We start from the raw sequence: 144,179 nt of genomic DNA on the forward strand, positions 1-144,179 counted from the left end.
ATAACCTAAAACACGAGGCCAAATCTACACTGGAGTTGCTTACCAAGGAGACAGGGGAGGTTCCTAAATGGCCGAGTTACAGTTTTGTCTTAAACTATGGCAAGACTTGAAAATGCTTGACTATTTGCACATTTTGTTACGTTACAGCCTTATTCTTAAATTGCTTTTATTTCTATCTACACATAATACCCCATAATGACAAAGCAGAAATAGGTTTTCCGAATTTTTAGCAAAAGTAAATGTAAAAAACGGAATTATGACATTTACATAAGTATTCAGACCTATGAGACTCGAAACTGAACTCAGCAATATCCTGTTTCCATTGATTCCACAACATGATTGGAGAGTCCACCTGTGGTAAATTAAATTGATTGGACATTATTTGGAAAGGCACACACCTGTCTATATATGGTCCAACAGTTGACAGTTCATGTCAGAGCAAAAACCAAGCCATGAGGTCGAAGGAATTTTCCTTAGAGCTCCGAGACAGGATTGTGCCAAGACTCTTCCTAGAGCTGGCCATCCGGCCAAACTAAGCAATCAGGGGAGAGGGGCCTTGTCAGGGAGGTGACCAAGAACCCAATGGTCACCTTGACAGGGCTCCAGAGTTGTGGAGATGTGGAGATGGGAGAACCTTCCAGAAGCACAACCATCTCTGCAGTACTCCACCAATCAGGCCTTTTATGGTAGAGTGGCCAGACGGAAGCCACTCCTCAGTAAAAGGCACATAACAGCTGCTTGGAGTTTGCCAAAAGGACTCTCAGACCATGAGAAACAATATTCTCTGATGAAACCAAGATTGAACTTTTTGACCTGAATGCCAAGAGTCACGTCTGGAGAAAACCTGGCACCCTACGGTGAAGCATGGTGGTGGCAGCATCATGCTGTGGGGATATTTTTCAGCAGCAGTGACTGGGAGACTAGTCAGGATCGAGGCAAAGATGAACGGAGCAAAGTACAGTGAGAACCTGCTCTAGAGCGCTCAGGACCTCATATTTGGGATGTCATGGTAAATATATTTCAGTTTATTTTTATTAGCAAAAAAAAAAAAAACTGTTTTAGCTTTGTCATTATGTGGTATTGTGTGTACAATAAGGCTCTAACGTAACAAAATGTTAAGAGGTCTGAATACTTTCCGAATGGACTGTACCACAAAAGTGGTGCCTTATTGCTATTATAAACTGGTTACCAATGTTATTAGAGAAGTAAAAAAAACAATGCCAGATACCGGTGGTCTACTATGATATTTTTTTATTTATTTTACCTTCATTTAATTAGGCAAGTCAGTTAAGAACAAATTCTTATTTTCAATGATGGCCTAGGAACAGTGGGTTAAATGCCTGTTCAGGGGCAGAACGACAGGTTTGAACCTTGTCAGCTCGGGGATTTGAACTTGCACCTTGCGGTTACTAGTCCAACACTCTAACCACTAAGTTACCCTGCCACCCCAATATATCATGGCTGTCGGCCAATCAGCATTCAAGGCTTGAACCTGAATGCTGATATAATTCAGCAATAATTATAATTAAGCAATAATAATTAAGCAATAAGGCCTGAGGGGGTGTGGTATATGGCAAATATTCAATGGGCTGTTCTTATGCACAACGCAACGCAGAGTGCTATGACACAGCCCTTAGCTGTGGTATACTCGCCAAATTTCACAAACCCCAGAGGTGCCTTATTGCTATTATAAACTGGTTACCAAAATAATTAGAGCAGTAAAAATAAATGTTTTGTCATACCCATGGTATATGGTCTTATATACCACGGCTTTCAGCCAATCAGCATTCAGGGCTCGAACCACCCAATTTATAATAAACCACTCAGTTTATATAATAAAACACATTACATGTTTGGTTGGAAGTTGTGTGGAATGGTAGAGGTGTGGCAATTGAATGGGCCAATCACAAGCAGCTATAAGGTGTACGCGAGAACAGGGCAGGGCCAGTTTGGCACGTATCCACCAACCAGCATGTGCTGAGAACAAACACAGCTGCCTTCTCATGACGTAACAGGGTTTAAGGGGATATATAAAAAAAAACTGTTGTTCTTTTACGGCTGTATCGACTAGGAATTCACGTGTAATCACGAGGCATCAGCAAAAAAGCATTTCGCCGGTTTTCCTAATCCAATTTTTACTATTTTATTTAAGGTAAACAAACCTATGTTCATAGGCCTGTCAAACGTTTACTGATGGAGAATGTAAAGTTAAATTGATGTCACTGGTTATGCTTTGATAGTGTTATTTTTCTTGTATACTGGTTGGTGTTAGCATCAGATGTTGACTAACCTGTTGCCGTCTTGTTTTTCAGAATTTGTAGTATGTTTTTAAGATACATCGTTTTTGAACGTTTTTCTATGGAAGAAAAAGGCAATCAAATCATAGTTGAAAGTAATTTCGACCAGAGAGACGCCTTTAGAGAATCCTGATCTCTGCCTTCACAGTCCTGGTTCCCTTAAGTGACGGTAAAGTATTCATAATATACAGGAACTGGATAACGTTTAACTTCAAGTTATTTTGCCCGATCTCCAGATGTAATGGACACTTTTTTTTTTTGGTTTTGATAAACAGTAAGTTGAAAGGTCTTCAACTTTAATTGTATTATAATTCAACAATTTTAATATTGGCTTGCCTGTTATTAGAAGTTCATTGTTTAGTTTTCCGGTCGCTACATTTTGTCCCTGCACGCACGGTGTTGATTAAATGGGTTGCTCATTGTCTGCTTCAGCATCGCATGAACAGGGTACAGCTCTCCCTTTGACTAGTTATTTCCTGTCAAGCACTACTGAGTAGACCACAAAGTGAGGTCTGTTCTGAAAATTGAGTAGACTATAAAGTGAGGTCTGTTGCAACAAGTTTGCTGCCACTCCGTGTGCTTTGGCCCCTTAAGGCCAGTAGGTCAACTGTAGGCTCCCATAGTCTAGTCACTTGAGTCCAACATACAATTGTGATTTGGCAACATGTCAGTGACAATTATGAATATTGCCATTGTAAAATTGTCCCCCCCTTTTCAGAATTGGGTAGAGTTCCCTGTCTCGTCTTCACCTCATCAGTCTTCTTAAATCTTCACATTCCATTCATCTTGATAAAATGGTTGGCTTCAGACCTGCGGATGTGCCCCCAACCGCTGCTGTGAAGTTTATTGGTGCTGGAACAGCGGCCTGCATTGCTGACCTATTCACCTTTCCATTGGACACAGCCAAAGTCCGGCTACAGGTAAGCCTAAGGAGCATGTGTTCTTTGTTGAAATGAACTGGTGGGGTCCTCTATTGTAGTATGATTTAATGGAGAATCCAAGCATTGCCCCCTTTAGCTGTTGGGGACCCAGGATGGTTACGACTGGTCACCGTTTCTCTGAAATCACCTGAAAGAACTCATTTGACAGGTCAAATGTGGCGAGCCATCATACTAAAAGGGATTAAGGGATGCTTGAGATTACTGCTGCGTCAATCATATTGTCTCTAACTCATTATTACTGCCTTGGGTCCACATTTGGGAACTTGGTTGGTCCACAAAATGATACCCAAATCCATTACCGACCCAAGATGACCCCTTTCATTTTTGGTTAATTGTATTCACCTTATTTTATTTTGCCAACATTAAAACTGACTTGCACCTTCTATTTTGTCCCTCCTGACTTCCTGACTTCCTTCCCCCAACTAAGTGGCCCAGGATGATTAAGCCCTAGGAATTGGCAGGCCCTGGACCTAGCATTGTGGACACTTGTGGCTGGATTCTCCTCCCACATCTGCCAGTGCTCCCTCCCCAGTGTCTATGTTAAGTCTCTCCATGCCCCTTTCGTTCCGCACAGATCCAGGGAGAGGGAAAAGGTGCGGCAGCTAGTCATGGCACAGCAGTGCGGTATCGGGGTGTGTTTGGTACCATCACCACCATGGTGCGTACAGAGGGTGCCAGGAGCCTCTACAGCGGGCTGGTGGCAGGGCTCCAGAGGCAGATGAGCTTTGCCTCTGTCCGCATTGGCCTCTACGACTCTGTCAAGTCATTCTACACCAAAGGCTCTGACCGTGAGTACATGTCACATACTGTATACCAACCTCAACCTTTTTAAATTGATACTTATTCTCTATTGAATGTTACTCAAACTGTTCTGATTGCCCATTTCTCTCTTCAGATGTAGGGATTGGCAGTCGTCTGCTGGCGGGCTGTACCACTGGAGCCATGGCAGTCGCATTAGCCCAACCCACAGATGTGGTGAAGGTGCGCTTTCAGGCACAGACTAGTTCCTCTGGGCTAAACCGGCGTTACCATGGCACCATGGAGGCCTACAAGACCATTGCCAAGGAAGAGGGCATCCGTGGCCTGTGGAGAGGTGGTTGTTTGCTTTATCACAAGGAAAATTTGTGCCTTTGTCAAATGTTTTTGTCAGCAGTATTGCTAACATTTCCATCCCCACCATGCAGGTACTGGCCCAAACATTGTCCGCAATGCTATCGTGAACTGCACTGAACTGGTTACATATGACCTAATCAAAGACCTACTTATTAGAAACACACCCCTGACTGGTGAGCCATTGCCTTGCCACATATTGTGCAGAATGGCTGACTTAACTGTCATGCTTCCCTCTGGTATTGTGATGCCTCTCCTTAACCCATTCCATTCACCCAACAGATGACCTCCCCTGCCACTTCACATCTGCATTCGGTGCAGGATTCTGCACCACTGTGATTGCCTCTCCTGTGGATGTGGTGAAGACGCGATATATGAACTCTGCCCTCGGCCAGTACAGCGGCGCCCTCAACTGTGCTATTGCCATGGTGACCAAGGAGGGACCCCTTGCCTTCTACAAAGGGTAAGCCATGTGTTTTAGTTGCTAGGGAGTAGTCTCCTGGCTTGGGTTGCAACACCTTCTCAATCAGTGGTTTATTCGCTGTTGCTGCTTGCGTTGTAACATTCATGAATGTCTAACCTGGTCGTTTTATTTCTTTCTCTGGTTTATTTGAATTTTTGCCTGGATCTAAGTTGTCTCTATTCTCTCCCTACAGGTTCATGCCCTCTTTCCTCCGACTGGGCTCGTGGAACGTGGTGATGTTTGTTACATATGAGCAGCTGAAACGTGCCATTATGGCTGCCCGCCAAAACTACACCACTCCTCTGTAGACCTGGCCATTGGCTGCAGTAGAGGGTGACCCTGTGCTGATGTGGTTGCTTTTTTAAAATTCAACAACAAATGTGGCCCATGTTTCCTTTTTTAACTACTTTTCACTCGAGTGTCTTTTTAAGTACTAACTTCTGACAATAAATGATATTTTGAAGTGGCTTCTCTTATGCAAATAACTTCACAATCTCACCTGTACCTACTGGTAAAGAACACCATTCTCAAATAGGGGTCCAAGGAAGGAGATTTGCAATCAGGCTGTATTTAATGGCTGTTTATTCAGAAAGCTAGGGCTTGGTTGATCAGGTGTTTCTTCTCCGCCGAGAGCTTTTGAGGGAAGTGAATGTCGAACTGGATGATGAGATCTCCTCTCTGGGAGGGATCCTGGGACACAGGCATGCCTTCTCCAGACACCACTTTGCTGTATTTTGGACTGGGTAGGGAAGTGAAAGTGAGAATTTTAGCATAGGTCATTTGAAGCTTTGACATACAAGAGATGTACACTTGCACCTTTGTCAAATCATGTATGAATTACTTTATAAAACAGCATGATCATAGTTTAGTATTCTTACAACAAGCAGGGTAGTTGCGAGTATAGTAGCATTTCCTGATCACAAATGGAACGGGCTTGGAACACTGCCAATTTGACTGGTACACTCAATGGCTGCCTGGTATTTTAATTTGGAATGTTAACTAATACATGGTAATGTAGACTTCATTCAAATTTATGGTTTTTTTTTTTTTGTAACGTCAGTTGGGTCAACATCTCATTGCTCATTGCATTAGCGGAAACGAGACTTCTCAGGGCAGGCCTGGTTGTAGTGGGATGTTTGTCAAATTAAATGTTTTGTTTACCCTGAACTTCTAACCTGCTACATGGGTCCCCAGTCAAAACCGGCAGGCCTGCCCTGAGCAGCCTTGGTTCCCACTAAGGCGATACAGCACAGAGTGAAGGGTACGATTCCTGATTTTACTTCCTGGCATGGGTCTAGGTTCAAAATATACAGATTAAAACGTCCCATAACATTTTGCGACTATTCAACAAGGAACCAGCTTCCGCGTTCGGAATGACTGAATGGTAGCAGCACAAAGTGAAACTAAATCGTAGTGAATGTCAGCGAACAAATGGCATAACTGCTTTATTTAGTTATCTACGGCCACTTTATTGCTGGTCACGTTTTCAATGCGAATCCAGCAATGGTGCTGGTCTCTTGGATTTCTTTAACGAACGCTTCTGTGTGGAATTGTTTGTCTTCAACCTAGGCACGGGTACACTCTGCCAGTCCATACATTATGCCATCATTGACCTGAATGTGGATGCCTGTTCTATTCATTCTATTTGACACAATGTGGTGAAATCGTCTTACAATCATAAACAAAGTCAAGCCTCCCCCAGCCTAGGCATGGGTACACTCTGCCAGTCCATACATTATGCCATCATTGACCCCCCCCCCCAATACAGTAGTAAAAGCACTACCCACTGCACAATGTCATTGATGGGGATATTGAGTATCCTGTCATCTAGTGTCTTCACTTCAACAGCGAATCCAGTCAAAGCCTGTGGGAAGGGGAATATACTAATTGTACGTTGAAAGACCTCAATGCAGATTTAATGGCTGAAGTATTTGGGAAGAACAATAGATATTCTACTCAACATGGGAGACATATTTTGCCTACAAAATTATTGCTGAGATAACATGCTTGAGACTTAGTAACCAAGTCGGAACACAATAGTTCCACAGTAGATCTGCAAGAAATGATTCTTTAGTGACCCATTTTGACCTGGACAAAGCATCAGGTGACTCTTTGTAGGTTAAACAAAGCAGACTATTGAGTGAAACATGTTCTCTGTACTTTCCCTCCAGGGTCAGACTTGGATTTTCTCACCTTCTCCAGAGAGATCTGGGCTGTAAAGACCAGGTCATTGTGTTGCCTTGCAAACCGGGGATGACTCTTCTGCCGCACAATGAACACAATATCTGCAGGAATACTGTTGGGTCCCTGGGAGAAACAACCAGCTAAATGTGTTGGGGAAGGTACTCTGAAAATGTACACTGAACAAAAATATAAACAACATGCAACAACTTCAAGGATTTTACTGAGTTACAGTTCATTTAAGGAAAAACGTTGATTGAAATAAATGAATTAGGTCCTAATCTATGAATTTCATATGACCGGGAACACATATGCATCTGTTGGTCAGACACCTTAAAAAAAAGGGTGTGGATCAGAAAACCAGTCACTATCTGGTGTGACCACCACTTGCCTCAACTCCTTCGCATAGAGTTGGTCAGGCTGTTGATTGTGGCCTGTGGAATGTTGTCCCACTCCTCTTCAATGGCTGTGCGAAGTTGCTGGATATTGGCAGGAACTGGAACACGCTGTCATACACGTCCACCCAGAGCATCCCAAATATGCTCAGTGGGTGACAAGTCTGGAAGAACTGGGACATTTTCAGCTTCCAGGAATTGTGTACAGATCCTTGCGACATGGGGTCCTGCAATATCATGCTGAAACATGAGGTGATGGCGGCGAATGAATGGCATGACAGTGGGCCTCAGGATCCATCACAGTACCTCTGTGCATTCAAATTGCCATCGATAAAATGCAATTATGTTCGTTGTCTGTAGCCTATGCCAGTCCTTACCATAACAGGGTTCCCACAAGTTGCTTGGGGTGCTTAAAATACTTGAATTTGGCACTCTGAAATTCCTCTACTGAAATCCCTTGAAAATCTGACAGTTTCTCAAGTTTACTTCAAAAGTACTTGAATTAAAATGAGAGAACAGCAAATGATAAAAATGTTAATATGAAAAATATTTGAGAAATGTATTGGTCTTGAAATTAACTTCCAGGCAGACTACCGAGTTTTACTTCCTCACGGGTTTCGCGCTCTGGTTGCCAGGCGAGCTCGCTCATTCCACCCATACTGCCACTCAGCCAGGCAGGTATAGAACTCACTGATTAGGCGCCACCAAACTTCACATTGATAGCTAAAATGCCTGGTCAAATGTAGATCAAATTCTGACTGGCAGGATATTGATGTTTATGAATGAGGATATTGATGTTTATGAATGGGTTTTGTCAGACCCAACCAGGGGTGTGGTGGAGGGTACACACCTTTTTATTTAGCTAATTATCGTTACCCACTTATTGCGTACCCAACGTTGATCAATGCTCAGAAGGTTTCTTGATCTGAGTTCTAATCACGCCTACCTCTGTGAACGAGTGGAATAGTGAATGATTCATGTATGCTCGTTATGTTCGCCTACTCTCACTGATTTTTTTATTTCACCTTTATTTAACCAGGCAGGCTAGTTGAGAACAAGTTCTCATTTACTGCGACCTGGCCAAGATAAAGCAAAGCAGTGAGACACAAACAACAACACAGAGTTACACATGGAAAAAACAAACATACAGTCAATAACACAATAGAGAAAAGTATATATACAGTGTGTGTACATGAGGTGAGGCAATAAATAGGTCATAGTGGCGAAATAATTACAATTTTGCAATTAAACACTGGAGTGATAGATGTGCAGAAGATTAATGTGCAAGTAGAGATCATGGGGTGCAAAGGTGCAAAAAGAGATAAATAACAGTATGGGGATGAGGTAGTTGGATGGGCTATTTACAGATGGGCTATGTACAGGTGCAGTGATCTGTGAGCTGCTCTGACAGCTGGTGCTTAAAGTTAGTGAGGGAGATATGGGTCTCCAGCTTCAGTGATTTTTGCAATTCTTTCCAGTCACAGGCCGCAGAGAACTGGAAGGAAATGCGGCCAAAGGAGGAATTGGCTTTGGGGGTGACCAGTGAAATATAACTGCTGCAGCGCGAGCTATGGGTGGGTGCTGCTGTGGTGACCAGTGAGCTGAGATATGGCGGGGCTTTACCTAGTAAAGACTTATAGATGACCTGGAGCCAGTTCCTTTGGCGACAAATATGAAGCGAGGGTCAGCCAACGAAAGCATACAGGTCGCAGGGGTGGGCAGTATATGGGGCTTTGGTGACAAAACGGATGGCACTGTGATAGACTGCATCCAATTTGCTGAGTAGAGTGTTGGATGCTATTTTGTAAATGACATCGCCGAAGTCAAGGATCGGCAGGATGGTCAGTTTTACGAGGGTAAGTTTGGCAGCATGAGTGAAGGATGCTTTGTTGTGAAATAGGAAGCCGATTCTAGATTTAATTTTGGATTGGAGATTCTTAATGTGAGTCTGGAAGGAGAGTTTACAGTCTAACCAGACCCCTAGGTATTTGTAGTTGTCCACATATTCTAAGTCAACCGTCCAGAGTAGTGATGCTGGACGGGCGGCAGGTGCAGGCAGCAATCGGTTGAAGAGCATGCATTTAGTTTTACTTGCATTTAAGAGCAGTTGGAGGCCACGGAATGAGAGTTGTATGGCATTGAAGCTCGTCTGGAGGTTAGTTAACACAGTGTCCAAAGAAGGGCCAGAAGTATGCAGAATGGTGTCATCTGCGTAGAGGTGGATCAGAGAATCACCAGCAGCAAAAGCGACATCACTGAAAAGAGTCGGCCCGAGAATTGAACCCAGTGGCACCCCCATAGAGACTGCCAGAGGTCCGGACAACGGGCCCTCCGATTTGATACACTGAACTCTGTCTGAGAAGTAGTTGGTGAACCAGGCGAGTCAGTCATTTGAGAAGCCAAGGCTGTCGAGTCTGCCGATAAGAATGTGGTGATTGACAGAGTCTAAAGCCTCGGCCAGGTCAATGAATACAGCTGGACAGTATTGTCTCTTATTGATGCCGGTTGTGATATCGTTTAGGACTTTGAGTGTGGCTGAGGTGCACCCTTGACCAGCTCGGAAACCAGATTTCATAGCGGAGAAGGTATGATGGGATTCGAAATGGTCAGTGATCTGTTTGTTAACTTGGCTTTCGAAGACCTTAGAAAGGCAGTGTAGGATATATATAGGTCTGTAGCAGTTTGGGTCTAGAGTGTCTCCCCCTTTGAAAAGGGGGATGACCGCAGCAGCTTTCCAATCTTTGGCGATCTCAGACGATACGAAAGAGAGGTTGAACAGGCTAGTAATAGGGGTTGCAACAATTTCGGCTGATAATTTTAGAAAGAGAGGGTCCAGATTGTCTAGCCCTGCTGATTTGTAGGGGTCCAAATTTTGCAGTTCGTTCAGAACATCAGCTATCTGGATTTGGGTGAAGGAGAAATGGGGGACGTTTGGGCAAGTTGCTTTGGGGTGTGCAGGGCTGTTGACCAGGGTAGGGGTGGCCAGGTGGAAAGCATGGCCAGCCATAGAAAAAATGCTTGTTGAAATTCTCAATTATTGTGGAGTTATCGGTGGTGACAGTGTTTCCCAGCCTCAGTGCAGTGGGCAGATGGGAGGAGATGCTCTTATTCTCCATGGACTTTACAGTGTCCCAGAACTTTTTGGAGTTTGTGCTGCAGGAAGCAAATTTCTCTTTGAAAAAGCTTTGCTAACTGCCTGTGTATATTGGTTCCTAACTTCCATGAAAAGTTGCATATCACAGGGGCTATTTGATGCTAATGCCGTACGCCACAGGATGTTTTTGTGATGTTCAATGGCAGTCAGGTCTGGAGTGAACCACGGGCTATATCTGTTCCTGTTTTTTTTTTAATTGAATGGGGCATGCTTATTTAAAGAGTAACCGGGCATCTTCTACTGACGGAATGAGGTCAATATCCTTCCAGGATACCCGGGCCAGGCCGATTAGAAAGGCCTGCTCGCTGAAGTGTTTTAGGGAGCGTTTGACAGTGATGAGGGGTGGTTGTTTGACCGCAGACCCATTAACGGACGACAAAAACTCTGCATACGACATAGGCAGAGAGGTGAAACGAACTACCTCAGCCCAGACCTACCGTGGCAAGTAGTAGAGAGACGCCGCTGACAGTGGGAATTATTTTAACGTCCCTCGACTCCTGCCGTGTGTTGGTGAAGTAGTGGTATAGCTTTAAAACATAAAGTGCATTATGGGTAACATAGTAGATTAACTTTCGCTTTTGATGCAATTGTTGTGGTGGCGGTAATGTAGCAGAACTGTGAGCCATGCCCTTTTTGAGCCATTATCCCACTTTTATTTTGTCATTCAGACTACCTCACATGGTGTACAAGTTTAAGAAATGTCAACTACTTAAGTGGAATTCCAGACTAACTCGTCATTAGCAGCGGATAAGATCCCCAAATGTGGAAATTACCCCAGAGCATCCATAAATTGCTCTGGCCCTGGAGCTAGCAAGTGAAGGCTCCCCTGAGCCTTCCCGACTACGGTCTGGAGGCGAGGAAGGAAAGGTAACACTGGGGGCTCTTCCCGGGATTTATCCTGCCTGCATCAGTGAGTTATTCACATTCTACCGGAATATCAAAGAAAAATCAATGGGGGGAAAAAAATGACTTTCACGAAGTGATGGCTAATGAAGTTATTCATCATTGTCTGAGTAGTGGCTGACATTCTAAATTAAGTTGTGAAATGGCGGCTACACACAGGAAATCTGTCATTACGGGAAAGAATCCGCCTGAGGATTCGACGTGCTACTCAAACCCATTCATGTCGCTAACTACAGTGAATGAAGACATGCTATCACAAATCTCATTTGCCAACTGGATACATTTATTTGATGTTGCAAATGCTAACCGTAACTGCAATTAACTTATTCCAAGTTCAGATGTAGCTAATATGCAGCCAGCTGCAGCTAATATGGCTGGCTCGTGCTGTGAGTCATAGACGGCTCCTCAACAGCCAAGGAGAGAATCGAATCCATTCAAGCCTCGTGAAAAATGGAAATGTGGGTGACAGTGGAATTGAATCATAGCTAAGTCACAACCAAAACTATGCCAGCTGGCATGCTAGATGCTCACCTGAAAATGCTATCTCTGGAAATGTGTTTCAACCAACTACTGAAATGCTGTATACTCCATGCACTAACCCTTTCAACTCTGCCAACCACAGACTCTATGCAGTGAGTACACCTGTAGATGCTGCTGACTCCCATTACCCACGCAGGATGCCAGCAGCTCTGCCCTCCACTCCAGCCATGCCTCCTGTGGAAAACCACCACTCACAATCACAGGACAGCTATGGATGTATCTGTGTGATGCTCTGCACACTGAAGGAAATTACATATACTGTTATGAAAATGAACAGTCTCGCCCCAGGCGAGCAAGATCCAGTTCACATGGCAGGCAGCCCCAGCGTATACATTATGATATCTCATCTGACAGTAAGGACGAATACGCTACTCGGAAGGAGAGGTTCCCCACACTACGACCAGGTAAGTTTGATGGTCTGAGCTCATGGAAAGAGTTCTTACATCGCTTTGAGAGCTGTGCTAGAGCTAATCACTGGTCAGAAAGGACAATATCAGTCCAGCTGAGATTCTGTTTAGTGGCCGTTGCAGGGGTTGTGGCCCACAAGAACCCTAGGTCTTCTCGTTGAGACTTCTCATGCATAGTGGGGAGGTGGACTCGGCATACGGGCCAGCATGGGTGCACGCGCCTGCCATTGGCATTGAGTTGACACAGAGAGTGCGCAAACCAGGTGAATCACTGCATGTGTTGAGAGATTACATTTATGAGAAAGTGTCCATTGTATATGCAGATCGCTCTGAGGGAGGACTCCATCAGTGTGGATGTCTTCACTAATGTTATTGGGTGACAGTGGAGACTCCAGCATTGTGCAGAAGCTACTGAAGAAGCATCCATGCACATTGGCACAAACCTACGAGGTTGCCCACAGGTACGAAACCACCAAGCGAGCAGCTAACAGTGTTACTCAACTAATGCAGTCTGGTGTGCGAACTACAGAGTGGAGAGCCAGAGCAGCTACCTTACGGGAATGCATCGACCACAGCGAAGATGAAGATGAGAGTTGGACCACACCACCTGTAGAGCGGAGTCTTAAACCTCCAAAGTCCAGCTTCAAGCCACACAAACCAAAGACTGGTGAGTGCAAAAATACAAATTGGAACGAAATCAGATGCCACAACTGCCAAGGCATTGGACACATGAAACAGAGTCCCTGAATCGCCCAATTCCACCAAAATCCAAAACACACCTGCTGTTCTCAGTGTCAAGGGCACAGGTCCCGAAATGTGTATCCACCTACTATTCTACAACATGGACGTACAGTGGGGCAAAAAAGTATTTAGTCAGCCACCAATTGTGCAAGTTCTCCAACTTAAAAAAATGAGAGAGGCCTGTAATTTTCATCATCGGTACACTTCAACTATGACAGACAAAATGAGAAAAAATCAAAATGAGAAAAAATCACATTGTAGGATTTTTAATGAATTTATTTGCAAATTATGGTGGAAAATAAGTATTTGGTCAATAACAAAAGTTTATCTCAATACTTTGTTATATACCCTTTGTTGGCAATGACAGAGGTCAAACGTTTTCCGTAACTCTTCACAAGGTTTTCACACACTGTTGCTGGTATTTTGGCCCATTCCTCCATGCAGATCTCATCTAGAGCAGTGATGTTTTGGGGCTGTTGCTGGGCTTTCAACTCCCTCCAAAGATTTTCTATGGGGTTGAGATCTGGAGACTGGCTAGGCCACTCCAGGACCTTGAAATGCTTCTTATGAAGCCACTCCTTCGTTGCCCGGGCGGTGTGTTTGGGATCATTGCTGAAAGACCCAGTCACGTTTCATCTTCAATGCCCTTGCTGATGGTAGGCTTTGTTACTTTGGTCCCAGCACTCTGCAGGTCATTCACTAGGTCCCCCCGTGTGGTTCTGGGATTTTTGCTCACCGTTATTGTGATAATTTTGACCCCACGGGGGGAGATCTTGCGTGGAGCCCCCGATCGAGGGAGATTATCAGTGGTCTTGTATGTCTTCCATTTCCTAATAATTGCTCCCACAGTTGATTTCTTCAAACCAAGCTGCCTACCATTTGCAGATTCAGTCTTCCCAGACTGGTGCAGGTCTACAATTTTGTTTCTGGTGTCCTTTGACAGCTCTTTGGTCTTTGGAGTTTGGAGTGTGACTGTTTGAGGTTGTGGACAGGTGTCTTTTATACTGATAACAAGTTCAAACAGGTGCCATTAATACAGGTAATGAGTGGAGGACAGAGGAGCCTCTTAAAGAAGGTCTGTCACAGGTCTGTGAGAGCCAGAAATCTTGCTTGCTTGTAGGTGACCAAATACTTATTTTCCACCATAATTTGCAAATAAATTCATTACAAATCCTACAATGTGATTTTCTGGATTTTTTTTCTCATTTTGTCTGTCATAGTTGAAGTGTACCTATGATGAGAATTACAGGCCTCTCTCATATATTTAAGTGGGAGAACTTGCACAATTGGTGGCTGACTAAATAGTTTTTTGCCCCACTGAATGTGCTCTTTAGGACCGTTACGACACCATTCACCTAGACGGTAAACGTCCACTCCAGCTATCGACTGTGGAGTCTCTGCTGGGCATTGGTCCTGTAAATGTCAAAGTCTTTGGAGAAGTTCACCTGTCCATTCAGGTTGGTACCAGCACAGTGAGTGTTAACACGGAGAACACCGAAGCCATCCTTGGTCAGCCAGAGGATTGTACTGTTTGATGAGCAGGTGCCCTACTTCAACTCGAAGAACAAACCGAAGGTGCCTGTCATAAGAATAGCATGCACAGCCGTCTTGAATCATGATGTGAGAATATCGTGCCGGGGAATGCACACTTCCGGGAACCTGTCAGAGGATGACGTGGTGCTGAGCCCAACTAAAGGATTAATTGAGAAGTATCGTCTTCTGGTGGCACAGGTTGTGGTTGACGCACAGGCCAATAATCAAATCCCCATCAGGCTCTACAACCCAGGAACAGAGTCTGTGAAAGTAAAGAAGGGTGCTATCGCCGGATTCCTCCAGGCAGCAGATGTTGATTAGGCCACTGATATTTCTTCCATGTCACCAAAAACTAGTCTCGTCTCCCCAGCGGTTCCTGCTCACTTACAGTTGGTATATATGGAGAGCTCTACTGTGCTAAGTGCAGACAAATGTTGTCATGGCATGCAAAAAGGACCAGACATATCATCTATGTGTGGACTACAGGGCTCTAAATGAGCGTACTATTAAGGATGCATATCCACTTCCTCGTATCCAAGGCACTCTAGATACCCTGTCAACAGCCAAATGGTTTAGCACTTTGGACTTAGCGTCAGGCTACTGGCAGGTAGAGCTTACTCCCAGGGCCCGTAGGCGGACGCTTTCTGCAGCAGGAAGTGCCTCAATGGAATGTGATGCCTTTTGGGGTCTGCGACGCACCACTGACGTTTCAACATCTAATAGACCGCGTCCTGGCCGGAATGCAATGGGAGACCTGCTTAGTAAATCTAGAGGACATCATCATCATCATCATCATCATCCTGGGAAGGGATGTCACAGAGATACTCCAACGCCTGGTACAAGTGTTCGATCGGCTACGCCAAGCCAAACTGAAATTGAAACTCTCCAAGTGCTGTTTCTTCCGCCGACAGGTGTTTTCCAAACACAGCATCGCCACAGATCCCAGAAAATTCTGAAAGTCCAAGAATGGTCCCAGCCTACCTGTTTCAGAAGTCCGTCAGCCTGGCCTCGTACTACTGACGATTTGTCAAACATTTTGCTGCTGTAGCCAAGCCCCTTTGAGCTTACAAAGAAGCATGCTAATTTCCGGTGGACGCCAGAGTGCCAGGAGGCGTTCAAAGAATTAAAGAAGATACTCACCACCACGCTCGTCTTGGGCTATCCACTCAATGGTGCTTTGCTGGTGACACTGTCGGCAATTTATTTAGAATTCAAGGCACACTTAACCAGCATGGCTACCACAGCATTATGCAGTGATACGCCATCCCATCTGGTTTGCGCTTAGTGGGACTATCATTTGTTTATCAACAGGACAATGACCCAAGCCCCCCCCCCAGACTGTGTAAGCACTATTTGACCAAGAAGGAGAGTGATGGGGTGCTGCATCAGATGACCTGGCCAGGAATTTGGAATGAGTTGGACCTCAAAGTGAAGGAAAAGCAGCCAACAAGTGCACAGCATGTGGGAACTCCTTCAAGAATGTTGGAAAAGCATTCCAGGTGACTTCCTCATGAAGCTGGTTGAGAGAATGCAAAGAGTGTGCAAAGCTGTCATCAAGGCAAAGTGTGGCTACTTTGAAGAATCTAAAATATATTTTGATTTGTTTAACATTTGTTTGGTTACTACATGATTCCATATGTGCTTTTCATAGTTTTGATGTCTTCACCATCATTTTTACAATGTAGAAACTTTTTTTTTTTTACTTTCAAAAACTTGAATGAGTAGGTGTGTCCAAACTTTTGACTGGTACTGTATATATTTTCTTATTAACTCTTATTTTCTGAAAATGGCATTGTTAGTTAAGGGCTTGTAATTAAGCATTGCACGGTAAGGTCATGTTGTATTCAAATAACATTTGATTTGAACTAAGGGCATTTTACACTGTCAGAATTCACTTTCATGTCATTATGTGTTGGAATATCATGGGGGGCCTACAATGTAGTGAAATATAAAGACAATTTGAATATAAAGACAATTGAATATTATGTACACTGAAAAAATATATAAACACAACATGCAACAATTTTAAATATTTTACTGAGCTACAGTTCATTTAAGGAAGTCAGTCAATTTAAGTAAATTCATTAGGCCCTAATCGATGGATTTCACATGTCTGGGCAGGGGTGCAGCCATGGGTGGACATAGGCCCACCCACTTGGGAGCCAGGGCTGTATTACAGACCGAAATACTCCTCAGTTTCATCAGCTGTCTGGGTGGCTGGTCTCAGACGATCCCGCAGGTGAAGAAGCCAGATGCGGAATTCCTGGGCTGGCGTGATTACACATGGTAAGCGGTTGTGAGGCTGGTTGGACGTACTGCCAAATCCTCTAAAACGACGTTGGAGGCGTCTTATGGTAGAGAAATTAACATTAAATTCTCTGGCAATAGATCCACTGTACATTCCTGCAGTCAGCATGCCAATTGCACGCTCCCTCAAAACTTGAGACATCTGTGGCATTGTGTTGTGTGACAAAACAGCACATTTTAGAATGGCCTTTTATTGAACCCAACAGAAGGTGCACTTGTGTAATACTCATGCTGTTTAATCAGTCTCTTAATATGCCACACCTGTCAGGTGGATGTATTTTCTTGGCAAAGGAGAAATGCTCACTAACAGGGATGTAAACAAATTTGTGCACAACATTTTAGAGAAATAAGCTATTTGTGCATATGGACAATTTCTGGGATCTTTATTTCAGCTCATGAAAGATGTGACCAACACTACATGTTGCGTTTATATTTTTTGTTCAGTGTCGTTTACCAAGCTAGCAATTACTTCACACTGGAAAGCTACCCTTTAGTGTAAAAAAACATAGTTTACTTAACTAAAATTAGTTTGAAAAAGTAGTTCACTGCATCCAAACTACTTCATGAAATTATATGTATATCGGACATTTCAAAGACAACTTTGATGCAAGAACAGATCAGTTTGGGGTCATGTGTTAACAGAATGCCTATTAAAGACAAATAATGTTTCAATTGAGAATTAGGAATTAGGCAGGTCTGAAGCCAAAAAAGAAAGGAAATGATTGCCTACTAAACACTACCTAGATATGAATTGTGATTAACTACCACCAAACTATCACTACTCCCCAACACTGGGGAGTAGGGGAGTAAGTTATATCTATAGAAGATAAACACAGACACTGGATATTTACGTGTACAAACATTAATGTGGCAGGTTGGAGCCCCTGAGGGAACTAACGTCTGTAAAACGCATAGCTAAAAAGCACAATAAGATGTAATTTAAGCACTGAGTGGGTGATGATTATCTTACCTGATCACCCTCCTTTGGGAATGTTATCCTAGTGTCTTCATTCCATCCTGGTTTGACAATGATAGTCAATATTTTGTCCTTGATACTGGATGTGTGTCCATCTTCATTCATGACCTGGTTCAGAGGTTGAGCAAATTTACACTGAATCTGATACTGGTTACCTGAAGTAAGCCGTACAGCTGAACAGAATAACAATGTTTAAAGTTAGAGCTTTTCTTTTTTAAATACTCAATATAGGCCTATAGGTACGTTGATTGAAGGACATCTCAACACTCATCAGGCATTATGATCCCATCTTACCCTACGAGATATTTTGATCTTTTTGGTACATCCATAGAAGAGGTCTTCCAAGGCCAAGTGAAGGTCCCTTTCAATGGGGGAGTCTTGTGTTTTCACTCCTCTTCCTCGCAGGCCTCCAAACCCAATGGCCACTTCATTCCCATCTTTCATGTGGAAGTCTGAAGAGGGAAGCATTATCATGCAAGAACAGGAAGAGTTGTCATTACTATGGAGATCATTTAAATAAATCAAACAAGTAAAACTTATATAAAGAAAATACTGAATGTTCTTTTTCCTACCTGCGAATGGGTTGTCACCTCCAAAAAATTGCCTGAATATCTTGTCTGGGTTTCCATGGTAGATGTATCCTGATGTCCAAGCTCCAGTCTCCCCAGACTGAAGTGGGATACCTCCCTTCAGACCCTCTTCTCCAAACTTGTCATAGGTTGCCTTTTTTCGAGCTGAAAAATAAATATTGTGGGCCTATCATTTTATGTGACCTGACGTCTCTGAAGATTTCCCCAAGCAGCACTGAACTGATCGTGGCAGCGTCTACACTGATGATTGTTGTAACGTTTACTTACGGTCACTCAAAACATCATAGGCCTCGGCAAGTTGATTGAATTTTTCATAGGCACCCGGTTTGCTGTTTGTGTGAGGATGGTACTTCAAGGCAAGTCGTCGGTATCTACAGGGGCAAAAAAATACAGCTAAGCATAGTTGTTTTTATGAAAACGTATCTAGTAGGCTAGCTAATGTAATGTATGTAAAAATGTTTTAGCTTTTGTCATTTTGAGACAAAGATAAAAAAGTAACTAATCTTACGATTTTTTTATGTCTGCATCTGTTGCATTTCTATTTATCTCCAATGCTGCATAATAATCCCTCCCCATTGTCGATTAAAATAAAATGAACATGTAATATGAAAAGCTAAACAAATATAGAAAGCTAACTAGCTAACGTTACTGTTAGCTAGGTCTTACAGTAAGAAAAAAAAAAAAACATGGGATGGACAATTGTTTGCGGTTTCTGTATTTGGTTGCCATAGAAGCGCGACGCTTTAAATGTATTTATTGGGAGTTGCCGATGGATGGCGCCAAATCAAAGGTTACAACCCCTGTAGTCACCGTGCACCTTCGCCTCTAACTCTTTCACAACACATACCGAAGCACTGTTAGCCAGACCATTAACACGTCAGCCGCTGGTTGTGCTTTATCTACGCAATCAGGCAATAAACCACCGTTAGTTAATCCATTGATAAATCAATGTACTGAAAACATGTATTTACCTTATTCTTGCTTTTAGCATCCGATGAAGCAATTTCTACACCAAGAATAAACCAACCAATTGGATTTTAGATTAAATATTTGATTTGAAGCTACAACAGCAAAGTATATGTCCTACATTCATCCAAAATTAATTTATATAAAAAAAAACGTGATGAAAAAATATATGAAACGGTAGATGTCAGAAGAAGTATGATGACAGTTGAGGTAAAATGGTGGGGTGAACAGTCTTTGCTCTCACTAGGTCATCTGTGCCATCAGTCCCTCTAGCTCTGGACGTGCCTTGAAACTGGCTTGGTAATCTGCCTCTGTGTGCTAGGGGAAACAGAAAAGCAAGTGTTATGATATTGAACAGTTAGTAACAAAATAAATGTACATAGATATAGGATATGATCCATGTGCAAAAGAAAAGTCATGCAGAGGTCAACACAGACAGAATATGCTCACTGGCTTTACAGAGAGTTGAAACCCCTCTGGCTGATTCTTCAACATAACCTCCATGAAGATGGGGCATAATGTGGCGTTTAGTTGGCTGAGCTGTAAACAAAATCCTTATCAATGCTCTAGAGTGAAAAGTTATGTCATGCAACTGCCAAAAGTTCAGAGAACACATTACTAACACTCAAAACACTCCATTACCTGAACAATTCGCTCATGGGTCTTGAGGATGGCGTCTACATACATCTTGGTCGGTCCCTTGCTCCGGCATGACCATGACTTCTGTGCTCTTAGTGGGCAATGCATAGCTGAGATGAGGAGAATAGTTAGTTCATCCCTTTAAGGTTTGTTAATTAATCAATAAATAAAAGACCTTGGATGATGTAATCCCATGCTATGCAAGAGGGCCAAATATGTGCCTCCTATTGAAGCATTATGAACTTTGCAACAGACATGGATATTTGGGCCATAAAATCACTGAGCAAAAAAAGGCAAGCATGGTGTAAAATGTGAACCTGGTATTACACCTGATTATAGGCTACTAAAGCCAACGACGTATCGCTGCACCACAGTTTTATTGAAAACAGCGTTAAAAAAAACTGCTCTGATATTCACACGCTGATATTTATTGCTAACCAACAGATGTCACTAATGTGCATTGTGAACAGATAAAGAACCTCAGAGTAATGAACTATTTTTCGGGCACAATTTGGTGAAGGCGCTGAAAGCCTTCAGAAATCCTCAGTTCCCCATCACTAATATAATCCCTTCCTAAGGCTTTCCTATAAAGTCTAAATGTATACACATAGTAGTAACTTATTATTGTTATTGGGGGAGGATGTTTATCTGATACCGATGCCCTTAAAATAAAATAAACAGACATCATGGTAGCTAGCTACCACCCATAGACTTAGACATTGCATCATTGGATCTGTCCTATTATGGAATCTGAGTGCATGGGCAGCACCATTGAGGCCCGGTCCAATGTACGTGAATGAATGGCCAATGAGGCCTGTAACTGGATAGAAGGCAAACAAATCATCCATCTATCAAGTGTTTTGATATGATATACTGTTTGACCTTCCTTCTTGCTTGCTTGCCAGCTAACTACAACCTGTGTCAAAGATGCCATTTCTTGGTAGAAGACACATTACCTTGAGAATGACAGGATTCATTGCTCTAATTTTAAACTGAAGTCATCACGTCATAAATCTCGAAATTATTTTAGATTTTGCTGTAGCTAGTTGTTGCATATGTACACAAGAGGTTCTGAGAAAAACGCTTCCTTTTGGTCTGCCTGACTCAAATGTAGTGTCAGAATAAGGATAATATCTTAGTTCTGCTTTCAAATGTGTTTTATCCTTGTTTGCTTCTTCTGTTTTATTTTCATTTTCTTGAGTAAAAGTAAAGATACGGTAATAGAAAATAACTCAAGTAAAAGTGAAAGTTACCCATTAAAATACCACTTGATTAAAAGTCTAAAAGTATTTGGTTTAAAATAATAATACATTATTTCAAATTGAAATAGGAATGTAATGAAGTAAAGAAAGTTGTCAAAAATATAAATTATAAATTACAGATCTCCCCCTTATGGTGCTTTTAAGACAAACGGGTACTTGGAAAAAACGAGGTCAGTCATGACATCAGTGATCTATAGGTCGGAAAGTCGGAGCTCTAGAAAGATGGCCGAGTTTCCGGCTTGGAATTTCGAGTTGGTTAACCATTCAATACTATTTTTTTTCCTGTCGGTGCGCATTTTTCCCCGAGTTCACGGTTGTCTTGAACGCACTGAAGTCGGAGATTTACGAGTTTCCGTTGTTTTGAACACTGCAAGAGCCACTGCATCAACTCCCCTTTAATCTGTGACAGAGACATTCTCGGATGTGTAATTTACATTCCCATGCAAAAACTTCGCCTCTTCCTCTCTGGCCCAAATAATACATGGAATTTAATGAAATATCCAAAATTAGGACGCGAGAACGAAACACAAAAGCAGCAAGCCACGTTTTAATGTACAGGTTCCCATTAAGAAATATATTTAAGCAATAAGGCCCGAGGAGGTGTGGTACATGGCCAATAAATATACCACGGCTAAGGGCTGTTCTTAAGCACCACGCATCATGGAGTGCCTGGATACAGCCCTTAGCCGTGGTATATTTGCCATACACTACAAACCTTATTGCTATTATAAACTGGTTACCAACGTAATTAGAGCAATAAAATTAAATGTTTAGTCATACACGTGGTATACGGTCTGATACACCACAGCTGTCAGCCAATCAGCACTCAGGGCTCGAACCGCCCTGTTTATAATACCGGATATATCATATATTGGAAGGTTTGTGGGCCATAATGACATAATTTAGACCACTGCATCGGATGCCACAATTGCATTGTATTGGTGGAGCCGTGTCTGTCGTCGTAAAAAATTAGGTTGTGACAAACTTCCTCTGAAACAGCTAGCGAGTGGGAGTGCTACCAGTGTGTCGTGAACAACTTTAGCGTGAGCAACAATAATTGAATCGGCAGTTCACCTTCAAAATAAAAGTAATCCATGGAAACTGATTTAAACGGATTAAACTAGTGGAATGATGCCACAACTGGACTAGATAATGCTAAAGGTTGGGATGTAAATGACAATTACTCGTTAATTTGACAAAAAACATGTACAAATATTGCAATAAAAGTGGATGTATTTGAATTCAGAATTCCATTGGGGCATACATATATGCGCTGTTCAGCCTAACCTATGGATTGTGCATCCATGAAATGGTTAAATGGTTTATCAGCCTATTCAGTGACAGCCACATAACATACATGTGAAGAGTTTCCACAGATATTAGGGTCTTAGCTCTTATTGCGGAACTCTAAAACCACTGAAATGAGCAACATTAAGCTCATTCTTTAAAAGTAACTTCCTCACCATTTTAGATTTTTTATTTTTTTATTTTACCTTTATTTAACCAGGCAAGTCAGTTAAGAACAAATTCTTATTTTCAATGACGGCCTGGGAACAGTGGGTTAACTGCCTGTTCAGGGGCAGAACGACAGATTTGTACCTTGTCAGCTCGGGGGTTTGAACTCACAACCTTCCGGTTACTAGTCCAACGCTCTAACCACTAGGCTACCCTGCCGCCCCATGCTCCGTTCAAAAAATGCAGAACTAAGAACAGATATAGCCTTTGGTTCACTCCAGACCTGACTGCCCTCGAACCAGCACAAAAACATCCTGTGGCGGACTGCAATAGCATTGAATAGTCATCGCGATATGCAACTGTTCAGGGAAGTCAGGAACCAATACACGCAGTCAGTCAGGAAAGCAAAGGCCAGCTTCTTCAGGCAGAAATTTGCATCCTGTAGCGCTAACTCCAAAAAGTTCTGGGACACTGTAAAGTCCATGGAGAACAAGAGCACCTCCTCCCAGCTGCCCACTGCACTGAGGCTAGGTAACACGGTCACCACCGATAAATCCATGATTATCGAAAACTTCAACAAGCATTTCTCAACGGCTGGCCATGCCTTCCTCCTGGCTACTCCAACCTCGGCCAACAGCTCCGCCCCCCCCCACCAAATGCATACTTTTCAACCATTCACTGCCTGCACCCGCACGCCCGACCAGCATCACCACCCTGGATGGTTCCGACCTAGAATATGTGGACATCTATAAGTACCTAGGTGTCTGGCTAGACTGTAAACTCTCCTTCCAGACTCATATCAAACATCTCCAATCTAAAATCAAATCTAGAGTCGGCTTTCTATTCCGCAACAAAGCCTCCTTCACTCACGCCGCCAAACTTACCCTAGTAAAACTGACTATCCTACCGATCCTCGACTTCGGTGATGTCATCTACAAAATAGCTTCCAATACTCTACTCAGCAAACTGGATGCAGTTTATCACAGTGCCATCCGTTTTGTTACTAAAGCACCTTATACCACCCACCACAGCTGGCCCTCGCTACATATTCGTCGCCAGACCCACTGGCTCCAGGTCATCTACAAGTCCATGCTAGGTAAAGCTCCACCTTATCTCAGTTCACTGGTCACGATGGCACGCGCTCCAGCAGGTGTATCGCACTGATCATCCCTAAAGCCAACACCTCATTTGGCCGCCTTTCATTCCAGTTCTCTGCTGCCTGTGACTGGAACGAATTGCAAAAATCGCTGAAGTTGGAGACTTTTATCTCCCTCACCAACTTCAAACATCTGCTATCTAGGCAGCTAACTGATCGCTGCAGCTGTACATAGTCTATTGGTAAATAGCCCACCCAATTTTACCTACCTCATCCCCATACTGTTTATATTTATTTACTTTTCTGCTCTTTTGCACTCCAATATCTCTACCTGTACATGACCATTTGATCATTTATCACTCCAGTGTTAATCTGCAAAATTGTAATTATTCACCTACCTCCTCATGCCTTTTACACACAATGTATATATACTTTTTTTTTCTACTGTTATTGACTTGTTAATTGTTTACTCCATGTGTAACTCTGTGTTGTCTGTTCACACTGCTATGCTTTATCTTGGCCAGGTCGCAGTTGCAAATGAGAACTTGTTCTCAACTTGCCTACCTGGTTAAATAAAGGTGAAATAAAAATAAATAAAAAACAGTCAACCTATGTGCATTGAACATTCATATTGTTTACTTGTTTACTCCATGTGTAACTCTGTGTTTTTGTTTGTGTCACACTGCTTTGCTTTATCTTGGCCAGGTCGCAGTTGCAAATGAGAACTTGTTCTCAACTAGCCTACCTGGTTAAATAAAGGTCAAATAAAAAAAATATTGCACTGTACAGCCTAATCTATGGTTTGTGCACCCATGAAAATGGGGTATCAGCCTCCTGAGTGACACTCACAAAACACAACTATGTAGAGTTTACACTAATATTAGTCACTTAAACAGATTTTTTTTGTCAAATTAACTAATAATTGTCTTTTTCAACCTTGTTTAGCATTATCTAGGCCAATTCTGGCATGATTCTACTCTTTTTTTTAAAATCCGTTTGCATGATCAATTGGTGACTTTTATTTTGAAGTAACCGCCGATTCCACTATTGTTGCTCACGCTAATGTTGCTCACAACACACTGGGGGGAGTGCTGAGGTTTAGCTAGCCAATTACCTATTAAACTCGCCGACTGCCAGTCTGGCCAATATACTGCACTAGAGGAGCATTGCTTAATGCTAGGTAGCTAACGAACTGGCTAGCTAGCGATTTAGCTAGCTCACTGAAGAAGGGCCCTAGTGTGTTTCTCCCACAGTCTACAACTTGCCTTTGCCTGCCTAACTATACTGCAGTCATGACCGCGGCAGGAGATTTTGGAAACCCTCTAAGGAAATTTAAATTAGTCTTTCTTGGCGAGCAGAGCGGTAAGTGTACAACTGAAAACTATATGATGTAACGTTCGGCCAAGGTTGAAAATGAGACATATTTTTAACACGGAGTTCGCTAAATAGCTAGCTATGTGATCAAAAGCTTGCTAACTTAGCTGGCTGGCTAGCTAGCTAATGCCAGCCCTGTTCATCTTGGGCGAGTCTCTTTTTTTTTAAAAATCGATATCCACCGACTGTCATACAACTGAGACCATGGCGATTCAGTTATATAGCTAGCTACGATTACCGAATATTGATATTTAACTTAACCTTTCGGTGATATCAAATGTTTACATTGCTAACTAATTTATGGTTAGTTGGCTAACTATTTGGCAGTGTAAGCCAGTTATTCTTACTAATGTTTTCGACACAGGTCAGGAAGCTAGCTATTTAGGCTAGCAAGTTAACTAAACTAACAAGTTGTTGTTGGGAGACTAATTGTTTCTAGTTACAGTCAGTCGGTTTGTAACGTTAGCTAAAATAAATCAATACATGAACCACTAACCTAGCTAGATGCTACATACTACGACTACAATAACTAGCCGCTATTGTATAGCTAGGGTTTGCTCTGGTGTGTTTATTCAGTCAGATTTGTCTTTGGTTTTCAGAGCGGCTGTAGAGTTTCTGGTGCTAACCATCTCAGTCGTCACTCTTGCTAAAGACAGCCTCTGTGCCAAGAAAGACGTCTCATTGCATGTCAAACCAAGTATCAACGTTATATGGTTGATTTATTGGCGCCAGCCTGCCAGCCAGCCAGCACTGTCTTTTTCTCTGATGTGGGTTCTTCATATTGTACATTTCAACAGCTCTCTATTCTCATGATGTGGTGGCAATTGTGATTTTAAAAAGCATCACCATTCTTATGAAACAATCTGCCTATCTCTGATTCTGAGAATTTGAGCTATTGTATATGCTGGATGGATCCGGTATACCTGAAACCCAACTTTCCTACAACATACATTGCAGACAGAACCACCCTGATTTTTAAGGCCTGTGGTTTTCAGTATGAAAGTGCATTGAGGGAGAACCAAGGACTGGAATGATGCATTGTGAAGCCTGGGTGACCAGCCTGATCACATCACTGCTGAGGGGGTGGGCTGGTATGGAGGTGGGCTGTACGTCAATCTGTTCCTCTCATCGTAGGCTATCCTATATACCACTGTCAGCAACAAACATCCCCCTCCTTTTTTATTTATTTTTTATTTTTTAATTTCACCTTTATTTAACCAGGGAGGCTAGTTGAGAACAAGTTCTCATTTGCAACTGCGACCTGGCCAAGATAAAGCATAGCAGTATGAGCAGACAACACAGAGTTACACATGGAGTAAACAATTAACAAGTCAATAACACAGTAGAAAACAAAGGGGGAGTCTATATACAATGTGTGCAAAAGGCATGAGGAGGTAGGCGAATAATTACAATTTTGCAGATTAACACTGGAGTGATAAATGATCAGATGGTCATGTACAGGTAGCGATATTGGAACCAGAACCCATGCTACACTTCAAATATACAGTGGGGCAAAAAAGTATTTAGTCAGCCTCCAATTGTGCAAGTTCTCCCACTTAAAAATATGAGAGAGGCCTGTAATTTTCATCATAGGTACACTTCAACTATGACAGACAAAATGAGAAAAAAAAATCCAGAAAATCACATTGTAGGAATTTTAATGAATGTATTTGCAAATTATGGTGAAAAATAAGTATTTGGTCAATAACAAAAGTTTATCTCAATACTTTGTTTTATACCCTTTGTTGGCAATGACAGAGGTCAAATGTTTTCTGTAAGTCTTCACAAGGTTTTCACACACTGTTGCTGGTATTTTGGCCCATTCCTCCATGCAGATCTCCTCTAGAGCAGTAATGTTTTGGGGCTGTTGCTGGGTAACACGGACAGACGGACGGACGGACGGGGGGGGGGGGGGGTTGTGTGGAAGCCCATATGGGACTGGCCATCTATCCTCAACAGTTTAGCCCATAGGGATACAATGTGCTGTAGCCGCACAAGAAAGCAACCTCAGTCTGTATGGCACTTCAATACAGTGCATTCCGAAAGTATTCAAACCCCTTAACTTGTTCCATATTTTCCATATTTTGTAATGTTACAGTCCTATTATAAAATGTATTAAAAAAAAATTCCCCCTCATCTATACACAATACCCCATAATGACAATTTTTGCGAATGTATTACAATATAAAAACTGAAATATCACATTTACATAAATATTCAGACCCTTTACTCAGTACTTTGTTGAAGCACCTTTGGCAGCGATTACAGCCTCAAGTCTTTTGGGTATGACACTACAAGCTTGGCACGCCTGTCTTTGGGGAGTTTCTCCCAGTCTTCTCTGCAGATCCTCTCAAGCTCTGTCAGGTTGGATGGGGAGCATCACTGCACAGCTGTTTTGAAGGTGAGCCTTTGCCCCCAGTCTGAGGTTCTGAGTGCCACGGAATAGGTTTTCATCAAGGATCTCTCTACTTTGCTCTGTTCATCTTTCCCTCGATCCTGATCCCTGCCGCTGAAAAACATCCCCACAGCTTGATGCTGCTACCACCATGCTTCACCGTAGGAATGGTGCCAGGTTTCTTCCAGACGTGACGCTTGGCATTCAGGCCAAAGAGTTCAATTTTGGTTTCATCAGACCAGAGAATCTTGTTTTTCATGGTCTGAGAGTCTTTAGGTGCCTTTTGGCAAACTCCAAGAGGGCTGTCATGCCTTTTACTGAGGTGTGGCTTCTGTCTGGCCACTACCATAAAGGCCTGATTGGTGGAGTGCTGCAGAGGAACTGTGGAGCTCTGTGAGTGACCATCGGGTTCTAGGTCACCTCCCAGACCAAGGCCCCAATTGCTCAGTTTGCCCGTCAACCATCTCTAGGAAGAGTCTTGATGGTTTCAACTTCTTCCATTTTTAAGAATGATGGAGGCCACTGTGTTCTTGGGGACCTTCTATGCTGCTGAATTTAAAATAAAATAAAAATTGTTGGTACAATTCTCCAGATCTGTGCCTCTGACACAATCCTGTCTCGGAGCTCTATGGACAATTCCTTCGACCCAATTGCTTGGTTTTTGCTCTGACATGCACTGTCAACTGTGGAACATTATATATGTGTGTGTGTGTGCCTTTCCAAATCATGTCCAATGAATTGAGTTTACCACATGTGGCTCCAATCAAGTTGTAGGATGATCAATGTAAACAGAATGCACCTGATCTCAATTTTGAGTCTCATAGCAAAGGGTCTGAATACTTACGTAAATAAGATATTTCAGTTTTTTTTGCAAAAATTTCTAAACCTGTTTTCGGTTTGTCATCATGGGTTATTGTGTGTAGATTGAGCAATTTAAAAAAAATGTATTTAATCCATTTTATAATATTTTCCTAATGCACTTTATTTTGTCCGTACCTCTTTAGTTCGCGTGGAGTCATTGTCTAAATGTCTTTGAACATAGGCAATATAATAATGAAATCCAATGCTCAGCAATAATAATGTGTTCCTTTTACCCAATTGAGGGGGTGTTCTCATCATTGTCTTGTGCTGAGGGCAGTATCACAGCGAGATTGTGCGTGGATCAGATTATGTGAGTGGAGCTGGTTTGACTGGAGGGTGGAGCGAGTTTCTCAGGCGGGAGCATCAGCCTTCAAATCAAATAAAAATCGAATCAATTGCATTTATTCTTTAAAATAAAATCTGCACCATTGAAGGTCCCCAAGAACATAGAGGCCACTATCATTCTTAAATGGAAGACGTTTGGAACCACCAAGACACTTCCTCAAGTTGTCCGCCAGGCCAGGAAGGTGACCAAGAATCCGATGGTCACTCTGACAGAGCTCCAGAGTTCCTCTATAGAGATGGGGGAACCTTCCGGAAGGACAACCATATCTGCAGCGCTCCATCAATCAGGTCTTTATGGTAGTGGCCAGATGGAAGCCACTCCTCAGTAAAATTAATATCACAGCCCGCTTAGTTTGCCAATAGCCACCTAAAGACTCTCAGACCATGAGAAACAAGATTCTGAGGTCTGATGAAACCAAGATTGAACTCATTGACCTGAATGCCAAGCATCACATCTGGAGGAAACCAGATGTAAATGTGTTTTAAATAAAAAAAAATATTTTTGCAAGAAATGAATCCAATTTTAGAATCATTCTGTAATGTAACAATGTGGGAAAAGTCGAGTGGTCTGAATGCACTGTATCCACTTTAGAAGTGAGCAGTGCAAGGGGTTAAGTAGTTTTTAATTGCAATTTGAGGGCTGAGGTAATTTCCTCCCAAACAGTCTCTCGGATAGTATTGGCCAACTCTTTCTGTTGTCGGGTTCTGAGAGCCAGTATGTTCCCACATGTATTTTAACTAGGCAAGTCAGTTAAGAACAAATTCTTATTTTCAATGACGGCCTAGTGGGTTAACTGCCTGTTCAGGGGCAGAACGACAGATTTGTACCTTGTCAGCTCGGGGGTTTGAACTTGCAACCTTCCAGTTACTAGTCCAACGCTCTAACCACCCGCTAACCTGCCGCCCCAAGTGAATTATGAACGGACAGAATATGCCAGCTACTGGAGCGAAATACACCTGCTATTGTTCCTTGTATTACAGTGAATGTCCCACACCTTAATTTGATGTTTTATGTTGACAATTATTTCAAAATAAGTTAGTTAATTCATAGTTATTTTGCAAAAGAAAAGCTACTCATTTTGAATGCATGCAACTAGAACCGGTGCTAAAGAAGTTAATGATGATACTAACGAGTATGGAGATACTGATATTGTCCTGCCCCTACTGACCTCACCCACAGACATTTATGTAAATGTGGATTTCCGCACTGGCGTGAGAGATTGACACTGGATCAGGGTGACAAACTATCTACTGCCTTTTCATGTGCACACATAGGCCTGGTCAGTATAAATCCCTCACCGCTGGGAAACTCACACACAATACATTTCACACTCCAGATTTTTGTTTGATATGTATTATCCACAGACTCCCATTAAGCTGAGTATAGATTTTGAAGTGACTTTGCATCGGAGGAGGCAGGTGGGAAGACTCAGTGGAACAGGGTCAGGCACTTTGTTTCAATTTCTTGTTTGGTACCATTCCATTTATGCCGTTACAGTGAGCCCATCCTCCGATAGCTCCTCCCACCAGCCTCCTCTGCTTTACTTTCCATTTTTTTTTCTCACAATTAAGTCTTATTAATGTAATGACATGTTTGAGAGGATGGCCTGACCCTAAACCCAGACCCTACCAAGTTAGGCCTACCCTTCCCAATAATTATGAGATGTTAAATCGAGGTCCTGATAAGAGTAGGGAGGGAGTGTTTACCCTGGTGTCTTGGCTGATTCCCAAGATGGCCATCATATTACCCTGGCCACCTAATCATCCCCAGCTTCAACTATCATCGCCCCGGCAACTCTTTCCCAGGTTGTTGCTGTAAAGTGTTCCCACTTTTTAGACAACTTACCTGGTAAGTAAAAATGTGTTAACAAACAACTCTTGTGTTTATTAATTCAATGAAAGACCAAATACAATTTTGTGTTTAGGAAGTGGTGGGCCTCTGCATTTTGGCTCATTAAACATTCTTTTGAACTTTCCCAAATGCAGACCGCCTTTGTCTGCCCCCTGGCACTGACTACAGAACAATAGGAGTGGGAACGGGTATAGGGGGAATAGAGCTGACAGGAGACTTGTGTCCGGGGGGGGGGGGAGATGTCTTACCATGAGGGAAATGGGAGGAGGGGTGAACCTGCTGGTTTGGGAGGGGTCTGGGAAGGATGAGGGGTTTGGGAGAAGAGGATATGTGAGTTTTAGGATTGGTCTTCTAAGGAAGATATTTGACCTGTTTTAAAAAGAGGGAGGGCACAGACACTCACCCACACACTGAGGTACATAGATTGCCAGCAGAGCATATTAATAATGAAAACAGGTGTGAGAGAAAGGGGAGCTTTAAAGCTGAGAATTGAGGCCAACTCACACTTTTTTTTTCTTTACACATTCCTTTCTGTGTCATTTGTCTTCCACCCTCCCTTTGCTCTCGTATCCTCTCTTTGGGCTGAGGTTAACAACATTCAGTGGGCCAGATGAAGGGCTCGCTATAGAGATGGGGAATGGGTGGAACTAGCTCTCTTGATAAGTGTCGTTCTCACGCTGAAGTGTCAGTTGCACCTTCCTAGTGGGTCAGCTTTTTTTCTGTACCCATTTTTACACGACAGTAAAGACGTCCACATTCTTCCCAGCCAAAACCGTCATCTTCTCTGAATGATTCAAGGGGCTATCATTGTTGAAGTTGCTATAGATAGATATCTATCTTTTTGGGAAACTTGACCAAATTCACATAGCAATGTGAGTTCTAGATCTATCATTCTCATTTGAAAGCAAGTAAGAAGCGGTAGATCTGTTTTATTTCTATGCTTCCCGTTTTTGTTTTTGCCTCTTACTTTTGATTTTGTACACCAGCTGAAATGTAAATATTTTTGGTAATGGAAAATATATTTCACAGCAGTTTAGATGACCATTTGCTACACTACACTGCATTCAAAGTATTCAGACCCCTCGTCATTTTCCACATTTTGTTACGTTACAGCCTTATTCTAAAATGTATAAAATCTTTTTTTTTGCCCCTCAATCTACACACACTACCCCATAATGACAAAGCAAACACTTTTTTGGGGGGTGGTGAAGAGGAAAGAAGGAAATGTCACATTTACATAAGTATTCAGACCCTTTACTCAGTACTTTGTTGAAGCACTATTAGCAGCGATTACAGCGTTGAGTCTTGGGTATGACGCTACAAGCTTGGCACATCTGTATTTGGGAAGTTTCTCCCAGTCTTCTCTGCACATCCTCTCAATCTCTGTCAGGTTGGATGGGGAAGCGTCGCTGCAAAGCTATTTTCAGGTGTCTCCAGAGATGTTAGATCGGTTCAAGTCCAGGCTCTGGCTGGGCCACTCAAGGTCATTCAGAGGCTTGTTCCAAAGCCACTCCTGTGTCGTTTTGGCTGTGTGCTTAGTGTTGTTATCCTGTTGGAAGGTGAACCATTGCCCCAGTCAGGTCCTGAGTGCTCTGGAGCAGATTTTCATCAAGGATCTCTCTCTACTTCGCTCTTTTCATCTTTCCCTTGATCCTGACTAGTGTCCCTGCTGCTGAAAAACATCCCCACAGCATGATTCTGCCACCACCATGCCTCACGGATGGTGCCAGGTTTCCTCCAGGTGTGACGCTTGGCATTCAGGCCAATGAGTTCAATCTTGGTTTCATTAGACCAGAGAATCTTGTTTCAGAGATGGTTGTCTTTCTGGAAGTTTGTCCGATCTTCACATAGGAACTCTGACAGACCTCCAGAGTGACCACTTTGGGTTCTTGATCACCTCCCTGACCAAGGCCCTTCTCCGATTGCGAAGTTTGGCCAGGTTGCTAGCTCTAGGAAATCTTGGTGGTACCAAACTTTTTCCATTTAAGAATGATGGAGGCCACTGTTCTTGGACCTTCAATGCTGCAGATCTGTGCCTTGACACAAGCCTATCTCTGAGCTCTACGGAGAATTCCTTCGACCTCATGGCTTTTGCTCTGACATACACTGTCAACTGTGGGACCTTTTTATATAAGTGTGTGTGTGTGTGTGTGCCTTTCCAAATCATGTCCAATCAATAGAATTTTACCACAGACTCCAAGTTGCAGGAACATCTCAAGGATGGAAACAGGAAGACCCTGAATCAATTTCGAGGCTCATAGCAAAAGGTCTAAATAATGATGTAAATAAGGTAATTTTGTTTCTTATTTTTAATACATTTGCAAGAATTTCAAAACCTTTGCTTTTGTTATTGTGTGTAGATTTGATGAGGAAAAAACCACTGCTCAAAAAGCTCCATTAAAAAAGACAGACTACGGTTTGCAGAAACTTTTTGGAGAAAAGTCCTCTGGTCGGATGAAACAAACATATAACTGTTTGGCCATAATGACCATCGTTACGTTTTGGGGAAAAGGGGGGAGGCTTGCAAGCCGAAGAACACCATCCCAACTGTGAAGTACAAAGGTGGCAGCATCATGTTGTGGCGGTACTTTGCTGGAGGAGGCACTGGTGCACTTCACAAAATAGATGGCTTCATGAGGAAGGAACATTATGTGGATATATTGAAGCAACATCTCAAGACATCAGTCAGGAAGTTAAATCTTGGTCACAAATGGGTCTTCCAAATGGACAATGACCCCAAGCATACTTCCAAAGTTGTGGCAAAATGGCTTAAGGACAACAGTCAAGGTATTGGAGTGCCCATCACAAAGCCCTGACCTCATATAGAACATTTGTGGGCAGATCTGAAAAAGTGTGTGCGAGCAAGGAGGCCTACAGACCTGACTCATTTACACCAGCTCTGTCAGGAGGAATGGGCCAAAATTCACCCAACATATTGTGGGAGCTTGTGGAAGGCTACCCAACACATTTGACCCAAGTTAAACAATTTAAAGGCAATGCTACCAAATACTAATTGAGTGCATGTAAACTTTTGACCCACTGGGAATGTGATGAAAGAAATAAAAGCTGAAATAAATCTCTACTATTATTCTGACATTTCACATTCTTAAAAGAAAGTGGTGATCCTAACTGACCTACAACAGGGCATTTTACTAGGATTAAATGTCATGAATTGTGAAACAGAGTTTAAATGTATTTGGCTAAAGTGTATGTAAACTTCCAACTTCAACTATATGTAAACTCAGCAAAAAAATAAACTTCCCTTTTTCAGGACCCTGTCTTTCAAAGATAAATCGTAAAAATCCATATCTTCACAGATCTTCATTGTAAAGGGTTTAAACACTGTTTCCCATGCTTTTTCAATGAACCATAAACAATTAATGAACATGCACCTGGGGAACGATCGTTAAGACACTAACTGCTTACAGACGGTAGGCAATTTTAAAGTCACAGTTATGAAATATTAGAACACTAAAGAGGCCTTTCTACTGACTCTGAAAAACACCAAAAGAAAGATACTCAATGTCTCTGCTCATCTACGTGAATGTGCCTTAGGCATGCTGCAAGGATGCATGAGGACTGCAGATGTGGCCAGGGCAATAAATTGCAATGTCCATACTGTGAGATGCCTAAGACAGCGCTACAGCGAGACGGGACAGACAGCTGATCGTCCTTGCAGTGGCAGACCGCGTAACAACACCTGCACAGGATCGGTATATCCGAACATCACACCTGCAGGACAGGTACAGGATTGCAGCAACAACTGCCCGAGTTACACCTGGAACACCAAATCCCTCCATCAGTGCTCAGACTGTCCGCAATTGGCTGAGAGAGGCTGGACTGAGTGTTTGAAGGCCTGTTGTAAGGCATGTCCTCGCCAGACATCACCGGCAACAACGTCGCCTATGGGCACAGGAATGTCTGTGTTCTGCCATGGCCAGGTCTGGGACCTATTTGATCTAGAGCTAGGCCCCCCCCCTAGAAATGTCCTGGAACTTGCAGGTGCCTTGGTGGAAGAGTGGGATAACATCTCACAGCAAGAACTGGCTAATCTGATGCAGTCCATGAGGAGATGCACTGCAGTACTAAATGCAGCTGGTGGTCACCAGATATTGACTTTTGATTTTGACCCCCCCTTGGTTTAGGTACACACTATTCCATTTGTTAGTCACATGTCTGTGGGACTTATTCAGTTTGTCTGTTGTTGAATCTTGTTATGTTCATACAAATATTTACACACAAGTTTGCTGAAAATTAACGCAGTTGACAGTGGGAGGATGTTTTTTGTTTTTTTTGTGTGTGTGTGTAAACGTATCTACCTGCCACAGTTGCTGGTGGACCAAAACGTTAATTTCCCACCCTGGCCATAGGGCCACACATATTGACCTAGGTGTATTTTAGAGGTCACACAATGGGCAGGCTGACCTCTTCTTCAGCTTTGTCTGTATTTGTTATTTGATTGCCTGATTATCTTCCTGATAACCAATAGACATAGAGATTAGGCATACTCTAAATTGACTGAGGAATGCATTGCAGAGAAGAATTTTGTATTTGAATGAATGACAGGACCAAAAGGTCAGGCTGAGCCACCTCCCCTAGCTAGTAGGCCTATTAAATGTAGCAAAATATAGACTACTGCCTGTCCCTCGTGCTCAAATCCTGCACACATTCGTTCCAATATTGTTTAGTGTAGAGGTCGACCGACTATGTTTTTTCAACGCCAATACCGATTTATTGGGGGGCCAATAAAGCCGATACCGATTAATCGGCCTTTTTATTTTATTTATTTATTTGTAATAATGACAATTACAACAATACTGAATGAACACTTATTTTAACTTAATATAATACATCAATAAAATCAATTTAACCTCAAGTAAATAATGAAACGTGTTCAATTTGGTTTAAATAATGCAAAAACAAAGTGTTGGAGAAGAAAGTAAAAGTGCAATATGTGCTATGTAAGAAAGCTAACGTTTCAGTTCCTTGCTCAGAACATGAGAACATATGAAAGCTGGTGGTTCCTTTTAACATGAGTCTTCAATATTCCCAGGTAAGAAGTTTTAGGTTGTAGTTATTATAGGACTATTTCCTTCTATACCATTTGTATTTCATTAACCTTTGACTATTGATAGGCACTTTAGTATTGCCAGTGTAACAGTATAGCTTCCGTCCCTCTCCTCGCTCCTCCCTGGGCTCGAACCAGCAACACAACGACAACAGCCACCATCGAAGCAGCGTTACCCATGCAGAGCAAGGGGAAACAACCACCCCAAGGCTGAGCGAGTGATGTTTGAAACGCTATTAGCGCATACTAACTAGCTAGCCATTTTACTTCGGTTACACCAGCCTCATCTCGGGAGTTGATAGGATTGAAGTCATAAACAGCGCAATGCTTGACACACAACGAAGAGCTGCTAGCAAAACACACGAAACTGCTGTTTGAATTAATGTTTATGCGCCTGCTTCTGCCTACCACCGCTCAGTCAGATACTTAGATGCTTGTATGCTCAGTTAGATTATAGGACACGCTAGATAATATCTTGTAATAACTACACATGGTTGATGATAACAAGTGATTATGATTGTTTTTTATAAGGTAAGTTTAATGCTAGCTAGCACCTTACCTTGGCTTACTGCTCTCGCGCTAACCGGCAGTCTCCTTGTGGAGTGCAACGAGAGAGGAGGTTGTTATTGCGTTGGACTAGTTAACTGTAAGGTTGCAAGATTGGATCCCCCGAGCTGACGAGGTGAAAATCTGTCGTTCTGCCCCTGAACGAGGCAGTTAACCCACCGTTCCTAGACCGTCATTGAAAATAATAAGTTCTTAACTGACTTGCATAGTTAAAGGTATTTAAAAAAATAAAAATCGGATTAATCGGTCGACCTCTAGTTTAGTGTAGTGGTATATTGATGGTACAGATTGCTGTGTGCACTGTGATTCTGGACACTGCTCCCGAGGCTGTGTTTTTGAGAGCTCTGCTCAGGATACATGACTTGAGGCTACCCAGCCAGGTTCAACAGTGACACAGCAGTAATATGATAGTGGCCGGGTGAGACATACATGGAAGCGGTAGAAAGGAGTAGGGAGAGGGAGGTTGTACTGGAAATGAATACTTGTGCATTCCACAATGTGGTAGACTGGCGCAATGAAACAAAATGCTGTCCATTCTTCTTGCTTTTCCTCTGCCTCTTCCCTGTTTTTTTAATCCCCCTTTAATTTCCCTTAGTGTTGTCACATGCCAGTGCAGAGCGAAGGAGTGTTGGTGTCAGAGGGCCAGGTCTGGGCCGGCACCGCCAGCCCAGCATTCTCCCAGCATTCCTTAGAGGGTTTTTTCCAAGTCTATACAAAAAACGTTTTATGATTTTCTTATGTCATTTTTGCTGTTTTTTCACTCAGAAATCCCTTGTTGATTTGCAGTCTATATTGTGGTGTTGGGTTTCTTATGGTGAGCATACAGACTGACAGCTCCTCCTGGACTCTTACTCCAGGCCTCTTGATGGTTGATTGGTGGAATCAAGTCATACAGTTGTGCTGAGCTGTGGCCTGCAAATTGACTAAGGAGTTGCTGGAGATTTGATGCATCAAATCAGGCTGGAACATGTTAGTTCATAGAAATGGAATGATTCATTCTATTTCTTTGTTGGCTATGTGAAATGAGACTTGTCAGTGTCTGTTTTGTCAGTATTATCTGCCAGCCTTACTGGTGTGTTACTTGCCCTTCAAGACTATAGTACATGTTTTATTAAACAGATTAATGGGGTTATAAATATCAAATCCAAATCAAATTTTATTTGTCACATACACATGGTTAGCAGATGTTAGTGCGAGTGTAGCGAAATGCTTGTTGTAGCGAAATGCTTGTTATGTTGGTCATAACATGAGCCTGTCTTGTTTTTCAGTGGGGAAGACATCATTGATTACCAGGTTCATGTACGACAGCTTCGACAACACCTACCAGGTGAGGCTAGACCACACATACAGAGTTGAATCTGGATATGATAGTTAGGGCTAGGTTTATTACATCATTGGTCTCAATGCCTAACCCTAGTCCTGGTCCTACTACAGAGTGTGCAGGCTTTTGCTCCAGACAAACACAATTGATTCAGCTAGTCAGTCTTTATGATTAGCCATTTGAATCCGGTGTGGTAGTGCTGCGCTTGACTACGCTGTAAAAAAATAAATACAATTTAAACTAATATATTATTAACTAACTGGTTCCACAGCCTTTAAAAATAAGTAACATTTTGGCTAGTGTTACAATGAACATGTTTAGTTGACCCAAACTTGGCTCCAACTTAAGAAAACAGGCAAAAATTCTTAAAATGTGTTTGCTCAACTTGTCTCATATCTTAATTCTACTAGAAATTATCCAATTTTATTGGTCGCATACACATATTTAGCTGATGATATTGCGGGTGAATCGAAATGCTTGTGTTCCTAGCTCCAAAAGTGCAGTAGTGTCTAACAATTCACAACAATACACACAAATTTAAAAGTAAAAGAATGGAATTAAGAAATATATGCATATTAAAGACGAGCAATGTCAGTGGTATTGACTAGAATGCAGTGGCAAGAAATACCTGGATTTCTGCATATATTGGTCATAAAATTTGATCTGATCTTCATCTAGGTCACAACAGTAGACGGTCTGCTTAAACTAATAACACAAAAACATTTATACGTTTTCATGTCTTTATTGAACACACCGTGTAAGCATTCACAGTGTAGGGTGGAGAAAGTATGTGAACCCTTGGATTTAATAACTAGCTGACCCTCCTTTGGCAGCAATAAACTCAACCAAATGTTTTCTGTAGTTGCGGATCAGACCTGTACCACGGTCAGGAGGAATTTTAGACCATTCCTCTTTACAGAACTGTTTCAGTTCAGCAATATTCTTGGGATATCTGGTGTGAACTGCTCTGTTGAGGTCATGCCACAGCATCTCAATCGGGTTGAGGTCAGGACTCTGACTGGGCCACTCCAGAAGGTGTATTTTCTTCTGTTGAAGCCATTCTGTTGATTTACTTCTGTGTTTTGGGTCATTGTCCTGTTGCATCACCCAACTTCTGAAAAATACAATTTGTTATTAGTTTAAGCACACGGTTTGTCTATTGTTGTGACTTAGATGAAGATCAGATCAAATTTGATGACCAATTTATGCAGAAATCCAGGTAATTCCTAAGGGTTCACATACTTTTTATTGCCGCTGTACATGTGAAATGAGTAAAACAGTATATAAACATTTATTAGTGACCAGTAATTCCATGTCTATGTACATCGGGCAGCAGCCTCTAAGGTGCAGGGTTGAGTAACCGGGTGGTAGCCGGCTAATAAATAAAATGGTTTTACTTGAGTGTACTTTTAACAGCCGAGATTTACTTTGAATTGCAAAGTGTAGCAATACATGTGAAATCAGTCATTGACACACACATGCTGGCGTAACAGGAAGATTGGTACGCCGTGAGCCAGAGATTAGAGGTCGACTGATTTTTCAACGCCGATACCGATTTTAATCGGCAGATTTTTTTATATATACATTTGTAATAGTGACAATTACAACAATACTGAATTAACACTTTTTTATTTAATATAATACATCAAAAGCAATTTAGCCTCAAATAATGAAACCTGTTCAATTTGGTTTAAATGATGCAAAAACAAAGTGTTGGCAAATATTGCACTTTTACTTTCTTCTCCATGTAAAAAAAAGCTAACATTTTAAGTTCCTTGCTCAGAACATATGAAAGCTGCTGTTTTGTTTTTAACATGAGTCTTCCATATTCCCAGGTACTAGGTTGTAGTTATTATAGGAATTTATTGGACTATTTCTCTCTACCATTTGTATTTCATACACCTTTGACTATTGGATGTTCGTGTAGGCACTTTAGTATTGCCAGCCTAATCTCTGGAGTTGATAGGCTTGAAGTCATAAACAGCGCAATTCTTGAAGCACAGCAAAGAGCTGCTGGCAAATGCAAGAAAGTGCTGTTTGAATGAATGCTTACGAGCCTGCTGCCTACCACCGCTCAGTCAGACTGCTCTATCAAATCAGACTATATTCTAATATAATAAACACACAGAAATGCACAGAAATACGACCATATTATTAACCTATCATTTAGAAAACAAAACGTTTATTCTTTCAGTGAAATATGAAACCGTTCTGTATTTTATCTAATAGGTGGCATCCCTAAGTCTAAATATTGCTGTTACGTTGCACAACCTTCAATGTTATGTCATAATTATGTACAGTTCTGGCAAATTAATTACGGTTTTTGTTAGGATGAAATGGTCTTCACACAGTTCGCATCGAGCCAGGCAGCCCAAACTGCTGCATATACCCATGACACTGCTTTCACAGAATGCAAGAGAAGTGACACAATTTCCCTAGTTAAAAGAAATTCATGTTAGCAGGCAATATTAACTAAATATGCAGGTTTAAAAATCTATACTTGAGTATTGATTTTAAGAAAGGCATTGATGTTTATGGTTAGGTACACATTGGTGCAACGACAGTGCTTTTTTTGTGAATGCGCTTGATAAATCATCACCCGTTTGGCGAAGTAGGCTGTGATTCGATGATAAATTAACAGGCACCGCATCGATTATATGCCACGCAGGACAAGCTAGATAAACTAGTAATATCATCAACCATGTGTAGTTAACTAGTAATTATGTTAAGATTGATTGATTGTTTTTTATAAGTTTAAGGCTAGCTAGCAACTGACCTTGGCTCCTTTCTGCACTCGCGTAACAGGTGATCAGCCTGCCGCGGTCTTCCCGTGGAGTGCAATGTAATCGGCCATAATCGGTGTCCAAAAATTCTGATTACCGATTGTTATGAAAACTTGAAATCGGCCCTAATTAATCAGCCAACCTCTACAAGAGATTGTGAGTTCAAATCAGGACATGTTGAATAATAATTACTGTATAGTTGAATATGCACAATGTAATCATGTCTGTCAAATGTAAGGCTACAATTTTTTTCTACTATGTCAAAAGCACATTGTGTAACTAGTTCCGCAACCTTGTTTAGTGAAGATGCCCAAATAATAATAATTTGTAGTTGAATGAACATGAGACAAGTTGAGCAAACCCACAATTTAAATCAGACTAAATTTTTGCATACTTAATTATTATTTTTTTTTTTAATTTATTTTTTAAGTTGGAGCTAATTTTGGGCCACCTATATATGTTCGATTCAGCTAACACTTTTTTTTATTTTGATTGAAAATTTGAGTAAACTTAAAAAGCTGTGGAACCAGTTACTTAACTTTTTTTTAGGTGCATGGGCAATAGGTTTGTTCCTTCAGTTTAGTTTAAGTACAGTACTCAAGCCTTTCCTTATCAATCTACCATCATAATTGTTAGAATGTTCTGTCTCATTCTCTTTGTTCTTTCACATTTCCAGGCCACAATAGGAATAGATTTTTTGTCTAAAACCATGTACCTCGAAGACCGAACAGTAAGTTTTATTTTCTCCTTTTTAAATTCCATTGAGTGGTAGCATGCTGATTTTGTCATAATATATTGATTATGAGAGGAATTAGTCTGTTAGTCATGACTGTGGCATTGTGATTTGACTGAATAATGTTACATTTCATTACGGTGATTTTGAAAAATGTCTCCCTTCAATCCAGTTTCATTGAAATTAAAAAATGTACCCATTCAACTGGCACGCACGCACACCCCCCCACCCAATCACACAGGTCCCTGAGTCCTTGCCACTGGTGGTTTCTGGGACTTTGATGATACTGGGTATCCTGTGACCTGATTCTGTCTGCTCTAACAGTGTCTTATCCTGGCCCAGGTTCACGCGCGCACACACACACACACACCAGACAGTGCACACACACACACCAGACAGTGTGTGTGCGCGCGCACACACACACACACACACACACACACACACCAGACAGTGCACACACTAGCACCTTAAAGAAGCCAGAGGGCCGGCCTGGCCTGGGATTGGCGCTTACCTTGCGTCTTCCTTCCTGCTAGCTTTCTTCTCCAGACACTCATTATTTTCTTCCCTTTTTCCCATCTGCTCATATTCTCTTCATTCTCATGTTAAAATTAAACATCAAGTTTGAACGAGGGAAGAACATTTCAGAAATGAGGCCTAGTACCCATGATTCCCTTGGCCCTCACCACTCCTCCTATGGTCACACACTCCCTGCATGCAGCCCTCTCCCTCTTTTTTTCTCTCATGAGTTGATTAGGTTTTGTTTTATTTCCTTACTCTTTATGGTTTCTTACCTCATGTTTTCCTTTGTTTCTGCACTCGTTTTCTCTCTTTCTTTTCATCCTTTCTTTTTCCTTTTCCTTTTCTTTTATTTCCCCTCCCATCCGCAACAGATCAGGTTGCAGTTGTGGGATACGGCTGGGCAGGAGCGTTTCCGTAGCCTCATCCCCAGTTACATCAGAGACTCTGCCGCAGCTGTCGTAGTATACGACATCACAAGTAGGTACTCGCCTCCGCGCCCCGCCCACTCGACGTGCGTGCGTGCCCCTCCCCACCCCTCCTCAACCCTCGTCCAGTTCTCCCCTCTCTTACCACCACCTCTTCCTCTCCGCCATCTCTCCCCTTCTCCTTCTCTCCCTGTGTGCTGGTGCTAACGTGCTGCTCAGGTGAGACTGCAGCTTTGGGACACAGCTGGCCAGGAGCGCTTCCGGAGTCTGATCCCTAGCTACATACGAGATTCCACCGTGGCTGTGGTAGTCTATGACATCACAAGTGAGTGCGGCCCCTATTGATGGAAAAGTGATGGAACGATGCTGACCAAAACAAAAGATGTCCTCATTTTTCACCGCTGGCTCAAGTCCCTCTTCTTTTTTTCTGTTTTCCCACCCTCTTTATCCTTCCAGATATCTTTCCTCCTTTTTGTCCCCTTTTCTTGTTTGTAGATGTTTTCCCTCCCACTCTTTTTGTATGTGAGTCCACTTGAACAAGTCCGTATTTTTTTTATGTTAGCTTTTTGCATTTTTTGTTGTCTGAAAGCTTCTGTTTCTGTAATAAATATAAAAAGATTATTCTAATCTGTTTATTGATACTAGGAGCGCAAAGCATTCGGTAGCATACTACATGCAAACCCAATTAGGCTACAATATCAGTTGGTGAAATCTGTAATACTAAAGAACCATTGACTTAATCCATAGTCTAGTGGTTTCTTAGATTTGTGGTCATGACTACATGGATGGCAGATTTATCTTGTTTTCCCCAACAGAGCAACCTATCACTTCTTTTCTATCCTTTTTATCTTGATTTCTCTATGCTATCTTTCTTAATGTCTGTTTTTTCCCCCATTATTGCCTCCAATTACTTGCTAGTTCTGTTGTCACACTCGTACAAAAGAATGAAGTGTCTTATTGGTTTAATTCAAATAATTGGTATTGGCAACTTTGATGTTGCTTCAGAGGCCTATTTTGCCCATTATGAAATTAACATATTGCAGCCTTTCAATGTAATGTTCAGAGATGTCTCCTTTTTCACGTCTCTCCTACCATGTGTGTTTGAGGACCGTTAGGGGCAGATACTGTATAAGGAGACATGGCGCTGCAGCAGGGCTATTTAACTGGAAGAGGAAGTCTGTCTCTTCAGAAAAACAAACACCACATCTAGCTGGACAGATGAGAAGATAGACAGACAGGAAGGTAGAATACAAGGATATGGCTAAATAATAAGAGAATCCTAGATGGATAGGAAATGGGAGATGGATTTACGTAGTTTAATGATATGTTCTTATTTGTTGTCACTGTCTCTATATTTACACTGTCTTTCTGTCCTTCTGCTCCTTGCCATAATTCAGTACTTGTCACAACTTGGAGATTAACATTGAACTCCCTCTCCCTCCCTCTTGTATCAGACGTCAACTCTTTCCAGCAAACCACAAAATGGATTGATGATGTCAGAACGGAGAGAGGAAGTGATGTCATCATCATGTTGGTGGGAAACAAGACTGACCTTGCAGACAAAAGGTGTGACATGATAACTAAAGGGTGATGTCAGTAAGCCTGTAGAGTTCTTCAGTTCTCATCAGACAAGGTCCTGGAGGGCTCTCCATTAGAGCATACTAATGAATCGACTGATTGTTACTGTAGAATGATTAAGACTGGCGCCACAGTGAGTTCCTGTCAGACCTTTAGGGCCTCCTGTGTTAAGCGAGAGAAACACTGCCCTCTAGAGACAGCTAAGCAGGGACTTATTAGCCTCGTCACTTGGTACAGGCTCTCTAGAGACAGATCTGTCTGGGGTTGAACAGTCCACACACAGACGGCTTTTGGAGCTCAGCATGGCCTAGAATTAGTTTCATTATTCAGAGATTCAACAGATTGAGATTCACCCTTGAGTCTTATCCATTTGTGTGTTCAAACAATTGTGATAATGAAACGGACCTTTTTTATTTTAACACATGGTTTGTCACTATAACCCTCAATGCTTTTATGCCTTTAAACAACTTCTTTGTACTATTCCCATTTTTTTTTGTGATTGATGCTGTCCGGCTGTGTTTTCGAATGATCTGTTCTGCATGTTTAACCCTCTTATCTACCACAGGCAAGTTGCTATTGAAGAGGGTGAGAGGAAGGCCAAAGAGTTAAATGTAATGTTTATTGAGACTAGTGCTAAAGCAGGATACAACGTCAAGCAGGTGAGTGTATGTGTGTGGCTGAATCGTTCTCTCCGTCCATGCTGCCACTGCTGCTGCCTCGGCTCACCCTTGAAAAGGTCACTCATCACAGTCAGAGGTTTGGGGTCAATTGCTACAATAATGAAGAGCCTTTAATTAGAATCATATGTGGTGTATTGAACCTGGAGCTAAGCTGGTGTTTTAGAGAGTCTGGCTGTGTGGGCACTTTTAGACGGAGCAGAGGCTGCCGCAGCGGTAGCGGGAGGAAACACTGCATGTCCATCCTTCACGATCTTCACATTGTCTTTTCCTTTTGTTTTCTCGTTCATGTGTGTGTCTGTTGTCGTGGGACATATTCAGACAGATAACCACAGAGGAAGGGGAACAGAGAGCCAAAGAGCTGAATGTTCTGTTTATTGAAACAAGTGCAAAGACGGGCTACAATGTCAAACAGGTAGAGCACAGCATGCGTGTGTGCAGTGCTCACACTCTTAAATCTGGCTTGCTTTACACTAAATGGGGTCCTTGGATTATTTTCAGAACTCTTGCCCATCCATCCCATGTTGGCCATAATATCTAAAGACCAGAATGTTCCCCCGGGCACAGACCATCCACTTTGGCCTCCGGTCTGGGATATACAGTACTGTGCAAAAGTTTTAGGCAGGTGTGAAAAAATGCTGTAAGTTAAGAATGTTTAAAAATAGACATGTTAATAGATTAGATTTAACTAAATGCAAAATGAAGGAACAAAATAAATTAAATCAAATTCATATTTGGTGTGTAGCAGAAGGCAGTTTTTTTGTGAAAGGGCTAGAGAGCGGTACACGAATGAGTGTCTGCAGGCAACAGTGAAGCATGGTGGCGGTTCCTTGCAAGTTTCTGCAAATGGAGTTGGGGATTTGGTCAGAATTAATGGTCTCCTCAATGCTGAGAAGTACAGGCAGATACTTATCCATCATGCAATACCCTCAGGGAGGCATCTGATCATTTACATAACAGAATGCAGCGCAGCACGTGACTGAAGGAAGAAGAGACAATGTGCTAGTTACAGCATCAGCGCGCTCTGGAATGTCTGTTACAGCATCAGCGCGCTCTGGAATGTCAGCTTGTCAGTTACAGCATCAGCGCCCTCTGGAATGTCAGCTTGTCAGTTACAGCATCAGCGCCCTCTGGAATGTCAGCTTGTCAGTTACAGCATCAGCGGGCCTCTGGAATATCAGCTTGTCAGTTACAGCAGCGCCTCCCCTGAACGGTAACGAAGAGGTAACATTAGGTAAGAAGTCTGACCACGGAGACGGGGGTGAGAAGGTGATGATGCGTACTTCATAAGCTGTAACCAAAAACTACTGGCATTTGGAAAGTTTGAGGTGAGGGGGGAACAAGTATTAGCATTGTTAAATATCTTGCTAGCTGGATCGAATTCTCTGTTAGCTAGCCAGAAATGTTGACCAACATTAGCCAATTTATCTGATCAAATAATTGAGTTAATGTTGTGAAAAATGATCTTGCTTATAAAGTCAAACAGCTAACGTTGTAACGTTAGCTAACAAACATCAGATGAGCTAACATTAGTAACCTAACCAATTCGCTATTGTATTAACTGGTATTCGACTCCTTGCCGTTCCTCAAGTTATAACGCGTTAGTCGCTTACTGGACCCTGACAATCTGTGTGAAATGTTAACAGATAGTGGTTAGTTCGTTAGCTAGTTAAGTAATGTTTTCCATCTACAGTATGTGTCATTTTCAGAATGAGAGAATTAGGTGAAAACGAGGCGTTGTTTGTTAACCTGTAATGGCTGCAATCCCGATACCGGGATCGATATGACGACTACCAGTGAAAATAGAGGGCGCCAAATTCAAACCACCGAAATCTCATAATTACAATTCCTTAAACATATCTTCTTATCGTCTTATCGTCTTATATAATTTTAAAGCTGTTCTCGTTGTTAATCCCACAAGTATCCGATTTCAAATAGGCTTTTCAGCGAAATACTACAAACGATTATGTTAGGTCTCCACCAAACCACAATAAGCACAGACATTTTCCAGTAAAATATAGCATTCACAAAATCCAGAAATAAAGATCTAATTAATCGCTAACCTTGAATTATCTTCATCAGATGACACTCATAGGACTTCATGTTACACAATACATGCATGTTTTGTTTGATAAAGTTCATATTTATATAAAAAAATCTGAGTTTACATTGGCGCGTTAGATTCACTAGTTCCAAAAACAAAAGTAAAAACACCACAGCCGCAAAGATGGCGTCAACATAAACAAGAAATTACATGATAAATATTCCCTTTGATCTACATCAGAAAGCACTCCAGGAATCACAGGTCCACAAATGTTTGTTTTGTTCGAAAATGTCCGTTATTTATGTGCAAATACCTTCTTTTGTTAGCGCGTTTGGTATACATATCCAAACGCTAATTCTGGTCAGCGTTATATCGGACAAAAACTTCAAAAGGTGATATTACCGGTCGAAGAAACATTTCAAACTATGTACAGAATCAATCATTAGGATGTTTTTAACAAATAGCTTCAATAAAGTTCCAACCGGAGTATTCCTTCTTGTCTTCGTGAGCAATGGAACGCAAGTGACTACCATGAGGAAAAAGCACTATCACAAAATGGCTGCTTGATGGACATCTGATATATTCTGCTCTCATTCACTCCCACAACAACATAGAAGCCTCATTATGATTTCTATTGATGGTTGACATCTTGTGGAACCCCTAGACAGTGTAACATCAGTCATATCTCAATGGGATTTCATTGGGGACTCTGAATACATACAAGCTCAGATTTCTGACTTCCTTTTTTGATTTCAACTCAGGGTTTTGCCTGCCTTAATGAGTTCTGTTATACTCACAGACATCATTCAAACAGTTTTAAAAACTTTAGAGTGTTGTCTATCCAATGCTAATAATAAAATGCATATATTAGAAACTGAGACTGAGGAGCAGGCCGTTTACTTTAGGCACCTTGTTCATCCAAGCTACTCAATACTGCCCCCCAGCCATAAAAAGTTAAACAAGTGGATTCAGGGATCAAGTGTAGCTGGAGCTGGGCCTGGCTTAAGCTGGATGCCACTAGAGGCGAAAGGACACCACACACTTTCCCTCTTTCTCACTTTAGTTGGCACATGGTAGAACAGTGTACACTTTCTGCCTGTGGACACATGTTATAGTGTGCAGTGTAGCCCAAAGATATTGGCTTTGTTGAACTTGAAAGTAACGTGTGTGTGTTTGTGGGGGGTGACTATACTTAACTCCGTGAAAGTTATTTTTGCACACGTAGCCTTGTGCACTTAATCGATGCCTATAGTGGCCACTATAATAGAGCATAAATAGAATGACTGTTTGTTGTTGTTCTATCTTCTACTTTTAAGATGTTTTTTTCCCAAGTGCAATATTTGTGTGTGGTCACGAGCGTTCTATTATAAAGGCTGTCATGGCTAACTGCAATATTAGTGTTTTTTTTTCTCAAGACTTGAGTGTCAAGTCTAAGCAACAAATTACATTGGATTGCTTTCTTTACATTTTTTTGCTGTGAATTAGGTTCACATTAACCACTTTTTATTTTACACACAGAGACTGATCATATAGATCATATTCTTTGTTTAATTAGTTAAAACCTGCATTTCCCACTAGCAGGGATTTTTGCATGTTTCAGTGCAACAAAAAAAAGTGTCACCTTTTTGGGCCCTCGGCAGTTTTCATCCCTGGGGATTACATGACGAGAGAGAAGCACCTGAGGCTGCCTAAATCCACAGAAGAACTGTGGTTAGTTCTCCCAAGATGTTTGGGCCAACCTACCTGCTGAGTTCCTTCAAAGACTGCGCAAATGTATTTAGAGTTGATGCTGTTTAAGGCAAAGAGTGGTCACACCAAATATTGATTTGATGTAGATTTTTCTTCTGTTCACTCACTGCATTTTGTTAATTGATAAATCTAATCTATTAACATGTCTATTTTTGAAAGCATTCTTACTTTACAGCATTTATTTCACACCTGCGTAAAACCTTTGCACTGGACTGTACATCTTTTTTAAACTTATAATTCTCACTCCAAGTTTGATTTGAAGTGATTTTCTCCGAGTATCAAAGGATTCTATTTAATACATCAGATCTGCATGATCTTAAACTCCTTTCCAGCAGGTATGGGATGGAGGAAATGTATATGATTACTGCTGTCCAACTTAAACCAATTTACATTTATTTAATTCAATGCCTCTAGTTGTGATGGTCATGGTATTTTGGATGACTAATTGTTCAGACAAATGACAGCGGTCATCGTAATAACTGCTTGAATAGCAAAAAAACAAAACATTTTCTCCTCCTCCACTCCTGACTGCATGTGCTGCTGCTAGGTTGAAGATAACTTGTCCTAACCTTTGTTGTCATTCCATGTGGAAGCTTTTTAGAAAATCAACTAGCATAGCTGGTCCCATTGTGGGGTATTAGAATCCTCTTGTCTTTTCATCTTCAACCTAGGCTGCAGGGAGGGGGGTGTTGCCTAGGCAACCTTAGACTTTACAACATCTTGTTTGTTTCAGCAAGGAGCCACGTTGTAGAGTCCATGTTACAGCAGAAACGGACTCAACCATGCACCCCGTTTTCAGTCAGCTGTTCATTCCACAAATAATAAGTACATTTTTTACAGTTAATGTATTTTCATGACAGTCTTCATTCATGACCGCCGGTTCCATGGTTATATGGTAATTGTCAGCCCTACCAATGACGACGTACTAAGAAGAACGAGAGCACACAGCGCTGCAGGCCTGGTGTCAAGGCAGGAAGGTTGGAGTGTTCTGACTCTGACAAACAAGGTCTGTTCTCTCCCCTGCAGCTGTTCCGACGCGTGGCCGCTGCCCTCCCTGGCATGGAGAGCACACAGGACAAGAGCAGAGAAGACAGTATCCTTACTCTACACAGAAACGTGTGTGTGTGTGACTGACTATGCATGTTTTTCAGTGGCAATAGTAGAAACCGGTTGTAAACATTTACAGCCACCTATTGGGTAGCTTGTAAACCTATTAAAACATATTGAGAAGATGGGAAGTGTTTGAAAAGACTTCATGTGTTCCTGTCTGAGCTCTTTGACTTGGTCCTTAACCCCTCCTCCCCCAGTGATTGACATAAAGCTGGAGAAGCCCCCAGAACAGCCCATCAGCGAAGGAGGCTGCTCCTGCTAACTCAACTCTTTATCACTCATTCGCTCTCTCTCCTGTGCTTTGTTCTTGATCCTTCTCACCCTGGTTTATTCATTCCCCCTATGTCTCTCTATACTGTACCTTTTCTTTCTGCTTGACTGCTCTCCCTCTGTCTGAACCCCTTGAATCCTGACTCCTTCTCCCCAGCCTGAAAGAGAAGAACACTACCTGTCCATCATTCTTGTCGTCGTGGTAACCCGCTCTCTCACTGAGATGACCTTAAGCTTAACAAGCACAGTATGGATGTGAAGGCTATTTTATTTCAGTTGATCTTTCACTCTACTTTGGCAAAATCCCCCCAAAAATCAAGCACTGTATCCTATTTTTCTGTAGTACCGAAATGTTTGGTTGCACAGTTGTCAAATGATGGCAGCCTGTGAGGGACCTAGACCCATAGATACTGAGTGGAATGTTTCTGCCATAAGTGGGTCCTGAACGGATTATGACAGTTTAGCAGCCCCCAATCAATATCACTCACTGGGTGAAAGTTGAGCATAACAACCTCCCTTTCTAATGCCTGTCCCACCACAGAGCAGCCATACAGTGTCACTTCACAGAAACATGGCATGACGACACTATAGGGAAACCACAAGAACTCACACACACACACAGTCCCACCACAATGACGTGACATTATACAACACAAGGGCAGTCTCACTACCACTACACGACCGTCCTTAATTTGTCCCTTACTTTTCCTCACAAATGAATGAAGGCTATCTTCACCTTGGCTGCCATTTTTCTATTATCTCTTGGTTAGGTCTTTACTTTTTTCTAAAGAGTACAATTATTATCATAGATGAAAATATATTGCTTTGGAGAACAGTAGTGTTTACGAAAAGATTTTTGTATATTGAAACAAGTATCAAATTCAACACAAACCCAACTTCATAATATATGCAGACATGCCTTTTAAAAGTGTTAATTGTAGAGGGCTTCCATGGTTTAGGGTTTTCCTAGCTTTGTTAGGTTTGTTATAATATTGACACTTTAGAGTAATTTCTTTTCTTTGCTTGTTTTTGTTTTGATCTTTTAATTATTTTACATGTTCATTTTTAATAATGACTTGTAATATTTATTTCTAATAGATCATGTTTCTTCATTTGTATTATTGTTAATACTATTATTGTTGGGATGATCCCTAAACGGCTAATAAGAGTATTTTTGTCAACCACCTGATTTTCAAACATGTCTCCCAGCTCTTCTGGTGACATCACTACCCCTCTACTCCACCCCAAAATGCAAATTTAACTGAAGAAAAAACAGTGCAATGTTTGTATGTTTTTGGAGGAAAGTCCACTTTTTTCTGGTAGTCTTAGTACGTAACCTTTTTTCTTTGAACTGGTTTTAACTGGATGTTAGAGGTAAACTGTAACTGCTTTGCGCCGCCACGTCTCTGTGCAATGAAGCGCATAATTTGCACTGCTAGAATTCATCAGTGTCTTATCAACATCCCTAAGAAAGGTCTGCATTTAGTAACTGAAATGTTGTTTTTGATGGTTGAATAATAAATTGATAAATGCTAGACAAGGCAATCTGGAAAGAGGGAGTTGTCTGGTTATTTCCTGTGAACTTAGTGGTGTTAGTGTGGAAAATATTTTAAGTCTAAATCATTTCCCCACAACATATATGGGTCAATAGGGGCAATGTTTAAGAAGTCTGACACATGGACAGACCGAGGTAGTGTGTTGTATGGTACTGTACATTTCAGACCAGGTGAAGGACAGAGTATTGACCTTCTGTCAGGTATGGTTAGATGTCAAGGGGAAGTTACTGGGTAAAGTCAGAATGTATACTCTAATCTTGCCTGTCTGCACTCCCTATCAACACTGCATCCACTTTTTGACAACATCAATGTCCTACCAGCAAGCTACAAGCCCACCATTTGCCAGCTCTCATATCAGTTTGTGATTACAGCCTCCCAGCTATCACAGTGAATTTAACTTGCCATTTTCTTATTGGGGTTCCTCTAACGTTGAAAGGGTAATGGTGTTGAGACATGCATAAATCAACTAGGTCTCTAACAGGAGCCCATCCCTTTACTGTCCTGCTGAGAGCCTGTACAGCCACTAGATGGCAGCCTCTCCAAAGACTGGCCAGGGGCCCATGAGCAGAAAAATCCACAGGAGAGTGATAGTGTTAAACTTGGATCTAAATCTGCTCCCTGATGAACATTTCCGACACACACCTGAAAGCTGCTTCACACCAAACCTTGCATCCCCCTCTCCCTTCAGAGACCCGTTGACCTACGTAGTTCATATACTATCATTCTTCTTTTGGTTAAGTGACCCCTGTTCTTTAGAGTAGCTGGATAATTCTCTGACTTCACACTTTGGGTTATTAAATGTCCGATTTCTTTTCATCTTATTTGATTCATACTCAACATTCAAGCTTGAAGCCCTAAATATGGAGTATCAATACAGGATTTTGACAAGGGAATAGCAACGTCTATCATTAATGATCAGCATCTTTGTGGCAAGAAAATCAGAAGAATTCCAGCTTTAAAATAGTCTTTTTGGAATATCCATTAATCTAAAATGTCCTTTTCCTGTTAATTAATTAAAGCAATTTGGTGTTTCCTATTTGGCCATCCAAGGTCATTTGTGTATGAATAATCTTTGTGTGTGTGTGTGTGTGTATTTCATTGTTTGCTTGTGTGTCTGTGTTTTAAGATGGCTGTTCCAGGTCACCGATGACACACCTGCGTCTCTCTCTCATGTGACTTAGAGCTTTGAACTCATTCAGCCCTATCCCTGGCCAGCTGACAACAGCTCACTAAACCAGGTCCAAACATATTCCACTGATGCACCTCAGTCAGAGCTGTTGGGTTCAGTCTGCCTGCCACAGGACTGATACACCATGTGTCCTGGATGAGGGTGAGACCGTAAGCCCCCTCGCCCAAGATGCTGAACACACACAATGCTCCCTCCTTCCCTGCTCTCTCACTCACACGTACACAGAGCTAGTTAAGCCAATCCTTGATTCACTGCAGATGTTGCTGTGTAAGGTTTGTGGTTGTGAACTTGCTCCCTCTAGCCTGATTGACTGCGGAAGCTGTGGCTGGTTTTATATAAGTGAATGCTCTAACAATGCATGCACTGTTACCATGACATCACAGGCACATGTTCTACTCACCTCTCACAAACCTGCATGCAATCTGAACACCAACCTCCCTCTATTTCTCCTTATGGTCCAAGACTCCATATATCTGTCTGCCCATCTTCCGCTTGATGCTGTTACTGTTGGCTATGCACAGGTGTGGTAGAGCGTGTGTATCTGTGGGTGGGGGTAGCCTACAGTATATACAGTCTCACACCGTCATATTAATCTAATGAATGCAGTAATCAATGTCATGGCAGAATACTATACTGTGCTCATCTCTCCAGAGAGAGAGACAGAAGGGGATGGAATGGAGAAGGGGAAATGGACAGAATGTGATTAAGTGAATGAGGAGGAGGGGGGGGGGGGAGATGATAGGGCTCTCGCAGAGATAAATAGGTGTGTAGGAAGGGGGGGTGCAGAACCATGATTCTCCTGTAATCCTCTCAACAGAAGCACTAGCAGGGTGATGTGTAACAGAAAGAACAAAAGTGAGAGAAAAAAAGAGAGACCATGTGTACAAGAGGATGATGAGAGACAGAGCTACAGTGAGAGAGAAAGATAGCTCTACCAAGACTCTACACTGAGACGAGGATTACCGAAAAAAGCAGGGAAGGAGAGGTGGCGGTAGAATCGCTTATTCCAATAGCATAGGGGGAGAGAACAGAGACGGCACAAGGGAGGGAGGAATTATTGCAAGCACAAGTGAAGCAGCGATCAGGGTAGCAATCCAAGCACATTTACTCGAGAAGGAAAGGGGGGAGAGAGTGAGAAGGTGGTGGGGGGTGTGTGGCATGCTTACGGAGTGTGACATTGATAGAGCGAAACAGAGAGAGAGAGCGTGCAGAAAGGATAGGGAGGAACAGGAGGGTGACATTGATAGAGCAAAGCAGAGAGAGAGAGCCCGCACAGAAAGGATAGGGAGGAACAGGAGTGAGACCTAGAGAAAAATAAGTAATCATAGAGTGAGCTCAACACACAAACACAAGGAGAGGGAGAAGCGAGGAGAGAGAAAGAGCAAAGTGAGTAAGAGAGTGAAAGAAGAGGAACGAGATGATGGAACCCAAAAATAGTTTTACTATATAGCCACTCATCCCTGCTCTCTGCGATAGACCTGACTCCAGGCTGAGGACTCTAGAATTAGCTAGAGGGATGATACAGGACAACAGGTCTGCAGCACCACTGCCTCGGTGTATGCAGCAAGGCAGTTGATTTGTTACTGAGGGAGTGTGTGTGTGCCGGCGGGCTTTTTACAGTTTCTTGTCGTGATTGGGGGAGGAGCCACCGTTTCTCATGACAAGAAAATTCAGTAAGCAATACTGTGCATGCCAGGAGCTTTATTTGCAAATGTGTCTTTACATTCTAGCGTAGTAAATGCAGTAAGGATCCCGGGCAGTGACAGTTGGTCATAGTTTGTGTGTGAGTGTATCTACGGCTCTGCATGGAGGTGAGCAGAGGAAGGGTCAGCTGGGTGCAGTGTGCTGGGTTTGAGAAGGAAGGTTATAGGGAAGGTACTGAACACAATGCAAGGACAAGAGCTTCGCACTGATGGGAGGGAGTGCATATGAGGTACCAGGAGAGCCCTGGGTGTAGGGTGGAGGAAGGAGAAAGAGGGGGTAGGGAAGAGAGAGAGTGAGGGGGAGAAAAAGGGGGAGGAAGGAGATATAAAGGAGGAGGGAGAGAAGGAGAGAGAGAGTGAGCGAGATCATGGCTGTCAGATACAGTGAGCTATAGTATAGATCTGAGTGGTGCGGCAGGGGGAGGACGAGCTTCACTGCACAGGAAGGGGGAGAAAGGGAGGGAGGGAGGGGGAGAGAGGAGGAGAGGCAGACGGCACCGCTCCTTTGCAAGGAAGGGAAAAGCAGAACGGGACCGGACCGAGGGAGGACACACACGTTCACCCCCACACAGTCACTCCTACAGAGAACCATCAGCCAGGTCAACGAGTAGAGGGCAGGAGAAGCTGGTGTGGGACGGGGGCGGATGCGCCCCCTCTGGCTGGAGCGCTGAGCCCAGGAGGAGGGGAAGGAATCGGGAGAGAGCCCCAGAGCCCCAGTTCCTCTGTAGGTTGAACCTGTCTTTCGATGACCATGGGGGAGTGGACCATTCTGGAGCGGCTGCTAGAGGCTGCTGTCCAGCAACATTCTACCATGATTGGGAGGTAAGACTTTCCTGCCACTCATCACCTCTGTATGTGTGTGTGTGTGTGTGTGTGCATGCGTGTAAAAGTTTTTTATTCTTAATTTTTTCATGTTTGTGTGATGATTGTGTTTTTCTGATTGAAAGTGTGTGTGTGTCTCAGCAGTAGCCTCTACTCTCTGCCTCCCCTTCCCTCCCCTGAAGTGGGTCTAGGGTTTCCAGTATGATGGTGTTGATGTGAGCCATGACCAGCCTTTTAAAGCATTTCATGGCTTCCGACGTGAGTGCTACGGGGGTAGTCATTTAGGCAGGTTACCTTCACATTCTTGGGCTAAGGGACTATGGTGGTCTGCTTGAAACATGTAGGTATTACCGACTCTGTCAGGGAGATGTTGAAAATGTCAGTGAAGACACTTGCCAGTTGCACGTCCTGGTAATCCGTTTGGCCCCGCGGCCTTGTGAATGTTTAATAGGTCTTGCTCACATCAGCTACGGAAGCGGGATCACACAGTCATCCAGAACAGCTGGTGCTCTCATGCATGCTTCAGTGTTGCTTGCCTCGAAGTGAGCACAAAAGGTATTTAGCTTGTCTGTTAGGCCATCATTAGTTAAGGGACAAGCTAATTGAACATAATAAATAACTGGTATTACAAGGCATTAGGGTTAATTAATGTTGATTTCAACTATTGGCACTGGTATTGATGGAGGGGCATTGGGGGATCTCTAGTAGAAGAGGAGAGAGAGATATACCGAGACAGAGGACAGAAATGGAAGTGTGGAAGAGAGCGGAGCAGCATGAGTTGGAGGAGGAGTTGAAGGTGGAAAAAATGAATCTGAACTTGGAGGAGACGAGATTGCTTTTTGTGTAATTTCTCTGGTTTTGTGTGTTCTCTAGTTACAGCAGTGTAGTGGCAGAAGGTCATGCATGAACAGATTGGAGTCTAATTAGCAGTGGAGACATGCATTGAGAAACGAACATTCTGTAATAGATTATTTTTTAATCTGGGGTGTAAAAAATCTGCTTCATTGTCTCTCGCCTGTGTGATTAGTCAAATTCAAAGTGTGATTTCCCACCCATTAACCACAATGTGAGTTACTGGTAAAACTGCACTCACCATCTGTACAGAATAATCACACACACACAACATTGCCATTTCCACATGCTTGCTTACCCAGCGAAATATATAGCTGTATGATTTGAAGTACAGTCCAGTAGAGAAGAAATCTAGTGTACTCTCTTTTTCTGTCCTTCCGTGTTGAGCTGGGGAGCTTGGCTACAGAGCTTGGCTACTTGTGTTAGCATGGAGGCCAACTGAACTGCTGTGCTCATTAACCTCAACCCCAGGTAGTCCCCTGCCACTAGGGCAACGCCTGACCTTCTCTCCCATCCGTCTCTGTGTGTTGTGTGTGTGTGTGTGTGCATAACGTCTATCAGAGTGTGTGGCTAGAAGGCTATATACAGTAGAGGAGAGTGGGGTAAGTCGTGCCAAAGGGTTAGTTGAGCCACCCCTTGTTTCTAGGAAACCATACACAAAATCAGTGACCAAATATTTAGGAAGAGGTTGTCATTTCATGGAGTCTGTGAAGGAAGAAGCCATATGTGGAAAGTGGTAAGCAAGTTAGATCCAAAAAACAGATTTTCACAAAGTCAAATGAATGTATTGTGTTATAAGTTTCATGATGCTTGTATGTAAACCAAAGTAGATAGTATAAATAATGTTTTATACAGCAGTTGAGATCTCTATAAGCTACAATATGAGGTCCTAAACCTAGCATGAAAGTGCATCCTTGTAGATTTGTGGGCTAATATAGTAAAAATAGTTGCTTTAAGGTCAATTGTGCCATCTGTCCAGGGGAAAGTTGAGCCAATGGCTAATCAATATACCCCATACAAATGATGATTACATTTTGTCTGTTTTATGCATAGTATTTTGAAGACACCTCACATTCATGTGATTACTCAAGTTCGAATGATGACAAATTCATTCTTCAGTTGGGTTCGCCCCCCTTCTAGGACACAATTGAAGTGTTTTCTTCCCAGGTGAAATGCAAGGCATTGTCACTGGGTTATGAGGTTACACCAGGGCCTGAGCTTATGTTGAAAGTGTTTTTAAAAAGTACAAAGTGTTAGAAATGTGTCCCCATGTTAACCCCTTCACTATGCTCAATGTACCCATACTCGGGGTAAGTTGTGCCAAGAGACCACTTTTTTGCCAAGCTGTTTTCAAAACTGTTATGTTTACATGCATTCAGAATATTTCCAAGGATACACAACACCCTAAAAAATATGCAGATATCTTTGTTAGAAAGAATACTACATTTCCCTTGATGTAATAATGCTGAATGTATTACTATATAATTTAACTTTAAACTTTTCTTCAACAATGTGCGTTATGAAGATGCAACTATTTATGTATTGCTGAGTTTACTAAACTTCAGTTACATAATCACCTAAATAATCAAATCGGAGGTGATTATTTAACTTGAGTTTACTAAACTGAGCAATACATAAATAGCCTCTTCATAATGCAAATTGTTTAAGAAAAGTTTCAAATGAAATCACGTTGACAGATAACCATGAGGTTTTCACTTTGGACAGTGCTTTTGCACTATGAAGATGTCGCCCTCAACAATGTTCAAGGTGTTAAATGTAGGGTTGTGGTGTGGTATCACTATAGTATTTTCTGTCACGTTATTCAGCATCATATGGTGCATATGGTTTGGGGTCATGCTAGAGTAGATCAAAGTTCAGAAAGATACAAATGAAGTAGACCACACAAATAACAAAACCAAATAGGTGGGAGTGTATACCACAGGAGGTTGGTGGCACCTTAATTGGAGAGGACGGGCTCGTGTTAATGGCTGGAGCGGAATCAGTGGAATGGTATCAAATACATCAAACACATGGTTTCTGTGTGTTTGATGCCATTCCATTTGCTCTGTTCCAGCCATTATTATGAGCCGTCCTCCCCTCAGCAGCCTCCCCTGGTGTATATATATCTCTCCATGTGTCTGAGTGCCATTCGATTGATACACGGGATAAGGGATCTGAATTTTCTTCACATCTCCTTTGAGTTGAGATCAAACCTCTGTTTGACAACTGGAATCATTGATAGCCTGTCTGGTGCAAAAGACGAATGAACTAATCAGAGAATTAATCAATGAATGAAACAATTCAGAAGCAGAGACAACTCTCTCAATTTGTCTGCAGCGTCTGACAGAGAGCATTATTAATGCCGACATGGACTTCTGTCTTTTATACTTAATCTGAGCGCTGCTGTTGATCATGCATTTTACAGGCCCGACAAGAAAGGCTTTACCCCATATCAAACATACTTCAAGACTAATACTCCTCAAGCTAAATTTTGGTCAATCATTTTTTTAATTGTCACATCTTCCTCTGTAGCATCTATATGTGTGGTGTAAAAGGCATTGTGGTGTTTCCACATTCTATACCAGACGTGAGAAATAGCGAGAGACCAACTCTCTCGCTATCTCTCTCAGAACGATCTTCTTTACCCTAACCAATCAGGCTTCAAGACGGGTCATTCAACTGTGACTACTTTTCTCTGTGTCAAGGAGGCTCTCCGCTCTGCCAAAGCTCACTCTCTCTCCTGTGTTCTCATCCTCCTAGATCTATACGCTGCCTTCGAAACCATGAACCGTCAGATCCTCTCCACCATATCAGGGCTGGGTGTCTTAGGCTCTGCACACTTTTGGATTGCATCCTACCTGGCAGGCCGCTCCCACCAGGTGACATGGAGAGGATCTGTGTCGGCACTACATACTCTCACGACTGGTGACCCACAGGGCTCGGTTCTAGGTCCTCTCCTGTTCTCTCTATACACCAAGTCACTCGGCTCCGTCATGTCCTCACATGGTCTCTCCTATCCTTGCTATGCGGATGACACTCAACTACTTTTCTCCTTCCCCCCTTCTGACACCCAGGTGGCGACACGCATCTCTGCGTGCCTAGCAGATATCGAAGCTTGAATGAGAGCCCACCACCTCAAGCTCAACCTCGACAAGACGGAGCTGCTCTTCCTCCCGGGGAAGGCCTACCCGTTCAAAGACCTCTCGATCACAGTTGAAAACTGCACGGTGTCCCCCTTCCAGAGGAAAATAACCTTGGTGTAAACCTGGACAACACCCTGTCATTCTCTGCAAACATCAAAGCAGTGACTCGCTCCTGCAGGTTCATGCTCTACAACATCTGTAAAGTACAACCCTACCTCACACAGGAAGTGGCGGAGACCCTAATCCAGGCACTTGCCATCTCCCGTCTGGACTACTGAAACTCGCTGTTGGCTCCCCACTTGTGCCATCAAACTCCTGCAACTTATCCAGAACACTGCAGCCCGCCTGGTGTTCAACCTTCCCAAGTTCACCCATGTCACCCCGTTCCTCTGCACACTCCAATGGCTTCCAGTCGAAGCTTGCATCCACTACAAGACCATGGTACTGGAGCAGCAAGGGGAACTACCTCTCCCTACCTTCAGGCTATGCTCAAACCCTACACCCCAACCCTCCGTTCTGCCACCTCTGGTCTCTTGGGCATCCCACCCCTACCGGAGGGCAGTTCCAGCTCAGCCCAGTCCAAGCTTTTCGGTGTCCTGGAACCCCAATGGTGGAACCAGCTTCCCCCTGAACCTAGGACAGCAGAGTCCTCGCCCATCTTCCGAAAACATCTGATACCCTACCTCTTCAAAGAGTATCTTAAATAATCCAACACCCCCCCCCCCCCCCCCCCCACACATCACCTTCTCACACTGACCCCCCCCCCCCCCCCCCCCCCCCAAATAAAATGCATTTTGTGAACTAACACTCACTTACACTTTCTTTTAAGAGTGTCTGCTAAATTACTCAAACGTCAAATGTAAATAAGTGGTCATGTGAATTGTGAAATGGGTGGCCCTATAGTGCACCACAGATATTTGTCTCTTATTTGATGGCTGGGAGTTTGTACCTTTTGTCTCTCGGTAGCCTAGATAGATTCCTCTGGTTGCTCCTGTAGCTTGCTCAATACTGCTGATGTGGTCATGAGGGTGTGTTGTAAATGATCCCTTAGTGTTTGGGCCATGTTCAATCTGTTTGGCCAACAGAACTGTCTGGTTAGCCTCTAGGCATTAGCGGTAACTGATATCTCTGTGCTGGTCCATTCTGCCTGAACTTAGATGCTTATAGCTATTACAGCTATGGGACTTAGTGTTTAGATATATGCAGTGCATTCGGAAAGTATTCAGACCCCTTTACTTTTCCACATTTTGTTACGTTACACCATTATAAAAAAATTGATTAAATAATAATAATAATAATAATAACAATAAAATCTTCATTAACCGACACACAATTCCACATAATTGTTTTTTTTGTGTGCAAAAAATAAAAACAGAAATACCTTATTCAGACCCTTTGCTTTGAGACTCGAAATTGAGCTCAGGTGCATCCTGTTTCCATTGATCATCCTTGACACTTGGAGTCCACCTGTGGTAAATTAAATTGAATGGACATGATTTAGAAAGGCATGATTTATAAGGACCCACAGTTGACAGTGCATGTCAGAGCAAAAGCAAGCCATGAGGTCGAAGGAATTGTCCATTGAGCTCCGAGACAAGATTGTGTCGAGGCACAGATCTGGGGAAGGGTACCAAAAAATGTCTACAGCATTGAAGGTCCCCAAGAACACAGTGTCCTCTATCATTCTTAAATGGAGGAAGTTTGGCACCACCAAGAGCTGGCCGCTCAGCCAAACTGAGCAAATGGAGGAGAAGGGGCTTGGTCATGGAGGTGAACCCAATGGTCACTCTGACAGACCTCCAAAGTTCCTCTGTGGAGATGGGAGAACCTTCCAGAAGGACAACCATCTCTGCAGCACTCCACCAATCAGGCCTTTTTGGTAGAGTGGCCAGACAGAAGCCAATCGTCAGTAAAAGACACATGACAGCCACCTTGGAGTTTGCCAAAAGGCACCTAAAGGACTCTCAGAACATGAAAAACAAGGTTATCTGGTCTGATGAAACCAAGATTGAACTCTTTGGCCTGAATTCCAAGCATCACGTCTGGAGATAACCTGGCACCATCCCTACGGTGAAGCATGGTGGTGGCAGCATCATGCTGTGGGAATGTTTTTAAGCCGCAGAGACTGGGACACTAGTCAGGATCAAGGGAAAGATGAACGGCGCAAAGTACAGAGAGATCCTTGATGAAAACCTGTTCCAGAGCGCACAGGAACTCAGACTGGGGTGAAGGTTCACCTTCAAACAAGACAATGACCCTAAGCACACAGCCAAGACAACGCAGGAGAGGCTTCGGGACAAATCTCTGAATGTCCTTGAGTGGCCCAGCCAGAGCACGGACTTGCACCCAATCGAACATCTCTGGAGAGACCTGAAAATAGCTGTGCAGCGATGCTCCCCATCTAACCTGACAGAGCTTGAGAGGATCTGCAGAGAAGACTGGGAGAAACTTCCCAAATACAGGTTTTCCAGGCTTGTAGCGCCATACTCAATAAGACTTGAGTCTGTAATTGCTGCCAAAAGTGCACCAACAAAGTACTGAGTAAAGTGTCTGAATACTTACGTAAATATGACATTTCTGCTTTTTTATTTCTAATATATTTTAATATAAAAACCTGTTTTGCAGTCATTATGGTGTATTGTGTGTAGATTGATGAAAAAAGAAACAATTTTATCAATTTTACAATAAGGCTGTAACATAACAAAATGTGGAAAAAGTCAAGGGGTCTGAATTATTTCCGAATGCACTGTATATAGTGTATACAGGTTGCCTGGCTATCCAGACTCCTTGTTCCAGCCAAATGATATGCCCACAGATGTTAGTTTCTTCTCCGCAGTGAGTGTGAATCTAAGTACCCCCCCTTCACTGAATGCGAACACATTCAGGGCCATCTGATTAGTGCAGAAACCGATGGGCTGGGCCAGAGCCAGAACACAAATACAGCAGTAATTGGCTTTGATACTCTGATTGGTTAGAGATGATCCTATGACTTTGTTTTGTACAGTGCCCCACCACAAATTACTTCAATGATGGCAGTCTCAGACGAAAGTACTGTATGTAGCCAACGACGAAGCAGCGGAAGAATTAAGTGTGTCGCCGGGCTAGCAGGAGTCTTATTTAAACTACTGTAATGTGTTGGTGTAAGGCTGTGAAGTTGTGTTTCATGTGGTCAGACTGCTATTTCAGAGAAGTGTTTCTGGTAAACTCAGGGTCCTGTCACCTGTGCAATGTGGGATTAGAAGGTATGTATATGTGACCGTTCTGGTATAATCCTGTTGACTAGATTATCTCCTGACTTCAAATCAAGTCTCTGCCTTCCTCCTGCCGTCACTGTGGTGTATACTCTGTGTGTTTGTCCTAACTGTCCTCTATAACCTTTCGCTCACCTCCCCCCTCTTTCTCTGCTCCATTTGACACACACACACACACACACACACACACACACACACACACACACACACAACCACCTGTGATCTCTTTTACAAAGCTGTAATGCGCTTTTCCAGGAGAGAAATAAGCCTGGGGGTTCTTGTATTAAATCAGATTTAAACACCTTGCAGGTAAAAGTGAAAGGAAGTGTGTTGATGCATCATTTTCACTGCAATGCTGTTGTGGGGACAGTGCCAGAGAGGAGTGGTGCGAAAAGAGGGGATAATGGAGGACTAGTGGATCAGGGAGAGATGAAACAATGTAAACGAGGAGATGGATGGATGAGGAGGAAGGGATAAAGCTGCAGAGGCTGAGGAAAGAGAGGGGTTTGGAGCATGAAAACACAGAGGAAGGAGGAGGAAAGAGAGGGGTTTGGAGCATGAATACACAGAGGAAGGAGGAGGAAAGAGGGGGATTTGGAGCATGAATACACAGAGGAAGGAGGAGGAAAGAGAGGGGTTTGGAGCATGAATTCACAGAGGAAGGAGGAGGAAAAAGAGGGGTTTGGAGCATGAATACACAGAGGAAGGAGGAGGAAAGAGAGGGGTTTGGAGCATGAATACACAGAGGAAGGAGGAGGAAAGAGAGGGGTTTGGAGCATGAATACACAGAGGAAGGAGGAGGAAAGAGAGGGGTTTGGAGCATGAATACACAGAAGAAGGAGGAGGAAAGAGAGGGGTTTGGAGCATGAATACACAGAGGAAGGAGGAGGAAAGAGAGGGAGAGGTTCCATGTGCAGATGATCTGAGTAGGCAGCACAGGTTGTTATCATGATCAGTGGCATGCAGTGGTGGAAAAAGTACCCAATTGTCATACTTGAGTAAAAGTAAAGATACTGTAATAGGAAATGATTCAAGTAAATACAAAGTCACCCAGTAAAATACTACTTGAGTAAAATTCTAAAAGTATTTGGTTTTAAATATACTTAACTAAAAGTGTAAAAGTATAAATAATTTCACATGACTTTTATTAAGCAAACCAGATGGCACAATTTTCTTGTTTTTTATTTATTTACAGATAGCCAGGAGCACACTCCAATACTCAGACATAATTTACAAACACAGCATTTGTGTTTAGTGAGTCCGCCAGATCAGAGACAGTAGGGATGACCAGGGATGTTCGTTTGATAAGTGCATGAATTGGACCATTATCAGGTCCTGCTAAGCATTTGAAATGTAACGAGTACTTTTCGGTGTCAGAGAAAGTGTATGGAGTAAAAAGTACATTATTTTCTTTAGGAATGTAGTGGAGTATAAGTAAATGTTGCTTAAATAGCAAAGTAAAGTACAGATACTGAAAACTATACTTAGGGTTAGGGAGGAGAATATGGGATTTTAACTAGCTCAAACACAAATTGAGAGTGGGAGCAAGAGAGATGGGGGGAGATGGGGGAGAGAAAGAAGAGGAGCGAGGGAGAGACAGAAAGAGCGAGGGAGAGAGAGCAAGAGCGAGAGGGAGGGAGGGAGAGAGAGAGAGAGAGATGCATCTGCAGTGTGATAGCCATAGTGTTGTAATGTAATTCAGCTCTCTAATCTCTGTGCTTGGTCAGGTCTTCATTCATTATGTTCTGCCACCAGAAATGAGCTATGTCTTATTATGGAGACATGCTCCATATGAGATTAAATGACATTTTCACTCTGGGTGTCCAGTATGTGTGGCTGAACATTATGTGACAGCTCTCTGTTGTTGTGCCCTTGGTGTTAGTGCGCTGTCCATAACGTATATGTTACTGATAATTCTGTCTGTATGCATGCCTATTTGTGAGTGCTAGTATGTGTTTTTTAGGTGTGTGCGTGATGTGTGATGTGTGTGTTTTCCCAGTGCATCTGGTGTCAGTTGCCCCTTGAGGCTGATGGCAACAGCTGCTGTGTGGATGAATGTGTGTGAGAGCCTCTGGGAGAGCCAGGGCCTGCGTGTCCAGCCAACACACCAGCTACTGCATGAGCTACCATAGGATCTAACACTGGAATTATGAACACACAGGTTAGGCAGCCTACACAGAAAACTGAAATATACTGTAGAAGCAATACAGGACAGCTACAGAGCATTTAGAGGCTATACATCAAATGCATTGGATATAATGTCTTCAAAGCTATGCAATATTACCAACACACCATTTCAAGTATAAACCATTTTCACACTGCAGATATTTCAACAGACACCGGCTCTACACTCAGTTTACTGGCTGTTTCTTCCTTTCAGCATAACTTTAAGAGCTCTAGTAGCCTGCTCCGATTTGTGATTATAATGTCATCCTGAATCCAAAGATAGCTTTTGAGACTAAATTATCCACTTGGGCTGCAATCAGACATGCTCTTTAGCTGGATGAGCTAATTGGGTCTCCAGTTAGAGACCTGGCTGTGGTGGATCGCTAGAGGCTGCAGGGTGGTTCACATCACATACCAGCCAAGAACGCCTTCATCACTGGTACATTAATCTGGACTCACAACTGTGTATAAGCACACTGCTTGCTGTGTATGCTCATTATGAGCACTGATCAAGTGCAATACATATGCAATGCAGATCTGGAGAAGTTAGACCTTGAAAGTATAGTTTCGTCATATACTTCGAATCCTGTGGCTTTCAAGAGCTTTGTTTATACCTGGCACTAACCAGTGGTGCAAGGTATTTAAGTAAAAATACTTTAAGGTACTACTTAAGTAGTTTTTGGGTATCAGTACTTTACTTTTTAAATTTTTGACAACTTTTGCTTTTACTTCACTACATTCCTAAAGAAAATGATGTACTACATACATTTTCCCTGACACTCAAAAGTACTTGTTACATTTTGAATGCTTAGCAGGACAGAAAATGGTCCAATTTGCACACTCATCAAGAGAACATCCCTGGTAATCCCTACTGCCTCTTATCTGGCGGACTCACTATACACAAATGCTTTGTTTTAAAATTATGTCTGAGTGTTGGAGTGTGAAGATTGTGCCGTCTTGTTTGCTTAATATAAGGAATTTTGAATTATTCATACTTTTTAATCTACTTTTGATACTTAACTATATTTAAAAATAAATACTTTTAGACTTTTACTCATAATGAATATACACAGCAAGCAGCGTTACTATAGAAACAGCCTGTCCAGATTAATGTACCAGTGATGATGGCGTTCTTGGCCAGTCTCTTCCTATATGCAAATTATTTGACAGATATTCAGGATGTGGACACAATCAGGACAAAGGACGCATATAGGGCACTCAGTGGGTGCATTTACACAAGCAGCCAAATTCTGATATTTTTTCCATTGATTGGTATTGTGACCAATCACATTAGATTTTTTTCATATCAGATCTTTTTAAGAGCTTATCTGATTGGTCAAAATACCTATTAGTAAAAAGCATATCAGAATTGGGCTGCCTGTGTAAACATAGCCAGTGTGAGATTGACTGATGTAAGACATAATCATTTTTCAGCATGTCTTGCTGTGAGGGAACTGAGGCTGGAGCTTTGATGCCGTAATACAGCGCTGTGTAGATGTGGGGCCTGGATCCCCATCCTTGATCTTCTGGACCAGTTAAAACAGTTCAATCAATGGCCTTGTGTAAATTATGCCCTTGGCTTGATTGAAGAGGTTTCAAAAAAGCAGGCGAACTTCTAATTAAATCTTTTTGATCATCTGCAGTGGGCATCGGATATTCTGCTGGTTAGGGCCCAAGGGCCTTCTTCCCTTAATTTGCTCTAATGTATGGGCATTTCTCTCTCTGCAGGGTTTAGCAACACTGATGTTTCTAGATGACCTTCTTCCACTGCTTTCTGCTAATGCAGCAATCTACTCCATGCTGATTATCCTGTTCCACAGCAGAATACCACACACACACACACACACACACACACACACACACACACACACACACACACACACACACAGAATCCCAAACCATCTCACACCTACACCCAGACAGTCCAACACTTGCATAAACCAACAGTTCAGTACTGCAGTAAAACTCACACTGTGCACCACCATCACATAACCTCAGTCAAGCATTGCAGGAAAAGCAACCCTGTGAATTCTACAGAGTCTAATAGATGGAAGGGAAACTTAATAACCTGTGTCTTTCTAAGGAAATACAAAACATGGAAATATCCAACCATATTCAATACAATAATATATTAAACAATATAGATGTAAGCAGCAATGAACGGGGTCCACAGGATGACAGAAAGGACACAAGATCAGTTGGATAACAAAGCAAGCACTCTATCATGTAGGAACTATCTTCCTTTATGTGCAATCAGTGAAAGTATTACTATGGTTTTCTCTCAATACCACAAGGATGACACAAGTGAAGTATAATGCTGTATGGTGGTTTTGAATGTAGCAGGTAATAATTTTTAAAGTCCGTACTTAATTTATTGAGTTTATATCTCAAATCTGGGGTCAATTTGACTAATGGTTTATGCTTCAGATTTGTGAAATATTTTCAGTGTTATTTCCGTGATATGTCCCATTGTTAATCTGCAAAATTTAAATCTCACATTCATTTCGATGAGACAAAGTCCACTCGATCAATAGTTATTGCTCTAGTAACCTATGTCACTGGTGCCAATGGCATCTATAGTGCCACAAACTGATCTAGTGCAGTCATCTAAGGTTGCAGTGACTTTATATTCACACAGCTTCTAGTAGCAGTCAAAAATGTGGACACACCTACTCATTCAAGGGTTTTTCTTTATTTTTTACTATTTTCTACATTGTACAATAACAGTGAAGACATCAACACTATGAAATAACACATATGGGATCATGTAGTAACCAAAGAAGTGTTAAACAAATCCCAATATATTTTATATTTGAGATTCTTCAAACACCAATAAGAAGAAGAGACTTGCCATTCTGCAACTATATGCCATCCCATCTAGTTTGTGCGTAGTGAGACTATCATTTGTATTTCAACAAGACAAAGACCCAACACCCCTCCAGGCTATATAAGGGCTATTTGACCAAGAAGGAGTGTGATGGAGGGCTGCATCAGATGACCTGGCATCCACAATCACCCGACGTCAACCCAATTGAGGTGGTTTAGGATGAGTTGGACCGAAGGAGAAGCAGCCAACAAGTGCTCAGCATATGTGGGAACTTCTTAAAGACTGTTGGAAAAGCATTCCAGGTGAAGCTGGTTGAGAGAGTGTGCAAATCTGTCATCAATGCAAAGGGTGGCTACTTTGAAGAATATAAAATATAAAATTTATTTTGATTTGTTTAACACCTGTTTGGTTTCTACGTGATTCCATATGTGTTATTTCATAGTTTTGATGTCTTCACTATTATTCTACAATGTAGAAAATAGTACAAATAAAGAAATGAGTAGGTGTGTCCAAACTTTTGACTGGTACTGTACATAAAGTTTGCATTCCATATTTCATGGCCTCATGTCCATAGGTTATTTTAGCCTGGGTTTGATGTGGTGCCATCCTTGAATTCAGCAACTAAACATTATCAAATTCATTATAGGCTAATCCATTGAGTCTATATACTGTACCACATCTGGAGTCAATTTGACTTATGGTTCATGAGAAGAAGATTTAACGAGCATGTTTAGCATTAGCATATGTGCTAACTTTCATCTATAGTGCAGCCATATTTGAATGCAGCAACTATTTATATATGGTTCATGAGAAGATTTTTTAAGTATTCTTAGCATATTTTAGCATATTAGCGTATGTGCTAATACACATCAACTAGTATAATATGGCCATCTTTGAATGGATCAACTTTAATTTCTCAAACTCTTCAGTGACTATTGTGATGAGTGCAAAGACCACATTTGTAGTGAATCTGACTTTTAGTCCATGAGAAGAAGATTTTTTATGATTATTTTAAGCATTAGTGTTGCATAGTCAAAAAGGTTCATTGTTCATGGTGTCCTTATTTTTTTTTTAGATATCAATGCCAAACTTGACATGGTTTGTCACAGTAATGTCTCTGATGACTTCAAAAAGGTGAATGTTGTCAATGAAAATTAAAATAATAAGAATTCAGACAATAACAATAACTTTGCTGTGAACCCCTATTGAGGCCTAATGAACACGTGTCATGTTGATTATAGGTAGGTTAGGAGATAGAAACCATTCAGTCCTATTCAGTGGGAGTTTGAACAGACAGTTTGAGTAGTGTAATGTAGGTGTGGACGCGCATTGCTGGGCACGGCCCGCTTCACTGATGCAGCACACAGCAGGTGTTTGAACGATCATGACAATCACTCATATTGATAGCAGGACCTGGACCAGGCTGCACCAAGGGAACTGCTGCAAAACAAACTCACTCAGAGCATCTCTGTGACAACTTGACAGTGCAGAGACTCTTTCACACACAGACTCTACCGTTGTCGAGATATATATGGGAGAGTGGGATAGGTTAGGCCAAAGGGGTAAGTTGAGCCACTATTGTTTCTTTGAAACCATACAGAAAATGAATAATTCGACCTTTATATATTAATAAATATTTAGGAAGAGGTAATCATTTCATGGGGTCTGTGAAGGGAGAAATCACATGGAAAAAGTTAGGTTAAAAAAATGAAACAAAGTCATTTATTGTGATGCTTGTATGTAAATCAATGTATATCATTTTAAGATTGTTCTATACATCAGTTGGGGTCTTTCTAAGCTTCTATATGAGGTCCTAAACCTAGTGCATCCTTGTAGCTGTATGGGCTAATATAGTCTAAATGTTTGCCATGGGGTAAGTGGAGCCAATAGTTGAGCCAATGCCAAGTTCAGCAAATGTAAGTGTTTTCTTCCCAGATGTAATGCAAGGCATTATCGCTGGGATATGAGGTAACAACAGGGCCTGGCTTATGTTAAAGGTGTAAAAAAAAGTACAGTGTTTGCTAGGTGTTAAGCCTGTGTTAAAATCTGCTTTAAATGATTAAATAACAAAAAACCTGTTGTGATTGTGGTGAATTGTGTTTGGGAAATAACAATAGACATGGTCATATTTCACTCATTACAGAAATTTGTAGGCGGCATAACTTACGGTTCTGTGGCTTAACTTACCCCATACCCGGGCTAGGTTGTTCCAAGAGACCACTTTTTTGGACAAGCTATGTTTTCAAAACTGTAATGTTCTATGAATTCTGATTATTTCTATAGATACTCAACATCCTGAAATATGATGTCTTTGTTAGAAATAAAACTATATTTCCCTTGACAGAGTGAAGCTGAATGTAAAAATGGCTCAACTTACCCCACTATCCCCTACAGAAGCTTGTCTTGTTCTATTATACATTCAATACATTGGCAGGACAATCATCTGCCACAGGTCTATATATTCTCACATTTCAAAGCCCAGAGATACAGTAGGTATAATAAGGGTCTTTGCCATTGGCTTTTTGGAACAGGACACCAATTGCTTCTCATCTAGCAGTGTCTGTCAAATGCCTTGCTGAAAAGAAACATCAATACCCCTCACTTCATACAGACTAACCTCCATGTCCGGAACCATCAACCATCTAGATTTGATTTGTGGTATTTGTATTTGGAATCTGTCGCTGTTAACCCTTAATATGAAGCCTGAAGAGCTGTCACTGCCAGTGAAGCAAGCCGTCATTAGGCTGAAAAAACCCATCAGAGAGATGGCCAAAACATGAGGTTTGGCCAAATCAACTATTTGTTCTTAAAAAGAAAGAAAGCACTGGTGAGCTCCGAAACACCAAAAGGCCCGGAAGACCACGGAAAACAACTGTAGTGGATGACAGAAGAATTCTTTCCCTGGTGAAGAAAAACCCCTTCACAACAGTTGGCCAGATCAATACCACCCTCCAGGAGGTAGGCATATCTGTGTCAAAGTCAACAATCAAGAGAAGACTTCACCAGAGTAAATATAGAGGGTTTACCACAAGATGTAAACCATTGGTAAGCCTCAAAAACAGGAAGACCAGATTAGAGTTTCTTTTTAAGTCTAAAAAACACCTGTACAGTTCTGGAACAACATCCTATGGACAGATGAGACAAAGATCAACTTGTTCCAGAATGATGGGAAGAGAAGAGAAAGGAAGGAACTGCTCATGATCTGAAGAACACCACCTCATCTGTGGTGGTGTGGCAGATAGCCTAGTGGTTAGAGTTTTGGGCTAGTAACCGAAAGGTTGCTGGATCGAATCCCCGACCCTGACAAGGTGAAAATCTGTTGTTCTGCCCCTGAACAAGGCAGTTCCCTGGTAGGCCGTAATTGTAAACAAAGATGTGTTTTTAACTGACTTGCCTAGTTTAATAAAGGTTCAATTTAAAAACAAATCTGTGAAGGATGGTACAGGTAGTGTTATAGTGTGGGCATGTTTGGCTGCCAATGTAACTGGTTCCCTTGTATGTATTGATGACGTGACTGTTGACAAAAGCAACAGGATGAATTCTGAAGTGTTTAGGGCTATATTATCTGCTCTGATTCAGCCAAATGCTTCAAAACTCATTTGATGGTGCTTCACAGTGCAGATGGACAATGATCCAAAGCGTACTGCAAAAGCAACCCAATACTTTTTTAAGGCACAAAAGTGGAATGTTCTGCAATGGCCAAGTCAGTCACCTGACCTGAATCCAATTGAGCATGCATTTCACTTTACACTTTAATGTGTACAAATTGTTGTAATTCCTACACGGTTCATACAATAATTTTGACAAAACCTTTAAATTAAAGATGAAAGTCTACACTTCAGGCACATCTTGATTGTTTCCTTTCAAATCCATTGTGGTGTCGCCAAAATTATGCAAATTGTGTCACTGTCCAAATACTAATGGACCTGACTGTACATGAGAAAACGAGTGTGTTTGTTTGCTTGTGTCATTCCCTACATTCACGTGTGTATTGTAAGAGCAGGAGTGTGTAACAGTGTACTTGACCTTTCAAATCCATTGTGGTGTCGCCAAAATTATGCAAATTGTGTCACTGTCCAAATACTAATGGACCTGACTGTACATGAGAAAACGAGTGTGTTTGTTTGCTTGTGTTATTCCCTACATTCACGTGTGTATTGTAAGAGCAGGAGTGTGTAACAGTGTACTTGGCATGCATTTCACATCTGAAACACCAAATGCGTAAAGATCTCTTCCATTTTATTTTCAAACACAATGAAAGGTAGTGTAGCGTACACACTCACAGCTGCTCCAAACGGCCAGACGCACATGCCATCTTGCACAAACAAGGGATATACATGGATTATGCACACACACACACATCCAAGTACACACACATGCACATACATACGCAAACACACATACACACACACAAACACGCTTACGCAAACACACAAACACACACACGCACAAGGCCCAGGTGGTGTGAGAACAGTCCTGCAGCAGCATGCTGCTCTATTTAATCTGTACCGCAGTAACAGATGTTCTACCCTGTCTGCCTCTGCTGCCCTGCTAGGAATTAGTTCCATCACTATTTCCCTCCACTTCAGCAGATGTTTTCTTTAATGAGTCCAACGCGAAGGTACCCTCCGTGTTATTGGTCAATGTGCAATTACTGGAAAACAAACTGGATGATCTACGATTAAGACTATCCTACCAACGGGACATTAAAACTAATATCTTATTTCACCGAGACGTGGCTGAACGACGACACAGATCATACAGAGCTGGCTGGCTTCTCTGTGCATTGGCAGGACACAGCAGCTACGTCTGATAAGACGAGGGGTGGGGTGTATGTCTATTTGTCAATAACTGCTGGTGCGCGATAAGAAGTCTCGATGTATTGCTTGCCAGAGGTAGAATACCTCATGATAAGCTATAGACCACGCTATGTACCAAGAGAGTTCTCATCTATATTATTCGTAGCCGTCTATTTGCCACCACAAACCGATGCAGGCACTAAGACCTCACTCAACGAGCTGTATAAGGCCATAAGCAAACAAGAAATGCTCATCCAGAAGCGGCACTCCTAGTGGTTGGGGACTTTAGTGTAGGCAAACTTAAATCAGTTTTCCCTCATTTCTACCAGCATGTCAACCATGTGCAACAAGAGAAAAAAAATTAAAGTCCACCTTTACTCCACATACAGAGACGCATACGAAGCTCTCGCTCGCCCTCCATTCGGCAAATCTAACCATAATTCTATCCTACTGATTCCTGCTTACAAGCAAAAACTGAAGCAGGCAATACCAGTGACTCGCTCAATACGGGAGTGGTCAGATGACATGGATGCTACACTACAGTACTGTTTTGCTTGCACAGACTGGAATATGTTCCGGGATTCATCCAATGGCATTGAGGAGTATACCACCTCAGTCACCTGCTTAATCAATAGCTGCATTAACGAAGTCATCGCCACAGTGCCCGTACATTTCCCAACAAGAAGCCATGGATTACAGGCAACATCCGCACTGAGCTAAAGGCTAGAGCTGCCACTTTGAAGAATTGGGACACTGATCCGAACGTTTATAAGAAATCCCGCTATGCCCTCAGACGAACCATCAAACAGGCAAAGTGTCAATATAGGACTAGGATTGAATCCTACTACACTGGCTCTGATGCTCGTCGGATGTGGCAGGGCTTGAAAAATATTACGGACAACAAAGGGAAACTCAACTCAGCTGCGAGCTGCCCAGTGACGAGCTAAAATCTACCAGACAAGCTAAATGCCTTTTAAAGGCCTTTAAACAGGCCAACATTCACAAGGCCGCAGGGCCAGATGGATTAACAGGACGTGTACTCATGCGCGGACCAACTGGCAAGTGTCTTCACTGACATTTTCAACCTCTCCCTGACCGAATCTGTAATACCAACATGTTTCAAGCAGACCACCATTGTCCCTGAGCCCTAGAAAGCGAAGGTAACCTGCCTAAATGATTACCGCCCCATAGCACTCACGTCGGTAGCCATGAAGTGCTTTGAAAGGCTGGTCATGGCTCACATCAACTCCATCATGCCGGAAACCCTACACCCACTCCAATTCACATACCGCCCCAATAGATCCACAGATGACGCAATCGCAATTGCGTTCCACACTGCCCTTTCCCAGTTGGACAAAAGGAACACCTATGTGCCCAAAAAGCTCATCACTAAGCTAAGGACCCTGGAAGTAAACATCTCCCTCTTCAACTGTATCCTGGACTTCCTGACATGCCATCCCCAGGTGGTCAGGGTAGGCAACAACACATCTGCCACGCTGATCCTCAACACTGGGGCCCCTCAGGGGTGCGTGCTCAGTCCCCTCCTGTACTCCCTGTTCACCCACAAATGCATGGCCAAGCATGACTCCAACACCATCATTAAGTTTGCTGACGACACAACAGTGGTAGGCCTGATCACCGACAATGATGAGACAGCCTATAGGGAAGAGGTCAGAGACCTCCGAACAGTCACACATTAACATTGACGGGGATGAAGTGGAGCGGGTTGAGGGTTTCAAGTTCCTTGGAGTTCACATGACCAACGAACTATCATGGTCCAAATACACCAAGACAGTTGTGAAGAGGGCACGAGAACACATTTTCTCCTCAAGAGACTGAAAAGATTTGGCATGGGTACCCAGATCTTAAAAAGTTCTACAGCTGCTACAGCGCAAACAAAAAGGAGGTATTTGGACATCAATAATGGACATTATCGAACAAAACAAACATTTCTTGTGGAACTAGGATTTCTGGGAGTGCATTCTGATGAAGATCATCAAAGGTACAGTGCCTTGCGAAAGTATTCGGCCCCCTTGAACTTTGCGACCTTTTGACACATTTCAGGCTTCAAACATAAAGATATAAAACTGTATTTTTTTGTGAAGAATCAACAACAAGTGGGACACAATCATGAAGTGGAACGACATTTATTGGATATTTCAAACTTTTTTAACAAATCAAAAACTGAAAAATTGGGCGTGCAAAATTATTCAGCCCCTTTACTTTCAGTGCAGCAAACTCTCTCCAGAAGTTCAGTGAGGATCTCTGAATGATCCAATGTTGACCTAAATGACTAATGATGATAAATACAATCCACCTGTGTGTAATCAAGTCTCCGTATAAATGCACCTGCACTGTGATAGTCTCAGAGGTCCGTTAAAAGCGCAGAGAGCATCATGAAGAACAAGGAACACACCAGGCAGGTCCGAGATACTGTTGTGAAGAAGTTTAAAGCCGGATTTGGATACAAAAAGATTTCCCAAGCTTTAAACATCCCAAGGAGCACTGTTCAAGCGATAATATTGAAATGGAAGGAGTATCAGACCACTGCAAATCTACCAAGACCTGGCCGTCCCTCTAAACTTTCAGCTCATACAAGGAGAAGACTGATCAGAGATGCAGCCAAGAGGCCCATGATCACTCTGGATGAACTGCAGAGATCTACAGCTGAGGTGGGAGACTCTGTCCATAGGACAACAATCAGTCGTATATTGCACAAATCTGGCCTTTATGGAAGAGTGGCAAGAAGAAAGCCATTTCTTAAAGATAGCCATAAAAAGTGTCGGTTAAAGTTTGTCACAAGCCACCTGGGAGACACACCAAACATGTGGAAGAAGGTGCTCTGGTCAGATGAAACCAAAATTGAACGTTTTGGCAACAATGCAAAACGTTATGTTTGGCGTAAAAGCACACCATCCCCACTGTCAAACATGGTGGTGGCAGCATCATGGTTTGGGCCTGCTTTTCTTCAGCAGGGACAGGGAAGATGGTTAAAATTGATGGGAAGATGGATAGAGCCAAATACAGGACCATTCTGGGAGAAAACCTGATGGAGTCTTCAAAAGACCTGAGACTGGGACGGAGATTTGTCTTCCAACAAGATAATGATCCAAAACATAAAGCAAAATCTACAATGGAATGGTTCAAAAATAAACATATCCAGGTGTTAGAATGGCCAAGTCAAAGTCCAGACCTGAATCCAATCGAGAATCTGTGGAAAGAACTGAAAACTTCTGTTCACAAATGCTCTCCATCCAACCTCACTGAGCTCGAGCTGTTTTGCAAGGAGGAATGGGAAAAAATGTCAGTCTCTCGATGTGCAAAACTGATAGAGACATACCCCAAGCGACTTACAGCTGTAATCGCAGCAAAAGGTGGCGCTACAAAGTATTAACTTAAGGGGGCTGAATAATTTTGCACGCCCAATTTTTCAGTTTTTGATTTGTTAAAAAAGTTTGAAATATCCAATAAATGTCGTTCCACTTCATGATTGTGTCCCACTTGTTGTTGATTCTTCACAAAAAAATACAGTTTTATATCTTTATGTTTGAAGCCTGAAATGTGGCAAAAGGTCGCAAAGTTCAAGGGGGCCGAATACTTTCGCAAGGCACTGTAAGTGAATATTTATAATGATATTTCTGACTTCTGTTGACTACACACCATAGCGGATATCTATTTGGGTTGTTTTGGTTTCTGAGCGCCTTACTCAGATTATTGCATGGTGGCTTTTTCAGTAAAGCATTTTTTAAATCTGACACAGCGGTTACATTAAGGAGAAGTGTATCTATAATTCCGTGCATAACAGTTGTATCTTTTATCAATGTTTATTATGAGTATTTCTGTAAATTGATGTGGCTCTCTGCAAACTCACTGGATGTTTTGGAACTACTGAACGTAACGCACCAATGTAAACTGAGATTTTTTTTATATAAATATGAACTGTGTAACATGAAGTCCTATGAGTGTCATCTGATGAAGATCATCAAAGGTTAGTGATTAATTTATCTCTATTTCTGCTTTTTGTGACTCCTCTCTTTGGCTGGAAAAAGGACTGTGTTTTTCTGTGACTTGGCTCGGACCTAACATAATCGTTTGGTTTGCTTTCGCCGTAAAGCCTTTTTGAAATCGGACACTGTGGTGGGATTAACAAGAAGTCTGTCATTTAAAATGGTGTAAAATACTTGTATGTTTGAGGAATTTTAATTATGGGATATCTGTTGTTTTGAATTTGGCGCCCTGCACTCTCACCGGCTGTTGTCATATCGATCCCGTTAGCGGGATCTCAGCCCAAAGAGGTTTTTAACAGCTTCTACCCCCAAGCCATAAGACTGCTGAACAATTAATCAAATGGCCACCCAGACTATTTACATTGACCCCCCACCCCTTTGTTTTTACACTGCTGCTACTCTCTGTTTATTATCTATGCATAGTCACTTTGCAAATGACCTCGACTAACCTGTACCACCACACATTGACGCGGTACCGGTACCCCCTGTACAGAGCCTCGTTATTGTTATGCCATTTGCTTGTTACTTTTTTATTTGATTACATTTGATTTACTTTAGTTTATTTAGTAAATATTTTCTTAACTCTATTTCTTTGTTAATTGTTAATTAATGGCTTCTAAGTAAGGATTTAAGGGTAAGGCATGTGACAAATAACATTTTATTTTATTTGATCTTTCTCATTTTAAGTCTGTCTGTCTCTTACCTTTATCTAGGTTTATTTCACTTCTCCCCCCCCCCCCACACACACACACACACAATTCTTGTTTCTCTTACTCCCTCGACCCTCATGTTCCTTTCATCTCTTGCTCTCTCCTCTCTCTCTGAGAGAGGAGGTTCAAAAGGTGGTTGCTGTGGTAACCGGCTATGAAGAGTGGGTGTGGGGCTAATTTTAAAGACACACCAGGGTCTCCTTTGACACTTTGCTATTAAAAAACTAGAAGAGAGAGGGAGAGAACAGGGGATATGGAGGTGGAGGGAGGGACAGAGAGAGAGAGAGAGGGGGGGGGGGGGGGGGGGGGGGGGGGGGGGGGGGGGGGGGGGGGGCAGCACGTGTTCAGCAGTGCTACAGACTTTAATTGAACAGCCACTGGTGCCTATGGCACGTAAATGGAGGCTATCTAAGCTGCTTAGCTACAGTGGAAATGGAGGTCTGCATCTTCTGAGGAACTCTACAGGCTAGTGGTCCAAATAAAGTGCACACACTCAATCAATGTCCCATTAAACACTTCCCCAATATTGTGTGCTAAATAATGAATACACAGAAAGGGAGAGAGAAAGAGCAGGAGAGACGGGGCATTGCTCCAGGGCAGCACTAGCAGTGGATTTTAAACATAGCTGATTTGGTTTAATTTGGTTTACATATCCACTGATGCCAGTGGAGCATATTGGAGTACATAAGGAAGCATAGATAAAGTACAGTAGCCTACAATATAATGCCGTTTAGATCTTGTGTGTCTGTGTGTGGATGTAGTAGTTCTGGGTAGATTGAGGAGGTGTGGGATTAGGCTCTCAACTCATGTCTCGAAAGGCAGAACTGTGAGGGAGAGAGCTCATGTCTTATCTGTCTAATGTTGAAAAATGAATGGAAATGCTGGCTGGATAGGAGACAGGTGGGGTTACGCTCAGCCAGCAACATAATGGATATTCATGCAGGGACCCACATGTTCATTATTCACAGTAATGACTGAGTCTCTCCTTCTCTCCACCCTCTCCTTCCTTCCTCCTTTGTGTCTTAAATCTCAGCAACACACACAAACACATCCATACATGCACGCACACACACACACACACACACACACACACACACACACACGCACACATGCAAACAGACACAAACACACACACATTTTAATGTGTAAGTCTGAATAGTTTTTCTGTGAGTGTGTTCTCATTCAGCTAAGGAGTGTTGATGAGTGTGAAATGCCCTCTATTCGTGTGATATCCCCTCATCTTGCATACCCACTGGGCACACACTGGTTGAAATGGAATCAACGTGGAAAATTGGATTAGAAAAAAGTAATCAACCAGTAATGTTTTCATCTAATTTCAAACAGCGTTGTAAACATTGAAATTACAGTAAAACTTCAATGTAAATACATTGACTTAATCTAACTATTAGGTTGTTACAGCAATCTCATTTCAATATAATCATCAGAACTATGTATATGTTGATATTACATTGAAAATTCCACATAAAATGTAAAAAATATAATTCATACTATATTACATATACAGTATATTACTAGGTGGTTGAAATGATGTATGTTGAATTTTTGATTTGATTATAAGTATTTTATTTTACCTTGTTCAAATGTTGATAGTAAAATGGTATATTTAAATCAACATTGTTTCAACGTCATGCTATCAACCCAAAAAAAGAGGTATATTTAAATTAAATGTGAAGGCACAATCCAACGATTTCTGCCTGAACAGTGACTCCTACTGGTATATCAGGGGTAATGCACTTCAGTGAGACCATCCAGATGCTTACCTCTATATACCCTGCTTAACTTTGGAAACAACTGTGCTCATTTTAGCAGAGCTATCAACACATTTGGAACTTGATGAGATTCCATACTGATGACTTTAAAAAAATGATATGTATTGTCCACATTGATTCCACGTCACAATATGTTGACAAATTACGTTGAAACAGAGTTGATTCAATCAGTGTGCACAGTCTGTAGTGTGTTCACGTGAGCATGCTATTTAGAGCGCAACAACTCCACCCCTCCGTACACGCTGCAGCAGCTGAGGGATTCGTCCACACGCAAGCACACACACACACACACACACACACACACACACACACTACTACACACATCTGATGAAACTTTCCCTTGGTGTGAGAGCTACTTTTGTCTCTATTGATTTGCTATGGTTGAGCTGAGGTACATAAGCGCAGCCTTTATTGGCTTAAGACAAATGATGTCACTCTAACTCACACATAATAAAAGTCAAATCCAACATGCTAACACAGTGCCGAGGCACTTTTACTGAATTATAATAGACCAGTAACATCATACAGTATACTGTACTGTATGATATATCACAGTATCACAGTACTTACATTGATTCTTTGTTCTGCTCTGTGACAAATTTCTTACAGGGAAATTTTACACTCCTGATAACACAACTGAAATTCTGTATTTTTCTTCTTCCCCCCCTTCCTTCTCCCCTCTTTCTTTCTCTCCAGGATCCTGCTGACTGTAGTAGTGATCTTCCGTATTTTGATAGTAGGTATAGTGGGTGAAAAGGTCTATGAGGACGAGCAGATAATGTTCATCTGCAACACTATGCAGCCGGGCTGCAACCAGGCCTGCTACGACAAGGCCTTCCCTATATCCCACATCCGCTTCTGGGTCTTCCAGATCATCTTGGTGTGTACGCCCAGCCTATGCTTCATCACCTACTCCGTACACCAGTCCGCCAAGCAGCGTGACCGCAGTTACTCCATCCTGCACCCCTACATAGACCACGGTCACGCAAGTCACCACAGTCGTGGAGGCGATCACCACGCCCGCAAGCTGCGCAACATCAATGGCATCCTGGTGCAGAACCCCGACAGCGGCAAGGAGGAGCAGGACCTGGAGGTCAAGGAGATCCCCAACGTGTCCCGGGGGCTCACGCAGGCCAAGAGTGCCAAGGTGCGGCGGCAGGAGGGCATCTCCCGCTTCTACGTCATCCAGGTGGTGTTCCGTAACGTGCTGGAGATCGGCTTCCTGGCCGGCCAGTACTTCCTGTATGGCTTCAACGTACCAGGGATGTTTGAGTGTGACCGCTACCCCTGTGTGAAGGAGGTGGAGTGCTATGTGTCACGCCCCACAGAGAAGACGGTGTTCCTGATTTTCATGTTTGCAGTGAGCGGCATCTGTGTGCTGCTCAACCTGGCGGAGCTCAACCACCTGGGCTGGAGGAAGATCAAGACGGCCGTCAGGGGTGTTCAGGCCCGCAGGAAGTCCATCTGTGAGGTGCGTAAGAAGGACGTGCCGCACGTGTCCCAGGCCCCCAACCTGGGCAGAACTCAGTCCAGTGAGTCAGCCTATGTCTGACAGAGGTTCCTCCACATGGGGGGACGTGGACTTCTGGACCAAGCAAGCTTTTTCTGGGGAGGACAAACACTTAGCCCAGCTCCCCCACCCTAAGGGGCACTAACTCTATGTACACTGCAACATAATTCAGGAGCGCAGAGGGACCTCACATGGACATATTGGAGGATTATATGAGAGAAGAGCTTTTTGGACTCTACAAGAGAGTCAAGGGCAGTTTTGTTGCTGTTACTAAAGTTAGATTTTAACTGTAGGGGGAGTTGTGCTCTGAGTCCTAGGTGACACTAGGTGCCTTCCAAGAGAACACACTGGAAAAAGAGGACATAGGACTAATTACTGTAAGAATATGAAATAAGGACAGTTAAATAAGAAATAAGTCTCACCTAAAAGGTGCTATCCTTTGCTTTTGCAACATAGTCCCTTAATTTCTTTATGTATGTGTGCATATGCAAGAAGGTATGCCTGCACGTGTGTGTGCGACAGATAAAGCAGTGTGTATGCCTTTGTTCTGCAGAGTCAGAGCAGGGATGATGGGCGAAGTTGAGTTGCTGAAGGAATGAAAATAACTTTCTTTCAGTTATTTTCCTTCCCTGCGGCAGCTCCAATGTAAGGAGGAGCCAAGCAGAGGTGATGCACCTTTAAAAAAAAACGTCAAAAATCAACACTAAAACTATACCTCAGCACAAACTGGAAACCTCCTCTCCCCATCTCCACTCCCCCAAGTAGCACCCCCTCCTCTACCCACATCCCCAACTAGCATTCCCTCCCTCCACTCCCCCACTAGCACCCCCCCTCCTCTCCCTGTTCACACACCCCCACTAGCAACCCCTCCTCTCACCGTCCCCGCTCACCCAGTAGCACCCCCTCCCTCCGCTCCCCCACTAGCACCCCCTCCTCTCCCTCTCCCCACACCCCCAGTAGCACCCCTCCTCTCCTCTCCCTGTCCCCACACTAGCACCCCCTCCTCCCCCCACTCTCCCACTAGCACCCACTCCCGCTCACCTAGTAGCACCCCCTTCTCCCCCCACTCCACCACTAGCACCCCCTCCTCCTCCCACTCCCACAGTAGCACCCCCTCCTCCCGCTCCCCCACTAGCACCCCCTCCTCCCCCAGCTCCCCAACTAGCACTCCCTCCTCCACCCGCTCCCCCACTAGCACCCCCTCGTCTGCTCGCTCCCCCACAAGCACCCCCTTCTCCCCCCGCTCCCACAGTAGCACCCCCTCCTTCCGCTCCCCCACTAGCACCCCCTCCTCCCCCAGCTCCCCAACTAGCACCCCCTCCTCCCCCCGCTCCGACCAGTAGCACTCCCTTCTCTTCCGCTCCCCCACTAGCACCCCCTCGTCCCCCAGCTCCCCAACTAGCACCCCCTCCTCCCCCCGCTCCGACCAGTAGCACTCCCTTCTCTTCCGCTCCCCCAGTAGCACCCCCTCGTCTGCCCGCTCCCACAGTAGCACCCCCTCGTCTGCCCGCTCCCCCAGTAGCACCCCCTCCTCCACCCGCTCCCCCACTAGCACCCCCTCGTCTGCTCGCTCCCCCACAAGCACCCCCTTCTCCACCCGCTCCCCCACTAGCACCCCCTCCTCCCCCCACTCCCCCAGTAGCACCCCCTCCTCCTCCTCCCACTCCCCCAGTAGCAACCCCTCCCCCCTCCGCTCCCCCACTAGCACCTCCTCCTTCGCCCACTCCCCCACTAGCACCCCCTCCTTTGCCCACTCCCCCACTAGCACCCCCTCCGCCCTCCGCTCCCCCACTAGCACCCCCTCCTCTCTTACTGTATTATGCATTCTTAAAGAACTGACTACAGTATGAAGCACTAAAGGAATTAATGGAATTCCAACAAGCCTTTCTTTTTCCATTACACAGGAAACAGAAGTATTTACTCACAGAACATTTTAACGTGTAACCCACAAGTTGTTTTCTTTACTACCAAATTTGGTGCCATATTTCCAAGTTACTGTAAATAGTTTAATGTAATAATAATTGCATAAAGTCTGCTTTTTCAGCTATGAGGCTTAGGTGGGCGGGGGCATGGCGTGCGTCCGGTTGGGTGCTGGGATTTGGGTGGCGCTGGAGATTAATCATAGATTGCCAGCTTTAAGAATATATCAAATTAATGTTCTCTTTGTTAAGATTTTGTTCTCTAATGGAAACTGTATGTTTTTTTCTCCTATGGACTTTGAAAAAAGAATGTTACTGATGCATTCATAGAATGGATAGATTGTGACATGACATGCAATTTAAAAAAGAGACTGTTTCATTTATTTGCATCCTGCTACTGTGACATGTAATAATCAGCATGCGTTAAGATGAAAAATGATGTATCAGATATGAACATAGCACCCTGTTATGGGGATATTGGGAGCGAATATTGGAATGGCTCCAGAATTGCAGCAATAATATATATATATACTTGTATATATACCTGTATATATATATATATATATATATATATATATATATGTATGTATGTATGTATGTGTAAAAAAATTACAAATAAATAAATATCAAAACGCCTCAGCTTTCTACCCAATGTCAGTGTGCAGGCTATGAGAGGGCACAAGGTTAAATCACATCAAGAGGACAGTTCCATACATTGGGTAGCAGAAAGACTAGGATTTGTTTACAGAGTGGATACCAACATACAGCAGCATATTTATAGTCACTGATGACATGATAAACTGAGTGAACTACTAACTTTAGATATACAGTAATGAGTACGCATGGACACTTTGAATTTCTGTGCAAATACTTTATGACAATGTTAGTTGTGTTTTAATAACAGGGTATGATTAAAGTTGTGTACCCAGGCCAGACATGAACAAACCGCAGGCAAACATGAATTACTAGGTAATGAAAAGGAAACAACATGAATGAGCATGCTAAACAAAGTCAGCCAGGCAGAGTTAGTTGCAATGGCCCCAAAATCCACTCAGTACACATCACAAGGCAGACCTATGAGCAGAGTCCACAGCAGACCAGAGACTTCCACACAGACAGGCTCTGGCTTTGATCAAATCCATACATTGACCCAAGCGCTAATCACAAATCACAACCCAGGTGCTTTTATTTAGGCTTTCATCTAAGGCTCTTTGATGGAGGCTTATAGCCTTTGTCGCCACTGGAGGATTCAGTGAGCTGAACTGAACTGAACAGAGCTGTGTGTGTGTGTGTGTGTGTGTGTGTGTGTGTGTGTGTGTGTGTGTGTGTGTGTGTGTGTGTGTCTGTGTGTGTGTGTGTGTGTGTGTGTGTGTGTGTGTGTGTGTGTGTGTGTGTGTGTGTGTGCGTGTGCGCTTGCGGGTGCGTGCGTAAGACTATGATTCATGCAGTCCAGGAAGACCGACAGACAGCAGCACTTTCCTGTCCAACACTGATATTCCCAGGTGAGCTTATTCCAACTGATCTCACTCAGAGTCCTCTGAGTAAGAGATTAGTAACTATGCACATTTTGGGAGTGGCTGGCTATCTCTGGTCAGGTTTCAGAATCTGCCTATTGGTATGGTTAGGTGATTCAATAGCTTTCTGGCTCTCAGGTCAGAGGTCATGGATGGACAATTGTCATTAGTAATCGCTGGTCCAGCATGTGTGAAAAGTTTGAACCTCCTTCAAATGTACACTTTAACTGTACGTACACTCTACTCATGCACTGACTGGCAAAAGTAGCTCTCTATAGAGTGGGACATGTTTAAACTGTACTCCCTCCTCTGCTCTGCAGTTTATCTCATGTAATACAACTTAACAATCCATGGGCTTTTAGCTGCACAGAGTTTCAAAACCTGCGTTAGCATCAATTATTAAAGAAACAAGAATGATACATCTCTCTCAGAGGTTAGGTTACATTATTGTGTATAGATCTAGTTTCTACCTATGAATCACTGATATTGCACCAGTTCAGTCTAGATATGAAAGTAAAACTCCTGACCTGAATGGTTTTATGATAACAGACTGAAACATTGTGCAGTCAGTTAGTCTGTTGTGTGTAATGTAGTGTAATGCAATGGAGTGTGTTTTACCTACATGTGATTCCCCCAGTCTCCCACTGACTCCTGATGAAACGCACACACTGACTCCCAGTACACCACAGCTGTCACTTGCTTGGCCTCAACTCCTCCTCAAACGCCATCTCATGTTGGATTAATATGGGTAAGACAGAGGAAGCAGACATAACCTGATAAAACACATGATTATTTCACCAAATAACAAAACTACATATTTTCAAAACAATACCAATATCTTTGAATAATCTATTGTAATCTTAATCTTACCTCTAATATGACATAGCGATATGAAATAAGAGCGTTAGTGATCCTAGACCTAATGGCTTTGCTGATAAGAGTTTTTAACTAGGCAAATCAGTTAAGAGGAAAATCTTTATTTCAATGACGGCCAAGGAACCGTGGGTTAACTGGTCTAGGAACCGTGGGTTAACTGGTCTAGGAACCGTGGGTTAACTGCCTTGTTCAGGGGCAGAACCACAGAACCACAACTTGTCAGCGCGGGGATTCAATCTTGCAACCTTCCAGTTACTAGTCCAACACTCTAACCACTAGGCTACCTGCCACTACCTTAATAAGAGTGGTCCAGATAGAGGGTGTGGCGCCTTTTAGTGAGATTAAACCTTCAGCCAGTCAGTGGAGACAGCCATGTGACTGGGGCCTCGGGGAGGCCAGGAGGGCACTGGAAAAGAGTGGGATTGGAGGAGAGACAATTAAGATTGAAGGCGTGTGGACAATTTGATCCATAATAATATGAGGAGTAATGAATGGTGGGGTTATTTATTATGAACCCATTGACACGTGGCCAGGAGGAAATTAGGAGTGTGTGCACATGCAGAGTACATGCGCTGAAAACCAACATATAATCATCATATCAATGACAGCGGATGACAAGCAGGCACAACCTCAGCAAACACAAATCACAAGTCATCCAACTCCTAATCAAAAGATGAATGTGCCACAGAAGCTAAGTTGAGTTTGATTTTGTTAGCAGTCTGGTTGCTGGGCCAGTTGCTGTGGAGATATAGAGAGGAGAGTAACAATGTTTAGCACCACAGAGATTATTGTACTGGGGGATAGTACAGTATCAGCACTCAGACAGCAACACTGCCTCCTAATTCCCCTCTTTGTAAAACTCCATCATTAAATAATTCACTGTGTTCATCTTTACAATGATAGCTCTTATCCACACTGTTCTAAATATCAACATCACATTCGGAGTCAACAGTTATTTTTATTCTCCTGACCCCAGTTCTGCACCTAAACTACAGATGTAGGATCTTAATTTGAGCTTGTTTGCTACAGCAGGAAAATAATTTGTACGTGGATATTACAAACTTCAGATGCCTTTTAAAATCTCAAATACACAACAAGTTCAGCATGTTCTAGAATGTCACTGTATGCTGTAGCTTTAAGATTTTCCTTCACTAGAACTAAGGGGCCTAGCCTGAACCATGAAAAACAGCCCCAGACCATTATTCCTTCTCCACCAAACTTTACAGATGGCACTTTGCATTAGGGCAAGTAGCATTCTCCTGGCATCTGCCAAACCCAGATTCATCCGTCGGACTGCCAGATGGTGAAGCGTGAGAAAGCGTTTCTATTGCTCCAGAGTCCAATGGCAGTGAGCTTGACACCAATCCAGCCAACTCTTGGCATTGCAAATTTTGATCTTAGGCTTGTGTGCTGCTGTTCGGACATGGAAACCCATTTCATGAAGCCCCCGACGCACAGTTGTTGTGCTGATGTTGCTTCCAGAAAAATGTTGTAACTGAGGACATGATTTTTCCGCACTACACGCTTCAGCACTTGCCGGTCCCATTCTGTGAGCTTGTGTGACCTACAACTTCTTGGCTGAGTCGTTGCTGCTCCTAGATGTTTACTCTTCACAATAACCACACTTACAGTTGCCCAGGGCAGCTCTAGCAGGGCAGAAATTTGACGAACTGACTTGTTGGAAAGGTGACATCCTATGACGGTGCCACGTTGAAAGTCACTGAGCTCTTCACTAAGGCCATTCTACTGCATTGCTGTGTGCTCAATTTTATACACCTGTCAGCAACGTGTGTGGCTGAAATAGCCGAATCCACAAATTTTAAGGGGTATCCACATACTTTTGGCCATGTAATGTATATACCAGGATTAGACAATGACTTCATAAATCTTCGACAAGTCATCTGCACTGGTAACCAAATTACTGAAACGATTGGAACAGTCGGCTCCCATGTACACGTGTCTCCTTGTTGATCTAATTTATGAATATCTATATTAAACCAAGGTCTCCTCTATGACTTCCTCTCTGCCTGTCCCTGGTTTATATCACTCTACACAATTCCCTAAACCAGCGGGATACAGCTGTATGGTTCAGCTGTGGCTGGGTGACTGCCTACGGTAAGGGATGAGCCTTCCCCAATGTACAGATGCTAATTGTATTGAAAACAGTACAGCGCCAAAAAGCACACAAACACACCCACAGGCACTCGCACACAAAAACATGCAAACATACCCAAACACACACAAGCATGTGCTACACCCCCCCCCCCCCCCCCCCCCACACACACACACACACGCACACGCATACAAACAGACAAATACATAATAAACACATACTGCAAAAGTGTACCTTAGAAGTCCATATTACTACTAGCTTACTCATTAAAGCATGTAAGTCAATTATTGCTTCCAGTGTGCAGCCAGTCACAGGAGCGAGAGTTTTGGGGCTCTGTGTGTTTATGCAACTGAAATGAAACATGATGGAAATTGCCTCAGCCAGGGAGATGAAGATTTTGATTGGCATAAATTCAATGAGGTAGCCCTCAACTTTCCTCAATCAGAAGATCAATGAAGGGAGAGCAGATGGCAAATGTGTAATCTATCTGCGTCTGTAATCTAGTCATGCATCACAGCCTGTGGAATAAGTCATTAAATAATTATCGCACGTTGTTAACCCTTCTTGGTAAGGGTGCTGTCGTGTTACAAAGAGATAGGCTTTTGGGTCTGAATTCTCTAGTATAACTTTAAGTGTAAGTGTTGGGCAATCAAATCACATTTGTTTACATGAAATTAGAGTACAAAATGAACCTGAGCGTTTGGGCCTGGGGCATTGATGGGAAATAGATTGGCACTAGCGATGTTATCAAATCCCTTTGCGAGAGGAGGAGAAGTAGAGTGGGAAGAGGGGGCAAGAACAAACAGATCAGAAGAGGAGAGGAACAGAAAGAGTGTTGGAGGAGAGAGAAACAAAGCAGCAGAGCAGACGGTCTGTTTTACTTGGCTGCTCATGTTGCCTCCACATGAGAGAGTACGCTAGTCTCACTACATTACTACAGGTCAGTCTGTGTCTCTCACACTCACTACATTACTACAGGTCAGTCTGCGTCTTACTCTCACTACAGGTCAGTCTGTCTTACTCTCACTACAAGTCAGTCTGTGTCTCTTACTCTCATTACATTACTACAGGTCAGTCTGTGTCTTACTCTCACTACATTACTAAAGGTCAGTCTGCGTCTTACTCTCACCACATTACTACAGGTCAGTCTGCATCTTACCCTCACTACATTACTACAGGTCAGTCTGCATCTTACTCTCATTACATTACTACAGGTCAGTCTGCATCTTACTCTCATTACATTACTACAGGTCAGTCTGCATCTTACCCTCACTACATTACTACAGGTCAGTCTGCGTCTTACTCTCATTACATTACTACAGGTCAGTCTGCGTCTTACTCTCACTACATTACTACAGGTCAGTCTGCGTCTTACTCTCACTACATTACTACAGGTCAATCTATGTCTCTCACACTCACTACATTACTACAGGTCAGTCTGTGTCTTACTCTCACTACATTAATACAAGTAAGTCTGCGTCTTACTCTCACTACATTACTACAGGTCAGTCTGTGTCTCTTACACTCTACTATATTACTAGCTATACGGTCGGCAACATAGTCTGTAATGTTGCATAACTCAAATTGTATTTGACATTCAGATGTTGGATCTTAATTTGAGCCTGTCTCCTACAGCAGGAAAATAATCCTTCAGCAATAGGAAAGGTGAATTATGTGGATTATAATTAATTGACATTTGTGTAGCGGGGGATACAATTTTTGTAAGGGAAAGTCAAGTCAATGTGGAAATTACAAACTTTAGAAGCCTTTTTAAACCTTTAAATACATTACAAGTGTAAAATGTACTGCATTGCAGGAAACTTCTCTTGCAACAAGGTGATCAAATTAAGATCCCACATCAGTACAAACTGAGCGTAAAGGGCACATTTCTGGAACTAAACAGAAGTCATACCAGCATTATGCAGCCCTGAGATAAGACATACTGTGACTAGTGGAGTATCCAGCTACAAGGATATTGCGAAGTTGTTTTAACCAAGATCTCACATGACTGTACATGAACTATAAAATCTGATTAACAGTGAAAGGAAGACATATAAGAAAAACACACACCATCTTGCCTTGCATCTTGCAAAATCTCCATTATGAAACAGACGGGCGCACGGCATGCTGCCTGATAGAATATGCATGGGCATGCAATGGTGAAATAAAACTGAGGAACCATATGTTGGCTTCAGCTCAGATGATTTCCACTGGGGTGGATTACTTAGCGGAGAACTTCATTAGCTCCAACAGGCCATGGGAGGTCAGGCCACCACCACCGCAACTATCCACAATCTATAGTAAGGAATACTGACTCAATGTTCACTGCAGTGTTGCTTGCTGCACTGGTACAGATTACAATGTTTCAAACATTAAAGTCTTTACCAGGTTTAGTGCTGACCGCACATACCCATGTACAGTGAATGGAGTACATTCACCGCATGTAGCCCACATTTCAACAGTGCTGTCATAGGGGGGGGGGGGGGGGGTGCATCACAGGAGGTTGGTGGCACCTTAATTGGGAAGAACGGGCTCGTGGTAATGGCTGGAGTGGAATGAGTGCAATGGTATCAAATACATCAAACACATGGTTCCTTGTGTTTGATGCCATTCCATTTGCTCCGTTCCAGCCATTACAGTGCTTTGAACAAGAGTACTGATGTGATGGCATTGATTGCAGAATTCCATTTCAGTTAGGGAATTAAATGTCTGTGATATAACTTCTTAAATTAAATAAGAATGCTGGGGGGCCTCCCGGGTGGCGCAGTGGTTAAGGGCGCTGTACTGCAGCGCCAGCCTAGCGGTGTTTCCTCCGACACATCGGTGTGGCTCACACAACTGAGTGCATTATATCATGTACATCATACCATGACTCAAAGATGCATTATCTAATCCAATGCTGATTTAACGATGATCATATTATCTAATCATCCGTTTTAGGGTGTGCTCCTAACAAAGTGACATTTTATAACATATTTTTTTCCATAGTGTTCTTCTTCTATTATCCCATTGAGTAGGGTTCCTTATCTCAATCAATGAATTTTATTTTATAAATCCCTTTTTACATCAGCAGTTGTCACAAAGTGCTATACAGATACCGAGCCTAAAATCCCAAAGAGCAAGCAATGCAGATGCAGAAGCAGAGTGACTGTCACATTCTGACCTTTATTTCCTTTGTTTTGTCTTTGTTTAGTATGGTCAGGGCGTGAGTTGGGGTGGGCAGTCTATGTTTGTTTTTCTATGTTTGGTTTCTGTTTCGGCCTAGTATGGTTCTCAATCAGAGGCAGGTGTCGTTAGTTGTCTCTGATTGAGAATCATACTTAGGTAGCCTGGGTTTCACTGTTGGTTTGTGGGTGTTTGTTTCCGTGTGAGTGTTTGTCGCCACATGGTACTGTTTCGGTTTTTGTAGATTTCACGTTATCATTTATTGTTTTTGTTCGAGTGTTAATTTTGTCTTTATTAAAATATCGTCATGAACACTTACCACTCTGCATCTTGGTCCGATCCTTACTCCTCTTCAGACAAAGAGGAAATCGGCCGTTACAGTGACTAGGAAAAACATGCATAGAAAAGGAAGGAACCAGATGTAGAATCTTATTTTGAAAATAAGAAATAGAAAATGCAAACTTGCCGTGTATTTGAGTTTTAAAAAGGCTTCTAAAATGTAGAATTTCCACTCTGAAATGTCAGAATTGATTTGCCCTAACGAAAAATGCATCCTCTCCTACAACAATGTCCATGAATTATAATCCACATAATAATTCACATTTTATGTTGCTGCAGGATTATTTTCCTGCTGTAGCAAACTGTCTCAAATTAAGATCATACATACGTAGGAAGAAACCAAGATAGGAACCAGGCTCTGAGGGGTGGCCAGTCCTCTTCTGGCTGAGAGAGGGTAGAGAGTGATGATCATGGTTGTCAGTAATACTTTAGACAGTGAAGTGTTATTATTAGCAAAGATGTGTGACATTTAAAAAATGAGTAACGTTTGATATTTGAAATGGTACAGTGCACCTCCCCTTCTTCAAAAGAGAAGAGATATTCTCCATGGACCGCAGGATCAGTGAGCTCTCGCTAACCTTGGAGGATAATTGGACTTTAAAGCCAGCCAAAGACTGCATATAAGACCTGTCATTAACATCTAATGAGAGAATGAGATAGAGGGAAAGAAAAGGAAAGAAAACTGTAGTTTCGGTTTAGAAGGAAGGAGAGATGGAGGCACAGGCAGGGCAGAGGAGGAGCACAATGCTGGTGTTTGAGGGACAAAGAGAGGGAGATAGTGGAGAAAAATATTGAGAGAGAGGAGGGAGAGAGAGGGAGTGTTACGGAGAATGGCAGAGAGTGCCAGGGGTGTATTTTAACATTCATCACAGTGATGGTCTGTAGGAGGGCTTATCTATATTTTGTTTTTATTTTTTAGGGGCTAGATCACCTTTAATATTGCAGATAGATTGTGGCTTCTACCAGTGTAATTGTCTGCATAATTTAGAAATCCCCCATATTTTTGGGAAAATATATACAGTGGGGAGAACAAGTATTTGAATCACTGCCGATTTTGCAGGTTTTCCTACTTACAAAGCATGTAGAGGTCTGTAATTTTTATCATAGGTACACTTCAACTGTCAGAGACGGAATCTAAAACAAAAATCCAGAAAATCACATTTTATGATTTTTTATGAATGAATTTGCCTTTTATTGCATGACATACGTATTTGATACATCAGAAAAGCAAAACTTCATATTTGGTACAGAAACCTTTGTTTGCAATTACAGGGATCATACGTTTCCTGTAGTTCTTGACCAGGTTTGCACACACTGCAGCAGGGATTTTGGCCCACTCCTCCATACAGACCTTCTCCAGATCCTTCAGGTTTTGGGGCTGTCGCTGGGCAATACGGACTTTCAGCTCCCTAACAAAGATTTTCTATTGGGTTCAGGTCTGGAGACTGGCTAGGCAACTCCAGGACCTTGAGATGCTTCTTACGGAGCCACTCCTTAGTTGCCCTGGCTGTGTGTTTCGGGTCGTTGTCATGCTGGAAGACCCAGCCACGACCCATCTTCAGTGCTCTTACTGAGGGAAGGAGGTTGTTGGCCAAGATCTCACGATACATGGCCCCATCCATCCTCCCCTCAATACGGTGCAGTCATCCTGTCCCCTTTGCAGAAAAGCATCCCCAAAGAATGATGTTTCCACCTCCATGCTTCACGGTTGGGATGGTGTTCTTGGGGTTGTACTCATCCTTCTTCTTCCTCCAAACACGGCGAGTGGAGTTTAGACCAAAAAGCTCTATTTTTGTCTCATCAGACCACATAACCTTCTCCCATTCCTCCTCTGGATCATCCAGATGGTCATTGGCAAACTTCAGATGGGCCTGGACATGCGCTGGCTTGAGCAGGGGGACCTTGGGTGCGCTGCAGAATTTTAATCCATGACGGCGTAGTGTGTTACTAATGGTTTTCTTTTCTTTCTGTGGGCCCAGCTCTCTTCAGGTCATTGACCAGGTCCTGCCGTGTAGTTCTGGACTGATCCCTCACCTTCCTCATGATCATTGATGCCCCATGAGGTGAGATCTTGCATGTAGCCCCAGACCGAGGGTGATTGACCGCCATCTTGAACTTCTTCCATTTTCTAATAATTGCGCCAACAGTTGTTGCCTTCTCACCAAGCTGCTTGCCTATTGTCCTGTAGCCCATCCCAGCCTTGTGCAGGTCTACAATTTTTTCCCTGATGTCCTTACACAGCTCTCTGGTCTTGGCCATTGTGGAGAAGATGGAGTCTGTTTGGTTGAGTGTGTGGACAGGTGTCTTTTATACAGGTAACGAGTTCAAACAGGTGCAGTTAATACATGTAATGAGTGGAGAACAGGAGGGCTTCTTAAAGAAAAACGAACAGGTCTGTGAGAGCCGGAATTCTTACTGGTTGGTAGGTGATCAAATACTTATGTCATGCAATAAAATACAAATTAATTACTTAAATATCATACAATGTGATTTTCTGGATTTTTGTTTTAGATTCCATCTCTCACAGTTGAAGTGTACCTATGATAAAAATTACAGACCTCTACATGCTTTGTAAGTAGGAAAACCTGCAAAATTGGCAGTGTATCAAATACTTGTTCTCCCCACTGTACAGTAACAGTCAAAAGTTTGGACACACCTACTCATTCAAGGGTTTTTCTTAATTTTGTACTATTTTCTACATTGTAGAATAATAGTGAAGACATGAATGACTACCTCATGACGCTGGTTGAGAGAATGCCAAGAGTGTGCAAAGCTATCATGGCTACTTTGAAGAATCTCAAATCTCAAATATATTTTAATTTGTTTAACACTTTTTTGGTTGCTACATGATTCCATATGTGTTATTTAATCGTTTTGATGGCTTTACAGTTATTTTACAATGTAGAAAATAGTAAAAAATAAAGAAAAACCCATGAATGAGTAGGTGTGTCCAAACCTTTGACTGGTACTGTATATATTTTAACAAATATTTATTTTCCAGGCCTCCCTTGTGGCGCAGTGGTGCCACCAGAGATTCTGGGTTCAAGTCCTGGGTTCTGTCGCAGCCGGTCGTGACCGGGAGACCCATGGGGCAGTGCACAATTGGCCCAGATTCGTCTGGGTTAGGGGAGGGTTTGGCCAGCAGGAATGTCTTGTCCCATCATGCACTAGTGACTCCTGTGGTGGGCCAGGTGCAGTGCATGCTGACATGGTCACTAGGTGTACAGTGTTTCCTCCGATACATTGGTGTGGCTGGCTTCTGGGTTAACTGGGCATTGTGCCAAGAAGCAGTGTGGATTGGTTGGGTTGTGTTTCGGAGGATGCACGGCTCTCGACCTTTCCCTGACCCAGTCCATACGGGAGTTGAGGGATGAGAAAATACTGTAACTACCAATTGGATACCACGAAAAAGGGGTAAACATTTATTTATATTTTCCCCTTATTTATTATTTCCCCTGCCACCCTCCCCTAATTGGAGTAAACTAATGGACAACAATATTTAGGCTTCTACTTCCAGCTTATACATACTATATACATTTCACAGACAGTATGTTTTACATTAGTTATCCTTTGTTTGCTTTTAGTAACAGCCTTCAGCTACCCTCAACCCCTCCCATCTATCTGTGAAGACCATCCAGTTCTAGCTGCCATATATTTTTCTACTGTGCTGTTTCACAAAAGTTGTGAACCTTTATATTCTCATAGTTTCTACAGGTTGTAAAGTAAATATAAACACATTTGCTAAGAGTATTATTATATTATTGATCGATTGACTATGACTTTTCAAGTCACCCAGCAGTGCTATTTGCAGAGTTAGCTCCAAGTAAATGTTGCAATTGTTCAGCCATTCCTGAACCTGGGACCAAAAACAAACTACATATAGCAAGTACCAGAACAAGTGATCTAATGATTCTGTCTCTTCACAGCAAAATCTGCAGAGGTGGGATGGTTGTATCCCCTATATAACATTCTATTTGTTGCAAGAATTGTGTATAATAATTTGACTCATTTTGTTTATCAATTTATAAACCATGAAGAGGGCTTATCTTTATCACATTGTCCTGCACCACCACCTGACTGCATGGCTTCACATCACAGGGATTTCTGGACAAGCATGGATGATTTAACCTTTATTTAACTAGACAAGTCATTTAAGAACACATTCTAATTTACAATGACAGCCTACACCGGCCAATTGTGCACCTCCCTATGGGACTCCCAATCACAGCTGCTTGTGATACAGCCGGGGATTAAACCAGGGTCTGTAGTGACGTCTCTAGCACTGTGATGCAGTGCCTTAGACCATTGCACCACTCAGGAGCTGCACATCCTTACAGTACATCTTGATGTATGGACTCCATTTAGTAAAACACAGCCCTACAATCTCCTTTTACAGTTGTCAGATCTTAATTTGACCAGTTTCGTCGCAGGAAAAAAAATATCATGCATCAGGAGGATTTGAATATCGGAATTAATATTTACAATTACCACCAGAGGGCAGCTGGAATCGGTGTTTGTATACAATGCAGTACCATAGCTACCTGCATTGTAATTTAGACTGCAGGTTCACTCGGCACCAGTTCAAGTAGCCTATGGCTGCGTTTAGACAGGCAGACCAATTCTGATATTTTTTTCACTAATTGGTATTTTGACCATTCAGATCAGCTCTGAAACAGATCTGATGTGAAAAGATCTAATGCGATTGGTTAAAAGTCCAAAAATATCAGAATTGGGTTTCCTGTGTAAATGCAGCCTATGTAGAGTACACGCAGGCTACGTTTATGCTACAGTGCATCTTGTGTGAATTCTTATGTGGATTATCATAAATTGTAGGGGGTAGATGTTTTTTCATTAGGGATATTTTTTATTTGTATTATTATTATTATATGTTCAAGGCAAGCAATATGCAGAATAATTTATTGATGGCCTCAGTAGCTGTGTGGTCCAGCGTTTACATCTACTGACCCTGGCACACATTGGCCAGAGTTGGCATGGGTTCAAATCACAGCTTAACGAAATTGTCTTTGGATAGGCTCCAATGCATAAACATCTTGACAGATTTACAAAATGAAATATTAAAGTCACACAATACAGGTTTTGAAATCCCAAGAAGGATGACTTCAAATAATGAAATCAAAGTACAGTAGGCCTATACTATTGTACCTGTAATATAACAGCTTAGCAATGGAAATCTCACCTATGTAAGGGCCATCCACACCGAAGGTCATAACTATATTAACAAATTATACATAGCCTAACTATAAAACGTGGGCGAGCATCCACACGGGAGGAAAGTTTATCGTTATACAGTAGGCCTACATCTGTCAAACAACTGATGACCCAAATCAGCCAGGAAAACACAAACGACAGCCTATTATCAGTTTTCACACCTTCCATTATGTGACAATGGCTAGGCTAACAGGTAGCATACAGAAGGTACTGCAATATAATCAAATAACGGGGCCTATTGAATAATAAGGGGCCTATTGGGGCCTTATTGAATAATAAGGGGCCTATTGAAAGATCGGTGCACTAGATTATCGCAATCTGATGTCTTGTTAAACCATCAATATGCTGTAAATTCACCCGCACATTATTGGTCACTTCATTGCTGCTCCCTAAAAGATGATGTCGGTGTTACCTTAGTCCTGTTAAGTCTTTCAAAATATGTTCGCACTCTGGTCGGTATTAACAGGACAACTTAGTCCTTTTTGAACAGACTAAGAGAGATCTCTCTATTTGACAAGCATTCTGTACAATGTAAATTAAGTATTTCCTCATTTACCAAGCATATCTACTGTGGCAATTTACCCGACACTTTGTATAAATGTATAAATGGAAAGTAAATGTTGATGTAGCCTACTGTTTTTATTCCATTTGTTCCTGTTTATTTTAAATACAACTGATTTCTTATCAAGATCAGGGCTAAAATATCGCTGAACTGTGTAACTAAATCAAGTCAATCAGGGGAATTTAGTTATTTGTGCCAGAAGGGCGTGGGTGCCGGAACGGTGACGCAGTAGGCCTATACTGTATGTGCGCAATGACGGAAGCGCCCCTAATCAGCAAGACCACTCCAGGCCACTGTTGATCTCAATTTTGACAGTTGATTCGTTACCTTTGGTTCGCTAGAAATCCTTATAGTGCCACTTTCTGTTGCTCATTAGAAAAATGAGATCCTGACCAAAGAACGAGATGGCACCGAAGAACATGGCTGACGTTTTACATTCTCCCAACCAATTGTGCAATTTTGTTATTTTTTTTGCGTAACTTACATTTTTACTTATTGTGTACATAATGTTGCTGCTACTATCTCTTATTACCAAAAATAACTTCTGGACATCAGAAAAGCGATTACTCACCGTGGACTGAAATAAACTTTTTCTGTTAATGAGTCCGACGAGAAGGATATCCTGCTTTCACTGGAACAAGCCCAGATCCACGCCTTTTGCTTGAAGAAAAGATGCCGGAAAAGGGGACGCAGATCGGTGATCCTTCTGAGAATTTGGAGGCGAGTGAACAAACTCCCAATGCCTTCCATTCTCCTTGCTAACGTGCAATTGTTGGAAAATAACATTGATGACCTACTATTAAGATTATCCTACCAACGGGACATTAAAAACTCTAACATCTTATGTTTCACTGAGATGTGGCTGAACGAAGAAACTGAGAAAATAGAGCTGGCGGGATCACGCAGAACAGAGACGCTACCTCTGGTAAGACGAGGGGTGGGGGTGTGTGTCTTTTTGTCAATAACAGCTGGTGCGCAATGTCGAATATTAAAGAAGTCTCGAGGTATTGCTCGCCTGAGGTAGAGTACCTTATGATAAGCTGTTGACCACACTATCTACCAAGAGAGTCCTCATCTCTATTATTCTTAGCCATCTATTTACCATTACATAGAGAAGCTGGCACTAAGACAGCTCTCAACCAACTCTATAAGGCCATAAGCAAAGAAGAAAATGCTCACCCAGAAGTGGAGCTCCTAGTGGCCGGGGACTTTAAAGCAGGCAAACTTAAATCAGTTTTACCAAAATTTGACGTGCAACCAGAGAAAAATGTGCAACCAGGGAAAAAACTGCACTGAAGTATGCACGAGAGCACCAGCTGTTCTGGATGACTGTGTGATAACGCTCTCGGAAGCCAATGTGAACAAAACCTTTAAACAGGTCAACATTCACAAAGCCGTTGGGCCAGACAGATTACCAGGACGTGTACTCAAAACATGTGCGGACCAACTGTCAAATATCTTCACTGACATTTTCAACCTCTCCTTGACCGAGTCTGTAATACCTACATGTTTCAAGCAGACCACCATAGTCCCTGTGCCCAAGGAAGCAAAGGTAACCTCCTAAATGATTACCGCCCCATGGCACTCACGTCGGTAGCCATGAAGTGCTTTGAAAGGCTGGTCATGGCTCACATCAACAGCATCCTCCCGGACACCCTAGACCCACTCCAATTCGCATACTGCCCCAAAAGATCCACAGATGACGTAATCTCAATCGCACTCCACACTGCCCTTTCTCACCTGGACAAAAGGAACACCTATGTGAGAATGCTGTTCATTGACTACAGCTCAGCGTTCAACACATTAGTGTCCGTGAAGCTCATCACTAAGGTAAGGATTCTGGGACTAAACACCTCTCTCTGTAACTGGATCCTGGAAATCCTGATGGGCCTCCCCCAGGTGGTAAGAGTAGGCAACAACACGTCTGCCACGCTGATTTTTAATACTGGGGCTCCACAGGGGTGTGTACTTAGTCCCCTCCTGTATTCCCTGTTCACCCACGACTGTTTGGGCAAGCACGATTCCAACACCATCATTAAGTTTGCTGATGACACAACAGTGGCCTGATCACAGACAACGATGAGACGGCCTATAGGAAGGAGTTCAGAGAAGTGGCAGTGTGGTGCCAGGACAACAACCTCTCCCTCAATGTGAGCAAGACAAAGGAGCTGATCGTGGGCTACAGGAAAAGGCGGGCCGAACAGGCCCCCATTAACATCGACGGGGCTGTTGTGGAGCGGGTAGAGAGTTTCAAGTTCCTTTGTGTCCACATCACCAACGAACTATCATGGTCCAAAAATACCAAGACAGTCGTGAAGAAGGCACGAAAAAATATTTTCCCCCTCAGGAGCCTGAAAAGATTTGGCATGGGTCCCCAGATCCTGAAAAGGTTCTACAGCTGCACCATCAAGAGCATCTGGTTGCATCACCGCCTGGTATGGCAACTGCCCGGCATCTGATCGTAAGGCGCTACAGAGGGTAGTGCGAACGGCCCAGTACATCACTGTAGCCAAGCTTCCTGCCATCCAGGACCTATATAATAGGCAGTGTCAGATGAAATTCCATAAAATTGTCAGAGACTCCAGTTACCCAAGTTACAGACTGTGTTCTCTGCAACCGCATGGCAAGTGGTACCAGAGCGCCAAGTCTAGGACCAAAAGGCTCCTCAACAACTTCTACTCCAAAGCCATTAGACAGCTGAAGAAATCATAAAAATCGCCACAGGACAATTTACATTGACCCCCCCCCCCTTTGTACACTACTGCTACTTGCTGTTTGTTTGTTACCTATGCAGTCACTTCGCCCCCACCTACATGTACATATTACCTCAACTAGCCTGTACCCCTGCACACTGACTCGGTACCGAAGCCCCCTGTACAGTCGTGGCCAAAAGTTTAGAGAATGACACAAATATAAATTTTCACAAAGTCTGCTGCTTCAGTGTCTTTAGATATTTTTGTCAGATGTTACTATGGAATACTGAAGTATAATTACAAGCATTTCATAAGTGTCAAAGACTTTTATTGACAATTACATGATGTTGATGCAAATATTTGCGGTGTTGTCCCTTCTTTTTCAAGACCTCTGCAATACTCCCTGGCATGCTGTCAATTAACTTCTGGGCCAGATCCTGACTGATGGCAGCCCATTCTTGCATATTCAATGCTTGGAGTTTGTCAGAATTTGTGGGGTTTTGTTTATCCACCCGCCTCTTGAGGATTGACCACAAGTTCTCAATCGGATTAAGGTCAGGGGAGTTTCCTGGCCATGGACCCAAAATATCAATGTTTTGTTCCCCGAGCCACTTAGATATCACTTTTGCCTTATGGCAAGGTGCTCCATCATGCTGGAAAATTCATTGTTCATCACCAAACTGTTCCTGGATGGTTGGGAGAAGTTGCTCTCGGAGGATGTGTTGGTACCATTCTTTATTCGTGTGATATATACTGCAGATCTCAAAAACCATGGGCTGCGTTTTTTGGTTTTAAAAACAGTCTGACGCTTTTAGCGTTTGAACAGCGTGTGGTAGAACTGGTCTGAATGACTTGACTGCCCTTGCATGGAGAGAAAGAGAACTGCAGGTTTTCAGTATCATTTGACTTTTGTGCAGGAAAATGTTCCACAACAAAAGAGTGATCAAATTAAGGTCTAACATCTTTATACCTGCAGCACCAGCCATGCATTAGTGGCTTCAATAACACAAGAAAACATCCAGTTATCCTCTGTAGGCCTAAGCCCTTAGATTGTAATTTCTACTAAGATAACATATGGAATTGTTTTAAGATGGTTATGAAAATGATCATTTAGCAATTTGATTTAGAATTGTAGGTCCCCTTCTTCTTTTTTTAAGTACATAAACTATACTTAAACCCAAAATGTTTCTCCAGTAGATTATTAAGAATGGCACATCCTTTGTTTTAAAATGGCCTTTTTGCCTACAACTTCTCATTTCCGACTAATTGAAAATGAAATTGTTTAAAGTATCACCCTTTCTTAACAAGCCATACAAAGCTGGTTACAATTTCAGGTTTACGCTCAAGAAAAGGAAATGTAGAATGAATATTACAACAAATGTTATGGTTAAACTCAAATATATTGAATAATAAAAAAACATTCTTTATAGATAAAAATATATATATACACTACCGTTCAAAAGTTTGGGGTCACGTAGAAATGTCCTTGTTTTTGAAAGAAAAGCACATTTTTTTCCCATTAAAATAACATCAAATTAATCACAAATTACAGTGTAGACATGGTTAATGTTGTAAATGACTACTGTAGCTGAAAATGTCTGATTTTTTTAATGGAATATCTACATAGGCGTACAGAGGCCAATTATATTGCAATTATATTAGCACAGCTGAAAATGGTTGTCATGATTAAAGAAGCAATAAAACTGGGATTCTTTAGACTAGTTAAGTATCTGGAGCATCAGCATTTGTGGGTTCGATTACAGGCTCAAAATGGCCAGAAACAAAGTACTTTCTTCTGAAACTCGTCAGTCTTTTCTTGTTCTGAGAAATGAAGGCTATTCCATGCAAGAAATTGCCAAGAAACTGAAGATCTCGTACAACGCTATGTACTACTCCCTTCACAGAACAGTGCAAACTGTCTCTAACCAGAATAGAAAGAGGAGTGGGAGGCCCTAGTGCACAACTGAGCAAGAGGACAAGTACATTAGAGTGTCTAGTTTGAGAAACAAGTCCTCAACTGGCAGCTTCATTAAAAGTACCCGCAAAACACCAGTCTCAACGTCAACAATGGAGAGGCGGCTCCGGGATGCTGGCCTTCTAGGTAGAGTTGCAAAGAAAAAGCCATATCTCAGACTAGCCAATAAAAATAAAATATTAAGATGGGCAAAAGAACACAGACACTGGACAGAGAAACTGCCTAGAAAGCCAGCATCCCGGAGTCGCCTCTTCACTGTTGATGTTGAGACTGGTGTTAGCAGGCGACACTACAGTGGTAGGCCTGATTAGCAACAACGACGAGACAGTCTACAGGGAGGAGGTGAGGGCCCTCGGAGTGTGGTGTCAGGAAAATAACCTCTCACTCAAGCTCAACAAAACAAAGGCGATGATCGTGGACTTCAGGAAACAGCAGAGGGAACACCCCCCCATCCACATTGACGGGACAGTTATGGAGAAGGTGGAAAGTTTTAAGTTCCTCTGTGTACACATCACGGACAAACTGAAATGGTCCACCCACACAGACAGTGTGGTGAAGAAGGCGCAATAGCGCCTCTTCAACCTCAGGGAGCTGAAGAAATTTGGCTTGTCATCTAAAACACTCACAAACCTTTACAGATGCACAATAGAGAGCATCCTGTCGGGCTGCATCACCGCCTGGTATGGTAATTGCACCGCCCTCAACCGCAAGGCTCTCCAGAGGCTAGTGCGGTCTGCACAACGCATCACAGAGGGCAAACTACCTGCCCTCCAGGACACCTACAACACCCGATGTCACAGGAAGGCCAAAAAGATCATCAAGGACAGCAACCACCTGAGCCACTGCCTGTTCACCCTGCTATCATCCAAAAGGCAAGGTCAGTACAGGTGCATCAAAGCTGGGACCGAGAGACTGAAAAACAGCTTCTATCTCAAGGCCATCAGACTGTTAAACAGCCATCACTAACACAGAGAGGCTGCTGCCAACATACAGACTCAAATCTCTGGCCACTTAAATAAACTGACTTAATAAAGGTATCACTAGTCACCTTAAATAACGACATTTTAATAAAGTTTACATATCCTACATTACCCATCTCATATTTATATATTGTATTCTACACCATCTACTGCATCTTGCCTATGCTGCACGCCATCGCTCATCCATATATTTATATGTTCATATTCTTATTCATCCCTTTACATTTGTGTGTATTTGTGTGTGTATAAGGTAGTTGTTGTGAATTTGTTAAATTACTTGTGAGATTTTACTGCATGGTCGGAACTAGAAGCACAAGCATTTCGCTACGCTCGCATTAACATCTGCTAACCATGTGTATGTGACCAATAAAATTGGACTTATAATTTGATTTGATGAGACGAAATCTGTCGGGAGAGGTTCTCTTCTGCACTGTTCAACCAATCTAGTAAATGTGGAGGAGGAGTTAAGATGGAGTGTCGCCTTGTTAACATCCAAAAGCGCGACACAGGCTCTCTTTCCATTTCCCCTGAAAACCGGGATGTCTGGTTGTTGAGGGAACTCTACAAAGGCTAGGGGGCTTTTGACAGGTTAGCTCTCTAATGTAAAATATACTGTTTGTAAAATGTACAGTGCATTCGGAAAGAATTCAGACCCCCTCCCCTTTTCCACATTTTGTTATGTTACAGACTTTCTTAAATTGATTAAATAAATAAAAAAATCCTCATCTACACACAATACCCCATCATGACAAAGCAAAAACAGGTTTTTGGCAATTGTATATACTGAAATACCTCATTTACATAAGTGCTCAGACCCTTTGCTATGAGACTCAATTGAGCTCAGGTGCATCCTGTTTCCATTGATCATCCTTGATGTTTCTACAACTTGATTGGAGTCCACCTGTGGTAACTTCAATTGATTGGACATGATTTGGAAAGGCACACACCTGTCTATATCAGTGGCGATTTTAGCATGTAAATCTTGGTGGGGCACAAATAAAATTGGGGGGGGATGCATGCCAGCCAAGCCACTACACTACACAACACAACACTAAACAATACATTAATTGCACTATAACAGTGACAAATGGTGCCCACAAACTTTTAGGGCCTACATAAAGCTGTCACAACAGCAGAGTCCCAACACCTTACCACTGCTACACCTGGCTATCAGTGGAGCCATGTCTGGCAGCGAAACAGTTCATTCAGACTTTTTTACTGCCTTTTCAAAAAACAGAGCTGAGATGGCTGACTTGCTTAAACAAATGTGGTTTCTGCTGACAATTAAGATGTGCAAACTATGGCATAAGGGGATGACAAGCGGATAAGTGGCAATCCGTAATTTTGATTAAGACTTTATGAGCGACGGACTTGGTCAATATAACTATTTGTTCAGCACTTTTGAAATGCATAAGCAGACAATGAAAGCTCTAGGCAACATGTGCACCACCAAGTCAGAACAGTAGACGAAATTAGACCAAATTATTAGGGTGAGACACATGGGCTACTAACATCTTACTACACAACATACACTTAGTATTACTTTCTTAACTACAGTATACATAGCTCCCTGGCATATTACATCATTTATGCAGCAGCATACAATACATTTTTGGACTCACATTGTTGTGCTCGGCTCACTTGAACAGGAAGGTAGCGCAGCGGTCCTTCGTGGGCAAATTTTGTCATCAAACTTTGTCATAAAAGTCTGGTACTCTCTGGATTTATGATGTTTTCAAGACAACTGGGAACTCTAAAAAAATCTGGGTCGAATCAGGTTGACTTCGGTGATCTTCAGGTTGTAGCTCTAGAAAGAGGCCCAAGTTCCCGATTTACAATTCCGAGTTGGATGAAAGTTCAAAACGTATTTCCTAGTCGTAGCTTGTTTTTCCCAGAGTTCCCAGTTGTCCTGAACTCACTAAAGTCATATTTTGCAGTTCTGAGTTAAATTGTTTTGATCACGGCACAAATCATGCTTCATTGACAGCATGGCCATGTTGAATGTTTATCATTTTAAACTAGGAAAAGAGACCCGTAATCTTAGACTTGGCTAATGATTGCTTTGCAATGCTTGCAGTTAGCCACTGGTTCCTTCCAAACCACTCATTGTTGAATTTGCGATTTCCAACTTCTTGTGTAATGTTTGTCCAATTGCCGATGAGCACCGATACGTTTTATCTATAATTTATCTTCATATGAAAAGGATTTGCCAGTAGATTGTTGACTTGATACATGACTGCTAGCTTAGATTTTGAAAGTATGATGTTGACATGATCAGTCCAATCAAAGGGACTGTAGATATAACGTAATTTGACGTGATTTTCTGTGGTCAATGACCTTGAGCCTTCTTGGATGGGCACTTCTAATGTAACTCTATGGCAGCACCCAAGGGGCTAGAATTTTCAAGCTCTACGTTTAGACTTGGCGGTGACGTAGTGTCCCCATAAGTGACAGAAACTGAACCAATCACAGCGCAATGCGCCATATTTTCTACTGGCTTGCCCCATCATCACTGAGCTAGGCTGAAACAACTGCATTTTGGAGGACCCTTACTCAAGAAAACAAAAGAGACCATGTTTGTTATTAACTCATATTTTTTCACATTATTTGCACGTTGATATGTGACACGTATTAATGCCAAAATAACATGCAAAACAAGCAAGCTCAAATGTTGGTCTCAATGAACACAATGGGAGACAGAGAGCTGGTTTCAATCGCAGGGCGCAGACTGAACTAACTGAACGATAATTTATAGCGATTGTTATCTGGCTAAGGGATACTCCTTTCTCAAGAAAAAGTATTTATTTGTGAACAGTTCCTAAGATCTGTGGTTCGTCATGTAAGTTGAGAGGGGTGTATCTTGGCTATAAAATATCTTTGTATTTTTCTGATGTCTATTTTCAATGGTTCATTGGAAATAGCGCATCATTGAAAGTCAAAAATGCTATTGCAAAGCTTATTATTAAAAAATATGTAGTTTAAGTATAACTCTGACTGGTGTGTGAAGTTTGTAACTCTCTCCTCATTTGGTAAAGCAGAAATATGCCACCACATACCTTGCACAACACCCTGTCGGTCTTTGCAAACATCAAAGTAGTGACTTGTTCATGCTTTACAACATCCGTAGAGTACGACCCTACCTCACACACAGGTCCTAATCCAGGCACTTGTCATCTCTCGTTTGGACTACTGCAACTTGCTGTTGGCTGGGATCCCCGTTTGTGCCATCAACTTATCCAGAACGCTGCAGCCCACCTGGTGTTCAACCTTCCCATGTTCTCCAATGTTACCCCACTCCTCCACACACTCCACTGGCTTCCAGTTGAAGCTCGCATCGACTACAAGACGATGGTACTTGCCTACAGAGCAGCAAGATGAACTGCCCCTCCCTACCTTAAGGCTATACTCAGACCTTACACCCCAACCCGAGCACTCCGTTCTGCCACCTCTGGTCTCTTGGCCCTCCCACCCCTACGGAGGGCAGCTCCTGCTCAGCCCAGTCCAAGCTCTTCTGTCCTGGCACCCTGTCACGACTTCCGGTGAAGTCGGCTCCTTTCCTTGTTCGGGCAGCGTTTAGCGGTCAACGTCACCGTCACCGTCTTTCTAGCCATCGCCGCTCCATTTTTCATGTATCCATTTGTTTTGTCTTGTTCCCTGCACACCTGGTTTTCATTACCCATTCATATGTATTTATTCCTCTGTTCCCCATCATGTCTTTGTGTAGGATTGTTTGTGTTACGTGTATTTTGATATTGTGGATATTGTTACGCATATTGCTTTTTGTCTATGTTCCGTGTTTTGGGCACGTTTTATGTTATTTTGTGCTGTCATTTTGAGCCGAATAAAAAGTGTGCCTGTTCGCTACACTCTGCTCTCCTGCACCTGACTTCGCCTCCAATACACACTCCTAACAGAATCCTACACCAACCATGGAGTCAGCAGGAGCAGGTACCCCGGTCAGAGGAGTCGAGGAACACGCGGCTATGCTACATCATCTCGGTGCCATGATGGATTACGTTGTCCAGACCATGGACCGCTGGGAGAGACAGGAAGTCTCCATCCTTCTTCTTCACAAAAAACAAACTCGAGGAGGCGGGTGAAGTGGAGGACCGAATGTACCCCTGACGCAGGGATTCGGAGACATACAGTGCCTTGCGAAAGTATTCGGCCCCCTTGAACTTTGCGACCTTTTGCCACATTTCAGGCTTCAAACATAAAGATATAAAACTGTATTTTTTTGTGAAGAATCAACAACAAGTGGGACACAATCATGAAGTGGAACGACATTTATTGGATATTTCAAACTTTTTTAACAAATCAAAAACTGAAAAATTGGGCGTGCAACATTATTCAGCCCCCTTAAGTTAATACTTTGTAGCGCCACCTTTTGCTGCGATTACAGCTGTAAGTCGCTTGGGGTATGTCTCTATCAGTTTTGGACATCGAGAGACTGAAATTTTTTCCCATTCCTCCTTGCAAAACAGCTCGAGCTCAGTGAGGTTGGATGGAGAGCATTTGTGAACAGCAGTTTTCAGTTCTTTCCACAGATTCTCGATTGGATTCAGGTCTGGACTTTGACTTGGCCATTCTAACACCTGGATATGTTTATTTTTGAACCATTCCATTGTAGATTTTGCTTTATGTTTTGGATCATTGTCTTGTTGGAAGACAAATCTCCGTCCCAGTCTCAGGTCTTTTGCAGACTCCATCAGGTTTTCTCCCAGAATGGTCCTGTATTTGGCTCCATCCATCATCCCATCAATTTTAACCATCTTCATGATGCTGCCACCACCATGTTTGACAGTGGGGATGGTGTGTACAGCTGTGTTGCTTTTACGCCAAACATAACGTTTTGCATTGTTGCCAAAAAGTTCAATTTTGGTTTAATCTGACCAGAGCACCTTCTTCCACATGTTTGGTGTGTCTCCCAGGTGGCTTGTGGCAAACTTTAAACAACACTTTTTATGGATATCTTTAAGAAATGGCTTTCTTCTTGCCACTCTTCCATAAAGGCCAGATTTGTGCAATATACGACTGATTGTTGTCCTATGGACAGAGTCTCCCACCTCAGCTGTAGATCTCTGCAGTTCATCCAGAGTGATCATGGGCCTCTTGGCTGCATCTCTGATCAGTCTTCTCCTTATATGAGCTGAAAGTTTAGAGGGACGGCCAGGTCTTGGTAGATTTGCAGTGGTCTGATACTCCTTCCATTTCAATATTATTGCTTGCACAGTGCTCCTTGGGATGTTTAAAGCCTGGGAAATCTTTTTGTATCCAAATCCGGCTTTAAACTTCTTCACAACAGTATCTCGGACCTGCCTGGTGTGTTCCTTGTTCTTCATGATGCTCTCTGCGCTTTTAACAGACCTCTGAGACTATCACAGTGCAGGTGCATTTATACGGAGACTTGATTACACACAGGTGGATTGTATTTATCATCATTAGTCATTTAGGTCAACATTGGATCATTCAGAGATCCTCACTGAACTTCTGGAGAGAGTTAAAAAAGTTTGAAATATCCAATAAATGTCGTTCCACTTCATGATTGTGTCCCACTTGTTGTTGATTCTTCACAAAAAAATACAGTTTTATATCTTTATGTTTGAAGCCTGAAATGTGGCAAAAGGTCGCAAAGTTCAAGGGGGCCGAATACTTTCGCAAGGCACTGTATGTCTCCATAGCCACCATCTCCACTTGCGACAGGGGATACAAGTGACTCCTGGGAAGTGCCGTGTCTTCCAGTGCATCTGCCTTAAAAATCATATAATGAGATTTTCTGGATTTCTGTTTTCGATTCCGTCTCTCACAGTTGAAGTATACCTTTGATAAAAAATTACAGACCTCTACATGCTTTGTAAGTAGGGAAAACTGCAAAATCATCAGTGTATCAAATACTTGTTCTCCCCACTGTATATTAAAGATGTGAAAAAGATTTTAGCATATGCCAACAGCTATACAAAGCTTTGATTAACCGTTGAACTCCTGGACTGCCTCCGATTTTGACATGTAGGAGACATCTATCATGGTGCCTTAATCCAGATCAACTCTCTGCTCCGTTTGGTGTGCTTGTGTGTCTAGTGGATGCAGAGAGCTACACAGTGCACACCCACCTCAGGCAGTCCATCTCCCAGGGCTGTGATTTACAGCCAGAAGAAAGAGTCATAGGCCGGTTTAAAACACTCTGTTAACAGACCAGCTTCCCAATGCCACATATAACTCAGCCTAGCAGTTATTCAATAAGACTCCTAACACACTGCTGCCGTGACTCTCATAGATATTCTAAAGACTCCTACTGCTGTGACTTTCAGAAATATTCAATAATATCATTACTGCAGTGATGCTCATATATTCAATAACAGCTATTTCCCCAGACTCCTGGTACATTATCTCTCAGAGGTGACATACAATAACATTGGCTCTCATAAATATTCTAAATACTCCTACTTCTATGACTTTCAGAAGTATTCAATAATATCATTACCGCAGAGATGCAGAGACGATCTTCAACAACATCAATTTCCTAGACTCCTGCTAGAGATACAATAACAGTTTCCAGTGGTGTAAAGTACTTAAGTAAAAATAGGTTAAAGCACTACTTAAGTAGTTTTTGGAGGTATATGTTCTTTACTGTACTATTTATATTTGTGCCTACTTTTACTTCACTACATTCCTAAAGATAATAATGTACAGTACTTTTTACTCCATACATTTTCCCTGACACCCAAAAGTACTCGTTACATTTTGGTCCAATTCACACACTTATCAAAAGAACATCCCTGGTCATCCCTACTGCCTCTGATCTGGCGGACTCACTAAACATGCTTCGTTTGTAAATGGTGTTGGGGTGTGCGCCTGGCTAACCGTCAATAAAAATTCAATAAAAATTGTGCCTTCTTGTTTGCTTAATATATGGAATTTGAAATGGTTTATGCTTTTACTTTTGATACTTAAGTACATTTTAGCAGTTCCATTTACTTTTGATACTTAAGTACATTTAAATCCAAATACTTAGACTTTTACTCAAATAGTATTTTACTGGGTGACTTTTACTTGAACCATTTTCTATTAAGGTATATTTACCTTTACTCAAGTATGACAATTTAGTATTTTTTCCACCACTGATCGTTTCTACTGTGACTCTTACAGATAATACACTCTACGGTAGTGTCGTTCATACACACATACAGTGGGGCAAAAAAGTATTTAGTCAGCCACCAATTGTGCAAGTTCTCCCACTTACAAAGAGGAGAGAGGCCTGTAATTTTCATCATTACAGGGTACACTTAGGTACACTTCAACTATGACAGACAAAATGAGAAAAAAAATCCAGAAAATTACATTGTAGGATTTGTAATGAATGTATTTTCAAATTATGGTGGAAATAAGTATTTGGTCAATAATAAAAGTTTATATACCCTTTGTTGGCAATGACAGAGGTCAAACGTTTTCTTTAAGTCTTCGCAAGGTTTTCACACACTGTTGCTGGGATTTTGGCCCATTCCTCCATGCAGATCTCCTCTAGAGCAGTGATGTTTTGGGGCTGTTGCTGGGCAACACGGACTTTCAACTCCCTCCAAAGATTTTCTATTGGGTTGAGATCTGGAGACTGGCTAGGCCATTCCAGGACCTTGAAATGCTTCTTACGAAGCCACTCCTTCGTTGCCCAGGCGGTGTGTTTGGGGTCATTGTCATGCTGAAAGACCCAGCCACGTTTCATCTTCAATGCCCTTGCTGATGGAAGGAGGTTTTCACTCAAAATCTCACGATACATGGCCCCATTCATTCTTTCCTTTACACGGATCAGTCGTCCTGGTCCCTTTGCAGAAAAACAGCCCCAAAGCATTATGTTTCCACCCCCATTCTTCACAGTAGGTATGGTGTTCTTTGGATGCAACTCAGCATTCTTTGTCCTCCAAACACGACGAGTTGAGTTTTTACCAAAAAGTTATATTTTGGTTTCATCTGACCATATGACATTCTCCCAATCTTCTTCTGGATCATCCTAATGCTCTCTAGCAAACTTCAGACGGGCCTGGACATGTACTGGCTTAAGCAGGGGGACATGTCTGGCACTGCAGGATTTGAGTCCCTGGCGGCGTAGTGTGTTACTGATGGTAGGCTTTGTTACTTTGGTCCCAGCTCTCTGCAGGTCATTCACTAGGTCCCCCCATGTGGTTCTGGGATTTTTGCTCACCGTTCTTGTGATCATTTTGACCCCACGAGGTGAGATCTTGCATGGAGCCCCAGATCGAGGGAGATTATCAGTGGTCTTGTATGTCTTCCATTTCCTAATAATTGCTCCCACAGTTGATTTCTTCAAACCAAGCTGCTTACCTATTGCAGATTCAGTCTTCCCAGCCTGGTGCAGGTCTACAATTTTGTTTCTGGTTTCCTTTGACAGCTCTTTGGTCTTGGCCATAGTGTGGTTTGGAGTGTGACTGTTTGAGGTTGTCGACAGGTGTCTTTTATACTGATAACAAGTTCAAACAGGTGCCATTAATACAGGTAACGAGTGGAGGACAGAGGAGCCTCTTAAAGAAGAAGTTACAGGTCTGCGAGAGCCAGAAATCTTGCTTGTTTGTAGGTGACCAAATACTTATTTTCCACCATAATTTGCAAATAATTTCATAAAAATCCTACAATGTGATTTTCTGGATTATTTTTTTCAAATTTTGTCTGTCATAGTTGAAGATGATGAAAATTACAGGCCTCTCTCATCTTTTTAAGTGGGAGAACTTGCACAATTGGTGGCTGACTAAATACTTTTTTGCCCCACTGTATATACTTGGTGATATTCAGTAAGGGAGCACTTCGGGCCAACACAAATGGTCTCAAAGTTCTCACCTTAAAAATGTTTTTCGCAAGTAGTCTTGATTCCCAAAATACCCTTCTGTCTCCTGTCCTCCATGCTTGATTTAAGGCACATCTGGAGAGTTAATTTCAAGTCTGCTAGTGCCTAAATGAATTAAAACACAGAAGGCCTGAGCAGTGTAGAGTCAGTTACAGTAGGAGCACATACATGTATATCCTTCATCACATTCAGTTTCAGAGGAGAGGTCAAACAAAACCTCACAAGCACGCACACACACATCATATTGGGTTAGAGCAGATGAGCACCCCTGTAGAACTCAGTAGTCTGTTAGTACTGCTGTTAAAATAGTAAGTGCTTACTTAAAAGAGAAGTTAACTTTATTTGAACGAAATGTCTATTATCGATATAAATGGCATGTTTATAGAAGTGCCCAGACACTTGTTTTTGAGAAACGTACCTCATCAGCAATATACTTCAAGCTTGTTCAGCAGTTGAAGGGGCACAGAAAAACACGAACAAAGGCTCCAAAAACACCCACATACATCATTTTAAGAAATGACAAGCTCTCAGTATAGTGATGCAGGTCTTTATGAAATGTTGTACACATGAACTTGTGTAATGCTAACTTTATCAGCAACGTTATATTCCATTTTGTGCTGGAAAAGTATTGTGGGCTACACAGAGAAGTTTCGCTCGAGTTGCACAAAATGGAATATAACTTACATTTACATCGTAAATAGATTTGGTTAAAATAAAGTCAACTTCTCCTTTAACCTCACTATCTCTCTCCTGTAAGATTTTCCACTGACTGTAAATGAGATCACCACAGTGATCTAGGTGGTCGAGGTAGGATGGATGGGTGGGGAGGGGAGGGGATTGGGTGGGCGGGTGGGGTGGGGAGGGGATTCTTGTGCTGCTGCCAGCACTGAAGAATGTCCACAGAAGAGCACAGGCCAGCACTTTTCAGAGAGCTGCTGTAGTGTAGATCGGTGATCTCTCCCTCCCCCATCAGCACCAAATCATGGGCTTCCCATGGGAAGCGCCTCCTTTCCCCTCACATACAGAGCAGGACGACCAGGCTGAGCTCAGCTCCCATGCTAATTATCCATATGTTAATCTGAAGCAGCAGTTCATCTTTGGCACGGCCACATGCTGCTGTGCTGTGCTGAACTAAACCCTGCTACCTCCAGCATCTCTACACAGTACACGCGCCTTTCCATGGGCCACTAGCTGGTTGAAATTAATTTACTTTGCCATTTTTTCTAAACCCTTTCCCTCCAATCACTAAAACCATCCCCCCACACCAGAGGAGGCTGGTGGGAGGAGCTATAGGAGGACAGACTCATTGTAATGGCTGAATTGGAATAAAGGGAAAGTATCAAACATATGGAAACGACATGTTTGACTCCATTACATTTATTCCATTCCAGCCATTACAATGAGCCTGTCCTCCAATAGCTCTTCCCACCAGCCTCCTCTGCCCCATACATTCGCCTTCCAAATCAGTACATGGATGGAAGCTGGCTGCATAAATTAGATGCGGGCTAATCTTATTTCCTAATTTTCCCTGATAGCAGGTTGCTGCCACCCACCAGCCCTGTGCTACTGCTAGCAGTACCACTAGCATGGGCAGCAGACGGAGCAGCACAGAAGGACCTGCATGCCAGGTTATGGCAGTGGTTGGTCCTCTTTCTTTTTCAGACTGACACAATGTCCGTCAGACCATGTCATTTTTCTCTCTATTACTTCTTTCACCTCTGTTGGATGGTGATACTGGTGGTGAGAATTCATTAAGGTGTTATGATTTGAGTCTCTCTTTTTCATTCAAACACACACACACACACACACACACACACACACACACACCTTGCTCACCTTCATAGAATCCTCTGCATTCTCTGACACGCAGTTATTCCTTAAGTTTCTTTGAACACCTTTTCACACCAAATGAACCATGAAATACCATAATCATGTCTTGTAGCATCTTTCTTTGCTGAATTTCCTTATTTTCCTTTTGGCCTTTTTCTGAAATTGAATATTTCATACCGTTATTGCATTCAACAAATTAGTTGCAGTTAGTAATGAATTCTGAGAAAGGATCTGCTTAAAGATTAAAAAAGGAATTTAAACGTGGTTTTCGTGTACACCTCTGGCGCCATCCTGTGGATGTGGATATGATATCCTCCTAAAATCCATCTGACTTTTAGTGTTGTTGTTTTTTTTACTCAAGATCTTTGTTCATTCAGTGATTATAACAGTTAATACAATAAAATGAATTGATGGTGGTATCAAGTATTAAGATCATTTGGACTATTATGCGCTTAAGAATACACACACACACATGCAATATAAAGCAGACTTTCAGAGCAAACCCAGCAATTGTCAGTAAAGTAATATATTTATTGAGACGAATAAAGCCAAAAATGAAATTAATAATGTATTATCTGACTATCTCACTGTACATATGAAAAGGCCATGTACATTATTTAGAGCTCTGCTGGTAACTAACCAGGTTTCTCTTTTTGTCTGTGGTAGTACAGTAATAAAGGACCAATCGGATATGCAATTACACGCATGCGCGCAGAACCTACTTTCACTGTATTTTGATCCTTCTAACATTAGACTGGAGTGGCTTGGGAATTCCCCAGGACAACAATTTTAGCAAGACGCCTTGACTTGAAACAGCTTAAGACGGTGACATTTATTTTACTCCTTAAATAACCTTTTACAATATTAACTTTATCAGTTAGAGTTTAGGTGCAGCGCCCTGCGCTGTTTTCTTAGCCTGGTCCTAGCACTTTAGCTTGCAAGCTAGCCAACTGCTACTGTCAAGCTGCCAGCTTGACAGCACAGCTAACGTTAGCTTGTTACTTTTCAAGAGACAGTTTGTTATCAGGCTAGCTACTAAAAGTAAATATACACCAATTTTAACCAGCTGTTATTGCCATTATTGCAGAGGAATCTTTAAAAAAAAAAGTGCATAGCTAGCTAGCAACGGTATTCGTAATGGCTGGTATTCAGCCCAGGTGCGATTCTGGAAAGCCGCCTACACGGCCTGAACTTCACTTCGGTCTTGAAAAACACGACGCTCTGTGTACTTCTACACCGGAGGATTGGTGCGACAGTGGGCTAGATTGTCTGAGTGGAGCAGCGCTGAGTCTGGATGACCCCTTCAGCAACGAGGTATCCCAAACATGGGTGCCCGGGTCCCCTCCGTACACGACCTCCTACCCATCACTGGATGACACTGACAAGCGCCCCATGGACTGTAGTTCACCGGGGGGTGAAGAGAGGTTGGACTCGGCTATAGGGGACTCAATTACAGATGAGACTATGGGGAGTATATCACAGGGGCTGGGGACCATGCACCTGAATGAACCAGTTATCAGTGACACAGTGGATGACAGTGGGAGGCAAGCGTCACTGATCCCAGAGGAGGAAAGACGGAGAAGAGAGATATTCAACACACTGAACTTTGTGTCTGAGGATGGAGACACGTGAGAAGCCTCTCCTTACTATTCACATGGTGAACAGCAGTTTGTTGGCTATTTGTACTTATCTCAAACACCTCCTTTGCTCATAGGGCTCTTCACTTGGCTCTTATCCACGAGCACTGGGCCTTTGTACAGTACCTTCTGGGGGTGATAGCACTGGACAGGAGCTGGGTGCCTTACCTGGACATCCAGAACCACTTGGGACAGGTAAGCACAAGGACACATAGCTGCATTTGCAACACTGGAGTATTTACAGGGGAATTTGTGACAAAATATCTAAAGAAACGTATTATTAAAGACTTTCCAAATGTAGGTCTGTTGTAGACTCACTTCTTCTCTGCTAACCTCATGTCAAAATACAAGTCCTGCCAGTGTGCCATATGTGGACAAAAAATATAATAAAATTGTATTGGTCACATACACATGGTAAGCAGATGTTAATGCGAGTGTAGCGAAATGCTTGTGCTTCTAGTTCTGACAGTGCAGCAATATCTACAACAACTACTCAATACACACATCTAAGTAAAGTGATGGATTAAGAATATATGGATGAGCAATGACTTAGCAGGCATAGGCAAGATGGTATAAAATACAGTATATACATATGGGATGAGTAATGCAAGATATGTTAACATCATTATTAAAGTGACTAGTGATCCATTTATTAAAGTGGCCAATGATTTAATGTCTGGTAGCAGCTGTCTGCATGTAGGCAGCAGCCTCTGTGTTAGTGATGGCTGTTTAAGTCTGATGGCCTTGAGAGAGAAGCTATTTTTCAGTCTCTCGGTCCCAGCTTTGATGCACCTATACTGACCTCGCCTTCTGGATGGTAGCGGGGTGAACAGGCAGTGGCTCGGGTGGTTGTTGTCCTTGATTATCTTTTTTTTTTGCCTTCCTGTGACATCGGGTGCTGTGTGTGTCCTGGAGGGCAGGTAGTTTGCCCGTGGTGTTGCGTTGTGCAGACCGCACCACACTCTGGAGAGCCCTATGGTTGTAGGCAGTGCAGTTGCCGTACCAGGCGGTGATACAGCCGACAGAATGCTCTCAATTGTGCATCTGTAAAAGTTTGAAAGGGTCTTAGGTGACAAGCCAAATTTCTTCAGCCTCCTGAGGTTGAAGAGGCCTTCTTCACCACACTGTCTGTGCGTGGACCATTTCCGTTTGCCTGTGACGTATACGCGGAGGAACTTAACTTTCCACCTTCACTGCTGTCCTGTCGACGTGGATAGGGGGATGCTCCCTCTGCTGTTTCCTGAAGTCCATGATCAATGAATACCTTGTGGGGGATTTATTTTGACATGATGTAAGCAGAGAGGAAGTGGGTCTACAACAGACCCACATTTGGAAAGTCTGTTAAGTAATATGTTCCTTTCAGATGTTTTAACAAATTCCCCCCCTTTTAATGACCAACCATCCTGCCCACTAGCACAGTAAGTTGAACTTGAATTTTATTTAACTTCTGGCTTCCCAAAGACCGTTATTGTGCAACTCAATACAATAGGGAGCAACGCTGTAGCTTAAATCTATTTGAATTCAATCCCTTGACAGCACCCCTTTTGATTTGAACAAAACCTTCTATACATATTTGCCCAGTGTAGAAGTGCTCCGAACACTGACTTTTTGGACCTGAATGTCAAAACATTCAAGAGACCAAGGTGTTTAAAGTTCACCCATTTTTGCATACCCCACCATACCATGAAACATCCATGTCTTCACCACTGTAATGGATAAACAGTTGAGATTCATATCATTTAAAAGCTTACAAACAGGGTTGTCAAATTATAAAAACAATCTCTTACAAAAATAATATACACACACTACTGGTCAAAAGTTTTGGAACACCTACTTAAGGGTTTTTATTTTTACTATTTAATACATTGTAGAACAATAGTGAAGACATCAAAACGATGAAATAACACATATGGAATCATGTTGTAACCAATGAAGTATTAAACAAATCAAAATATATTTGAGATTCTTCAAATAGCCAAATAATGACAACAGTGTTAAACAATTTTAAATATATTTTATACTTGGGATTCTTCAAGTAGCCACCATTTGCTTTGATGATAGCTTTGCACACTGGCATTATCTCAACCAGCTTCATGAGGAAGTCACCTGGAATGCATTTCAATTAACAGGTGTGCCTTGTTAATTTGTGGAATTTCTTTGCTTAATGTGTTTGATCCAATCAGTTGTTGTGACGTGGTGGTGGGGGGGGGGTATACAGAAGATAGCCCTATTTGATAAAAAAACAAGTTTGTATTATAACAAGAACAACTCAAATAAGCATAGAGGAATGACAGTCCATTACTTTAAGACATGAAGGTCAGTCAATACAGAACATTTCAACAAACTTTAAAGTTTCTTCAAGTGCAGTCACAAAAAACATCAAGAAACTGGCTCTCATGAGGACCGCCACAGGAATGGAAGACCCAGAGTTACCTCTGCTGCAGAGGATAAGTTCATTTAAAGTTACCAGCCTCAGAAATTGCAGCCCAAATAAATGCTTCATAGAATTCAATTAACAGACACGTCTCAACATCAACTGTTCAGAGGAGGATGTGTGAATCAGGCCTTCATGGTTGAATTGCTGTGATGAAACCACAACTAAAAAGACACCAATGAGAAGAAGAGACTTGCTTGGGCCAAGAAACACCAGCAATGGACATTTGACCGATGGAAATTTGTCCTTTGGTCTGGAGTCCAAATGGGAGATTTTTGCTTCCAACAGCTGTGTCTTTGTGAGACGCTGTGTGGGTGAACGGATGATCTCTGCATGTGTATTTCCCACCGTGAAGCATGGAGGAGGTGGTGTTATGGTGTTGGGGTGCTTTGCTGGTGACACGGTCAGTGATTTATTTTGAATTCAAGGCACACTTAACCAGCATGGCTACCACAGCATTCTGCAGCGATACGCCATCCCATCTGGTTTGCGCTTAGTCCCACTATTATTTGTTTTTCAACAGGACAATGACTCAACACACCTTCAGGCCGTGTAAGAGCTATTTTACCAAGAAGGAGAGGGATGGAGTGCTGCATCAGATGACCTGGCCTCAACAATCCCCCATCCTCAATCCAAATTGAGATGGTTTGGGATGAGTCGGAGCGCAAATTGAAGGAAATGCATCCAACAAGTGCTCAGCATATGTGGGAACTCCTTCAATACTGTTGGAAAAGCATTCCAGGGGAAGCTGGTTGAGAGAATGCCAAGAGTGTGCAAAGCTGTCATCAAGGCAAAAGGTGGCTACTTTGAAGAATCTCCAATATATATTTTTATTTGTTTAACACTTTGTTACTTCATGATTCCATATGTTATTTTATAGTTTTGTCTTCACTATTATTCAAAAATGTAAAAATAAAGAAAAACCCTTGAATGAGTAGGTGTTCTAAAACTTTTGACAGGTAGTGTGTGTATACACGCACACACACAGTGCATTCAGATAGGATTCAGACCCTTGGACTTTTTCCACATTTTGTTACATTACAGCTATTCTAAAATTGATTAAATTGTTTTTTTTCCCGACCTCAATCTACACAAAATATACCATAATGACTAGCAAAAACGTTTTTCTAAATTTGAGCAAATGTATAAAAAATAAAACTCTGTTACATAAGTGTTCAGACACTTTACTCAGTACTTTGTTGAAGCACCGACCCTGACTAGTCTCCCAAGCACCTTAGGCAGTGATTACAGCCTAGAGTTTTATTGGGTATGACACTACAAAATTGGCACATCTGTATTTGGGGAGTTTCTCCCATTCTTCTCTGCAGATCCTCTCAAACTCTGTCAGGTTGGATGGGGAGTGTTGCTGCACATCTATTTTTCAGGTCTCTCCAGAGTTGTTCGATCGGGCTCAAGGACATTGAGACTTGTCCCGAAGCCACTCCTGTGTTGTCTTGGCTGTGTGCTTAGGGTTGTTGTCCTGTTGGAAGGTGAACTTTCACCCCAGTCTGAGGTCTTGAGCACTCTGGAGCAGGTTTTCATCAAGGATCTCTCTGTACTTCTTTGCCTCGACCCTGACTAGTCTCCCAGTCCCTGACGCTGAAAAACATCCCCACAGCATGATGCTGCCACCACCATGCTTCACTGTAGGAATGGTGCCAGGTTTCCTCCAGGTGTGATGCTTGGCATTCAGGTCAAATAGTTCAATTTTGGTTTCACCAGTCCTTTAGGTGCCTTTCGGCCACTCCAAGCGAGCTGTCATGTGCCTTTTTTTTTACTGAGGAGTGGCTTCCGTCTGGCCACTACTTTAAAGGCCTGACTGGTGGAGTGCTGCAGAGATGGTTGTCCTTCTGGAAGGTTCTCCCATCTCCACAGAGGAACTCTAGAGCTCTGTCAGAGTGACCATTGGCTTCTTGGTCACCTCCCTGACCAAGGCCCTTCTCCCCCGATTGCTCAGTTAGGCTGGGCGGCCAGCTCTCGGAAGAATTTTGGTGGTTCCAAACTTCTTCCATTTTAAGAATGATGGAGGCCACTGTGTTCTTGGAGACCTTCAATGCTGCAGAAATGTTTTGGTACCCTTCCCCAGATCTGTGACTCGAAACAATCCACTCTCGGATCTCTAAGGACAATTCCTTCGACCTCATGGCTTGGTCTGACATGCACTGTCAACTGTGGGACCTTATATAGACAGGTGTGTGCCTTTCCAAAACATGTCCAATCAAGTGAATTTACCACAGGTGGACTCCAAGTTGTAGAAAAATCTCATGGAAAATCAATGGAAACAGGATGCATCTAAGCTCAATATCGAGTTTCATATCAATGGGTCTGAATGCATATGTAAATAAGGTATTTCTGTTTTTTTCTTTATAAATTTCAAAAGTTTTTGCTTTGTCAAGGGGTCTGAACACTTTCCAAAAGCACTGTACATTGCCTTGCGAAAGTATTCGGCCCCCTTGAACTTTGCGACCTTTTGCCACATTTCAGGCTTCAAACATAAAGATATAAAACTGTATTTTTTTTGTGAAGAATCAACAACAAGTGGGACACAATCATGAAGTGGAACTACATTTATTGGATATTTCAAACTTTTTTAACAAATCAAAAACTGAAAAATTGGGCGTGCAAAATTATTCAGCCCCTTTACTTTCAGTGCAGCAAACTCTCTCCAGAAGTTCAGTGAGGATCTCTGAATGATCCAATGTTGACCTAAATGACTAACGATGATAAATACAATCCACCTGTTTGTAATCAAGTCTCCGTATAAATGCACCTGCACTGTGATAGTCTCAGAGGTCCGTTAAAAGCGCAGAGAGCATCATGAAGAACAAGGAACACACCAGGCAGGTCCGAGATACTATTGTGAAGAAGTTTAAAGCTGGATTTGGATACAAAAAGATTTCCCAAGCTTTAAACATCCCAAGGAGCACTGTGCAAGCGATAATATTGAAATGGAAGGAGTATCAGACCACTGCAAATCTACCAAGACCTGGCCATCCCTCTAAACGTTCAGCTCATACAAGGAGAAGACTGATCAGAGATGCAGCCAAGAGGCCCATGATCACTCTGGATGAACTGCAGAGATCTACAGCTGAGGTGGGAGACTCTGTCCATAGGACAACAATCAGTCGTATATTGCACAAATCTGGCCTTTATGGAAGAGTGGCAAGAAGAAAGCCATTTCTTAAAGATATCCATAAAAAGTGTTGTTTAAGGTTTGCCACAAGCCACCTGGGAGACACACCAAACATGTGGAAGAAGGTGCTCTGGTCAGATGAAACCAAAATTGAACTTTTTGGCAACAATGCAAAATGTTATGTTTGGCGTAAAAGCAACACAGCTGAACACACCATCCCCACTGTCAAACATGGTGGTGGCAGCATCATGGTTTGGGCCTGCTTTTCTTCAGCAGGGACAGGGAAGATGGTTCAAATTGATGGGAAGATGGATGGAGCCAAATACAGGACCATTCTGGAAGAAAACCTGATGGAGTCTGCAAAAGACCTGAGACTGGGACGGAGATTTGTCTTCCAACAAGACAATGATCCAAAACATAAAGCAAAATCTACAATGGAATGGTTCAAAAATAAACATATCCAGGTGTTAGAATGGCCAAGTCAAAGTCCAGACCTGAATCCAATCGAGAATCTGTGGAAAGAACTGAAAACTGCTGTTCACAAATGCTCTCCATCCAACCTCACTGAGCTCGAGCTGTTTTGCAAGGAGGAATGGGAAAAAAATGTCAGTCTCTCGATGTGCAAAACTGATAGAGACATACCCCAAGCGACTTACAGCTGTAATCGCAGCAAAAGGTGGCGCTACAAAGTATTAACTTAAGGGGGCTGAATAATTTTGCACGCCCAATTTTTCAGTTTTTGATTTGTTAAAAAAGTTTGAAATATCCAATAAATGTCGTTCCACTTCATGATTGTGTCCCACTTGTTGTTGATTCTTCACAAAAAAAGACAGTTTTATATCTTTATGTTTTAAGCCTGAAATGTGGCAAACGGTTGCAAAGTTCAAGGGGGCCGAATACTTTCGCAAGGCACTGTATATGTTTGTAAAGTACATTATTGTACCCACCCTGTATTCAAAAGTATGTTCTGTCACAACTGATGGCGGTTACAACAAAACCTCAGATGATGTAAACCAGGGTCTAAGTAAGCTAAAACATATGAAAAAAATCTGTTTACAAATTTTTGGACAATTGATGTTAAAGGTTACTTTATTATTACAAAACATTTTACAACCATGTTTGTAAGCATTTAGATATCAATCTCAACTGTATCCTTTCCAGTGATGAAGACATGGATGTTTCATGGTATGGTGGGGTATGCTAAACTTTGAGCACCTCTATCTCCTGAATATTTCGGCAATCAGGTCCAAAAAGTACATTTCTGAACATTTCTTCCATGGGCAAACGCATATGGAAAGTTTTTGTTTAAATCAAAAAGGATGCTGTGAAAAGTGATTGAATAAATACACCAGCATTGCTAAGGGTTACACTGCTCTACTGAGCCTAGATCCGCCACGCCAGCATATGGGGATTTCACAATGGGGGATTTATTACTGCTAAATAGCTAACAAAATCGCTATATGGACTATCTGCATTGATCCTCACACTCGTGTGCACACACTTCATTTGTTCACACACAACACTCTACACACACACACTATACACACATGCGCACACACTCACATACAATCATCATACTCTGCTGCTACTCTGTTGATCTTATATCCTGACGCCAAGTCACCTTACCCCTATACCAGCGGAGGCTGCTGAGGGGAGGACGGTTCATAATAAATGCTGAAACCATGTTTGATGTATTTGATACCATTCCACTAATTCCTCTCCAGCCATTACAATGAGCCCGTCCTCCCCAATTAAGGTGCCACCAACCTCTTGTGTCCTCTCCATATCTAGCCCTACCACACCAGTATTCCTGCACATTGTAAATATGGTATTGGTACTGACCCTGTATATACAAAAGTATGTGGACACCCCTTCAAATATATGGATTTGGCTATTTCAACCACACCCATTGCTGACAAGTGTATAAAATAGAGAACACCGCCATGCAATCTCCATAGACAAACATTGACCTTACTGAAGAGTTCAGTTACTTTCAACGTGGCATTGTCATAGGATGCCACCTTTTCAACAAGTCAATTTGTCAAGTTTCTGCCCTGCTAGAACTGCCCTGATCAACTGTAAGTGCTGTTGTTGTGAAGTGGAAACCTCTAGGAGCAACAACGGCTCAGCCACGAAGTGGTAGGCCACACAAGCTCACAAAACGGGACCGCCGAGTGCTATAGTGCGTAAAAATTCTGTCCTCGGTTTCAAAACTCACTACCGTGTTCCAAACTGCCTCTGGAAGCAACGTCAGCACAATAATTGTTTGTTGGGATCTTCATGAAATGGGTTTCCATGGCCGAGCAGCTGCACACAAGCCTAAGATCTCCATGCGCAATGCCAAGCGTCGGCTGGAGTGGTGTAAAGCTCGCTGCTATTGGACTCTGGAGCAGTGGAAACGTGTTCTCTGCACTGATGAATCGCACTTCACCATCTGATAGTCTGACGGATTAATCTGGGTTTGGCGGATGCCAGGAGAACACTACCTGCCCCAATACATAGTGCCAACTGTAAAGTTTGGAGGAAGAATAATGGTCTGGGGCTGTTTTTTCATGGTTCGGGCTAGGTCACTTTGTTCTAGTGAAGGGAAATCTTAACGCTACAGCAAACATTGACATTCTAGACGATTCTGTGCTTCTAACTTTGGCAACAGTTTGGGGAAGGACCTTTCCTGTTTCAGCATGACAATGCCCCCATGCAGAAAGCGAGGTCAATACAGAAATGTTTTGTTGAGATTGGTGTGGAAGAACTTTGACTGGCCTGCACAGAGCCCTGACCTCAACCCCATTGAACACCTTTGGGATGAATTGGAACGCTGACTGCGAGTCGGGCCTAATCACCCAGCATCAGTGCCCACAGCAATGTTCCAACATCTAGTGGAAAGCCTTCCCAGAAGAGTGGATGTTGTTTTTTAGCAGAAAAGGGGCGACCAACTCCATATTAATGTTCTTATTTCTCATGTTCTTATTTATGTTTCTTGTGTGTTCTTGTTCTACTTTATTTTTTATAGTATTTTTTTATTTTTTACTACTGATATTGATTACTGCATTGTTGGGAAAGAGCTTGTGCACGAGACAATAAAACTTGAAACTAACATGTAAATAACACGTCACCTTCCATTTTCTTGTCCCTCTCCTCCTTTCTTTGTCCACTTTTCTTCCTCTGTCAGACTGCCCTTCACCTGGCTGTCATAGTGGACCAGTCTCAGTTTGTGCGAGGGCTGCTGTGGGGTGCTGCGAGCGCTGAGCTCCAGGAGAGGGGAGGGAACACACCGCTGCACTTGGCTGTCAGGGAGCTGAGGCAGGACTGTGTACGAGAGATCACCTCCAACTGCCAGAGCACTGACTACCTGCATGTCACCAACTACTCAGGTACACGGATCACCCCGAGGACATGGAGCCAGTTATTTTAACGTTAGAAACTCTGCATCCCTGCTTACCTTTGTTTCTCTATTTGTAATGTCAACCTCCCTTCTGCTCTCTCTTCTCTTTCAGGGGTGAGTGCACTGCATTTGGCAGTACAGAGGGGCAAAGAGGACATAATCAGCATGCTGATTGATGCAGGAGCCAATGTTAACCAGAGGGTGAGTAGCCCACATTAGTTACTGTATCAGACTGATGAAGACAGGGTTGGGTCCTCTATGCCCGCTGGGTTCCAACATGCCTCAGTACTTCATTAATCAAACTCATTATTAAAGGTCCCCTTACCTAATGAGCAAGATAATTACACTTAAAGGTTATGATGATGCCTCTCTCCCCTCCTGCCCCCCCAGGACCTGGGCTCAGGCCGCTCCCCTTTACACTGGGCCGTGGAGTCCCAGAGCCCCAGGCTGGTGCAGCTACTGCTGCAGGGGGGGGCCAATGTAGACCAGCCCTCCTATGCAGGCCACACGGCCCTCTACTGCGCCCTGCACAGGCCCAACAAGGAGGTACAGGCCCTGCTCAAGGCTAGAGGGGCCTCTGACACACAGGTCCGGGATGAAGAGGATGAGGAAGCAGAGGAGAGGGAGAGTGAAGATGTGAGGGTGGTCTGGGGCAGTTACAGTTAGCATTGTACATGTTTGATCACACATTGTCTATCATGGCTGTAAGTGTTATTATTGGGTGTATGACTCCATCATGAAGATTAACACTGCTGTTCTGTTTTCCTCCTGTAGGAAGAGTTTGATGACGTTGTTATCAATGGACAACGAGTGCACTAACCATGAACATGGACACTAAGCCACATGGAGTCATGGCACTGCTGTTGGGCTAAGCTATAGATGTAGATTGTGTGTGTGGTTCGTGTATGTATGTGTGCCTGTAAATTGTATATATCAAGGCTGCTGGGGAACTCCAGTTCTCAACCCAGTCAGGAAATAAGTTGTTTGAATTAGCTGATCACAGTTGTTCCTGCTTCAAATTAGTTCCCTTAAATTGTGCAGAGGGCAAGCTAATATTAGTTGGATCACATGGGTTTTAATGTCTGTCTGGAGCTAAGCTTGCCAAGACTAGTGTTGCCTACTCTAAGCATGGGAGAATGATCCAACCATGGACTCAGCTGTGTGCTGTCAAACTCAAATCATGGCCCCGCCCACTAGTGGCCACATCTCTTGTTCATGTCCCACCCCACCGTTCGCTCACATTCAACTCCACTGCTCAGATGGGCTGCTGATACCCATCTTCAGGGTAATCTATGGTGCAAAGTCAGAAAAGATGTCTAAATACCCAGTAACACATTGATACTGCAGTGTGCTGTAAAACAGACCAGTTGGATTTGATATATATATATTTTTTTCTTTTTAGCTCTATAAGCTAAAGAATTGCAGCTCGATTAAGTTCTCAAATAACCCATACTGTATGTTTTAAATTCAAGCTATTGCTAAGGGGCAGATATAGCTGGCAATCCCCCTCTGTTTAAATAACCACTTGATCATGATTTTCTTGCCTCTGATGGTGATCTTTAGCTGCATGGATTTATTTTTCTTTTTTTTCCCAATGCTAATCGTGAAATGAGGCTATAAGAGATGTGGGTTTGGGATTAAAGTAGTTGGATTATCTGAGATGTTTGCATTATTAAAGGTTCAGGGTTAAGGGAAGATGTGAATGTACATCAGGTAGAGGTTAATGCATGCCAAGGTAAGTAGTTCATTTGGGATTGAAAGAGAAAGGAGGGGCAAACTCAACACATTGGTACTAAATCATCTTTGCTTCCAGTTGAAAAATAAATTATAATTTCACGTATTCGAGAACCTCTGCAAATCTACATGAATTGGTATTTGACCTATCGCATGGGTGACGTGATCCAACTATTTCAGTAATGGATCAATTCCTGAATAGGAGTGCTCTAACCAGGGCCTGATTGTCCCTGGAGTGATGTTGTCATTTAGTCCATTTTATGTACAGTTCACCAATTAAAGACGGAACTACAAGAAGCAAACACAAGGACCCACCCAGAACAAGGGTTGGAGATCCCTGGTCTAAAAGAATCTGGTGTATATTCGCTTTGTGCATTTTGATTATTTTGAAGGATTGACTGTTTATTTGACAGGCTAGGATGCCTCTGTGTTTGCTCATCAGAAGGAGCATGGTGTCTACATGATTATTGTAATTACAACTAAAATAAATACAGTATTAAGAGGCTATGCAGTGTCTGCTTTTTATTCTCACTAAACACGCAAAAGTATAGATTCTGAATCAGTTGTAGTTTAACTTCCATGCACTACTTTGATACAGTTACAGCATCCGGAAGCCGAGGCTACGTTATACATACTTTCATGGTTTAACTTGCAAAGAGTTTGACACAGTTTGGCAGGATGTTGTACAATCCATTCGGCTGCTTCTGATCATCTATCATCTTTACAATCTCATATGGTACCTGCACTCACATTTGTCACACTCGTCAGGGACCCTTTGTCCATGGATCAAAAATGGAGTCTGTGCTTATTAACATTTTAATTATGGGGAAGCTGGTGTGGTAACCCTGGCTCAAAATGTTGCTAGATTCATTTGGAAAATAAATCATGTCCACTCAAGTAGGCCGGATGTTTTTAAATGTATTGTCATTTAGTTAGCTGAAAACGGCAACATTCAAAGTAAACCAGGCAAACACCCTATAACTTAAATTCATAATTTCACAATTTTTGTGAAAACGGTGTGTTTCGATGTTTTATAGTAAAAAAAGATGCACGCCAGATGATATCAGAAATACTTTTGAAATAATCTGGTGTGCATTGTGATTTTAACCAACTATGAGCAGGCAAAGGTATGTAAAACACAAAAAAAAATTGTTATAGCCTGAATGTTTTTTGCACTGGCCCTACACACAATACCCCATAATGTCAGGAATTATGTTTTTCTCTTTTTAAAAAAAAATTAATTTCAAATGAAAAGCTGAAATGTCTTCAGTCAATAAGTATTCATCCCCTTTTTCATGGCAAGCCTAAATAAATTCAGGTTAAACAAATGTTTACTCAAGTCATATAAGTTCCATGCACTCTGTGTGAAATAATAGTTTCACATTATTTTTGAATGATTACCTCATCTCTGTAACCCACACATACAATTAATTACCTGTAAGGTCCCTCAATCGAGCAGTGCATTTCAGCCACAGATTCAACCACAAAGATGAGGGAGGTTATCCAATGCCTCGCAAAGAAGGTCACCTATTGGTAGATGGGTTAAAAATAAAAAAGCAGGCACTGAATAGAACTTTGTGCATGGTTAAATTAAAAATGACACTTCGGATGATCAATACACCCAGTCACTACACAGATACAGGCGTCATTGCTAACTCAATTGCCGGAGTAGAAGCAAACCGTTTAGGGATTTCACCATTAGCAACTTAAAAACAGTTAGAGTTTGACAGAGATTGAAGAATTTTTAAAAGAATAATGGGCAAATGTTGCACAATCCAGGTGGGGAAAGCTCTTAGACTTACCCAGAAAAACTGCTTCTGTGAAGCATTGATTTAGATGTGTGAATACTTATGTAAATGAGATATTTCTGCATTTATTTGCAAACATTTCTAAAAACATGTTTTCACTTTGTCATTATGGGTGTAGATGGGTGAAAATATATGTACAGTGGGGCAAAAAAGTATTTAGTCAGCCACCAACTGTGCAAGTTCTCCCACTTAAAAAGATGAGAGAGGCCTGTAATTTCATAATAGGTACACTTCAACTATGACAGACAAAATGAGAAAAAAAATCCAGAAAATCACATTGTAGGATTGTTTATGAATTTATTTGCAAATTATGGTGGAAAATAAGTATTTGGTCACCTACAAACAAGCAAGAATTCTGGCTCTCACAGACCTGTAACAACTTTTTTAAGAGGCTCCTCTGTCCTCCACTCGATACCTGTATTAATGGCACCTGTTTGAACTTGTTATCAGTATAAAAGACACCACCTGTCCACAACCTCAAACAGTCACACTCCAAACTCCACTATGGCCAAGACCAAAGAGCTGTCAAAGAACACCAGAAACAGAAAATTGTAGACCTGCACCAGTCTCGGAAGACTGAATCTGCAATAGGTAAGCAGCTTGGTTTGAAGAAATCAACTGTGGGAGCAATTATTAGGAAATGGAAGACATACAAGACCACTGATAATCTCCCTCGATCTGGGGCTCCACGCAAGATCTCACCCCGTGGGGTCAAAATGATCACAAAATCCCAGAACCAAATGGGGGGACCTAGTAAATGACCTGCAGAGAGCTGGGACCAAAGTAACAAAGCCTACCATCAGTAACACACTACGCCGCCAGGGACTCAAATCCTGCAGTGCCAGACGTGTCCCCCTGCTTAAGCCAGTACATGTCCAGGCCCGTCTGAAGTTTGCTAGAGAGCATTAGGATGATCCAGAAGAAGATTGGGAGAATGTCATATGGTCAGATGAAACCAAAATATAACTTTTTGGTAAAAACTCAACTCGTCGTGTTTGGAGGACAAATAATTCTGAGTTGCATCCAAAGAACACCATACCTACTGTGAAGCATGGGGTTGGAAACATCATGCTTTGGGGCTGTTTTTCTGCAAAGGGACCAGGACGACTGATCCGTGTAAAGGAAAGAATGAATGGGGCCATATATCGTGAGATTTTGAGTGAAAACCTCCTTCCATCAGCAAGGGCATTGAAGATGAAACATGGCTGGGTCTTTCAGCATGACAATGATCCCAAACACACTGCCCAGGCAACGAAGGAGTGGCTTCGTAAGAAGCATTTCAAGGTCCTGGAGTGGCCTAGCCAGTCTCCAGATCTCAACCCCATAGAAAATCTTTGGAGGGAGTGGAAAGTCCGTGGTGCCCAGCAACAGCCCCAAAACATCACTGCTCTAGAGGAGATCTGCATGGAGAAATGGGCCAAAATACCAGCAACAGTGTGTGAAAACCTTGTGAAGACTTACAGAAAACATTTGACCTCTGTCATTGCCAACAAAGGGTATATAACAAAGTATTGAGATAAACTTTTGTTATTGCCCAAATACTTATTTTCCACCATAATTTGCTAATAAATTCATTAAAAATCCTACAATGTGATTTTCAGGATTTTTTTTCTCATTTTGTCTGTCATAGTTGAAGTGTACCTATGATGAAAATTACAGGCCTCTCTCATCTTTTTAAGTGGGAGAACTTGCACAATTGGTGGCTGACTAAATACTTTTTTGCCCCACTGTCCATTTTTGATGTTGGGGTGGTACTGGAGATGAATATGAAGGTCAACAATTTCGAAAAGTCCGTTATAAACAGATTTTTTTTTTAAAATTTGGGAACAGATGAAAACGTATTATATAGTTACAAAATATGGAATGCTCCGAGTAGGCTGGGCGAACCCAATTTGTTGATTTCATTCATATCATCAAAATTAATCAATTGCAGCACGTTTTTTGACTCATTCCGCAGTTTTTACCTGCTTAGGTACAATACCATTAGAAATTAATGTTGAAAGTTCTATTAGTATTACTAAAACGCAAATAGAAAATTATGCTTTCGCTGCTTCCTGTTGACAAGACATTTTGATAAATAGACCAATGTCAAAACACAGCTTTAAAAGCCTCTTAGATGTAAAGTCCCCTATTTAGGGGACCTGCGTGGTTTCTGGTACCGGTTCCGTTCAACATTTTCACTTATAAATCGATCTGTGAACACCATCGATCAATAGCCCTGGTTCCCACGGACACAGTAGTACTGTATATTTTTTGTGCCTGAAATCTGAAACAACTTGACGCTGGGATGTCCTTCCTACCGTTTCATTCGCTCTTCCGACTCACCTTCAACTCCTGGCTGATCCCTATGTCACAGCCACTGACAAAGCACATGCCTGCAATACTTTATTGCATGAATAAAAAATAATTAATAGATTTTAAGACCCAAAAAACACGTTCTGTTTGTCATAGAAGGACAAGATTAATATGATATAGATGGTAACTTTAGATGAAATAAAGTTGTAAAGTTGTGGGACTTGTTTTAGCTCTTTAAAAGTATTTTTGTGGAATTGGAAGAAGTTTAAAAAAAAAGTGTATTTAAAGCAAAGCAGTTACATATAATCAAAGTTAAATTTAGTAAAATAATTGGTCTGAATACTTCAATAGACTACTACAGTATATCAGCCTTATAACTTGGGGTTGTGGGACAGTTAAATCACCAAAATGTCTGAGTTACAGTTGTTGCGTGTGAAAATGGAAAGAAGAAAGACATACAGTTGGACAAAGCAAGCTTCTGTCAGAAGATGGGTGGCAATAAAAAGCAGGATCATGTGGACCACAGAAATAGAGTGAATTCCATTTCTATAACACTTAGGAAAGCAAAGCAACTCTGAATCATTCATACTGTGGGTCTCATCTAAATAGATGCATGCTTCACTTTTTTTTTTAAATGTTCTAGGTAAATTAAGTTTGATTTTAGTTGAATGATGATGTAATGATCAAACAGTTTTGTTGAACATTGATAGGTCTGCTGCTCAAGGTCAGATAGAAACTAACATTTTATTATAGTTTTTCAAGTTAAGTTTTTAATGTAACATGCACAAGTACAGTGAAATGCATTTATTGCAAGCTCTAAACCCAACAATGCAGTAATCAATATCAATGTAGCACTAAAAATAACATAAGGTAGAACAGAAAGACACAAATAAAAATAAGAACATGAGAAAGTAAGAAGCTAGATACAGGGTCAGTTCCAATACCATATTTACAATGTGCAGGAATACTGGAGTGATAGAGGTAGATACACCATATATACAAAAGTATGTGGACACCCCTTCAAATTAGTGGATTCGGCTATTTCAGCCACACCTGTTGCTGACAGGTGTATAAAATCGAGCACACGCCATGTAATCTCCATCGACAAACATTGGCAGTAGAATGGCCTACTGAAGAGCTCAGTGACATTCAACGTGGCACCGTCATAGGATGCCACCTTTCCAACAAGTCAGTTTGTCAAATTTCTGCCCTTCTAGAGCTGCCCCGGTCAACTGTAAGTGCTGTAATTATGAAGTGGAAACGTCTAGGAGCAACAACGGCTCAGCCGCGAAGTGGTAGGCCACACAAGCTTACAGAACAGGATCGCCGAGTGCGGAAATGCGTAAAAATGGTCTGTCCTCGGTTGCAACACTCACAACCGTGTTCCAAACTGCCTCTGGAAGCAACGTCAGCACAAGAACTGTTCATCTGGAGCTTCATGAAATGGGTTTCCATGGCCGAGCAGCCGCACACAAGCCTAAGTTCACCATGTGCAATGCCAAGCGTCGGCTGGAGTGGTGTAAAGCTCGCCACCATTGGACTCTGGAGCAGTGGAAACGCGTTCTGTGGAGTGATGAATCACGGTTCACCATCTGGCACTCCAACGAACAAATCTGGGTTTGGCGGATGCCAGGAGAACGCTACCTGCCTGAATGCCTAGTACCAACTGTAAAGTTTGATGGAGGAGGAATAATGGTCTGGGGCTGTTTTTCATGGTTCGGGCCCCTTTGTTCCAGGGAAGGCAAATCTTAACGCTACAGAATACAATAACATTCTAGACGATTGTGTGCTTCCAACTTGGGGAAGGCCCTTTCTTGTTTCAGCATGACAATGCCTCTGTGCACAAAGCAAGATCCATACAAAAATGGTTGTTGAGATCGGTGTGGAAGAACTTGACTAGCCTGCACAGAGCCCTAACCTCAACTCCATTGAACTTCTTTGGGATGAATTGAAACGCCGACTGCGAGCGAAGCCTAATCGCCCAAAATCAGTGCCCGACCTCACTAATGTTCGTGGCTGAATGGAAGCAAGTCCCCGCTGCAATGTTCCAGCATCTAGTGGAAAGACTTCCCAGAAGAGTGTAGGCTGTTATAATAGCAAAGGGGGACCAACTCCATATTAATGATCTGATCTGGCAGACTCACTAAACACATGCTTTGTTTGTAAATTATGTCTGAGTGTTGGAGTGTGCCCTTGGCTATCCGTAAATTAAAAAACGTGGCGTCTGTTTTGTTTAATATAAGGAGTGTGAAATGATTTATACTTGTACGTTTGAAACTTAAGTATATTTTAGAAATTACATTTGCTTTTGATACTTAAGTATATTTAAAACCATAGACTTTTAGACTTTTACTCAAGTAGTATTTTACTGGGTGACTTTCACTTGAGTCATTTTCTATTAAGGTATCTTTACTTTTACTCAAGTATGACAAATGGGTACTTTTTCCACCACAAAAGTGTCCACATACTTTTCGTCCTATATAGAGTATGTATCGGGTAAGGTGACTAGGCATCAGGATATATAATAAACATAGTATCAGCATAAATTATGATTGTATGGGAGTGCGTGTGTGCATGTTATGTTTTGGACTGTCAGTGTGCATAACTGTGTAGAATCCTGTGAGTGCATAGAACAACAAAAATAAAATACAAGGGTCAACGCAGATGGTCCGTGTAACCATTCTGTAAGGTATTTAGCAGTCTTATGGTTTCGGGATAGAAGCTGTTCAGGAGCCTGTTGGTGCCGGACTTAATTAACCGGTACCACTTGCCGTGCAGAAGCAGAGAGAACAGTCTATGGGTTGGGTGGCTGGAGTCTTTAAAGATTTTCCGGGCCTTCCTTTCACACCGCCTGATACAGAGGTCCTGGATGGCAGGGGGCTCGGCTCCAGTGATGTACTGGGCTGTCCACAACACTCTCTGTAGCACCATTGCCATCTCAGACAAAACATTTTGCACATTAAAATTCCTAGAATGTCTCTTTATAATAATATGTAAACTACCTAAATATTGCTCACACATTATTATAAAGATACATTTTAGGAATTTTAATGAGCACATTTTTTTCTGAGCTGGGGTTGAGTGACTTGGGGATTGTGTCAAATATCACTGATGTGGATCAGGCCCTTAACCCTTAATTTTTTTATTTCCCTGTTTAAGGGTAAAAGACTGATGTACTCCTTGGTTTACGCATGAATTGTCTGAGAAATTACAGGAAAGAAATGTAGCTTGGGCTAAGGTTAGACGGAATGATTCTACATCTGATTGGCAGTCCTTCAGAGCTTTGAGAAACAGATGTCTATCCCTGGTTTCAAAAGCAAAATCAATATATTTCTTGAATTGTTTTTCAGAGTGGTGGCAATCCAGCCAACTTCTGGAAAGTGGTCAAATCCTTTAAACAAAACTCCACCCCCTCGTTTCCTCAGCAGGTTGACAGCCTCTGGTCCCATTCTAGACAACATGGAAATTTATGATGCTTTTAATAACCATTTTGCTTCAACTGGCCAACGGTTTGAAAGGATCATCTCTGAAAATTAATCTCATCCCACTAGAGGGAGTCCTTTAGTCACCTCAGAACATATTGTAGAGAATGATGCACGAACAGACTCATACTTTATTTTCATGTCAACCCTTTGATGTCTATGATGTACTTTCCTAAAAAACATAGAGGCTGATTCACTTGATTTCTTCTTATTGCAGCTCTCTGCCCCACTTGTTGCAGAACCACTGACCTATATGTTTTACTTGACAATTGTTTCTGGTGTTATCTCGAAGATATGGCAAGCGGCAAATGTCCTCCCACTACATAAAGGAGGAGATCCTTCTGACTTAGTTAACTCCTGTCCAATTTCCAAATTATGTTGCCTTTCCAAAGTTTTAGAATCCCAGACTAACTGTCAGCGAAAACTTGAACTTCTCCTTCTATTTTTAATGTACAACAATACTGTTTTAGATCTGGATATAGCACAGTTTCAGCTGCTACACTTGTTTACAATGATGTGTTAAAATTGTTAAATCATTGTGCTGTCTTATTTATAGACCTTTCCAAGTCATTCAATACTGTTGTCCATCACATTCTTATTCAAAGGTTGACTGAATAGGCCTGGATCAAGCTTCTTGCAAGTGGTTTGAAAACTATCTGTCAGACAGGACTCAATGTGTGATCTCTGGTGGTGTTAAGTCTAGTTTTCTGGATATTACACAAGGTGTACCGCAGGGACCTGTTATCTTTACTATTTATTTAAATAATAGTCTATCTGTTAAAACTTGTAATATTAATCTGTACGCAGATGACACTGTTATGTAAGCCATTGCCCCAACTGTTGAACAGGCTATATTAGAGCTGCAATCTGACCTTGTTACCATTCAGAAAGCCCTGGTTGGTTTAAAACTTGTACTTAATGCGATCAAGATGAAATACATGTTGTTCTCTAGTTCTCGCAAGAATGTTTCAGATGGAATACACATTTATTAATTGGATGTTTCTCCCATTGATCAGGTTCCCGCCTACAAATATCTGGACATCTGGATTGACAAAGTATTTAATGTTTAAAAAACATACGGATGACCTAGTTAAAAAGCTAAGATTTAATGTGGGCTACTTTTTTATAAATATATTGGCTGGTCCTCATTAAAGTCACGCAGATCAATGTATTACTCCCTTTTTGTTCCCAAAGTCCTACTACACAAGCTTCCAAATTACCTAACTTCGTTGCTAACGTATTAAAGAAGGAGATCACCAACCCTGTAAACGGGTTTGCTAACTCTTCAGAATCCTCAGATCTCCATAGAATTAGGTGAATCTGCTTTTAGTTCACGCTCCACATTTTTGGAATCATTTACAAAATTCATTACATTTGGATTCCCTGGTGCTACTAAGGCATTTTAAAACCCAGATGATAAATGAGTTTGAGGTGTACAATTGTTTTGATTGATTGATTTAGTAACCTGCTTATGATGGCTGTGATGTTAGTGATGTTCTGGTATAGTGTACTTGTAATTTGCAATATTTTTTAGCTTTGTGGTCTCAGGGCACCATTGAAAATGAAACACTGGTCTCAATTGGGCTCCACTGATTAAACAAAAGTTTACAGTAAAATAACAAGCAAGCAGGTAAAATAACAAACAAGCAGGTCCTAAGCTTGGTGATGAGCTTGGAGGGGACAATAGTGTTGAACGCTGAGCTGTAATCAATGATCAGCATTCTCACATAGGCATTCCTCTTATCTAGGTGGGTGAGGGTAGTGTGGAGCGCAATTGAGATTGCATCGTCTATGGATCTGTTGGGGCAGTATGTCTGGTGTCTGGGATGAATAACCTTTCAAAGCACTTCATGATTACAGATGTGAGTGCTATAGGGCGGTAGTCATTTTGGCATTAAGCTTTAAGAGTTCTTGGAAACAGGAATAATGGTAGTTATCTGAAGACATGTGGGGATTACAGACTGGGACAAGGAGAGGTTGAAAATTACAGTGAATATGCCTGCAAGCTGATCTGTGCATGCTCTGGGAACAGGCCCGTAGCCCTGTGAGTGTTGACCTGAATAAAGACCTTCCTCACGTAAGCCTCGGAGAACAAGATCACCCAGTCCTCTGGGTTGGTGAGGACCCTCAAGCACAGTGTTGTCAAAGCATGCATCAAATCCATGGAGTTTTCTGCAAGAGAGGCATTGTTGGGCAGATCACGGCTGTAGCCCCTGCCACCTGCGGTGGGACTTCGGAGCCTGTGTAGTATGATTCCACCTTATTACTAGATCATTGCGGGACTTGAACTTGTTCCTGTCCTTAGCCGTAGCCTCAGGGTTGTCTGCAATAGCCCTGTGTGTGGTAGCCCTGTCCTTTAGTATAGCACCAACCTCAGTGTTAATCCAGGGCTTTGATTGAGGAAGAATATTCACCGTGGGGACAACGTCACCTATGCATTTCCTTATGAAGCTAGTGACGGCGGTGCTTAACTCGATGTTATTGGCGGAGTCTGGGAACATATTAGAATAGCAGTGTAGAGGAAGATGTCATACACTAAGTTTCTGTCTAGCCTGATGGGAAAGTGGTTAGAAGTTTGAAAGAAAAAAAAGCAGAAACCTACCCATGGCTTCGACATTCAGGCCCTACCCTACCCTAGCCCGATTGCTCAACCCGAAATTAGAAATACAATAACTTTCTCCGCTAGTATCCATAGCAGAATTGTCTCTGTCTGTCCTTTGCTCCCTGCGCTGCCCCATGTGCTTCTCTGCGTTTGTGAGTATCCATAGCAAAAGATGTCTCTAGCTTGAACGGTTCAAGAATTACTGTTGGTGGGTTATTTTATGCAAATGTATATAGTTACAAATATTTAAAATTTAGGATAGCCTGAACATGCGAAAGTTGGTTGTTCTCTCTAGCTTGAATGGTTCAATAGTTATTTTATGCAAATGAATAAAAATGTATGTAGTTAGACATTTCAAATAATTTGAAGTTAGGATAGCCTGACTGTTTTAAAGCTGGTCTTGTAGCTTAATTGGCCAGAAGCTAAACCATTTTGAATATCTACCTCTGTATTCCTATGGTTCTCATTAAAACCCATGTAATTTATGCACATTTAATGGTTATAGTAAAAAAAAAAAGTATGTATATAGTATAAAAAATCTTTTGACAAGCAATCTAAGTATGGTCAGACTGAACATCTCATCGTTGCTTTTGATGTTGATAGCTTAAACAGTGAAAGAGGATATATTTTTTTCATTGTAGTCTATGGCCCTTTTTCAGCCATTGAAATGCAGTGGTATCCATAGCAACGGCTGTTTGGGCTGAGAGAGCTTTTAGCTGACGTTAGCTAGCTACTTTGTCACTAAACTCTGACAAACTGCAGTAACTCAGTAACTATTGATTGATCGTTCTGTTCTGATTCCAGATTTAAATAGCTGAGTCCAAGATGTTATACTCTCTACGTTTTTGTGAGTATCCATAGCAATGGCTCCTTTTGGTCTGCTACATTTTTAAAAATTTTACCTTTAGGGAGTCCCCAATGACCCCAGGGTCTCTTTCACAAGGGAGCCCTGCATATACAATTTGACGTGGCATGAGACAGCTGTTAGTTGGCGTTAACTAGTTACTTTTCGTCACTCAACTCAGACAAACAACTGTAACTTTTGATTGGTAGAAGATAATTATGTTTCGATTCCAAATGTGAATAGCAGAGATGTAGACCAGATGTCAAAACCTTTACGTTTTTGCAAGTTTCCATTGCAATGGCTGTTTGGGCTGCTCAATGACGAAACAGAGAGCTGTTAGCTGGCTGCTTTTCATCACACTAAACTCAGACAGCTGTAACTTTTGATTAGTAGTAAATCATTTGATCTCATTCCAGATTTGAATACCAAAGAAGTAGACAAAGATCTCATACGCTCTAATTTTTTGTCTAACTGATTGGGAAAGTGGTCCAAATTTAGTTTGTTTATAAAAAGTTAATAGAAATGTCATTGATGTAGTTAGTAAAACAGCTGTATTGTTTGATCGGTATGATATTTTTGTTCCAATTTCAGATTTGAATAGCAAAGTAGAGGAAGATTTCATATGCTCTAACTTTTTGTCAAAATGGTTGAGAAAGTGGTATCAGGTTTGTGTCAAAAGTTTCTTTGTTGACAGTAAATGGAATGCTGGAAGTCTGGGAGTTGATGTCACAATGGGACATTTAGAATGTTCAAGAACTCACATGAAAGTGAAAAGGGACAAAAACTTAATAGTTTAAAAATTATAAAATATATCAAAAAGTTGAATGCAAGCACACTGGTCCTGACTGTTCTGCACGTTTTAAAAGTTTGAATGATGTTTCTAGCTTAAACAATGTAAGAGAATGCTTCGCAAGCCCCACTAATAAGAATTATTATGACGAAGATTTAAACTGGGACGTTTGCGTCGCAACTCTCACCAATAATAAGAAGTATGTTGAACATTTTAAGTGGGGACTTTTTTAAATAGAGTCAATTCCAATAGGGCCTAGGTGAAATGTCTCCATTCTTATGAAAACTCTGATCTCCATTGAGGTACATGCTTTCATCATGCACCGTCCTCAGATGCCTTAGCAAGTCGTCATTTAGTTTAAAACTCTTTCCACAGCGAGTACAGAGGAAAGACTCCTGGGAGTGAAGAAGCTTATGTTTTGTTAGGGTGTGGCTGTGGTGGAAGCTCTCCCCACACACACTGCAGCGGAATGGCCTTTCTTCTGTGTGGATGTTCCTGTGCTCCTGCAGCCCTTTCAGCTGAGCAAAGACATCCCCGCAGTCTGTACAGGTATAAGGGGACTCACCTGTGTGGGTCCTCATGTGACATTTCAGATTATACTTGTCCCTAAACTGCTTTCCACACTCCGAGCAGCCTAGAGCCTTATTATGGCTCCTGCGGTGGTGGGTCAGACATTTCTGAGAGGCAAAGACTTGGGCACAGTCAGGACAGATGAACTTAGGGAAGGCACTGCAACTGTGTTTGCTGAGAAAAGCAGCCCGTTTGTAGCTCTTACCACAGTCATGACAGCAGTGGCTTGGTCTATGGAAGGGATCTTCTTTGTTTTTCCGCTTCAGGCAGCAGGGTGTTCCTCCCTCTTTCTCGGCAGTGTTAGGGCTGGACGAGGAGATGACAGGAGCAGATACACCTCTCTTGGCCCTTCCAAAGACGGGCATCTGATTTGCTATGTTTCTAAACTGACTTCTCTCAACATTCTCAGTATTTCTATCCACATCAGTAGACTGTCCCATCTCAGAGGCTGACCTGATCTCATCCTCAGCCTGGTTATTGTATTTTATCTCCTCCTTAATCCAGTCCTCATGTTCAGAAAAATTGTCTTCCTCAACCAAATCATCTTCTCCATCAAGTCTCCTCTCCTCACTGTAAATGTCCTCCAGATGTCTGGCATCTATATTGAAAGTACTGGACTGACAGACTTTAGAAAATTCTATCCTCTTCAGCAACAACCCTGGTCCTGTGACTTTCATCTTCTCACTGTTAACTTGATGTTCTGCAGGTCTGAAAATAAACGGAAATAGACAGCATATCAACAAATGCATTCCAATAAACACACTATTTGTAATCAACATATTTAACACTTCCTTAATATCTTTGGATGTGCAAGAAAGAAACACTCAAAACATGATCTGGCCCTACCCTGCTTCTTCCTCTCTCAGTTGGTCTGCAGGGTATCCCTCTCCATCAGTGTGGTTGTCCATCTCACTGCACTTATCCCCAGGTGTGTTGTTCAGGTACTCCTCAGCCATGTAGATAGCCTCCTCCATGTCCTGGGGGCACTGTTTCAGCACACAGTCTCCAACGTGTGTGGGCAGGAGTGACACAAACCTCTGCAGGGCCACACACCTCACCACCTCCGCAGCCGTTCTCCTCTCAGGCCGAAGCCAGTGCTGGGCAGCACTTTCCAGTCCCTGCCCCAACTCCCTGGGCCCTCTCTCAGGGTCGTACCTCAGATAGCTGAAGTCCTCCTGCCGTCGGCTCTCTTCTGCCCTGACTTGGCTTTGCAGGCTAGCCCTCAGTGTCTCGTAGTTTGGCTCTCCTGACCTGAGGCACTCCCCGCCAAGGAGCCCCCACTTCACATTAGAAAGCCTGGAGTTGGAGTCTGCCTCCTCCAAAAGCAGCAGGTAGGCCTCAGGATCCTTCACCTCCTCCAGCTTCACATCTGGCTCCATTCTCCTGAGCTCCTCCTTCTCCAGTAACTGTGCCAGAGCCTCGGTCTGGATCTCCCCCTGTACAGCCAGAGCCTGTAGCTGCTGTCTGTGCACTGCTAGTAGGTTTGTAAATAACCGCACCACATCCATGGTTCCACTCTTGGAGTCTCTAGCAACGGCCTGTGAAATATGAAATTATTATAAAAGTATGGTAATGACAGTACCACTGGGCAATGACGATAGCAATTTGGGTGTATAATAAATCCTGTGAAAATAAAATATGTTGATCGCCCAACTCTCAATGACGTTTCTAGCACATGATCCACGAGGTAGTGTTTAATGTGTTTATAAGGCTGTACATGTAGCTATGATCTAAATTATAGCGTCTAGCTAGCTTGTTAATCTGTCTGGCACCACATTCAGATGTGTGCCTCATTTTCTCTCTGGATGAGGGCTAGCTAACGTTTGGTCAGTTAGGTGGTCTAGCTAGCCACGTTAGCTGACAATCCAGGCAAAATAGACAAATTCCACCATAAAATGTGATTATCAAGCTGAACAAAACCACAGGTAGAAAAATAACGTTACTTACCGAGCGACTGGGCGTCTTTTTGTCTTTTACTCGTATTGTATTTCTTGCAGGTTAGCTAGCTAGCTACGTACACAGTTTTTATTGTTGTTTCCAGGGGTACCATTTGATCGTGACAACGTCTGAGTCTGCTGTGTGTAACATGATAAGAATTCCCGTCGTCTATTGTCCAAACATTATATGTAGCTAGCTAACGTTAGCTAATTGAAACGTCCACGGCAAGTAATTAATCATCACAGGTAACTAGTAATTTATTCGTTATTTTGCATTCTTTGATAATCAATTTTGAGATAATATGTTCATTTTGATAGCGTTTTTTATTTTAAATCACCCACCCAGCTAACAACTGAGTCCTGGAACGTTTGTCCACCTTGCTAACGTTAGCTAGCTACTAGCTAAGTTTCAGTGATGGTACTGGGAATTTGACTCAAATAATTAGCTAATAATTATTTTTCGGTGGTATTAGATGCCTTTGTGATCGAGCTGGCCATTCTGACCCTGCCAGCTAGTGAAAAGTATTTTTTTTACTGCCCTCGCCATTGGCACCTGCAATCATTATGGATGTGGTTGAGTTCCTGGTGTCCCTGCTGGATGTGCATAAACAACAGCTGAAAGCGCTGACCAGACAGGGGGAGATCCAGGCCAAGGTCCTCAGCCAGCTTGTCAAGGATGGTTTGACCAGAACCCTTGACCGGCCTTCACCCCAGGATGTAGAGGAACAGAGAAGGCATCGGTTGACACCAGGGAGAGATAAAGACCCAGAGGACTGGGGTGCTAGGCTTGATGGTCTGCTGCAAGAGGAGACACAGAAGAAGAATCAACTGATCAGACCCCAGGGGTTGTCTAATGCATTCCAGACCAGGGTACTGGGACAGATGTGGACTGTGGAGGACCAGAGCAGGCAGGACTTCTTGTCTCTGCGGTACGAACCACAGAAGGGAGCCAGAGAGCTGGGGCAGAGGCTTGACTCAGCTGCTAAGCACTGGCTTAGGCCTGACCTAAGAACTGCTGCACAGGTAGAGCAGTGTGTTGCCATGGAGCAGTTTCTGTCCCTCTTACCAAAGGAGGCTGGTGCCTGGGTGCAGAAGCAGCAACCCAGGGATATGGAGGAAGCGATCAGCATGGCTGAGCAGCGACTTGGGTCTGGTGCCTTCACCGTCTCCTCGCCTTCCCCTGACCGTACACAGACAAACACAGCACAGGGCTCAACAGAGACACAAGAACAAGGGTAGGTAAATGTGTGGAAGCTATTGAACTAATCATATCTGCAGTTATTATATCATCCTCCGTGTCTTTAGTTTAATTGTTCAGTCACATGCAGATCCTAAGAACGATTCACTATGATTCATCTCATTTTAATTTACAGGAGTGTCAAGATGCAGAGCACCAGTGATCACCCAGATGCTTTGACCAAGTCATTTCTCAACCAGCTGGAGACTGTTAAGTCTGCCCATTTCAGTCTAGAGATTCCAGACATGGGAGTAGCCAGCTACCAGGAGGAAAAGGATGAGCATAAGGTGGTCCCAGAGGAAGGGTCCATCTTTGTGTGTAAGCAGGAAGTGGAGGACCCTGACTGGCATCAGGAGAGTGCTCCTCCAGAGCCTATCCAAATGTATGGGAGCACAACAGGACATGAGAGCATGTCAGTGGACACACCTTACATCTCCCCTCCCAGACACAACTCTCTCTCCTCCACCATGTACACTCATCCAACACACAGAGTGTCCAGTCAGATCCCCTCCCCACAGTCGCCTCCATCCCTTGCTCCTGATGTCTATCATCCACAAGTTCAGGACAGCCCAGTGACAGACAGACTGCAGAGTAACAATCATTCTAGTGACGAGACGGAGCTTACTGCCAGGTACACAGGGCTTATCTCTGAAGATGGACAGCTGACCTGGGGGACCCTCCCGAGGGTTCCCTCACCCTCCTTCCATACACGCCCGCCCTCCCCCTCACCCTCCCACCAGTGCCCAGACTGTGGCTGCTGCTTCACCCAGCAAAGGAGCCTGGAGGAGCACAGGAACATTCACACGGGGGCGAGGCCCTTCGTCTGTGGGGTGTGTGGCAAGGCCTTCTGCCACCGCCGCACTCTGAACAAACACACACGTATCCACTCCTGGGAGAGACCATTTCAATGTACTGACTGTGGACAGACCTTTAAACTCAAAGACACCATGAAGAGGCACCAGGTGTCCCACAGCAGGCCAGGGACAGGGCCAGGGGCACGTCAGCTCTCTCACTCACCCTGATACTCTATCTAGCAGCTAGCTGCTCACGCAGCACTTCATCTGGCTGAGAGGTCTCGTAGTAATCAGCACACAACAAGGACTTGAAGTAGGACTGGTCAGATAGCTTTCTCTGTAAATGTCCTAAATAGGCAGATTTGTTTGAGATCGCTAACAGTGTTTTCTGTTGGCGTGTTCCATAAACAGAGGACACTGCTTTGGATTTTGGTTGGTGGAACATCTCTCCCATGTTTCCATGTAAACAAGCTCAAATTACTTGTGCTTCATTGCTCCCTTTTTGTTTTTGTAGAATGCCCTGCCATGGTCCAAGTTAGAGGTGTTTCATGCATTTGGATATTGTGATAGTTACTCTTGAATAATTATTTGTTATGCAGAATCATTTTTTTGTATTTAATTTAATTCTTCAGAAGAGCAGAGATCAGAACATTGTGTAACAATGTACTGTACTGTTTTATGTATTTGTTGTTTTATGCATAGGAGATATATATATATATACACACACACACACAGTTGAAGTCAGAAGTTTACATACACTTAGGTTGGAGTCGTTAACTCGTTTTTCAACCACGGCAAAACTATAGTTTGTTAACAAGAAATTTGTGGAAAGTTGGTTAGGACATCTACTTTGTGCATGACACAATTAATTTTTCCAACAATTGTTTACAGACAGATTTTTTCACTTATAATTCACTGTATCACAATTCCAGTGGGTCAGAAGTTTACATACACTAAGTTGACCGTGCCTTTAAACAGCTTGGAAAATCCCAGAAAATTATGTCATGGTTTTAGAAGCTTCTGATAGGCTAATTGACATCATTTGAGTCAATTAGAGGTGTACCTGTGGCTGTATTTCAAGGCCTACCTTCAAACTTAGTGTCTCTTTGCTTGACATCATGGGAAAATCAAAAGAAATCCGCCAAGACCTCAGAAAAAAAAAACATGTAGACCTCCACAAGTCTGGTTCATCCTTCGGCGCAATTTCCAAATGCCTGAAGGTACCACGTTCATCTGTACAAACAATATTACGCAGGTATGAACACCATGGGACCGCGCAGCCGTCATACCGCTCAGGAAGGAGACGAGTTTTGTCTCCTAGAGTTGAACGTACTTCGGTGCGAAAAGTGCAACTCAATCCCAGAACAACAGCAAAGGACCTTGTGGAGAGGAATCAGGTACAAAAGTATCTATATCCAAAGTAAAACGAGACCTATATCAACATAACATGAAAGGACGCTCAGCAAGGTAGAAGCCACTGCTCCAAAACCGCCATAAAAAAAGCCAGACTACGGTTTGCAACTGCACATGGGGACAAAGATCGTACTTTTTAGAGAAATGTCCTCTGGTCTGATGAAACAAAATAGAACTGTTTGGCCATAATGACCATCGTTATGTTTGGAGGAAAAAGGGAGAGGCTTGCAAGCCGAAGAGCACCATCCCAACCGTGAAGCACGGGGGTGGCAGTGTCATGTTGTGGGGGTGCTTTGCTGCAGGAGGGACTGGTGCATTTCACAAAATAAATGGCATCATGAGGAAGGAACATTATGTGGATATATTGAAGCAACATCTCAAGACATCAGTCAGGAAGTTAAAGCTTGGTTGCAAATTGGTCTTCCAAATGGGCAATGACCCCAAGCATACTTCCAAAGTTGTGGCAAAATTGCTTAAGGACAACAAAGTCAAGGTATTGGAGTGGCCATCACAAGCCCTGACCTCAATCCCATAGAAAATTTGTGGGCAGAACTGAAAGAGCGTATGTGAGCAAGGAGGCCTACAAACCTGACTCAGTTACACCAGCTCTGTCAGGAGGAATGGGCCAAAATTCACCCAACTCATTGTGGGAAGCTTGTGGAAGGCTACCTGAAATGTTTGACCCAAGTTAAACAATTTAAAGGCAATGCTTCCAAATACTAATTGAGTGTATGTAAACTTCTGACCCACTGGGAATGTGATGAAAGAAATAAAAGCTGAAATAAATCATTCTCTCTACTATTATTTTGACATTTCACATTCTTAAAATAAGGTGGTGATCCTAACTGACCTAAAACTGAATTTTTACTAGGATTAAATGTCAGGAATTGTGAAAAACTGAGTTTAATTGTATTTGGCTAAGGTGTATGTAAACCTACGACTTCAACTGTGTGTGTGTGTGTATATATACTACCATTCAATAGTTTGGGGTCACTTAGACATTTCCTTGTTTTCCATAAAAACATACCTGAAATGAGTTGCAAAATTAATAGGAAATATAGTCAAGATGTTGACAAGGTTCTAAATAATTATTTTTAATTTAAATAATAATTGTGTCCTTCAAACTTTGCCTTCGTCAAAGAATCCTTAATTTGCAGCAATTACAGGCTTGCAGACCTTTGGCATTCTAGTTGTCAATTTGTTAGGTAATCTGAAGAGATTTCACCCCATGCTTCCTGAAGCACCTCCCACAAATTGGATTGGCTTGATGGGCCCTTCTTACATACCATACGGTCAAGCTGCTCCCACAACAGCTCAATAGTGTTGAGATCCGGTGACTGCTGGCCACTGAATTATAGACAGAATACCAGCTGACTGTTTCTTCCCTAAAAAGTTATTGCGCTGGGCTTTAATTTGGTGCTGTGCTTTAGGTCATTGTCCTGTTGTAGGAGGAAATTGGCACCAATTAAGCGCCGTCCATAGGGTACGGCGTTGCAAAATGGAGTGATAGCCTTCCTTCTTCAAGAATCCTTTTACCCTGTACAAATCTCCCACTTTACCGCCACCAAAGCACCCACAGATCATCACATTGCCTCCACCATGCTTGACAGATGGCGTCAAGCACTCCTCCAGGGTATTTTCATTTATTCTGTCTCTCACGTATGTTCTTATTTGTGATCCGAATACCTCCAACTTGGATTCGTCTGGCCAGTGTCTGTGTTCTTTTGCCCATCTTAATCTTTTCTTTTTATTTGTCAGTCTGAGGTATGGCTTTTTCTTTGCAACTCTACCTAGAAGGCCAGCATCTCGGAATCGCCTCTTCATTGTTGACGTTGAGACGGGTGTTTTGAGGGGTACTGTTTAATGAAGCTGCCAGTTGAGGACTTGTGAGGTGTCTGTTTCTCAAACTAGACACTAATGTACTTGTCCTCTTGCTCAGTTGTGCACCGGGGCCTCCCATTCTTTCTGTTCTGGTTCGATGCAGTTTGCGCTGTTCTGTGAAGGGAGTTTACACAGCGTTGTACAAAATCTTCAGTTTCTTGGCAATTTCTCGCATGGAATAGCCTTCATTTCTCAGAACAAGAATAGA

The 144,179-nt window shown here is 42.4% G+C and overlaps 7 protein-coding genes and 1 pseudogene across 13 annotated transcripts; 5 read left to right on the plus strand and 3 right to left on the minus strand.

Moving 5' to 3' along the window:
- The first annotated feature begins 1,989 nt into the window (after nucleotides 1-1,989).
- Nucleotides 1,990-5,280, plus strand: ucp2b (uncoupling protein 2B). Of its 2 annotated transcripts, none has more exons than XM_021622415.2 (8): nucleotides 1,990-2,152; nucleotides 2,313-2,571; nucleotides 3,016-3,217; nucleotides 3,813-4,026; nucleotides 4,134-4,331; nucleotides 4,423-4,524; nucleotides 4,631-4,811; nucleotides 5,005-5,280. In XM_021622415.2, exons 3-8 carry the CDS (start codon nucleotides 3,092-3,094, stop codon nucleotides 5,117-5,119), a joined length of 936 nt encoding a protein of 311 aa, XP_021478090.2. In that variant the 5' UTR covers nucleotides 1,990-2,152; nucleotides 2,313-2,571; nucleotides 3,016-3,091; the 3' UTR covers nucleotides 5,120-5,280.
- Nucleotides 5,281-5,376: 96 nt separating this feature from the next.
- Nucleotides 5,377-19,280, minus strand: dnajb13 (DnaJ heat shock protein family (Hsp40) member B13). Its single transcript, XM_021623277.2, has 8 exons — nucleotides 19,047-19,280; nucleotides 18,806-18,909; nucleotides 18,521-18,682; nucleotides 18,243-18,400; nucleotides 17,943-18,056; nucleotides 7,005-7,118; nucleotides 6,599-6,675; nucleotides 5,377-5,550 (listed from the first exon to the last, which is right to left on the minus strand). Exons 1-8 carry the CDS (start codon nucleotides 19,112-19,114, stop codon nucleotides 5,397-5,399), a joined length of 951 nt encoding a protein of 316 aa, XP_021478952.1. The 5' UTR covers nucleotides 19,115-19,280; the 3' UTR covers nucleotides 5,377-5,396.
- A 467-nt stretch (nucleotides 19,281-19,747) lies between these two features.
- Nucleotides 19,748-24,608, minus strand: LOC110536834 (annotated as a pseudogene).
- Nucleotides 24,609-25,028: 420 nt separating this feature from the next.
- rab6a (RAB6A, member RAS oncogene family) lies at nucleotides 25,029-51,180 on the plus strand. 5 transcript variants are annotated; one of them, XR_002475602.2, is made up of 9 exons: nucleotides 25,030-25,318; nucleotides 37,687-37,745; nucleotides 41,199-41,252; nucleotides 42,419-42,524; nucleotides 43,654-43,765; nucleotides 44,343-44,436; nucleotides 44,776-44,869; nucleotides 49,274-49,340; nucleotides 49,555-51,180. XR_002475602.2 is itself a non-coding variant. In XM_036937312.1 (8 exons), the coding sequence occupies exons 1-8, from the start codon at nucleotides 25,249-25,251 to the stop codon at nucleotides 49,617-49,619; spliced, it is 627 nt and encodes a 208-aa protein (XP_036793207.1). In that variant the 5' UTR covers nucleotides 25,029-25,248; the 3' UTR covers nucleotides 49,620-51,180. The 5 variants fall into 5 exon arrangements, 4 of the variants coding, with proteins under 4 accessions (XP_036793207.1, XP_021478955.1, XP_021478954.1 ...); XM_036937312.1 differs by lacking the exons at nucleotides 42,419-42,524; nucleotides 44,343-44,436 and adding an exon at nucleotides 42,146-42,251 and having other exon boundaries at nucleotides 25,029-25,318; XM_021623280.2 differs by lacking the exon at nucleotides 44,343-44,436.
- A 2,031-nt stretch (nucleotides 51,181-53,211) lies between these two features.
- On the plus strand, nucleotides 53,212-80,192 carry LOC110537331 (gap junction delta-2 protein-like). The gene is made up of 2 exons (XM_021623281.2): nucleotides 53,212-54,897; nucleotides 79,139-80,192. The coding sequence occupies exons 1-2, from the start codon at nucleotides 54,821-54,823 to the stop codon at nucleotides 79,992-79,994; spliced, it is 933 nt and encodes a 310-aa protein (XP_021478956.1). The 5' UTR covers nucleotides 53,212-54,820; the 3' UTR covers nucleotides 79,995-80,192.
- A 32,518-nt stretch (nucleotides 80,193-112,710) lies between these two features.
- LOC110537332 (NF-kappa-B inhibitor alpha) lies at nucleotides 112,711-124,823 on the plus strand. Of its 2 annotated transcripts, none has more exons than XM_021623282.2 (6): nucleotides 112,711-113,626; nucleotides 113,713-113,830; nucleotides 122,372-122,573; nucleotides 122,697-122,785; nucleotides 122,975-123,220; nucleotides 123,359-124,823. In XM_021623282.2, the coding sequence occupies exons 1-6, from the start codon at nucleotides 113,136-113,138 to the stop codon at nucleotides 123,401-123,403; spliced, it is 1,191 nt and encodes a 396-aa protein (XP_021478957.2). In that variant the 5' UTR covers nucleotides 112,711-113,135; the 3' UTR covers nucleotides 123,404-124,823. The 2 variants fall into 2 exon arrangements, with proteins under 2 accessions (XP_021478957.2, XP_021478958.2); XM_021623283.2 differs by having other exon boundaries at nucleotides 122,975-123,130.
- Nucleotides 124,824-133,757: 8,934 nt separating this feature from the next.
- On the minus strand, nucleotides 133,758-138,791 carry LOC110537333 (zinc finger and SCAN domain-containing protein 21). The gene is made up of 3 exons (XM_021623284.2): nucleotides 138,657-138,791; nucleotides 137,556-138,247; nucleotides 133,758-137,417 (listed from the first exon to the last, which is right to left on the minus strand). Exons 2-3 carry the CDS (start codon nucleotides 138,215-138,217, stop codon nucleotides 136,379-136,381), a joined length of 1,701 nt encoding a protein of 566 aa, XP_021478959.2. The 5' UTR covers nucleotides 138,218-138,247; nucleotides 138,657-138,791; the 3' UTR covers nucleotides 133,758-136,378.
- An 89-nt stretch (nucleotides 138,792-138,880) lies between these two features.
- Nucleotides 138,881-141,459, plus strand: LOC110537334 (zinc finger and SCAN domain-containing protein 21). Its single transcript, XM_021623286.2, has 2 exons — nucleotides 138,881-139,881; nucleotides 140,020-141,459. The coding sequence occupies exons 1-2, from the start codon at nucleotides 139,211-139,213 to the stop codon at nucleotides 140,903-140,905; spliced, it is 1,557 nt and encodes a 518-aa protein (XP_021478961.1). The 5' UTR covers nucleotides 138,881-139,210; the 3' UTR covers nucleotides 140,906-141,459.
- Nucleotides 141,460-144,179: the final 2,720 nt, after the last annotated feature.

This window comes from Oncorhynchus mykiss, chromosome 12 (genome assembly GCF_013265735.2).
Source record: "Oncorhynchus mykiss isolate Arlee chromosome 12, USDA_OmykA_1.1, whole genome shotgun sequence".
Classification (NCBI taxonomy): domain Eukaryota; kingdom Metazoa; phylum Chordata; class Actinopteri; order Salmoniformes; family Salmonidae; genus Oncorhynchus; species Oncorhynchus mykiss.

What these genes read in the sequence shown, in the direction of transcription:
- dnajb13 (XM_021623277.2), bottom strand. Translation starts at nt 19,114, where the DNA reads ATGGGGAGGGATTATTATGCAGCATTGGAGATAAATAGAAATGCAACA. An exon ending in CTATGATGTTTTGAGTGACC is followed by an intron (nt 18,683 to 18,805) that starts GTAAGTAAACGT and finishes TTTATTTTTCAG; the next exon opens with CTCGAAAAAAGGCAACCTAT. An exon ending in AGATCAAAATATCTCGTAGG is followed by an intron (nt 18,057 to 18,242) that starts GTAAGATGGGAT and finishes CCTCTGAACCAG; the next exon opens with GTCATGAATGAAGATGGACA.
- LOC110537334 (XM_021623286.2), top strand. Translation starts at nt 139,211, where the DNA reads ATGGATGTGGTTGAGTTCCTGGTGTCCCTGCTGGATGTGCATAAACAA. An exon ending in ACAGAGACACAAGAACAAGG is followed by an intron (nt 139,882 to 140,019) that starts GTAGGTAAATGT and finishes TTTAATTTACAG; the next exon opens with GAGTGTCAAGATGCAGAGCA.
- rab6a (XM_036937312.1), top strand. Translation starts at nt 25,249, where the DNA reads ATGACCGCGGCAGGAGATTTTGGAAACCCTCTAAGGAAATTTAAATTA. An exon ending in GCTTCGACAACACCTACCAG is followed by an intron (nt 37,746 to 41,198) that starts GTGAGGCTAGAC and finishes TCACATTTCCAG; the next exon opens with GCCACAATAGGAATAGATTT. An exon ending in CGTAGTATACGACATCACAA is followed by an intron (nt 42,252 to 43,653) that starts GTAGGTACTCGC and finishes CTCTTGTATCAG; the next exon opens with ACGTCAACTCTTTCCAGCAA.
- LOC110537331 (XM_021623281.2), top strand. Translation starts at nt 54,821, where the DNA reads ATGACCATGGGGGAGTGGACCATTCTGGAGCGGCTGCTAGAGGCTGCT. An exon ending in CATTCTACCATGATTGGGAG is followed by an intron (nt 54,898 to 79,138) that starts GTAAGACTTTCC and finishes CTTTCTCTCCAG; the next exon opens with GATCCTGCTGACTGTAGTAG.
- LOC110537333 (XM_021623284.2), bottom strand. Translation starts at nt 138,217, where the DNA reads ATGGATGTGGTGCGGTTATTTACAAACCTACTAGCAGTGCACAGACAG. An exon ending in CTGAGAGAGGAAGAAGCAGG is followed by an intron (nt 137,418 to 137,555) that starts GTAGGGCCAGAT and finishes GTTTATTTTCAG; the next exon opens with ACCTGCAGAACATCAAGTTA.
- LOC110537332 (XM_021623282.2), top strand. Translation starts at nt 113,136, where the DNA reads ATGGCTGGTATTCAGCCCAGGTGCGATTCTGGAAAGCCGCCTACACGG. An exon ending in TCCAGAACCACTTGGGACAG is followed by an intron (nt 113,831 to 122,371) that starts GTAAGCACAAGG and finishes TTCCTCTGTCAG; the next exon opens with ACTGCCCTTCACCTGGCTGT. An exon ending in AGGAGAGGGAGAGTGAAGAT is followed by an intron (nt 123,221 to 123,358) that starts GTGAGGGTGGTC and finishes TTCCTCCTGTAG; the next exon opens with GAAGAGTTTGATGACGTTGT.
- ucp2b (XM_021622415.2), top strand. Translation starts at nt 3,092, where the DNA reads ATGGTTGGCTTCAGACCTGCGGATGTGCCCCCAACCGCTGCTGTGAAG. An exon ending in TAGAAACACACCCCTGACTG is followed by an intron (nt 4,525 to 4,630) that starts GTGAGCCATTGC and finishes TTCACCCAACAG; the next exon opens with ATGACCTCCCCTGCCACTTC. An exon ending in CCCCTTGCCTTCTACAAAGG is followed by an intron (nt 4,812 to 5,004) that starts GTAAGCCATGTG and finishes CTCTCCCTACAG; the next exon opens with GTTCATGCCCTCTTTCCTCC.